Here is a 144,179-nt window from a genome sequence, read left to right as displayed (position 1 = left end):
GGAGAATATTTTGTCAGCAATGGAGGGCACGCGGGGTTCAGAAATTAGAGATCATTTCAAGCACAGTGATTGTATGGATAGTCCTGCGTGGAGGCTCAATAGTCATCAGATAAGGCAGTATGGACAATGCTTTTATGAAACGTTTATGGATAGTCTAGAGAGCGCAGGCGTTTAGACCTGGCAGCGACAGTGGAGGGAGCAGGTCTAAATATATAGAATATGGCAGACAGAGGGCGCAGGCAGTGTCAGGAGCAACTAATTATATGGAGGAGAAGCTCAGCTATAAGGAGATCAGACAAGGGAGTTACAAGGGACATAAGAGCTAAAAAGGAGCTGGCTCTGATACCATGTCAGGCCAGGCAGTAACTCCACAAAGCAAAAACTGATTCGTATGTTATTCCACAAGGTAGGTCTTCATTATATACATGAAGGAGAGACTGTTTAGTTCATCTCCCAATGAATGTTCATATTTCTAACTCATTTATTTACATAAATTCACCCAATCACAAGGATTAGGTGTCAACGGAGTCAATTAGTAGGTTTGGTCATGAGTCATAGACAAAGGAGTTTGAGGAAGATTTATGTGTAGTGTGATTACATGGACCAACAAGTTGACTTCACCTTATTATCGTATGAACCTACTTATTTTTAAAGGAAATGAAGGAAGAACATTAGGTTCAAGGCATGAATTAATAGGCTTGAGCCATTGAATTCTAGTGGATAAAAGAAACATTGGCGATAAGTGGGTTTACAAGACAAGCCAAAAAATAGAAAGGCAATATAGGGAAACATAATGCAAGGTTAGTTGCAAAATGGTTATCTTAATAACCTCACATTGGATATGATGAAGCCTTTATTGTAGCCCCTAGGTTATACACTAATAACACTAATTTAAAAATTATATTCTGGGAAAGATGGCTAGCATTCTAGATGGATGTGAAATCAAACTGTTTGAATATAATTTAGAAGAAAAAGCATATGTAAATTAGCCACCAATATTTGAAGTTAAGGACCAAGAGTAAAAAGTGTACAACCTAAATTATGATAAAGCTAACTCTTATTTTCTCAATAGTGAGTTTAGTGGTTCTAGTAGGAGTTATAATGAGCCCACTGTTTGTATCAAGTTAGATAAAAAAGGAAAAATTCTTGTAGCTTTTGTTTGTTTCGATGATATGATATACACTAAATATATAATCTCTTATGAAGTTCTTTTAAGGAATTAAGGTTAACTTATATATTCACAACGTTTTCATAAGACAACAAACATATTTTATAGAAAGAAGAATAAGAATGAATTATTATCAGAATAATGTCATTCTTTCTAGTAAGAAGGAAAAGCATGTGACACATTGTGATTTATAAAAATGCACAAAATTTTGGAAGAGGGAATGAACATAGTGGACAATAGATGATGCAAACAAATGAACGAATATAATATCAAAGATTCTTTCTAATGTAATGGAAATTTTGGGTTTTGTGATATTGACAATATAAGTTGATAAATAAATTTAATCAAGAGCATACAAGGAGTAACCTATCGTAATAATGTGTTTTATTCCAATCAAATTATTCACATATTTTTTTGTAAAACAAAAATAATTATGCATTATGATGGCTAAACCTATCCAAAATTAGTGTGTTGTTCAGATATTTTCAAGTATTTATTATGTATTTTTTCCAAAAATATCTAATACCATAATTAAGACATCATGGACTAAATATTATGTTGTTAAGAGTCGAATGGATATTCTTCAACAATAAGAAAATAATGGATAACAATGAAATAACCATGTTGGATTTTTTAATGTCATAGACACTTTTAGAAAAAGGGAATATTATATGAACATGAAGAATGAGATGTGACCTATTTTCCCTATCTTTAGTAAATGTATATTGTTTTCTCTTTAAAATTGTGATTAAATCTCACATGTGTGGTGAATCTTAACAACAACTTTTTAATGCCATTATAAATTATGTCCATAACTCATAACTAATTGTTTTTGAACCAAATATTAAAAATGAAATGAAATGTAATTAAAACATGAATTCAATTGAATTGGAGATCCAATATTTAAAATAGTGGATACATCAGCATAGTGATAAGTTTCTGTACGCATGAATATGTGATGGACTATACATTTTGGAATGGTGAACTTTATAAGGAATAGATGAGAACCAACAAAAATATATATGAATTTAATCTTTAAATTCTACACAAAAGTGATAAGTATATAATCCTAAAATATTCTTGGTGATTCACATATATTCTTCTATAATATGAAAGGTACAATGCTAGATAAGAATAAAAAATTTGGGAAAGTCAGAAGCTATTGAGTTGTTAAAAATGTAATCATGCTTTTGAAATTATAAGATATTCTTTTCCTTTTTAAACTACCAAGGGCTTTAAATTTTTATATTATTTAACAATTTTTTTTTTAAAATGGAATTGAAATTTTGAGAAGGATGGAAGGATTTAATTTTAATGGCTTCCAAACAATATATGTCAAACCATGAAAAGGTTGACAGATAATAATAAATACAAGCACAACCATATGAAATAAATGGTCCATAAATGCCTATATGTATCAATCATAATAAGTATCAAAGTATATATTTCATAATATATCTAAAGTTGCCCATGGGGCTTTGGATTGATGGTGAATGGGTGCACTATTAAGGCACTCCTTGCTATAGGTCACTGGTTCAAATCCCGTGTGGGTTTTTACTTACCAAATATATATATATATATATATATATATATATATAAAGTTCTTTAAAAGGAAAAATCATAAAACTAATTAAACTATAAATTAGAATTTGTTATAATACCATAGCCAATATTATGGCTTGTCAATACCACATGCCCAAAAATCTTAAACTAATTTCACATGACACTTGTTCATATGTCATTTTTTTAATTAATCAATTTAATTAAATTAATCAAAAAACATAATTACTTTGCAGATAAATCTCAATATTTGATTTATGTAACATTATTATGAGTATTTTAAAATATTCCTTAAAAGTTAAATCTATACCATCTACCTAATAATTATTCACAAACCATATATATATATATATATAAAGTTGTTTAAAAGGAAAAATCATAAAACTAATTAAACTATAAATTAGAATTTGTTATAATACCGTAGCCAATATAATGGCTTGTCAATACCACATACCCAAAAATCTTAAACTAATTTCACATGACACTTGTTCATATGCCATTTTTTTAATTAATCAATTTAATTAAAATAATAAAGAAACATAATTACTTTGCACATAAATCTCAATATTTGATTTATGTAACATTATTATGAGTATTCTAAAATATTCCTTAAAAATTAAATCTATACCATCTACCTAATAATTATTCACAATTAAATTCAAATTTTAAAAATCCTATTCCGAAATAAACATGTATATCAACATAATAATATAATAATATATAAATATAATAAATAAATAAAATAATAATTAAATTTTAAAAAATATCGCTAACAAAAATATTCTCCATCCATCTATCTAATTTAGAGCAATTCGCTCTTATAACTAACATGTCACACGATATATTCTTTTTATCCAATTTAAAGCAATTCACTTTTATAACTAACCTGTCACATGATATATTCTTTCTTTCTCTGTGGAATCTTTTTACATCCTCATACTAGATTTTGCCTCTTTAACAATCTGCTAGGCTGCTTACATATCACCAAAGTTTAAGTTTCATTATATTTAATCGTATGTGATAATTTTAAAATTAAAATGGAAATTATTAAATTTTTTATTATAATATGTTTCCTTGTTTGATAAATATTTTTTAAAAATTTCATTATCTTATATAAAAAAATTATATCAGAACCTTTTATATTGGTAAGTTAACGGCATGAAGGAATCCCATATCTACCTTAACTGGGTTCTACAAAAATCATCTTTAGAAGCAGGCTGTATAGATCTCAACAAGGATGAGTCGCCCCCAGATAAATACTGTCAGACTTCTTTATGTATTTGGTTAAAGTCAAGAATCTGAATAAATCTAAATCAGGCGACGTCCCATTTCTAGGGTTGAAATTACTCCTACTATTCAAGGCAGAAGACTGCGAAACATAAATTCTTCGATAGACTACCGTCTTGACGCAGAATGCAGAATGATTTCGATGGCGGAGGAGTTGCCCAGAAAGTTATGGAAATTGTGGTCATATTTAGAGAAAATCTGACAAAGATTTTTCTAAATATGAAACTTCAAAAATTTAGGTGTCTTAGACATTTTTGATGATGCTGAATCCATTTCCACCATAAAAAACATGATTCAAACACTGCCTCTGCAAGTTTTTTTGAAATTTTTTTCCCAAATTCCAAACACTTTTAGTGGTCAGGACTCCGATTTTGATTAGCGACAAGATATAACGGTGGAGTATTTTATTGGCTGTAGCTCTGGACGGAAAATCGATGCGAGTGAACTGAGAAAGTGGATTGATTTCGATGTTATTCTCCAACTTGAAATGAGTAACAATACCAGAATGCTGATGACTGTTGCATTGACTGACGTATGTTGCGTCCTTGTCGCCTCATATACGCATTTATGATAGAGATTGATATTAATAGCAGGTCCGCTTTATCGGTGGGTGTAAAAGCAAGTGGGTTTTTATTCAAATAAAAGAAATAACATGTTGAAATAAACATAACATATATCTCAATAATAACAATGAAATATTCCAACATATTTTATGGTTAAAAGATTATTACAATTATTTTTTATTAAATACTATTTTTTTTAAATTTTAAACTTTAAAAATTTTAATTGATAAGTTGGAGAAATGTTTTTAATTGATAAGTTGGAGAAATGTTTTTAAATATTAAAAGAGAGATTATGTTAATTTAGTAAAGAAATGCAATCTATATTCGTGAGGATGAAACTAACAGAAACCAGTGTTCATTTGGAATTTTCATTACCAGGATATTTCAAAAGTAATTTAAAAAAATTATTAATTGACATGTGTGAAGTGTGAATTTTTTTTTTTCCAAGGTTGGTGATTTTCATTTTGAAGTATTGATGTAATATAAACTTTTTTTTGGTAACATTTATGTACTAAGTATGTATTTTTTTTAATTTTTAATTATTGAACATTTTTTAAATTTTTTTTTTTTTCTTTTTTAGATGTTTGGTTTTCAAGATTGCGTTTTTTTTGTAATGTATTTCTCTAATTAAATTTTCATTTTTTTTATAAAGTTAAAAGAAATATTAAAATTAATATTTTGATGTTAGGCTTTTTTCAATATTTATGTATTGTTAATTAATATTTTAATACACATAAATAATTGTCAAAAAAAATATATATTTTAAAAAAAATTACACATTTTGCATACATATATATATAATCACTTTTTAATAAAAATTAAATATTATAAAATTTTTATAATAAAAATTAACGATGAAACTTTTTAAAACAATAATAATAATAATATTTTTCCAATAATAATGATTCACATAATAACTTAAATAAAAATAACAAAATAAAAAATTGTATAAGTTAATAGGAATATCTTAAATAAAAATGACGAAACAAAAACCAACGACGCTTTAGTGTTGGACGTGTGGGGTATGATCCCACTTGCAATTTGTGTTTTTAATTTTTTTATTAAAGAAAAGAATGTTTTTAAAATATTTTTTTATTTTTTTTAAATATATATATTTTAAATATTTTTTTTTAATTATTTTTTGTTTAATTGTATATTTTTATTTTATTTTTTTATTTGTTAAGTTGTGTGAGTTTTAAGATGATTGTGAGTTGAATTTTTAGATTGAGAAATTGGATTTATGGGTATTTAAGTTGTCAAAATCACTGATGGATCAAAAACCATTTTTGGGCACCGCCAACCAAGATTTTACATGGCCGAATTTTTTTCTAAAAGTGTTTAGAACCGGTGACCTTGAGATCATGAGTGCATCAACACTACTCACCATCTCCATCTATTCCATGCCCCATAAGAAATTGTTGTTGATGATGATGTTGTTTTTTTTTTTTTTTTTTTTTGAGTTTTCTAATTATTTTTAGTCTTTTATTATTTTATTTATTTATTAAATATCTTTTTGCTATATCTTTTTATTTATATTAAAATATGTTTATTTATTTATTTATTTTCAATTTACTTTATATTTTGTTTTATAATATTTTTTTTCATTTATTTTTTAATGGTTGGTTTTATTATAATTTTTATTTTGTTTTTTAAATTTTTTTTGTTTTTGTTTTTTTTTTTTTCATTAGCTATTAAGTTTTTTAAAGTGCTTTAATTCATTTACTTAATTTAAGATTTTTTTATGTTTAATTTCTTCTTTTGTTTCATTTCCTTTTTATTCATTATTAATACTTTTAAGCTTTTATTTATGCTTCTTTTTCTTTTAATATTTTATTATTATTATTATTTTCATTTTAATTATTTAAGTTTTGTTTGTTTCTTCATTATTTTTTTCATTGAAGGGGCTGCATTTATGTTCGATTAGCAATGATACCTCATTATGTGTTATTTTGATAGTTGTTTTTTAAGTTTTCAATATAATGGTTCAAGTATGCCCCACCATGTCTCAATTTGATAAATTTCATCCCTACTACATCTCAATTTGATGGTTGATTTTTAACCTAAAATATTACAGAAAAAATATTACACTAGTTAAAATGTCTTTTTTATTTACGTATTCATACTTTTTGATTAAGAAAAAAATATTGGTTGATTTTTAACCTAAAATATTACAGAAAAAATATTACACTAGTTAAAATGTCTTTTTTATTTACGTATTCATACTTTTTGATTAAGGTATGCATACTTAATTTCTTTTAAAACATGGTATCGGTCTTGAAATGTGTTGAAAATTTAATATTTTTCACAAGCAAGATATTTTTCTTTAATTTCATGGTTGACGATGATATTTTATTTTTAATGATATTGTTAACCCAAAATACATGCTGATGACGCAGAATCAACATTTTTCTATTTTAGATGTTTCCTAATGTTTATTGCACATTTTTTTGTTTGTTTTAATGCCATTGTTAAAAATCATAGAACTTTAATAAGACTAAATATGCATCAATATTTTTTATTTTGATCCATGTTTACAATTTTATTTTATTTTTACAAAAATGAGAATTTTTTAGATTAAGATTTTCTTTCTAAAGTTATAGTTCTCATTAAGTTAATAATTTTATTATATATATTATAGAATTTTGAAAAAAAAACTAATTTTTTATTATGGAAAAAAAAATAGATTTATAATTTTAACATTGGTATAATTTAATGCCTAGCTTTAGATTATGCTAGCAAGGAAATCCATAAGTACAAATTTGCACTGAATAAATTTTATGTTGTTTTAAATATAACTAAGAAAAAAATGCTTTAAATATAACTAAGAAAAAATGTGTATATTTAAATTAAAGGATTGGAATGACACATTGGTTTTTTAGATTTTTTTAATGTAATAATATAGATTTTAGGTTTGATTTTTTTCCCGGGATCGATAAGATAAAGTGGAAAAAATTAAAATAAAATATTTTTATAATATCTTTATTTAAATACCTTAAAAGATAGAAAAACTAATATCACTTTTTTTAATATATGAAAAATTATATAAATGAATTAATTTTGTAAATTTTGTAATATAATGAAAAATAACGCTGAAAATCATCAGTTTAACCAATTCTACTAGTATAATATAAAAAAACAAAGTTAGTTTAAAAAAACATCATAGTAACGAAACTTAAACTTATAATTTTATAAATTGAAATAGCTAAATTTATTAACATTTTATTAATTATATAATCTAAATTCTTATTATTCTAAAGAAATAAAATACTATTTTTTTTGTTAAACTTAATATTAAAAGCTAAATTGAGAATGAATACTTTCGTGACATTTTCTTCCTTAATTAATATAACGTAAAATATTTATATTTTTTTTTCTAGTTAAGACTAACCTAAGTACCCACGGGATTTGAACCGGTGACCTATCGCAAGGAGTGCCTTAACAAGGCACCCATTCACCATCAATCGAAAGCCCCGTGGGCCAACGTAAAATATTTATTAAAATAACGTAAAATATTTATTAAAATTTTAATAATTCTAATAAATAAAACTCAAATTAAATAATTATATTTAAGACATTTTTTTGTGAAGAACTCTTTTACTATGACATTGTATCTTTTTATCCACTTTAGATGTTGTGCATTAGATGATTAGACAATTTTTCATTGTTAGATTGTCTTATAGGTGGTGGGTGGAGAATGTTGTGATGGAAGTTGGTTACGGTTATAGGTGTTGCATGTTTCAAAAGTCAAATTTTCAGGCATCAATCTCAATTAGAGCCGACAATTGAATTGGAAAGGGATTATATGTGTGTTGCCTTTCATATGCGAGGTATAACTAGGGATTTGATTTGACATGTCAAATTCACAATTATGTTGGTTTAAATGTCCTAATCGTTCCCTTTGTGAAGAAATACCCTTGACTACCACTAATCGTTCCCTTTGTGAAGAAATCCCCTCCACTACTAGTATGAAATGAGAGTTGCAAAGGAGGTGCACAATAATACAATAGTTATTACATATGAAGAGAAACCATGGCATTCGTTTGATCTTTTTTTGTCATACTATGTAGAGTTATTGGCCTATAATTGGGAATAATTTTCTAAAAGAAGCCCTATTCTGTTATATTAACGTTGAATTGAATTTGGTATGTTGAGGGTTATTTGAGACTCTAGAAGTTTTATTAAAAAAGTTTGGTTCTACAACATGGATTTTGTGGGTATTATTAGTGATAGCCATATTGTCAGGATTTCATTTAAAGTAGATGTGACAAACTCTATTGGGACCCATCAAAGTTTTCCGAAAAGTGTCAGACTATGCCTCTTGAAAATATCTGAAAATAAGGCAAACACATTATCCAGTCTTAGATAAATTGAAGCCAAGCTCTAAGAAGCTGACCTGACGTGCCAGGAAAAGTTACCTAATTTCTATATTTCACTGTACTTTTATCATCTCACGTTTGATGGGAGTTTGTGTGCATTAGAATGATTCTTATTAGGGAATTCCCAGGGTCACATTCTCCCTTTGTACCATTAATTTTGAATCTATGAGTTCATTATAGGTCAAAGTATTTTTTAAGATACTTTTGAAAAAAACTAACCAATTATGCTTTAAAACTTGCAACAATTTCATGAGTGGTTGGCAAAAAAATCTCGACCAAAGCCTCAAAGTCTAACTCAGTCTAAAACCTTGATGACTTTGCATAAAGCCTCAAATCTAACCTTTATGCTCTTGAGAAAAAGAGGTATGGTTATGCCCAAATAGTCTCCATCCTGGGTTTCCTTATCTTCTTATTCTGAATTTCACAATTTTGAAGCAATATTTTATTTGTTTCGACAACCAACCAATTGTCTTTTTAGTGGGGATTTCATGCATGAGTGCATAATAGGGTATAGATTGTAGTTGTAGCATACGAAGGTAGGTTTCAATGAACTTCATAAATTACATCTTTCTAGCTTAAATTAAATACTCTTGTCTTTAGTGATAGTGTTATGTTAAGTGTTTTATAGCAACATGACATAAGAAATATGTAATTGCCTAATCACAACCATTACAGTTTATTTGGTTTATTTTAAGAACGTTTTTCTTGGAATTTAGTTGTGGATAGAGTATCTTGAATAGAGACCTATAAAATTTGTAAAACAATCACTCGCAACTTCAAGAAAAGAAACAAGAAACCATAGATTTTAGTAAAATATACATTATCTTTAGCAAATTACTTGTCAACAATCCACCATAAAGTTGCCTCTATATGAGATGAAATTTAACTTCATTGCCTTAAAATAGTCCTTGATTTTAAGGGTATACTAAACATTTATGCTTTAAAACTTGCAGTAATTTCACGAGTGGGGTTAAAGACTCAAAGTCCAACTTGGTCTGCAAACCCTAAGAACATGGCACAATGATATTATCTTATCTTATTATTATCTTATTTCGAATTTGTGAATTTTTAACCAATATTTTATATGTTATAACAACCAACTAATTGTGATGACCCTTGGTAATTTTGGATGTGAGTTGTTAAGTTACTTTAGTTAAATAATTAGCTCGAATGTTACCATCCAATATGACTACAGACAAGGATAATATTCATAACATATATATTTTGATTTTCTTCATAATACAACATTTTTATCTTTTTTTTTTTACTATGGTTGAGGAGCAGTGCTAGAGTAGACATACCCCAAGAACTTGGAAAATTATGAGTAATTATCTACTTAGATTCATGCTCAAAACAAAACCTCCAAAAGAGAAAGGGCCAAGAGGGCATGGGGAACCTGAGGCAAGAAGGAGGAGGAGGAAGAATGGGGAGAGAATAAAAAGACTCAATAGCTTGTTGTGCAGTGAAGTTTATTTTGGGAGTTATCGCTCAAACTGTGAATCTATTGCTATGTCTGGTAGTGACCAGCTAGCTTAGTAGGAACTGTATAGAGTAATTCAAAAACTATTAGCTAGTTCGGGGGAGAGGTGTAGTGAGATGAATGACCCCATGGTTAGATGGAACATTGCCCACTCTCAAAATTTATAGTCTCATGAAAGAACAGATATGTAGTCATGACAATTTGAATGAATCTATATGCATGAATTGAAATAAATTGACTAGTGATTATCTTCCTCTTTTATTACAACATTATGTAAAATTCTACAGTGGATTATTAAATCACAGGAACACATGAACATTTAAATGACTTGACTCTGTGTGAATAGCTTAGGAAAGTGTTGTAGCCGCTACAACACCACCCAAATTTTTGGGCATATTCAAAATTTTGGCTACCCGACCACTCACCTCGAGCTTCTAGGGTTATTGATAGGACCCCAACCGGTTGCTCTCCAAGCTATCTTTCCTATCCAACCACTGTGGTGCGCCCACTCACGTTTCATCCATCGCATTCACGCATCATGTTTTATCTCAGATATAGGCCTCATAATTACATTAGGGTTTCAAAGGTCAACGACTTCATTGATGCGTTAAGAGTGTCTCGTCATTTTAACTCATCATCGGACATTTACATCGTAATTAGTGGATGTCCTATATTTTAGCAAGCATGCGTTTAAGTTGGCTTCCCATAAGAGTTACAACATTAGGGTTTGGGAGAAACCCTAGATTGTTAGAAGAGTGATCCCCTCCCCATTGTCACCATTTTCACATGCCTCTAGGGGTGTGCTCCCATCGGCATCACATGACATCATCATGGGATTCATAGCAACACAATTTCCTCAGGCCCTTGGAAGATCCTTCACCTCAGCATGTGTGTTAAGGTCTGTGGGAATTATATCTTTCCTTTGCATCTTTATAACTCTAGAATATGTGATTGAAGGTCCAACACTTTTTTGAATTAGTCCTCACTCTCAGATGTGTATTAACAAGATATTTCTAGGTGTTTATCCTATGAGTGGGAAATTACCTTGGGCTTCATATATTGCCATGATCACTTGTAATTAGTAGGCCCATTAAGATTCTTGAATGTTCAATTGATTTCCAAATGAAAGCATAATTCACTCAACCGTACAATCTATGACACCTTAATTTGGGATACTTTGGATGCATGTTCCTTTAATGAGTTATTTCCATTCTTTTCATTAAGTTCCATGCGTCCACATGCAAATATATAAATGTGTATGTTGTTTGGATAAAGTGATTGGTTTGTTTCACCTTCTTTGCAGGGATCAAGGGGAGGTGGCTCAAGCACATGTCCAACAAGGCAACAGTTTTCCACAAAACTAAGGTCAAATGCGGGCTTGAAGGGTTTTGGCAATGAAGGGACATAAGCATGGAAGACTGTTTTGTTAATTCATATACATATATATTAGGCATAATAGTAGTTGTTGTATAGATATATTTCAAAACAAATCTGCCACTGTCGTTTCTCTCAACCTAAGTGCTATCACCAGGAGTTAGGAAAATTCTCATTATGGGGTAAAGGATACACATCATACTCAATGGTGGGGAGGTTTATGATGGAATCAATGATGGGTGGCACAAATGATGGATTTGGAAGTGGTCTAAAACAATACCATTAAAATAAAGTGTTTCAAGCATTGCATTGAAGGGGTTTTACTTGACCACCATATTCGACTCTCCAAAAGGAATATCAAGCTGCAAAAGGAAGATCAAGAATGGGCACACTGTAATCGAAGTTTAACAGAGCGTGAAAGATCGATGCAACAATTATGGTTGAACAATAGCACAACATAGAATGCTTTTAAACTTCCAAGGCCATGGTTGTCTATATTTCGGTAGCCTTATTTTCTGAGTGGGATAGTCGTATTGTTTAGCTAGGGTTGATAACCTCATCTATGCACTAGGGGACACTTATGTATAAAGAAGTAGGTATCTTCTTTCTTGATCAATCATTGTCCTTTCGTTGGTAAACCCATTGGGGTGTGAGCTTGTGGAAATGCATAGTGATAAGCAGGCCTACCTGGTAGGGCCCAATGTCATCAAGTCATAGGCCAGCGTGACACCTACCAATCAAAATTGTTTATGAGGAGGAGGAAATTGGGCATACTTCATTTCTATTTTCGACCAAGAGGAGAGTTTGTAAGATGGTTTTACTAGTGCAAAAACGAAATTGGGCCCATTTCATATATTTACTACTATCAAAAATAACCAAACATCATTGTTTAGAGGCACATATAATGAATTCATGCCCCATAGAGACCATAGTTCATTGTCAATGGGCTGTCACTAAAATGAAGACTTATACAAAGATGGTGGATCATTGTCGTGGTTCAAAGGATTTCCACGCTCGCGAATTGTTGAGCTTTCTTGGTAAAAGAATGACACTAGTTAGTTTCACGATGGACATATGATTACCATAATTAGCACTACGACTATCTCACCCTATCGATTTTTCAACGGGGAAAATCTCATGTCCGGGCCACAAGAATGCATCTTGGAATGCCACTAGCCTAACTTGGTGATTTTGCGACCTCCAAGAAGTCGCTCTCCCACTCATCGTCTCTGATCGCATTTCAAAGCTTCAAGGATGTAGCCATAAGTGCGACTAATTATTATTTGAGACCGTGCGACCCATGGTCGCAGAGTCGCACTTCAGCAAGCAGCCAGAAGTCAAACCTGACCTCCAAAGAAGCACAACTATTTTTTGTGGAAGAACTCTTGCTAGAACACTTCAATGACCTGAGTCGATTTGGAAAGACATGAGTCAGTGAAGAAACAAGCTCTAGTTCAAAAGGACCTGTTACAGTGTACAAAGTTGAACCTTTAGTGAAAGACTTTGCATGTTACTGGAAAGGAATGATGGAGGTTATGCATAAATATGGGATTACACCTTTCAAAAATTTTCTTTGTGCTATGGAGATCCTGAAGTTTTCTCTCACGCAATTTTTGTTATACTACACAAGGATTTTTGGAGTGCGAAGCTACCAACATTCTAACAGGTTAAATTATTTCAGAAAACTAGTAAGCCACAAAGTCACATCCTAAGAGCCTTAGTTGGAAGGGTGAATGACTATACTATGATTGAGCGAGCTTCAGTAGGTCGCACTTCTAGCTAGGTCACGAGATCGCATCCATATTCCTCAAGATAACATCCAAGTAATGAAACTTTGTGAAAATGCAACCATGTGTCCCTCAGTGAGTTGCACTCATGTCTAAGTCGCGAGATCACATCCTTACAACTCAGGAAAGCTTCAAAGCAATGCGACTGCATGAAAATGTGACTATGCGACCTGTCGTAAATCATGAACTACTTCATTGGTGGCTACCTTAGTAGAGTGGTCTCTTGAAAAGGTTCTTTTGATGCATGGTCGCACTACATTGCCAGATCGATCAAATTGGTCAGTTGATCGAGCGATTAATATAAATTCAAAGATTGGTGATACTCATGAAACAAAAGGGGGATGTTGGCCTTCCAATGTTAGAGATGAAACAATTTACCACTAGCCATCCACTTGTGTAGAACCCTATGTCAGAGATAGGTGAAAGTTATTGTGTTTTCTACAAGTGGAGAGTATATGGCAGTGTTTTTCAGCAATGAGATTACGTTTTGAAAAAAGAGGACAACTCCACAAAAGAATTTTGATCATTTGTGGACTTCCATGAGTTCAAAGTTTTGATTTGGGTGATTATTAGAATATCCTTAATACCATTTATTTTCTCAAATCAAATAACTTCAAAGTATCATGTGCAAGCGACAAGGAGACTTGCTGAATTGTTTCATTTGGAAGGGCAGGGAAGCATGTATATTTGATAGGTGTAGCATTAGAGTTATTACATCGAATTACAATCAATCACTCAAATGTGAGGGAAACCCACCAACCAAAATGAAGGAGCAAACATCTATTCAGAATGTCTTATATTTGTCTCACAGGAACATTTCTATTCTAGTGATGGTCGGGCATGACATAACAGAAGTCGGGGTTTTGGTTTCATATCATCAAGGTCATGATGGAAGGTTTTAAAAGGAGGAGTTTTGGCATAGAAAAGTGGGCTACTCCCCTATGGATCTCCTAAAGAAATCTATATTGGTGCATCCCCTTGAATTGAAAATGGCTGTGCGAGGTAGAATAATGAGATTAAATTCAACGCTTGTCTCATGGAGGACAACAACTCATAAATGAGGATACATCCGAGGAAGTCCAAGAGGAGTCGTCAAGGCCACATGCATTGATAATGTTGCATCACAACAATTGACCACAAAGGGGTCTAGATTAATTATTTATTAATATCATTCTTTCAAAATTAGTTGGTTGTAATTCCATTATCATTCTCGATTTGAAGTTATGTCTGATTAATGTTATTTACCTGTAGGTAGGAACGGAGCAAATATTAGTCTACACAAAAGGATTAAGATTTCTCATGGAGCTTGCACAATTAGGTATTCCTTCAGTAGGCTAGGTGGTCCCTTCCAATTTCCAATAACCTTTCATAAACAAGAAGGAGCATCACCAGAAGATTAATGAACGCGAGCAAAGCATAGGGCAAGAAAACAGGGTGTCTCCAAGACCAATCATTCATGTCATTGCAACATATGGGCAGCAAGCATTCTAGGGTTTCCATTAACCCTTCACATCTTTCTCTTTATCACTTTCGTCATGATGTAAATATCATACACCATTATATCAGCCACTATGTTAGGACTGATCTGGGCATTGTAACAATCACTTTGGCCTGAGAAAGAAGTGGGTAATCTCAAGAGTAATGAGGGTAGCCGAAAGGTCATGAGGGTATCCGAAAGGTCATGAGGGAAGGCCAAAGGTCATGGTAGGTGAAAAGTCACCTCACCTCTATAAATGTTCCCTTAGGCATCATTCAAAGGGAATTTAGCACTTGAGTTGAAGCCAAGATAGATAGTTGATTTATGCTTGAGAGCTAGGGCCACTCAGCTCTTGCTAGCTAGGAGAGTGGGTTTGCAGTAGGGCTAGGGTTTTGACATCTGACAGTGGTATGAACAACCCATGTTCCACTATTGGGTATTGACCAATTGCATGATATGTATTTGAAGTTATAGCATATTAATAAGATGTTTTATTTTATCTTTGGCACTGATTCCCATGCTCACTCATGGTGGTTGTATTAACTGTCTCGTACCTCACCATATTTGTGTCTGTGCTTTCATATATGCAAGATGTTATGCTATGATACATAGTGGTTGCATGTATGTTTCACTTTTGAATCTGTGTTTACCTATTCCTTGCCATGTCAGTGACCTATTGTGAACTACTTCACAATTGACCTTCGACATGTTCCTATTTATTATGTCTGATGGGGTTTTAGCTCACTAATTGTTCTCATCGTTTATCTATTCTTAGCATTGTCCTGACTCATTTAAACCTCTTTCTGCAATTTTTCAATCTTGGGATAATTTTGTTTCACTGCCCGAGCACTTCTTTCTTGCCCCACTCTGGCACCTTCTCATTTGATAACAAAGAGTAGAAAACAATCATAGTGGCAGTTGGGCCCAGATACCAGATGGGGCTCTTGTTACACAACATTTTGTCATTGTCCCTATACTCCCATTTCCTTGATCCTAGAGGACCTCTACAGTGAACCCTACATGCTTTCCCTTCATGAAGAAACTCCCATTGTGTCCCTCTTCATGAGAAAAACGATTCCCTTTTGCACCATTTCCCCACAATCTTCTTTTTTTCCTAGTTTACAAGACCAGCGCTAATGACACTTATCCTCCTCGCGCCAATATGCAGGGATTAACATTGTCCCTAGTGCCAACCAAAGTAACTGAGCTTTGTTTCAGTCATGCTGATCCTCTTTTGGAAGGTTTTTAAATAAGGAGCCGAATCTTTCGGCTCTGGAATCTTCGTAACGGAAGTCTGGTAAATGGTTGAGCCGGATGGAGTCAAGGATGTTAGCTTGGGATCCTTTCCCCTATAAGGATAGAACTACTTCAAGAGATAAGACCTTCTCCCATGAGAAGAGGAACCATCTCCCATCAATTCATGCTATATAAACCTTCATTTTTCCCAAGCACAAGCTAGTGTTAATGTTGGTGTGCCAGTGCTAATTAAGTTTGGAGTAAACAGCAAGCTATTCATAGTTGTAGCTCTCCAGTTGTCTGTAAGCGAGAAGTGTGAATTTGGTTTAGTGTGAAACCTAAAGGGAAGAGCCTTAAAAATATCATTTTTGAGGCCATCATGGAATGCTAACGGATGTGTGTGGGACAAGGATAATTTTAGGGGCGAATGTTCGCCCTTTGGCGAAATTAAGGGGTTTTAAATTTTTAGTGGGCGAATATTTTGTATCATAGTACATTTTTACAAATCACCTCAAATAGGCCACCTTATTTTAAGGGAGAGGGTAAAAAAGGTAAATTTAGCCCTTGAAATTAGGGCTTACAACCTTCCATTCGCCCATTTTCAAGAATAGGTTTTATTTAAGTGAATCCTATGGGCCAAATACCATATTTATAAAAGAGGTATGGTAAATTAATAAAAATATAAATAAATGAGAGGTATGGTAAATAAATAAAACATTTTTATATTTACTCCATAAGTCACCTTACATACTTGTAAGGGTGTAAACAAATAAAAATATAAGTAAAGTGGAGGTATGGTAAATAAATAAAACGTATTTTTATACTTACTCAAAAGGTATGGTAAATAAATATAAATATAAATAAACTAGACGTATCGTAAATAAATAAAACCTATTTTTATATTTAGTCCATAACCCTCGTTCTATTTATGAAGGCTCAAGAAAGAGGTTTTATTTAAGTGAATCCTATGGGCCAAATACCATATTTGTAAAAGAGGTATGGTAAATTAATAAAAATATAAATAAACGAGAGGTATGGTAAACAAATAAAACATTTTTTTATATTTACTCCATATGTCACCTTATATTTACGAACACTCAAAAAATGGGTTATATTTAGGTGAAACCTATGGCCAAAATACTATGGGACAAATACCATGGACTAGATTGTTATTAATACCATGCAAAAAACCATTATTAACCCTAATATTAGAATTAATAAAAATAAAAATGGCACATGGTATTGACCCATGGTATTCACCTGGAATGTAGCCTATTTAAATGGGGGAATTAAACCAGAATGTAGCCTATGCTAAGATTCACTAGGACTTTACAAAGTTTTATTATTTAGTGAAAGACTCGCCAAGATCTTACAAGATTTTATAATTGAGTAAGATATTCGCCATGCCTGGTGAGAGATTCGCCAAAAAATTATATATACATATTATATTATTGATAAAATCGTCTTCTATTTTTCCTATATACCATGGAGATTCGCCCATTTATTATATTTATAAATTTAGGGGGGGTTCTTAAAATTTTCCCTGGTGTGGGAACCTAGTTTTGTTGGAGGATAACAACAATGTCAAGACAATGGTTGTAATCTCTTCTTGATTCAATATATATGAAACTATAAATTGATTTCCTACATAATGTGTATTTCACATGTTTATGTCATAATGTTTGTTGACTTTTTAAGTAGGTTGAATTACAATTTGTCTATTATCACGGTTGTTGTTTAATTGTTTCAGGTGTTTGAAGAAGGAAATGAGAAATAGTTGGAGTGAGCAAGAAAGGTCATCACCAAACGGGATAAGCCTACTAAGAGGTAGGCCCTCTTAATTGGTTATGACCTAAGGAAATCCTCCATAGAATGTATCAGTTGTGGCTAGACCCACTATCGAGTTAGAGGAATTGTTTGTGTCCGCATTTAGAATTTTACTTCACCACAAATTGGCGACCACACTGGGGAGCCAATCCTTTCGTTTGCTTGCTTGGAATTTCATGGTTTTGTGTGAAGTTTTCTAGTTTCGCTATTTCCCTTTAGTTCTATTTGTTTTCCTTTGCTTACTAGTCTGGGTTTGAAATCCACAATAGCAATTCTGTTCTCAACTTTTGAAAATTTTTATTTTTTTCTTAGCATCCTCACTTAGCGCACTTAATTCATTGACAGTCACACCGATCAATGCGATATGCTGAGAAACAGTCGCGCTGACCCCCTTTTGGCACTTGTTGTTAATTAGGTAGTCATGCCGATGCCTGTAAGTGAATATTAGGGTTTTCCCCAAATCTTGTGCAGTGTGTTTTTCACTCATGATTTCGACCCTGTAAGCTTTTTAGATCGTCTTCTCCCTGACTAGAAAGTTGTTTTTCATTTGGTTTGTTTTCTTGTTGGTTTTTCATCTTTCCACTTGATTTCTTCAGTAATTGGATGGTTAGTGGCATTAGGGCATCTAGGTTGTCATCCATTTAGCTGATTATGAACTCAGTAAGTCAATTTGTTTGTGCGTTTACTCCGTGCGTTTCGTTTATGGTCCTTCTACTGATTTGACCTCCATTACACAAGTTTGAAAAGTTTCCATTTACATCTCTAAACGTTTCATTTCGGGCATAGATCACATTGCTTGTCTTGTTTTTTGGTAAAGTCGTTGTTTCATTAGTTTGAAATAGATTCTCTTTTCTTGTTTTTCATTTGCTTGAGAGCTAATTGTCTTGAAAACTTTTTCATTGAAGTGTTTTATGAGAAAATTCATTTTTTCATTTCATGAAAAGTATAACACTCTAGTTTGTTGCATCAATATGTTATAGTAGTTAGCATCATCGAAGATTAGGATTGCATTGGCATTTGAAAAGAAAAAGAATTCTCTTTTCTTTTGACAGGACTGTTAGAGTGTACTTGTCAGGACATTAGGAATTGGAATGTATTTTTCATTGGTTTATTTTTTCAAAAAGTGAAGTAGTGAAAAATCATTTTTCTTTTGGTTTTTTGGTTGTTTGCATTTGATTGTGTGTTTTCTACCCTCTATAGTGTAGACAATTTATCGAATTGAAATGGTCTTGTCTCATTCAGCTGCATTTAGGGTTTTTTGAGTCACATCGCTAAGGCCTGAAAACTGAGACATAACTCAAGATAAAATTTAAAATTAACTCAATTAACCTAAGTCACATTTGAAACCTAATGATCATATCTAGAAGGTATAGGCCAGAGACATGTTCCAGTGTCTTTAAATCTAGCAGTTGTCGTTAGCTTTGGCACTAGATAATGCTAGTGTGGATTTTTTTCTCCCCGTACCATTGAGTATATAATGGGAGACCCCTCTAGGCTGAAATCCTTTATCCATAGGAAGCTGAGTCAGCTGCCTTGCAAACGTGATACACCAAACAAAACATTCGGAGGGATTGCCTACCCGTACTTCTCGATTCGCTGGGAGGTATTCTGTAGTTCATGGTTGCCTGGTAATCCTTTTTACCCATATCATCCAAAGTAGTCATTTGATCTTTTTGACTCAATAAACTTAAAATATCATTCAAGCACTTGTCCTTTTGAGCTCGTGTCCAATCGAAATTGATAGAGTCATATTTATTTCTTTCTCGACTCTTAAAACATGAAAGAGCACCGATCTATTTATGTGTCTTAAAAAATTGATTTCCCATGATCTTATAACATCCTATTAGTCTTTTCTAGACCAAATCATGAGTTTTCCCTAAAGAACATTTTAAAGCCTTGAATTTTATCTGTCTCTTTTCCTATTAACTAAGACAAGGTCATCGTGGCTAAACCATCTGGTTCGCCTAGTTTCTCTTCCTCTCCTTCATCTGAAAGATTGTCTGAGGAGCCTTTTCCTTAATTACCAGAGTCACTTGAGGACCAAGGTGCTGAAATCAGAATTTTTCTGAGCATTCAACCTTTGTCATCTCATCCTTTTCCTACTTTAGATACTAGGTCACATGCTGATATTGGCTTGGAATCTCCAGACAATCCCACCCAAACTCCTGAGAGTTCACCGACTACTAATGGTGAGCTTGGATTGGTTATATATCCTCCAAATCCTTTGTTCGACCCTATTGTGATATCACCGTAGCATCCGTACAGTCCATACGATTAGCAGGTGTTCCTTTGGAATTATCCCCTCATACCTCTTCGTTCATTTGCCATCATTTGTTCCCAATTTTGGAACTCGAAGGCGATGCTCTAGTCACCTCTCTAGATGAGTCAGAAGTTTCTACTCCACACACTGTCGACCAGGAAGAACATCAATTTCCTCTCCAAGGTTTCCCCTATATAGTGAGCATTCTGATGAGTGTGTATCAGGAATTGCCACGTAATTATGTATCTTTGGGACAATTGGTTTCAGGTGCACCTAATGCCTCATCACTTTACCATAACCCTGTTTGGGCATCTAGAGCCATGCCTACTATAGGTCCATTCATTGTGAATCTGACCTCCCAACAGGCTGTTACCTCAGTCCTGGTGAAACCCACCATTCTGAACCCTCTTGTATCATCTATCCCAGTGACTCGTCCAGTTCAACTGGTAGTGTCGAAGAATGTTACTGTCATTTCTTCGATCCCTACAATAAGTGGCCAAGTTGTGCCACCACCTGGGGGCAAAATCTGCGTGTTTCTATGGTGTCAGGCACCACCAATGTGAGTAGCTCACATGCTCACATGGTTTTCATGAACCAACCTTATTCTAGCATTATTCAAAACCCTTCTGGTCCTACTAAATAAGGCAATGTCCAGTACCAATAGGTTCAAAATCCTGTTGGTCCATCTAGGTCAAACAATTTCTAGTATCAGCAGCCTTATGAGGCTTAGGTTCAGTACTAAACTCCTTAAGTTCTATATGGTTCTCAAGGAACAATCAATCTGCTTTACGTCCTTTAGTTTGGATAGTACGTTCAACCTGGCTCATCCACTTTTCAGGATGGCTATGGCGAGATTCAGTTCAGAAATTTTCTGGGCATTGTTCAAGTACCATTGCAAGTGCAAGCACAGCCTCTGCAGCAACAAGGGTAACATTTGTTGCAGCAAAGGACATCCACGCAACAACAAGGGCAAAAGATATCGCAGCAAGGTCAAATGCAACAATCGCAGGGGCAAACCTCGCAACCATTGCAACAAACCATGCAGTAGCAAATGTAGTATGCTCCGCAAATCTCCAAGCCTATGTTTTCACAGGGCCAATCTCTACAGCCCTAGGGACAACTTTTGCAGCCGCAAGGTCAACCTTTGCAGCAGTAGAGCCAACCCAGGTAGAAACAACCCTTATATAGATATAAACAAGGTCAACCCTTGCAAGGACAAGGCCCGGGTCAAGTCTTGAAGTAGCAGGCCAAAAATCCTAATGTCCTAGGTCAACAGGTACAAAATCCTTTTTCCCAAGGGCAGTAGGTACATAATCCCTATGTCCAAGGGCAACAAGTGTATAATCCTTATGTCCAAGGACAACAGGTCCAAAATCCTCTTGTTAAGGGGCAACAAGTTCAAAACCCATATGTTCAGTGACAACAGGTAAAATATCCATATGTCCAAGGTCAATAGGCTCAATAGCCTCTTAACCCGTATGTTCCTTATCAGCAACCTATAACTGGACAGTTCCAAGGTGTTCAAGGTCAAAATCCTTCCTATGGCCAAGGTAACCCACAATGGGGGAAGAATCAAATTCCATATGGCCAAAATCCCCCACTATGGGGCCAGCATCCTTACCAGCAGGGATGGGATCCTTCGGTTGGACCCACTTGTCGACCACCAATGCATTTTAATACTCAATTGTTGTTCTTGGCCACAGTAGAGTTGCCAGATGTGTCTCGCATTATGAATGATCCAATTCTTCATTCGTCATACTGACCTTCAGTTCCTTCCAATATCCCGAGTGATTGTCCTAAGATCAATGGGGAAGAAGAAGAAGATCCTCAAGCCCATGTGATGACATATCACCTATGGTGCCCTTTGAATTCTTACATTGACGATTCTATTCATCTTCTTCTTTTCCAACGAACCCTCATAGGTGCTGCAACAAGTGGTACATTGAGCTTCCTCGAAGTACTTACCATGACTTCAACTCTTTAGCCATGGTTTTCCTCACGCATTTCCAGTTGTCGGTTCGCTATGAAACCGACACCTATTTTCTCACATAGCTTAAGAAAGATATTGTGACAAACATCTCCAATCACATCCATGAATGGAGACGTAGATGTCATCTGATCAAATTCGAGATTGCTGATCAGTTGCTCACTGAATGGTTTACTAAGTCATTCGTAGCTCCAATTTCTCGCGATATAGATATGGGTGGATGTGTTACCGAAGAACAAGCCATTCCTCATGCCCAGTACTTAGATATTGTTTATTCTTAGTCTGGCACTTTATATGAGTTATTACCCGATGCTCCACGGCCATCATCCAATCCCACAACATCAAAGTCGCAGGCTCCACCTCATGTTGATGGAGTAATTGGTTCAGTGTCCCAAACCCCTGCTAAATCTTCTTCAAAATAGAAGTCGGTCTCTAACACCACTTCCAATAGTTCCTCCCAGAATCCACCTGGCCCTGGTAAAACCTTAGAGGTCCACGCTATCCAGTCTACCACAGTGGACAAATCCTCGAAAGGTAAGAAGAAATACAAAGGCAAGGGTAAAGTTGATGCCCCAAAACAGGGTCCTCCTAAGACATCTACTGGTAATTCTTCAAAACAGAAGCCTAAGTATCTGTGCCTCACTTGGGAGTAGGATCACTATACCAAGGATTGTCCCCGATGATCTGAAGTTAGTCATTTTCTCAAAGGGACCCCAGCTGTCCTGAAAGAGTCATTTCCATCTCAGCAGACTCAAATGGTAGACCAACCTCAATCATCTGCTTCCTCAAGATCTAAAGTGTTCATGATGAGTATGCCTATTAATGTGGCTACTAGATCAAAATATTACCAAACTCCTGCTCCAACAGCCTAGAAAGTGAAAGAAGCCACCCCTTCTCCTTTTGCCCCGAGTTCTGGCCATCTTCATATCGAGCGCCCTAACCCCGATTCCACTTTTCGTCCACCCTCTCGAGGTGTGCTAAGGAAATCCTCGTACAATCCCAATGCTCAAGCTTCTCAACACTATAATATTGTTGAGGATTTGGCTCAGGAGCTGTTCGCTATGTCGGCTCTCGAGGTGTTATTTGATATCTTTTGATCTAAAGAACCATGTTCCAGGCCTACCTCATCAGATTGCTTTTCTCATTCAGGTAATCATCAATGATAAAACCATTCACAAGATTGTCATTGATGAAGGTGCTTCAACCTGCATCATTTCAATTGCCTGTTAGATGGCCATTGGTTCCCCTACTTTGAACCAATCCCCAAACACTTTGGAAGCTTTCGATGGGTGTGATTCGCGACCCTTTGGTGTCTTACCTAACCTTGCCATTACTTTGGATGGCAAGACCGTACATGTCAAGGTAGAGATTGTTGATGCTAATATCAATTTTCTACTCGGACAGAGCTAGACCCATGCCATGCATGCTATAGCCTCCTCCCTATTCTGCATGATTCGTTTTCCCCATCAAGGGAAGATCATCATTGTCGACCAGTTTTCCTTCTTTTTGTCTTCCCCCATGAATGACAATGTTTCATATGTCAAACACACTGGTGCTTCTTATGAGAGTGTGGGGCTAGGTGCTTTTAAAGATTCTATCTTGATGGGAATTTTTCCACTCCCACCTCCTCATGTTTCCTGTATCAACATGATCTCAGTCAAATCTGATCCTTGGGTCATACCTTCATGAGATCTTATTGATACCTGGAGCGAGGTTATGCCACTTAATCCTACTGAAATCAATTACGTGGAGATTGTTTTGGCCTCAATTTCCATATCCTTTGATTCTCCTATTTTGAGGACTTCTATCGATACGCATTCTCAATCCCCATGATTTGGTGCTTCGAAATCTCCTGATCCCTTAGCCGCGACTTTTCTTGTTGAAGAAAGTATCATGGAAGTAATGTCTCTCGCGGAACCACCTTGGCACAATACTCATCATCATTCCTCGTTCCTTCCTAGCCTGGCGGTCATGTCTATATTTATTAAGAGGCTCTCTTCTCTATTTTCTATTGAAATGTCAGTTTCACCTACCATTGTCAAGCTCTTTCAGCTGCGGGCACCTTTATCCCTTCATGGATTCAAGATTTTTCTCCCTCCTCGAGTTTTTACCGATTGCCCATTATTGCAATGGGGTTCCCATCTGACTTGTAATCCTTCCTTGCCCAGGGGGCCTGGGGGCAATGCCTTATATGAGTTCTACTCTATTATTTGGCCGAGTCGATGCTTACTCTTCATGTTAATTGTAAAACTCTGGTGTTCATCTATGTTGATTCATTCCCCGAGTCCGAGCATGGACTCTCTCAAAAAGTACTATGCTTAGGTCATCTTGCATGGTTACTCATGTACATTAGTGTGTCATTCATTTTTGTGCAGTGTGGTTTGTTGTGTTAGTTTTCAAACAGCTTGCTTGTTTACTATGTTTTTCCCTACTTTCTAGATGTCTGTGGCTCCTCACATTGGTTTCACTAATGGTGCTTTCCGTAGTATCCAAAATCTATCCTCCGTGGCATGGGCTATTTATGACCCTCGTGGTGAGTTTATTGATCTTCAAGGTATTTGTTTAGGTCACACAACTAATAAGATTGTTGAATACAACGCAGTCATCGAACTGTAGTCAAAAGCCATTGCTCTTGACATTTAGGAGTTGGTTGTCAACCTGGATTCACAACTTGTTGTCTTTCAACTCAACGGGAAATATTCTGTCAGAAACCATTAGATATTGAGAATTTACCTCTGTATTCGTCTACTGGAAAGGCATTTTGATTATATTACATATCATCGTATTCCTAGATGCATGAATACATTGATAGATGCATTAGCTAATTATTTGTTGGATAGATATTTACGAAACATGTGAAAAGACAAAACAAATCATTTGTACCATAGTAAGCAAGAAAATACAACATATATATATATGGTGATAATGTTTGATACATCAAAACCCCAAAAAATAATATTTGTGTTTATATAAAATCGGTGACTCACAAGCCTCATATATCTGCGGAACGCAGGCGTCAAAAATTTAAAATGTTGGACCTAGGAACTAATTAGCATGGTGATCATGGTAGCATGAAATGACTCATGCAACACGAGTAAAAAATCGATGGATTTGATTTGATACTCCCATCGTGTGTCTTTGGTACTAGTGAGGAATGTCTCCCACCCAAGCATATTCTGGGATGCCATGAGTCAACCCCTCAAGGTTCCTCGCAATCTCCTCCCCGTTGTCACTCCACTCCTAATAAGGAGCGACATCAAACTAGCAGGCGACGCACCTAGCTATCAGGGACATCCTGCCAGGATGCTTTAGTCCAAAATCTACATTGAAAAAATGAAATGTTATAAACCCATATATATATAAAACAATTAAAAAATCACAAAGTTAAAAATTGATTTTTTACCTTCGTTGTTGAAATCCTCCCCATTTGGTAGTGGCATGTCTGGATCTCTGTGGAAGTCGATGCCACTATATGGCCAATCCTCCACGATGATCATTTGTCCTCGTAGCCATGAAAAGAAGGCGGGCCTATAAGACATATGTTGTTCCCCAGTGATCCTAGGTATGAAATGACTCCAACGGGGCATCCTGGGTCTCGTGGTATTGGAGGATCTACATTAGTCAACTGGTACTCAAACAACAACACTTGTTCCAAGAAAAAGGTCACTAATAGGGATCTGAAGCAAAATTGCTTTAGATTCCCTGCCTTAGCTTTTGTTAGCTATAATTTTATATTGATCTTCATGGCTTACCCCCAATTGAAGATTGTCAATGCTGTATAGTCAATGGCATATAGAAATTTCAACGTTTTAGTCTCATGCACTACTTGGGACCCTGCTACTCTATTGATAGTCGACAATAGCACTCTCAGTGTCAGATCTTGCACGGTGGCAATCTCAGTCTTGTCGCTCTTCGATTTCATGGCTTCAGGGCAATCTCCGGCAAGCACCATGGATATGCTTGCCCTAATTGGTTGTGACCCATATAGGTTGGCTGGTTCCCCTCTCCGAGATAGTCTTGTGATGAAATATATGTTTGAAGTTTCTAACTCCATCCCTGGTCACCAATGATGAATATTTCCCAATTTATGTCCCAGGGACTAATTAGGTATCGAAGCAGCTCAGGTTGCGCCTGCATCCCTGCTGTAAGAAAGAACTTGAGCAGCCCATAGTTCCACAAAGCATTCAAGTAATTTGGATCATTATGTGCTTGGGTGTCCACATATTTGTGCTCACGTTCTTTCCAATCTTCCATTATCGATGATTCTTTCCTTGCAAAAACCATACATTTAAGTCAATAATCATTTTAGGCCAATAAAATTTGGATTCCAATGGTGGTTTTGAAAGGAAAATGATTGTTTTCCTTGTTCACGACATCAATGCGCCTGTTTTAAGAACAATTGTACCGACTATGCAATATGACGTTTTAGTCACCCTCAGCTGGCACGATTTCGTGGCTGAAACTCACGCCAATCAAGGGCGATTTTTTTTTTTACAAAACCTCCCTCAAAAATCCAAAAAATGGATGAAAAAAGGAATAAATGGTATGGAAATGGAGCTTAGGGCTTTGTCTCTTACCTACAATTGGCGGCTCGATGAATGACCACCCGAATCTCCCGCAATATAATGTGGAACAATTAGGGAAAAAGTGGGTGAAAAGTTTTTCACAGCAAGGTAAAATGGTAAATGGTAAAAAATTATTTACTTTTCCTTCCCTTTATTTAGTTTTTCATGAAATATTAGGTTTTGTAAATGTTTTGACCTATTTTTCCTCAAGAATTGGATAATTGACTTTACCTTTTTCTGCAACGACAGGTGATGGATGTTCGACAATGATGCCAAGTCACGTTTCATCTCTTTTCGCAACGTGTAAAACTCATTTGAAAGGATTGCAGAGTATTTTTCCCTTTTGACTCGTAAAAGAGAATAAGATGGTGGGTTTGCCTTCAACCTCTTTTCCGACTTTTTAAAAATGAAAAGATAGTCGAGCCCTTGTCATTTCAAACTCGTTAACGGATGTGAAATGTCATCTGCCCAGTATACAATTACCCCTTTTTCAGGCTGGGATGCACTATTTACGAAAAATGTACTCCTTGACTAAAATGGTCAAGCGGTTCTCTCAAGTATCGTTTTCTACCTTTTCGGGCTTGAGAGACACAAATGTACGAAAAGGAACCATGTGGAGTTTTCTTTTCTGTGTCTTTTTCAAACTGTCTAAACATGAAAAAGATACCGAGTTACACCTTTGTCAAACTTGTTAAAATATTAAACGACATCGGATTCGTCACCATGATGAACATGAGCTTCCCCTTCCTATGGCTCGTTAAACTTACTAGGTTGGATTCATTCGAAGGATGAACTTACAGTGCAAGCACATGCTATCCCCTTCAAGCTTGCGATTAAAAAATAATTGGGGTATCTGGTAGGAATGGTGGGGGGAAATTTGGAAATCTAATCAGTTGTGGCGGCAGCGCACTCTTGAACATGATACTTTCTGCTTCTTGTCGGGATGGGTTATCCTCCTTTTTATAGTTGATCTTCCTGGGTTGGGCCATTCCTTTTTGCCTTCCTTTTGATCTCTACCACATCATCATGACCACCGATCCTATGGATCCAAAAGCTGCCAAACTTCTAGTCGTGTTGCCGATATGTTCAAGAATTGTCATTTTGTAGTCACACTTACCCTTGATTCTCTGTATCATCCAAAATCATTTTGCATCTCTTTGTATCTTGTCGATGATGTGGGATACATTATGGCCCTCCTTTGACATGGTCACTTCCTGTCGGCTTCATCTCATTATCCGAGAAGTTGGCTGAGAGACTCCCTTCTAGTACCATAGAGCTTGCATGCCTTAATGGCAAATTCTTCGCACTCGACAACAAGTTCACATCATTGGCTTTCAATCGAGTGATTTCACGGGTGTTTGACTTTAGTTCCTCTAATCACATTCTATGGATTGTGTTGCTAGTACCTTGAGGACCATTGTCATTATTGGTGGTTTCTCTCGCGCTTGTTAATGGTTCAAATCACTGGCTAGTAATCAAGTGATTTTCTAACATTTTTGACGTCAACACATCTATTCACATGTTAGAATTTGTACATTGATCGGTTTGTGTTGGAGCGCAAGACCCTAGGCTCAGATAACAAAAGTCCAGGTTGTGAAGCGATGTGACATGATTATGTTTATATACATGTCTCTTTCAGATGTATGGTTGTGACCTTACAATGAGTTATCATATGTTATCCTTTTCATTATTAGATGGTTGTGACCATACCTTAGTTTCGATATGATCCTCTTTATCAGATGGTTGAGCCCATGATTGGATCCATTTACATGATAATTCTCTTGATGGCTATGTCCATACCACGATTCATGTATCATTTGATAGGGCTTCTAGTTATGTATATGTATCTGTACTTGCTTTCAGGTTTTATGATGGCTGACTCATGTTCCCCGCATTGATTCATAAAGGATTTCATCCCTCACTCTAGTTCAGATTTCACATTTTAGGGGCATCTATTACACAAAATTTTGTCACTGTCCCTGTACTCCCCGTTCCTTGATCCCGGAGGACCTCTACAGTGAACCCTACATGCTTTCCCTTCATGAATAAAATCCCATTGTCTCCATCTTCATGAGCAGAGCAACTCCCTTTTGCACCATTTCCCCAAAATCTTCTTTCTTTCCTAGTTTACAAGACCAGCACTAATGACCCTTATCCTCTTCATGCTGATATGCAGGTATTAACACTGTCCCTAGCACCGACCGAAGCGACTGAGCTTTTTTTCGGTCACGCCGATCCTCTTTTGGAAAGTTTTTAAATAAGGAGCCGAAGCTTCCAGTTCTAGAAGCTTCGTACCGGAAGTCTGGTAAATGATTGAGCCAGATGGAGTTGAGGATGTCAATTTGGGCTCCTTTCTCCTATAAGGATGGAACTACTTTAAGAGATAATACTTTCTCCCATGAGAAGAGGAACCATCTCCCATCCATTCATGCTAAATAAACCTCCATTTTTCCCAAGCACGAGCTAGTGTTAATGTTGGTGTGCTAGTGCTAACTAAGTTTGGAGTAAACAACAAGCTATTCATAGTTGTAGCTCACTAGTTGTGTGTGAGGGAGAAGTGTGAATATGGTTTAGTGCAAAACACAAAGGGAAGAGCCCTAAATTTATCATTGTTCAACCCATCATGGAATGCTAACGGAAGTGTGTGGGAACTTGGTTTTGTTGGAGGAGAACAACAACGCCAAGAGAATTGTTGTAATCTCTTCTTGATTCAATATATATGCAACTATCGATTGATTTCCTACATAATGTGTCATATCACATGTTTATGGCTTAATGTTTCTTGACTTGTTAAGTAGGTTGAATTACAATTTGTCTATTATCATGGTTTTTTTTGTTGTTGTTTACTTGTTTCAAGTGTTCGAAGCAGGAAATGGGAAATCACTGGTGCGAGCAAGCAAGGTCATCACCAAACCTAATAAGCATACTAAGAGGTAGGCCCTCTTAATTGGTTCTAAACTAAGGAAACCTTCCATAGAATGTATCAGTTGTGGCTAGACCTAATAGCAGGCTAGAGGAATTGTTTGTGTCCACACTTAGAATTTTACTTCATCACAGCTCCTATCCCAAATGGTGTGAGGTTTAATTGAGACTTCACACCTAGGAGACCCCTTGGTCGTTGGCAGTACATTTTGTCCCATAAAAAAATTGGCACTAGAAGGAGGGCCATATGAGAGGATGAGCCCTTGGAGCCTGCCATTTAGTCTCATATCTATTAATGGCTTTGACTAGAATCTTGCTCCCAGGGAGTTTATTCGGTTTGTCTATTTTTTGGTTTATCAATTAAAGTTTTATGGTGAGGATGGAACACCTTTAATGGATAACATTTCTTATTTCCTCAAGTTATATGAATCTTTTGAGATTAAAGATAAAGAGTTTGCTTGTGTGTTTATCTCCCTCACTCTTTAAGGTTGCACCAAGCAATGGTGCCACACGTTGTCAGCAACATCCATTCATTCGTTCGAGAAACTCATTGGTAAGCTCCTACAAACATTTGACAGGTACAATTTTCAAGATGTGTTAAAGAGAATAAATGACCTTAGGATGAAACTTGAGGAATATTGAGAGGATTTTTCTTGCAGATATGTGCATCTTTGTTTCGAATTTCCTGAAAGTGATGTCGACTAGGTGTATTTGAATATAAATTCTTAACGATTAGTTCCCATTTATTTACAACCTTTTCAATTAGAAACAAGGCCTGTTTCGCACGAGTATCATCATAATTTTCATATTACTAAGTGTCTAGATTCTATCCGTAATCTTGCTTTTCCTATCTCTCTGAATCTCGACAAACCTCAAGCCCCTGAGGAAGATGCTATTGATTGTCGAATTTCTCATCCTCCTCTTGACTTGTTACATAATAATATTTTTTTTGAAAATGGTTCAAATGATGAAAAATACTTTTTGGGCATTGTATCTGATGGTCTAAAATCTAAATCACTTGTACATCCTTTTGATCTTGAAGTTGGAAATTTCATAACATCTCTTCCTTCTCATGGAACCCCAATCCATCCCATTAAACAACGTCTCACTATATTTCGAGATCTCATTCGCTTACCCATGATGGCTTTGGTGTTGTCTCAAGTAATGTTGATCATCATATCGAATCCATGAACCACATGAGGCCTGTAAATTTGTATTTCCCTTTGGCGAACATAGATGGGCAAGATGTGAGTTTGGGTCCGATCGGTACTCCTTCTTCTGACCCTGTGAATCCATTCTACCCTGATTTAGTCTATGGGTCTACTACTTTGACGGTTCCTTCAAACCATTCACATTTTTATATTGAACATGTTGATTGCAGTCATGTACATGGGGGTGATGCTTCACAGTCAGCAGATGCAAATTATGAATCTCTTATGCCTGATATTTTCCACTCGCAATCTTTAATAGGTGAAGAAGAGGGTTGTGCATCTCACCCAACTCAAGTTGGTTCTCTCATTAATCCATCTTCACTCCAAATCCAAGAAGAGCCTTATGTGTTAGATACCCATCTTGATCAAATTGGTGGTTTCAACAATTTTGATTTTACTGGAAATATATTCACTCACGCCTCTGGTGATTATCCTACATATATACCTGGTTATCCTATGAAGCCCCCAAAATTTTATGACCCACCTTTCGAACATTGTGGGACTCATCAGGAATTTGAGGCACTTCAACTTCCGCTGATGGTTATGGCAGGTTCTCACGTTCCTCATGAAGCCCCTGAACCAAGTTGAATTAGGGTTTCTGAAATTAGGTTTCTACACATCACACTCCCCTCAACATCATCTCACCGGATGCGAGCTCATCTTGGAAACCATTTGATTCGAGCAATGTCTTTCTGAGAAAATCTTTCCATCACCCTTCAATTGATGCGCATCAACCTCTATACCCTAATTTTTTTCCTGAAGGGAGTGCTTTGGCCATTGTCCCAAATGTTTTTGATTGTCTACCAACCCATACAGTCTGTCAACATACATAATCAAATGATGTCTTACAATCTCCTACATGGGAAGGGGAAAGAATCTGATTTGTCGAGCATTCGATCTATCAATATTAAGACAATGGATCCAATCCACAATATTTTCAATGATAGTTGTCCGGTCACAACCAACAATAACCGTATAAATCCATCTACAAATCTTGCGAAGCTACAAACATTTGATGGTGTGTCATTTGAAGGTTTAGAGGTTGGCCAGGACGATGAGGCACTTCAGCTTCCACTGATGGTTATGTCAGGTCCTCACGTCCTTGACAAACTCTATGAAAAATTTCAAACTAGGGTTTCTGAAATTAGGGTTTTTGTGTTTGAATCCTCAGGGATCTCAGTTACACCTAACAGAGGCCCCTTTTTTTACGGTTATCAAGTTAATCATCCTCTACATCATGATAGGATTGTTGATTGGATTAATATGGAAGATTCCTTTACTAGCCTACAACATCTTTCCTTAATTGCATTGGATTTAGGGTTAAGCACAAATGGATGTATGTTATGGCTAGATGACTATAAATTTCATGCTTCTTGTTTGGTTTACTAGGATTGGGTTGCAACTTTCCTTGAAAGGTATTCTCTAAAAGATTTCCTTGTAGGTGGATGAGATGTTCTTTTTGTTGTGCATGCTTTATAGGTAAGCATGTTAGGTTTTGCACAACTCTTTCCATAATTTCTAATGGTTGTCATATTTGTTTTTTTAGGTTGTGAACTACTGTGGTGGCTACGTTGGAAGTTTGATTTCACATAACCCGAACTCTGCTTTGGTTAAATTAGGATTTCAAGTTATAGACTAGTTAGGTTTTATTTTTGCTTATTTCTTCACTGATTAGAGTTTTCATTATGATTTAAATTTGTCATGCTTCATTTCCTCTAATGTTGGTAGTTAGTTCCCTACTTGTTATTTTTGCACTCATGTCCTTGCATTTGTTTATTGTTGCGTGGCGTTCATGAAATCTCCACATATGCACTGCATTGGTCCTTTAATTCCAATTGGTTGTTATCTTTTGCAAATAGAATTACATTTCTTCATTAGCCCTGTCTATTGCATTTCATCATACACTTTCCTTCTCGCTTGGCACACACTCATCTTTGACCTAGCTTGGAAATTTCCTCCATGTTGCATGAGCCTTCATGAACCTTAAGTTTTCAAACCTATGGTGCTGTGAATAGCTTTCTCATACCTTTTTAGCTCACACCAAAGTGCATTGTTTCGTCCTCTTAGCACCTATTCGAAAACCCTAGGAGAGTTTCCTGGTCACCTGAACCCTAGGACCAAAACCCTAATCCTAATGATGGTGTGAAGTTGTGATGGCTACATCGATGAGTAGCCTCCCTTGGAACAAGTCATCAAAGTTGCATCCTGGAGATCTCTCCTATGAGTCTAATTTATTAGCAAGGAAGATAAGAAAAAATTGCTCATGGGGAACCCTAATCGGTTTGAATGACCTATACCCATAACTTGAACCTAGTGCTTAGCATGGTATTGATTGTTTCAATGACTTGTGTTATTGTTCACTTGCTGACTGGAAATGAGATGTGGAAGCCTGACATGAGGGAAATTCTAAATTAGAATATCCCTTACTTTCTATCAAACAAGAAACAACCTCTCTTTCTCGTAAAATAAATTGGGATACCTCGTTTGCCTTGGTACAATGAATGCCCAAAAATAAGTGAAAATTCACACGTAAAAGAAAATGAAACCAAATAAAGGGTAAAGGATCAAGAAAGGCTTCTTGCGTAGAGAGGTGATGGAATGACTATGCTAGGGAACTGACGAGGCTTGCTAGGAGTGGAGCAACACTTGTGATTTCTTAAAGTGACTCGACCGAGGTACTATCCAGGCCCGCTGGAAGTGGAGAAACACCAGAAACTTACTTTTAAAATTCTAAATACAATAAGCCCTCTACCTTGTTCTTTGCATCATCATCAACTACCGGCATGGGTGAATTGTCAATTGGGTGTTTACTGACTAGAAAGACCTAGTTGAGGCACAAGGGAAGGCATATCTGCAAAGGTCATGGAAATGCAACATGCCCATAGCATCTATTCAATATTCCATTACATCATTATTCACACTCAGAATACTACAGGGGTGTTGATAGAGGTATTGGATTCTACCAGTGGTTCGCCAATTGTTGTAGCTACTACAACACCACCCAAATTTTTGGGCATATTCAAACTTTTGGGTACCCAACCACTCACCCTGAGATTCTAGGGTTTTTGATAGGACCTCAACTGGTTGCTCTCCCAGTGACCTTGCCTATCCAACCCCTTTGGTGTGCCCACTCATGTTTCATGTATCACATTCACGCATCATGTTTTATCTCAGATATAGACCTCAGAATCACATTAGGATTTCGAAGGTCAATGGATTAATTGATGTGTTAGGAGTCTCTTGTGATTTTAAAACTCATCGTCACATGATATACATCATGATCAGTGGATGTCCTATATTTGAACAAGCATGTGTTCAAGGTGGCTTCCTGTAAGAGTGACAATATTAGGGTTTGGGAGAAACCCTAGATTGTTAGAAGAGTGATCCCCTCCCTATTGTCACCATATCTGCATGCCTCTAGGGGTGCGCTCCCATCAGAATCACATGGCATCATCGTGGGATTCATAGCAGCACATTTTCCTCAAGCCCTTGGTAGATCCTTCACCTCAGCATGTGTGTTAGGGTCTGTGGGAATTATATCTTTCCCTTGCATCCTTATAACTCTAGAATATGTGATTGAAGGTCAAACCCTTTTCTGAATCAGTCCTCACTCTTAGATGTTTTTTAACAAGATATTTCTAGGTGTTTATCCTATGAGTTGGAAATCACCTTGGGCCTCATATAATACCATGACCACTTATAATTAGGAAGCCCATTAAGATGCTTGAATGTTGAACTGATTTCCAAATTAAATCATAATTCACTCAACCATACAATCTATGACACCTTAATTTCGCATACTTTGGATGAATGTTCCTTTAATGAGTTATTTCCATTATTTTCATTAAGTTCCATGCTTCCATGTGAATATATATATATGTGTATGTTGTTTGGGTAAAGTGATTGGTTTGTTTCACTTTCTCTGCAGGGATAAACGGAAGGTGGCTTGGGCACATGTCCAAGAAGGAAACTGTTTTCCACAAAACTCATGTCAAATGTCGTCTTGAAGAGTTTTGACAATGAGGGAAAATAAGTAGGGAAGACTGTTTTGTTAATATATATACATATATATTAGGCATAATAGTGGTTGTTGTATAGATATATGTTGAAACAACTCTGCCACTGTCATTTCTCTCAACCTAAGTGCTATTACCAGGAGTTAGGAAAACGCTCATTATGGGGTAAAGGATACACATCATACTCAATGGTGGCGAGGAAGTTTATGATGGAATCAATGATGGGTTGCCCAAATGATGCATTAGGAAGTGGTCTGAAACCATTCCATCAAAATAAAATGTTTCAAGCATTACATTGAAGGGGTTTTACTTGACCACCATATTCAACTCTCCAAAATGAATATCAAGCCGCAAAAGGAAGATCAAGAATGGGCACAATGTAATCGAAGTTCAGCAAAGCATGAAAGATTGATGCAACAATTATGGTTGAACTATAGCACAACATGGAATGCTTTCAGAATTCCAAGACCTTGGTTGTCTATATTTCGGTAGCCTTATTTTCTAACTAGGATGGTTGTATTGTTCGGCTAGGACCAATAACCTCATCTATGCACTGGGGGACACTCATGTATAAAGAAGTAGGTATATTCTTTCTTGATCAGTCACTCTCATTTCGTTGGTAAATCCATTCGGGTATGAGCTTGTGGAATTGCAAACATGATGAGCAGGCCTACCTGGTAGGGTCCAATGTCATTAAGTCCAAGCCAGCGTGACATCTACCAATCAAACTTGTCGCCCAGGAGGAGGGAATTGGATGTACTTCGTTTCTATTTTCGACCAAGAGGAGAGTTTGTAAGCTGGTTGTGTTAGCCCAAAAATGGAACTAGGACCATTTCATATATTTAATACTATCATGAATAACCAAACACTACTTTTTGGAGGCACGTATAATGAGTTCATGCTCCACAGAGACCATAGCTCGTTGTCAATGGACCGTCATGAAAACAAAGTCTTATACAAAGAAAGCGCGTGATTTTTCTGGTTCAAAGGCTTCCCACGCTCTCAAATTGTTGAGCTATCTTGGCAGAAGAACGACACTAGTTAGTTTCATGATGGACATATGATTACCATAGTTAACACTACGAGTATGTCACCCTATCAATTTTTCAACAGGGAAAATCTCATGACTGGGCCACAGGAATGCATCCTGGAATGCAAGTAGCCTAACTCAGTGATTTTGTGACCTACAAGAAGTTGCTCTCCCGCTCATAGTCTTTGATCATATTTCAAAGATTTAGGGATGCAGCCATTAGTGTGACTAACTACTATTTGCGACCATGTGACCCCTGGTCACGAAGTCACACTCTAGAACACAGCCAAAAGTGCGACCAGCCCTCCAAATAAACACAACTATTTTTTGTGGAAGAGCTCTTGCTACAACACTTCAATGACCTGAGCCAATTTGGAAATACATGATTCGGTGAAGAAACAAGCTCTAATTCAAAAGGAACTATTACGGTGAAGGAAGTTGAACCTGTAGTGAAAGACTTTGCAAGCTGCTGGAAAGGAACGATGGAGGTTATGCATAAAGATGGAATTACACTTTTCAACAATTTTCTTTGTGGTATGGAGATCCTGAAGGCTTCTCTCATGCAATTATGCTTATACTACATAAGGATTTTTAGAGTGCGAAGCTACCAACATTCCAACAGGTTGCATTATTTCAGAAAACCTGTAAGCCAGAAAGTCACATCTTAAGAGTCTCAGTTGGAAGGGTGACTAGCTGCACAGTGATTGAGAGACCTTTAGTAGGTCGCACTTCTAGCTAGGTTGTAAGATTGCATCCATATGCCTGAGGAGAACATCTAAGTAATGCGACTTTGCGAAAATGTGACCATGTGACCTCCAGTAAACCGCACTCCCATCTAAGTCACGAGATCGCATCCTTATACCTCAGGAAACAATACAAGTAATGTGATTGTGCAAAAATGAGACTATGCGATTGTCATAAATCATGAACTACTTCATTGGTAGCTACCCTCGTAGAGTGGTCTCTTGAAAAGGTTCTTCTACTGCATGGTCGCACTACATTTCCAGATCGATCAAATTGGTTAGTTGATCAAGTGATTAATATAAATTCAAAGATTGGTGATACTCATGACACAAAAGGGCGATGTTGTCCTTTCGATGTTAGAGATGAAACAATTTACCACTCGCCACCCACTTGTGTAGAATACTATTTCAAAGATAGGAGAAAGTTATTGTGTTTTCTACAAGTGGAGAGTATATCACAGTGTTTTTCAAGCATGAGACTACGTTTTGAGAAAAGAGGACAACTCCACAAAATAATTTTGATAATTTGTGGATTTCCCCGAGTTCAAAGTTTTGATTTGGGTGATTATTAGAATATCCTTAATACCATTTATTTTCTCAAATCAAATAACTTCAAAGTGTCATTTGCTACCAGCAAGGAGACTTGTTTTAGTGTTTCGTTTGGAAGGACATGGAAGCATGAATATTCGATAGGTGTAGCATAAGAGTTATTACATCAGATTACAGTTAATCGCTCGAACATGAAGGAAACCCACCAACCAAAAATAAGGAAGCAACATCTATGCAGAATGTCTTATTTTTGTTCCCACAAGAATTTTTCTATTCTGGTAATGGTAAAGCATGACAAAAGAGAAGTCAGTGTTTTGGTTTCATATCATCAAGCCCATGAAGAAAGGTTTTAAAAAATTGAGTTCTAGCACAGAAAAGTGGGCTTCTCCCCTATGGATCTCCTAAAGAATGCTATATTTTTGTGTCCCCTTGAATTGAAAATGGTTGTGCGAGGTAGAACAATGAGATAGAATTCAACACTTGTATCATGGAGTACAACAACTCGTAAATGAGGATACATCCGAGGAGGTCCAAGAGGACCTTCCAAGGCCACATGCATTGATAATGCTGCGTCACAACAATTGACCACACATGGGTCTAGATTAATTATTTATTAATATTATTCTTTCAAAATTAGTTGGTTGTAATTCCATTATCATTCTTCATTTGAAATTATGTTTGATTAATGTTTTTCATGGAGCTTGCACAACTAGGTCATCCTTTAGTAAGTTAGCTGGTCCCTTCAAAGTTCCAATAACCTTTCATAAACAAGAAGGCACATCACTAGAATATTGATGAACATGAATGAAGCATAGTGGAAAGAAAACAGGCTAGCTCCAACAAGACCAATCACTCGCATCATTGAAACATATGGGCAACAAGCATTCTAGGGTTTCCAATAACCCTTCATATCTTTCACTCTATCACTTTTGCTGTGATGTAAATATCACCCACAATTATATTAGCCACTATGCTACGAGTAATCTAGGCATTCTAACAATCATTTTGGCCTGAGAAAGAAGTGGGTAGTCTCAAGAGTCGTCAGGGTAGCCGAAAGGTCATGAGGGTAAACGAAAGGTCATGAGGGAAGGCCAAAGGTCATGGTAGGTGAATTTTCGCCTCACCTCTATAAATATTCCCTTAGACCTCATTCAAAGGGAATTTAGCACTTGAGTTGAAGCCAAGATAGATAGTTGATTTATGCCTGAGAGCTAGGGCCACTCAACTCTTGTTAGCTAGGAGAGTGGGTTTGCAGTAGGGCTAGGGTTTTGACATTGGGAAATGGTATGAACAACCCATGTTCCACTATTGGGTATTGACCAATTACAGGATATGCATTTGAAGTTGCAGCATATTAATAAGATGTTTTATTTTACCTTTGGCACTGATTCCCATGCTCACTCATGGTGGTTGTATTAGTTGTCTGGTACCTCATCATATTTGTGTGTGTGCTTTAATATATGCAAGATGTTATGTTTTAATACATAGTGGTTGCATGTATGTTTCACTTTCGAATATGTGTTTACCTGTTCCTTGCCATGTCGGTGACCTCTTGGGAACTACTTCGCAATTGACCTTCAACATGTTCCTGTCTATTATGTTCGATGGGGTTTTAGCTCACTAATCACTCTCATCATTTATTTCTTCTTAGCATTTCCATGACTTGTTTAAACCTCTTTCTACAATTTTTCAATCTTGGGCTGATTTTGTTTTTCTACCCGAGAACTTCATTCTTGCCCCACCCTGACACCTTCTCATTTGATAACCAAGAGCATAAAACATTCATGGCGGCAGTTGTGTCCACATATAGGATGGGGCTCCTATCCCAAATGGTACGAGGTCTAATTGGAACTTCACACATGGGATACCCCTTAGTCATTGGTGGTCCATTTAGGCCCATCAACAGAATGTAAATCTGAGTTCTAAGCGAACTAAATTCAGAATCATGTAGTTCTTTTTGAAAGTAAAATCATTACTGTTTAATACAAGTAAAATCATTACTGTGAACTTTATGAACACGGACTATTTGTAAATTCCTATTGAAAGAAGAATGAATTATTGTTTAATAAAAGTAAAATCATTATTTAATTGCATGAAAAGAGACTATTTGTAGTTCTCTTTGAAATTACAGTCATCACTGTAAATACATTAAAAAAAAACTGGCTATTGTATTATCTTGGAATACAAGTATGGCAGGGTAATGGAACCCCCATTTGGCCATTGTGTTGAAAACTCATTCCAGATATAGAAATATTTGAATCAAGATAACGGAGACAATGTACAGTAAAATTCATTCCCAAATGAACCAGATTCTAGAATAAGAGTTTAAGTGTGAGAAAATTGTTGGGTTGTGTTATATTCTTTCCACGTAGTTAACAGGGGGTTTTAAGGGCACTCGTAACCCCACATTATGGGGTCTGGGGCAGCGCCTCAAAAAATTTTGGTTTTGGACCCTATGTTAGGTTAAGCGGACCCACCTATGGTTCTGTGCATGATTTTTGCACATGTTTTTTTGGATGCAATGGCTTTTAGTCCATGGTATTGAATGCAATGGTTTTTGGTCCATGGTATTGGACGCGATGGTTTTCGATCCATGGTATTGGATGCGATGGTTTTCAGTCTATGGTATTGGATGCTTTGGCATGTATAAATATGTATTGTAACATTTAAAGGAACATAATGAAAATCAAGATGGTAGTCCCAGTTTTGGGATCCAGGGGAAATCTTTATGTATATGTGTTTTATGTGTTCTGCTCTCACATTATTTATTTTCCATGTTTTAGAATTCATATGCAGGTAATATTTCTATACGGGGTTAAAACCTACATTTGGTATCAGAGCTGTTTTAGCTTCAAGGGGATGCGTTTATTGCTGAGGGGTTTCGCTCGGGCTTGTGGTAGACCCTGTTCAGTGGGAGATTTGCGAGATTGATTCTGGTGGTGAAAGAAGATGGCAAGTAGTGGAAAGATAGAAATCGAGAAATTTAATGGTCAAAGTTTTGAGTTGTGGAAACTCAAGATGGAGGATCTGTTGGTGGATAAAAATCAGTGGATCACGGTAGATCTAGGTACTAAACCAACGGGAGTGACTGATGAAGAATGGAAGAAGTTGGATTGGAAGGTAAAGAGCACAATATAATTATGTGTCTCAGATTTAGTATTGCTGAATGTATGAGGGGAAGCTACGAAAAAGGCTTTGTGGGACAAGTTAGGTACTTCGTACCAATCTAAGTCTTTGGTGAATAAACTGTTCCTGCGGAAAACGCTGTATAACCTGAGGATGAAAGATGGAGACTCGATGACAGAGCATCTGAATGCATTTAATACTATGGTAAGTTAGTTAGCATCTGTTGATATTAGAATTTCAGATGAAGATAAGTGCATCAGTTTGTTGTGTTCTCTACCAGATTCGTGGGATAGTCTGGTTATTGCAATAGTTAGCAATGCAATTGCCTTGCAGTTTGATGAAATAGTCTCATCCTTGCTAATGGAGGAGGTGAGACTGAAAAATATGGAGAGCCAAAATGGTGATTCCTTGTCTGTACGAGGACGGTCCCAGAACAGAAATAAAAACAAGTCATCAAGTGGGAGATCTAAATCTAGAGGGAGATCTAAATCTCTAGGAAAACCTAAAAAGGTGGTGTGCTGGAAATGTGGAAAGGAAGGCCACTTCAAAAGGGACTGTAAATCTAAAGCTACTGACAAAGGAAAGGGATCTACTGAGGGTCCTTCTGCAGAGGCAAAAACCACATCAGATGAAGGTGGGGATGTGTACTTGGCTTCTTCAAGTACACATGTAGATCATGAGGCATGGTTGATTGACTCAGGTGCATGCTTTCACTTCACTCCCCATAGAGAGTGGTTCTGTGAGTATGAAAAATATGATGGTGGAGATGTCTTCTTGGGGGATGACAGGAAGGCTAGAATCATTGGTCGTGGAAAAGTAAAGTTTAAGCTGCAAGGTGGAAGGGTTAGAACACTTCTGGGTGTTCTGCATATTCTTGCATTAGCCAGAAATCTGATTTCTGTTAGTAAGCTAGATGATGCAGGTGTAAAAGCAGTGTTCGAGAAGGATACCTGTAAGATAGTTTGGGGAGCACTAGTATTGATGCGGGGAGTTCGGATTGGAACTCTGTACAAGCTGCAAGGTAGCACTATTGTTGATGGGTGCAATACTTCCGTGGTTCCTAAAAGTGGAGCATAAAATCTAGTAATCTCTACAGAAAAGACGATGTGTGGCATCAAAGGCTTGGGCATATTGGAGAGAAGGGCCTTCGAATACTTCATGGTAAAGGTATGAGTAATAGCTCTTTGGATTTTGATTTCTATGAAAATTGTGTATACGGGAAGCAGAATCGGGTGAGTTTCCCCTCTAGTGGTAAGAGGGCAAAACATATATTAGAGCTTGTGCACAGTGATGTGTTTGGACCTGTGAAGGTTCCATCACTAGGTAAGTATGTGTACTATGTATCATTTATAGATGACTTCTCAAGTAATACATGGATATATTTCCTTAAGAAGAAATCTGAAGTATTTGATAGGTTTAAAGAATTTAAGGCTCTAGTGGAAGACCAGACAATGAAGAAGATAAAGGTGTTGAGGACAAATAATAGTGGAGAGTTTTGCAGTAAGGAATTTGAAGAATTATGCAAGAAGTGTGGTACAACATGGCAAAAGACTACTCCATATACACCTCAGCAAAATGGAGTTGCAGAAAGAATGAACAAGATGTTGATGGAAAGGGCAAGAAACATGCTCAGTGGTGCCGGGTTAGGACAGGAATTCTGGGCAGAGGCGGTGGATACTGCATGTTACCTAGTCAATAGGTCACCTTCATCAGCGTTGGAGGATAAGACTCCACAAGAGGTAAGGACTGGTAAGAAACCCTCTCTTTCACATTTGAGGGTATTTGGATGTGATGCATATGTACATGTTCCAAAGGAGAAAAGAACGAAGTTGGATAGTAAATCTGAAAAGTGCATCTTTATTGGGTATAAGGATCGTTTAAAGGGTTATAAGCTTTGGAAGCCAGTAACAAGGAAGATTGTGTATAGCCGAGATGTGGTGTTCAGAGAGGTGAAAGATGTTATTAAACATGAAGTCCAACCAAAGGAACATGAGAAGATAGAGTTTGAGCTAAAGGAGGAGGAACCAGACTCTACATCAAAGGAGGAATCAAAAGATGAAGAGCCACAAACTCCATCTTTGAGAAGATCAGTTCAAGAAAGAAAGTAGCTAGAAAGGTATAGTCCATCTGCTTTCTATTCAAATTTTTCTTTGTCTATTATTGATGATGATCTCAGAACTATGAAGGAAGCAGTGGATTCAGAGGATGGAAAACTATGGAAAGAGGCCATGGTTGATGAAATGGCATCTTTGCACAAAAATGACATTTGGGATTTGGTGGAGTTGCTAGCTAGAAGGAAACCCATTGGCAGCAAATGGGTGTTCAAAAATAAGACAAATGCAGAAGGAAAAGTGGAGAAATACAAAGCTCGGTTGGTAGAAAAAGGTTATTCCCAGGTGTTGGGAATTGATTTTGGTGATGTGTTTTCTCATGTTGCTAAGGTGGCTTCTATTAGATTACTTTTGTCTATTGCTGCTGCATTTGATTTTGAGTTAGAACAGATGGATGTGAAGACAACATTTCTTCATAGGGATCTGGAAGAGGAGATCTACATGAAGCAACCTGAAGGCTTTGGGGTGAAGGGTAAGAAAGAACTAGTATGAAAGTTAAAAAAGTCTCTGTATGGTTTAAAACAGTCACCAAGGATGTGGTATCAGAAATTTGGTACATTTATATAGGGACTTGGCTTCACCAGAAGCAAAGAAGATCATTGTGTGTATTTTAAATTAATTGATGACTGTGTGATTTATCTGGTCTTGTATGTGGATGATATTTTGCTGGTTGGAAATGACAAAGAAGTTATCGAGGATTTGAAGACCCAATTGTCCTCCAAATTCGACATGAAAGATCTTGGTGCTACAAACTATATTTTGGGAATGGAAATTAAAAGAGATCAGGCAAAGAGGAAGCTCTGGTTAAACTAGAGGAAGTATGTTGACACAATATTGTAGAGCTTTAATATGCAGGATAGTAAACCAGTGAAGGTTCCTATTCCCGTAGGTGTGAGGTTATCTACTAAACAGTGTCCCAAGACACAAGAAGAGGAAGAGGACATGTCCTGTGTTCCATATGCAAGTGCAGTCGGTAGCCTGATGTATGCAATGGTCTGTACTAGACCAGACATTGCACATGCAGTGGGAGTATTGAGCAGGTTTATATCAAAACCAGGAAAGGAGCATTGGACAGCAGTGAAGCGGGTTTTCAGGCATTTGCGTGGCACTAGTGATTATGGTTTGTGCTATGAAGGAAGACTAGAATTGGATAGAGTATTGGATATTCATGGATTTGTTGATGCAAACCGGGCTGGAGATATTGATCAGAGAAGATCTACAAGTGCGTATGTGTTTAACCTATTTGGAGGTGCAGTCAGTTGGATGAGTCAGAACAATCTGTAGTGGCACTATCAACTTGAGAGGCCAAATACATGACATCCACTCATGCAAGAAAGGAAGTAGGTTGGTTGCAGAGATTGTGTTCAAGTATGGGGTTAGTACAGGAATCTATAAGGATAGACTGTGACAGCCAAAGTGCAATTTTCTTGGCAAAGAACCCTGCATATCATTAAAAGACAAAGCACATTGATGTTCAGTATCACTTTGTGAGGGATATGATAGAAGACAAAAAGGTGTTGCTGGTAAAGGTGGACACTTTGAAGAATATTGCAGATACATTGACAAAATCTAAGCTCTGAGAAGTTCTCTTGGTGTAGAGAGACAATGGGCATTTCAGGGCTGGGAAAATGATTAAGCTCTCTTGTGGCCCACTGTGGAAAGAAAACAACAAGTGGGAGAATGTTGGGTTGTGTTATATTCTTTCCACTTAGTTAACAGGGGGTTTGAGGGGCCCCGAAAAATTTTGGTTTTTGATCCTATGTTAGGTTGGGTGGACCCACCTATGGTTTTGTGCATGATTTTCGCACATGTTTTTTGGACGTGATGGTTTTCAGTGCATGGTATTGGACACGATGGTTTTCGGTCCATGGTATTGGATGCGATGGTTTTCGGTCCATGGTATTGGACACGATGGTTTTCGGTCCATGGTATTGGATGCTTCAACATGTATAAATATGTATTGTAACATTGAAAGGAACATAATGAAAAATCATGCTGGTAGTCCTGGTTTTGCGATCCAAGGGAAATCTCTGTGTATATGTGTTTTATGTGTTCTGCTCTCGCATTATTTATTTTCCATGTTTTAGAATTTGTATGCAGGTAATTTCTGTATGGGGTTAAAACCTACAAAAACAAAACTTTCAGTTCCAGGGTACCAGTATAAACCCTCAAATAATAAATTCTTACAGTAATTCATACATATAGGGTTGATGACAAACCCAGTAAAAAGATCCAACAAAACTTGAGTCTGGCAATAGATTCATGAAAAAAAACTCCATATCCCAAAACAAGTTACAGGGCAAAAAGTGTTGAATGCAAGGGCATCGGACCGAACCTAAATAGTTGAATTTGAATCTTAAAAAAAGGGGTATTTCGAAACCCTTTCCCATAATATTCCAGTTTAAACACAATTTAAGAATTGAGAAGGTCATGGACATAACTAAAAAACACGACATAGTCCAAATAAGGAAAGACTGAATCCAGAACCTGGAACCCTTGCCAAGAAATCCCAACAATGACGAGGGACATTGATACACCCCAGAACCCTCGGCCGGTCCAGTGAAGAAAATCTGCATAAAGCCAGTGAGCAAAAATATTACATCAGTAAAAATGATTCGTGAATAATTCCTATAGAAATGTGTATTGACATGAATAACCTCAATATTATTACCAAGAAGTTGTTGCCTGGTGATGGGTAAAACTCGATAATCCTTTTCAAGTAAATGGAATTTGTTTCAAAAGTGTAAGTCATGAAAAGACCAATAGAAACCATGTTCAAATGCCAAGGGTCCCTGACGAGTAGCACGATCAACTGGAGAATCTATCTGTGTCTCTAATGAGGGAAACCAGAAGTGAGAAAAATGGGAGCAACATCTACCTATGGGGAAGTCGAAGAGCGGAAGAACAAAACACCAACATTTTGCAGAGAAGGCTAGAACCATCACTGCAATCAGAAAATAGAAATGCGGCCAAATGACAAAGACTACACCCAAATACACCCTTCCCTCCACCCAAGGCAACATGCATCTTGAGGCACTAGATCAACTGCCAGGTGGGCTGGGTTTCCCTAGTGCATTAAATTTGGCTTAGAAAAACATGTCACCCTGTATAGAAGAATGAAATAAGAGTGTCGATTAACATAAGATATTTGTGTATGTGGATATCAATTAGATTTAGTAATAAATGGAAATGAAATTAAGGTTAATGAAACTCATTATGAGACTTAATGATAAACTTATGATGGCACTAATGAATGGTTTTATAAAGTTTCTATTGTATATAATTTTACACATTTTACTTTAGTGTTGATTAGTTAGACAAGATAAGGGGATATGTGACAGGCGGTATCAGAGCAAAGGTTCCACACTGAGGACCTGATTGGATGTTACAAAACCTTCCTTGTGTGTGTGTGTTCACAAAGAAAGAGAGGGAGAATAAGATAAATCATCATGAAGAGGAGAAGTGGACTCACCTCGACACCCTCAACGAGACCCAGTATAGAACAGGACACAATAACGGTAGAAGGAACTCATTCTATGTTATAGATTCAGTTGGAACTTGAATCACGTAACAAAGCCGCTACAATTATGGAAAAAATCCTACAGCTTCTAGCAGAAATGGTGACTATCTGAACAAAAAAGGAATGACTTGTATGGGAACAAGAACATATTATCGAAAGCTTGACGGATAAGAAAAATCATCGAAATTCAAAACCAAGTTCTGATAATGGTAATCAGGGTGAGTCTCACCCGAGAAAAGAGGAAATTGTGTCGAAAGGGAGCCAAACTCAGGAGTCTGGAGGTGGTCTAAAAACGCAATATAGCGAGACCGAGGTGACCTCTAACAATGATGAGCGTAAAAAGAAAAATAAGAGATGGAAGGTTGAATTACAAGGAGAATTTAAAAAGATTTAGCCCCCAATCTATGATGGTGATACTGAGCAAGGTGCTGAGTCTTCGTTAATAAACTTAAAGAATTACTTTCACATTTATGATTATGAAAAAAATATAAAGGCCTGGTTAGCTATTTATCAATTATGGGGAAAGGCTACCCTCTAGTGGGAGGAAATAAAGGTTATACATATGAGATATAAATTACCTGGGATGCATTTCATAAACATTTCTAGAACAAATACCAGATATAATGGTTTTATGATGATACAGCTAAAGAGTTTTATGAACTGTGACTAGGACAGTTGACCATGGATCAGTATCTGGCCAAAGTTACCGCTTTGTTGCGAGATGTACAATATTTGCCAGAGGAAAAAGATAAGGTGAAATAATTTGTCAATAGTTTTCCAATGCACATGAAGGAATGATTGGAATTTGAGTACCTGAAAACTATGGATGATGTTGTGCAGAAGGCTAGTATCTGTTACTAGAAGATGCAGAAAAGGGACATTATCAAAAGGTGAACAATGAAGAAGGGGAAGAGGGTCACACTGAATAGTAGAAGTAATCAAACAAGTAACCTCTGAAATATTGCCAAAGGATAGTAGAAAAACCCACGAAAAGAGATCAACACAAAACCCGATTCAGAAATGAAAATAGGCGAGTGAATCCATCCACCAAAGCTAAAGGCAAGCTAGGAGAAAGGCTGCCACTATGGTGTCTGGGTTGTGGAGAACCTCATTATATTAAAAATTTTCCACATCGTGGGAGGCTAGAGCTAATAGTGAACCTGCTGGAGGCATCAACAATGGGTGATATAGCAATGGAAATACCTAAGATTAATGTCGCATTGGAAGATCGGTAAGAAGATTATCAACCAAGCATGATTGAAAAGGAATGTAAAATTCTTAAACATTCAGTTTTAATTTTGATAGATCCTATTGCCAGTCTAACTGACATAAGTCCTAGAGTAGTAGATCTATGCCAGTTAAAAACTAAGAAATTTAAAAATACTTGGTTAGTTGAACTCGCCACAGGAGCCAAGAGGTTGGTGGGAGGTAAGGTGGAGGATTGTTTCATTGAAATAGAAAATCAAATCATTAAGGTGAATTTAAATATTTTACCTTTAGGCTCATATGAAATTTTAATAGAGGAACAGACTGCCTGCAAGCTCATTAGTCTTTTGTGAATTGTAAGGAAAAGACTGTCAACTTTTTGGATGATGAAGGTGTTAGAAGAGAACAGTAGGGTGTTAAGAGGCCAGTACAGTTAAGACCCATCATTGCTTCCTAGCTAGGGAAGTGTTTTAGAAAAGGTTGTCGTATCTATGCAGTACAAGTGGGTTATGCAAAAACTGATAAGATAACCCCTAATTTGAAGAATATGTCGATAATTCAAGAGTTTGTAGACATGTTTCCTAAGGAAACACTGGGGATGCCACCTAAAAGAGATATTGATTTCGCCATAGTATTAATGCCCGGAGCAGATCTAGTTTCAAAGACTCCTTATAGGATGAATGTGTTTGAACTTACATAATTGAAAATATAGCTCCAATAACTGTTGGATAAGAATTACATATGCCCTAGTGTGTCACCCTGGGGAGCACCAGTGTTGTTTGTAAGAAGAAAAAATGGAAATTTGAGATTCTGCAATGATTATCGTCATTAACCATTAAAAATAAATATCTATTACCTAGAATTGATGACCTATTTGATCAAGTCAAAGGCGCTAAGATATTTTCGAAGATTTATCTAAGATCAGGGTATCATCAAATCCAAATAAATGAAGAAGATATAGGCAAGACACCTTTTAGTACTTGTTATCGGTACTATGAATTTGTGGTCTTACCTTTTGGACTGACCAATGCCCTGGAAACATTCATGAGTATGATGAATGGAATATTCCATCCATACCTAGATAAATTTGTATTAGTATTTATTGATGATATATTGGTTTACTCGAAAAATCTAGAAGAACATCACCAGCATCTCTAGATTGTATTACATGTCATAAGGGAACAATAATTGTATGAAAAATTCAGTAAATGTGATTTTTTCAAAGAAGATATACAGTACCTAGGATAGATTATCACTGAAGAGGGCATAGCAATGGACCTAGAGAAAATTAAGTCCATCATGTAATGGCCCACCCCCAAAAATGCCACAAACATACGATCCTTTCTAGGGTTGGATGGATACTATTGTTGGTTTATGAAAGGATTTTTGAAGGTAGCCTACCCCTTGACCTCATTTAAAAGGAAGGGAAAGGATTTTAATTGGACTGAGGAGTGCCAAAAAATTTTTGACCCATTAAGACACCTCTTAACTAATGCACCAATCCTCTGAATAATTGATCCTAGCAAGGAATTTTTGGTGTGTATCGATGCTTGCAAAACAAGAATCAGGGGCGTTATCATGCAAGAAGGCCATGTGGTGGTGTATGAGTCATGAAAGTTAAAATACCATGAAGAACATTATTTAGAGTATGATATGGAACTCACCACAATAGTTCACGCACTAAAAAAGTGGTGACACTATTTATTAGGAATTTTTTTATGCTCATGACAGATCATAATAGTCTTACAAACTTTTTCCATTAACTTAACTTAAATTGTCAATAGGCATGATGGACCGAATTCCTAGGCGAATTTGATTTCGAAATTAAACATTTGAAAGGTGAGGAGAACCGGGGTGCTGATGCCTTGAGTCGAAGACTAAATTTCATCTATGAGATTTCTTTTAACAAAATCAAATTTTATTTTTCAAAACAAATCAAAGATGTTGCCTTGAAAGATCGAGAATACCAATTTTTATGGCAGAAAGTGAAACATAACATAATCTCTTAAAGAAATCTAGGATATTATGTGAACAATGAAGACATGTTGTTGTATATAAATCACATTTATATACCAAATCAACAAACTATAAAAATATTTATTTTAGATTAATATCATGGAAAACCATATGCTGCACATATAGGTTATCAATGATTAATTACAACATTAAGAAAATAATATATTTTCCCAGGTATGAAAACAAAAACAAACTGATATCTAGCACAATTCTTAGAATGTCAGTACGTGAAATCTTAGCATTAGCATCCAGTTGGTCTACTTCACCCTTTACCCATTCCTGAGTGGAAATGGGAAGTTGTGACTTTGGATTTTATTACTGGATTGCCAAACCCAAAGAGACAGAATGACTCCATAATGGTATTAGTAAATAAATTGAGCAAAGTTTCTCATTTTATTTTGGTCTAGTCAATGTATAAAGCTGTGCAAATAGCTGACATTTTCATGAAAGAATTTTTTAGGTTGCATGGACTTCCTAAAATGGTTATCTCGGACCAGGATGTAAAATTCACCTATGCATTTTGGAAGGAATTGTCCACCAACCTAGGCACTCAGGTACAGTTCAGTACTTCTTAGCATCTTCAAACAAATGGATAGACTAAGCATGTAAATCAAGTATATGAGCATATTCTTAGAACATATGTAATGCAACAACCCACAAAATTGGAGGAATACATACACTTGGTAGAGTTTGCGTACAATAGTGCTTACCATGCATCATTAAAAATGAGTCTGATTGAAGTATTGTATGGAAGAAAGTGTCGAATACCAGTTAACTAGAACAAGACGGATGATAAGTTTATGTTGGGACTAGATATGCTTAAAGATATGGACAATATAGTGAAAAGAGTATGATCTAATCTGAAGACTGATCAAGACCGACAAAGTAATAGTGTGGACCGGAAAAGGTCCTATCGAGAGTTTCAGTTGGGAGACCATGTATACTTAAGAGTGAAACCTAGAATAAGCACTTTAAGATGGAGTGGTTGTTCTAAACTAGCCCCACATTTTTGTGGTCCTTTTGATATAATTGTGTGAGTTGGTCTAGTAGCTTACCAACTAGCTCTACTAGGGCATATTCATGTTCATAACAACTTTACTTAAAAAATATATACATGATCCCAATCACATAATTCAATGGAAAGATGTGTAGGTAGAGTAAGAGAAAGATTGTAAGGTTTCTCTTTTCTCGAAATTTTATAGTCTTGTAAGTATTGGCCTTATATCTTTTTAATGTGTTGGATGCAGGTCGAACCAGACGGGGGAGTTTATGGTGAAACCCATGCATATTCTCGATTAGACAGAAACAATGTTGCAAAGACGAGTTATGCCCCAGGTTAAAGTGCAATCGCAACACTTCATCCCAGAAGAGGCCACTTGGGAGGATGAACAATTCATGCAAGAATCTTACCCAGACTTGTTTCGAGGAAGGTGAACACCAAGGGTGGTGTTCCAATTGAGGGGGAGCAGATGTGATGACCCTTGGTAATTTTGGATGTGACTTATTAAGTTACTTTAGTTAAATAATTGGCTCGAAAGTTACCAGCCAGTATGGCTAAATACAAGGATAATATTCATAACATATATGTTTTAATTTTGTTCATAATATAACATTGTTATATTTTTTTTAAACTATGGTTGAGGAGCAATGCTAGAGTAGGCATACCCTAGGCAGTTGGACAATTATGAATAGTCATCTACTCAGATTCCTACTGGAAACAAAACCTCCAAAAAAGAAAGGTCCAAGAGGGTATGGGGAACCTGAGGCAAGAAGGAGGAGGAGGAAGAATGTATAAAGAATAAAAAGACTTAATAGTTGGTTGGCTAGTGAAGTCTATTCTAAAAGCTATGGATCGAACTGTCAATGTATTGCTAAGTCTGGTAGTGACCAGGTAACTTAGCAGGAACTGTAAAGATTGATTATAAACTTGCTTGGGGATAGCTGGTTCGTGGGAAAGGTGTAGTGATACGACTGACCTCGTGGTTGGGTGGAGCATTGCTCGCTCTATAAATTTACAATCTCACTAAAGAATAGATAAGTATTCATGAAAATCTAAATGACTCTGCATGCATGAATTGAAATAAAGTGACTAGTGGTTATGTTCCTATTTTATTACAACACTATGTAAAGTTCTATTGTTGCTTATTAAATCATTAGAACACATGCACATATCAATGACCTGACTCTGTGTGAATGGCTTAGGAAAGTAAATCTGAGTTCCGAGTGAACTAAATTCCGAATTGTATAGTTCTTTTTTAAAGTAAAATCATTATTGTGAACTTTATGAAAAAGGACTATTTCTAAATTCCTCTTGAAAGATGAATTAATTACTGTTTAATACAAGTTAAATAATTATTTAAGTGCATGAAAATATACTATTTGTATTTCTTTTCAAAAGTAGAACCATCACTATAAATACATAAAGAAAAACTAACTATAGTATTATCCTAGAATACAAGTATGGTAGGGTAATGAAACACCCATTTGGCCATTGTGTTGAAAACCCGTTCTAGATCCGGGAATATCCCTTAGAGTTTCTAGTAAACAAAATAACGAAAAATCATAACTATTTTCCCTATTGGGCCAGAGTTAGAAGTTGAGCTTACTCTGCGCCCTATAAAAATATTTGAATTAAGATAACAGAGACAATGTACAGTAAAATTCATTCGTAAATGAAATGGATTCTAGAATAAGAGTTTAACTATGGGAAAATAAATCTTTTAGTTCCAGGGTATCGGAATAAACCCTCAAGTAATAAATTCTTACAATGATTTAGACAAATAGGGTCAATGGCAAACCTAGTCAAAAGATCCAACAAAACTCGAGTCTGGCAATAAATTCATGAAAAACGAAATATACAGAGGCCAAAATAAGTTACATGGAAAAAAAGCATTGAAGGCAAGGGCATCGAGCCGAACATTAACAGTGGAGTTTGAAACTTAAATAAAGGGATATTTTTAAACCCTTTCCCATAATATTCCAGTTTAAACATAGTTTAAGAACCGAGAAGGTCATGGCCATAACAAACACACAGGACATAGTCCAAACCAGGAAAGAGTAAATCTAGAACTTGAAAACCTTGTCGAGAAATCCCGAGGACGATTAAGGACATTTATACATCACATAACCCTCGGCTAGTCCAATAGCGCGAATCTCCATAAAGCCATGGAGAAAATAAATTACATCAGTAAAAGTGATTTGTAAATAATTCTTGTAGAAATGTGTATTGACATGAATAACCTCAATAATCTTACATGGAGGTTGTTGCATGGCGATGGGTAAAACTCGATAATTCTTTTCAAATAAATGGAATTTGTTCCAAAAGGGTAAGCCATGAAAATGCCAATAGAAACCATGTTCAATCACCAAAGGTCCCTGATAAGCAGCAACATCAGTTAAAGAATCTATCCATGTCTCTATCAAAGGCAAACAAAAGTGAGAAAAATGGCAGTAACATGTACCTGTGGAGAAGATGAAGGGAAAAAGAACAAAACACAAACATTTTGCAAAGAAGGCCATAACCGACACCGATGTTAGAAAATAGAAATGCGCCCAAATGACAGATACACACCCGAATACGTCCTTCCCACCACCCAAGGCAATATGCATCTCGAGGCGTTGGATCAACTTCCAAGTGGGTTGGGTTTCCACAGTGCAATAAATTTGGCTTAGAAAAACATGTCGCATTGTACCAAAGCCTTAAATAAGAATGTCGATTAACATGAAACATAGCTACCGATCAAACGAGAACTATTACCTCAAAACGGGTACTCGAGCCCAAAAATCGCAAAAAAAAAATGGAAAAACGACTCAAAAATAAAAAGTGTTGATTATGCATGCCCATTTTTTTAGAGTAAATTTTCAATATTTTTTTAAAATAACAGTAAAAAACAATAAAAGTCATTTTGTTTGGTGCAAAAAACACCTTGAAATCGAAAAGTGTTGATGCCGGAATAACGTCTTTTTTTAAGGGTACATTTTGAACATTTTTTAAGAAGAAAAAAAACCACTTTTTCAGTTAAAATTAAAAATTAAAAATATTATTTAAAAAAAAGTTAAATAATTACCAAAAAATAAATAAATAAATTCAAAACAATTAAAAAAAATTAAATTTAAATTTAAATTTAAAAAATCATAAAAAAAATCAAATACAAAAAAAATAAAAAAAAATAAAAAAAAAAATACCATAAAAAAAAAATAAAAAACAAACAAACAAACAAAAGAAATTAACTTGTAAAAAAAAAAATAATAATAAAAAATTAACGATAAAAACAAAAAATAAATAAATAAAATTATCAAAAAATAAATAAAAGAAGGAATGTTTTCAAAATATATATATAATTTAATGAAAAACAAATTAAAGCAAATTTCTTTTAAAAACTTCATTACGAAAAAAAATTAAAATAATACCAAGAAAGAATTAAAAAAAAATTAGGAAAGAAAAAAAATTAAAATTAAAAAAATTCACTTAATATAAAAAATTAAAAAATATTTAAATTAAATAATTTAAATAAAAACTTAAAAAATTAAATAAAATAAAAATTTAAGATTTTTTTACTAAATTAAAATTATAAAAATAAAGAAATAACATAAAATAAAATAACAAAAATTATAAAAATTAAAGAAGAGAAATTGTAAAAATAATAAAAAAAAAATTCAAAACAATTAAGAAAAAATAATTAAACTAAAAAAATTCAAAACATTAAAAAATAAATAAATAAAATCCCATTTTAAAAATATATAAATTTAAAAATTGGAGAAAATTAAAAAGAATTAAAAAATTAGAAAAAAACCATTAAACATAAATTATTAAAAAAAAACAATTAAAAAAATTATTTAAAAAAAACAATTAAAAAAATATTCAAAATATTAAAAAAAAAAACATTTAAAAAAGATATTAAAAAAAGAATTGAAAAGCTAAGAAAAAAAATGAAAAAAATAGTTAAAAAATAAAAAATATTAGGAAAACAATTAAATAAATAAAAGAAATATAAAAAATAGAAAGTAAAAAAAAATAACCCCCCTCCCACCTCGCTCCACCCCTCCCTATCCCCTCAGTGCCCCTCGCCGCACCCCAGCGCCTCTGCCCTCCACCTCATCGCCTCCCCACCCCACCATTTCCCCTCGAACCCCAGCCCTACCCTCTGCCACCCCCCATCCCTTCGCTCACTTGTCCCCCACCCTCCATACACTTTCTACACATCCTCACCCCCCTCCACTCCCTCACCCTCCTCCCCATCCAACACTCCCTGCCCACCCAAACCTATAGCCAACAGCCTCTTGGCTATTGGCTGGGGGTCCGACAAGCGAGTAGGGCCGGCTGGGGAGGGGAGGAGGGTGAGGGCGGAGAGGGGTAGGAAGGGGGAGGGGAGAGAGGAGAGGGGGCTGTGGTGGTAGCGGAGAAGGGGAGCGAGGGGGGATGGGGGTTTATTCTTTTTAATTATTTTTTTAATATATATATATATATATATATATATATATATATATATATATATATATAATTGTTTTTTAGATTTTTTTAATTGTTTTATAAATAATCATTTTCTAATATTTTTTTATTTCATTTCACTTTGTTTATTTTTTTCTATTTATTTATTTATTTTTTTAAATCTTTTTCATTTTTTTTTAAATTGGTTTTGATTTTTTTTTTTTTTTTCATTTTTGTTTTTTAATTTTTATAATTTAAGGTTTGCTTTTTTTGGTTATATTCTTTAATGTTAATTCTTATTTTTTATAATTTTAATTCAAAAAAAAAACAATTCTTAAACTTCCTTAAATTATTTAATTTAAATATTTTAATTTTAATTTATTTTTGATTTTTGATTTTTTTCTTAATCTTTTTATTTTAATTTAATTTTTTTTGTAATTATCTTAAGTTTTTTTCTAATGAGTTTCTTTTTTTTCTTTCTTTCTTCTTCTTTTTTTTTTTTTTTAAACTTAAAAGAATCAGAATTATATTATAAAAATGAAAAATTATATATATATATATATATATATATATATATATATATTTATAATTATGTTATATATATGATGATGATGATGATGATGGTTGTTAACGTCCACTGAGACCAAATAATGATCTATCGGACCTAAAAAGACAAATTATTTATTTTGATTTAAGATTTTATTCCGATGCTCAAAAAGCTTGGAGAGAAGCCTCCCGAGTTCACTATAATTTTGGCATTGTAAAAGGCTAGAAAGGTCAGTATTGTAGCAAAGGTTGTGAAATTGAGATCTAATGTGGTTGTATGCAGGGCACTCTAAGAGGAAGTGGTTTTCATCCTCGATGCTCTTATTCTCACAAATATGGCAGATCCTTTCCATCCATGGCATTTTAGGAACTACCCAGCGGCCAGTCTCACTATGGAGCTCATGAGAATTTGTTCTAATCTTTGCTATATTAATTTTCTTTTTTGAGCTAGTTAGAATAGAGAGATACTTTTGATCTTCAAGGGTGGGGTTGATGACCTTCTTATAATAACTTAATTTTCTTTTAGACGCTAAATCTTTCTCACACCACAATTTTTCTTTGAACTTAGAAGTAACAATATCTTTAATGTTATTTATGTTTTGCAAAGCATCATTCTCATTGATCTCCCAATAGTTTAACAAGGCCCTTGTGTCTTTATGCCATCCTCGGTTAAGCCTTAGGTGATTTTGGCTGGAATTTAAAGCTAGCTTAGGAAGTCTATGATTGTCTATGTTATTGAGCTTGTGCTTGTACATCAGAAACCTGAGCATAGCTAGGCTCTCAATAGAAGAAAGATCCGCTTCTATAAGGAGAATAGGATAGGGTGTATTACTTTTAATTTTCAGGTTATAAGTTATAAAATGCTTCTGGATTTGCTCAATCTTCCTCCATGATTCTCTGGAGATGCTGCAGCCCCAAGAACCATTTTTTAAAGTTAAAATTCAAAATTAAAAATATTACTTAAAAAAATGTTAAATAATTACCAAAAAAATGAAAAATTCAAAACAATTAAAATTAAAATTAAAAAAAAAAAACGACAAAAAAGTCAAATACAAAAAAATATATAAAAACATAAAAATACTATAAAAATGTAAGAAAAAAAAAAAAAAAAAAAACTAGCAAAAAGAAAAAAAAATGAATAAAAACCTAACGATAAAAAACAAAAAATAAATAAAAAATATCAAAAAATAAATTAAAAAATGGAATATTTTCAAAAAATATATATAATTTAATAAAAAACAAATTAAACCAATTTTTTTTAAACTTCATTACAAAAAAATTAAAATAATTACCAAGAAAAAACTAAAAAAAAAAAGAGAAAGAAGGCAAAATAAAAATAAAAATTCAATTAATATAAAAAATTAAAATATATTTAAATTAAATAATCTAAATAAAAAATAAAAAATAAAATAAAATAAAAATTTAAGTTTTTTTTGGTTAAATTAAAATTATAAAAATAAATAAATAACATAAAATAAAATAACAAAAATAAAAAAATATATATAAAAATTAATTAGAAAAATTATAAAAATTAAAAAAACAAAATAAAATATATAAAAATTAATTAGAAAAATTATAAAAATTAAAAAAAAAAATAAAAGATAAAAAATAGGAAGAAATTAAACTAAAAAAAATTCAAAACATTTAAAAGAAATAAAAGTAAATAAAATCCAATTTTAAAAATATTTAAAGTTAGAAAAATTGGGAAAAATTAAATAGAATTAAAAGAAATAAATAAAAATAAATAAGAAAACGATTAAAATAATATTATTAAAAAAAAATTAAAAAATTATTAAAAATAAACAATTAAAAAAATTATTTAAACAAAACAATTAAAAAAATATTCAAAATATTAAAAAAAAACAATTAAAAAAGATATTAAAAAAAACAATGGAAAAACACGAAAAAAAATGAAAAAACAATTAAAAAATAAAAGATAAAAATGTTAGAAAAATAATAAACTAAATAAAAGAAATATAAAAGATAGCAAGTAAAAAAGATAACCCCCCTCCCACCTCGCTCCGCCCCTCCCCATCCCCTCGGTCCCCCTCGCCACATTCCAGCCCCTCTCCCCTCCCCCTCATCGCCTCCCCACCCCATTGTTTCCCCTCGGCCCCTAGCCCTCCCCTCTGCCACTCTGCATCCCTTCCCTCACCCACACCCCACCCTCCACACCCTGACCCCCCTCCCCTCGCTCACCCCCCTCCCCACCCAACACTCCTTGCCCACCCAGACCCACAGCCAGCGGCCTCTTGGTTGCTGGCTGGGGGTCCGACAGGCGAGGGGGGCTAGGTGGGGAGGGCAGGAGGGTGAGGGCAGGGCGGGGTAGGAAGGCGGAGGGGCGAGGGGAGAGGGGAGCGAGCGTTGTGGTGGTAGGGGAGAGGGGGAGTGAGGGGGTGCGGTGAGGCGTAGCGTGGGGGGAGGGGGAGTTATTCTTTTTAATTGTTTTCTTTAATATATATATGTTTTTGTTTTATATATTTTTTAATTTTTTTAATTGTTTTTTAAATATTTTTTAATTGCTTTTTTAATAATTTTTTTCTAATTGTTTTTTATTTCATTTTACTTTATTTTGATTTTTTTTTAATTTTCTTTTAATTTATTTATTTTTTTAAATCTTTTGAATTTTTTTTTAATTGATTTCAATTTTTTTTTGCAATTTTGTTTTTTAATTTTTATTAATTTTTACTGATTTATTATTTAGTATTTTTCGTTAATTTTTTTATTTTAATTTTAATTTTTTTTAATTATTTTAAGTTTTTTTTCTAATGAGCTTTTTTAATTTTTTATTTGTTTTTTAACTTAAAAAAATGTTTATTTCTTATTTTTTTGGGTTTAATTTGTTTTTCTTTAAATATATATATATATATATATTTGAGAAAAAATACTTTTTATTTATTTAATTTTTTATAGTGTTTATTATTTAGTTATTTATTTATTTTTGTTAATTCTTTATTCATTTTTTTTTGTTTTCACGAGTTAATTTTGGTTTTTTTTATTTTTTATTTTTTATTTTTTTGTATTTGATTGTTTTTTGTCATATTTTTTTATTTTTATATTTATGTTTTATTATTAACATGAAAAAATCAACATTTCAAAAAAAATTACCCACGCTTAATTCATTAGAAAATCTAAAGTGTAAAAACTAAGCCCTCTAAACAAAAAGAGTTGATGCTCCTCAACACTTTTCAAAACCAAGATTTAAATCACTAACAAAAAAAAAATGTTCACACTTCATACATAAAAAAATTTAAAGTGTCAAAAATAAGCTCTCTAAAAAAATGTGTTGACACTGCATCAACACTTTTCAACATCAACATGAAAATCACTAGCATTTAAACAAATTGTTCATACTTGATACATAAAAAAAATAAGTGGAAAAAATATGCTCCTAAAAAAAAGGTATATTCTAAATCACCATTTTTCAAAATAGACTGATTTTTTGCTACCTCAAAAATACGGGTACTAGGTCATTTTCTCGTTTGATTGGTAACTATGTTATGAGATATTTGTGTACTTGGATATGAGTTAGATTTAGTAATAAATGGAAATGAAATTAAGGTTAACCAAACTCATAATAAAACTTCATGATAAACTTTCTGATGACACTAACGATCGGTTTTATAAAGTTTCTATTGTATATAAGTTTACATATTTTACTTTGGTCTTATTTAGTAAAAGAGGGTAAGGGTATAGTAACACCAATTGTCTTTCTAGTAGAGATTTCATGCACGAGTACTTAGCAAGGTAAAGATTGTATTTGTAGGATATTAAGGCAATTTTCAATGAATTTCATAAGTTCAAGTTTTAAGGTATAAACTAAATACTAGTGTCTTTAGTGATACCATTATTTAAAGTTTTTTTTAGGAGCATAACATAAGAAATATGTAATTGCCTAATCGGATCCATTATAGTTTCTTTGGCTTATTTTAAGAATAATTTTCTTCAAATTTAATTATGGATAGAATATCGTGAATAGAAAACTATAAAATTTGTAAAACAGTCACCTGCAACTTCAAGAAAAGCAATAAGAATCCATTAGATATACATTCTCCTAACCAAATTACTTGTCAGTAATCCACCATGAAGCTTCCTGTATATCAGATGAAACTTATCTTCATTGCCACAATATAGTCCTTGATTTTAGGGGTATCCATATTTCACAATATAGACAAGAAAATTTCTAAAAGGGAAAGATACTTTTACAACCAAATATGTAGAAATTTAAGAGAAATTCTCACATTTGTTTTCTGCATACTAAAATAGTTCCTATATGCTCCGCAGGTGTTGTTGAAAGTTAATAGAAAGCACATTCAAGCCCTGGGGATATGGTAGCCATTTTGCATGATGTTTATCGAGACTTTCCTGCTTGGCCGGGCATAATCATTAGGAGGATCAGGAGCACAGTTGTTGATGCAATTGTTGGACCACAGATAGTTCAATAAAAGTTTGTGCTTGTTGAAACTCCTGTTGCACAAAATGGCTCTGTTTCTATTGAAAATATGGGTGGAATTGATTCATGTGAAAATCAAGCCAATACATTCCAAGACATATGATTTTCAATCTTCCAGTACAAATTTAAATGACCATTAGCTGATACAGTTATATGGTAGTCACATTTATTCACGGGTCCTATTGCAATAAATTTTGCAGTGCATTAGCATTTATGGGAGTGACATTAGAAAATGCTAGTTGTTCAAGAAAATTTATATACCTATCAAAACTAATGCTGGGAAGGTGACAATTATAAAAAGAAACTTCTCTCATTGTACAAGGAGAAAAAGAATGATTAAAGTTGGATGTCCATCTTTCGCATAACCTCCTTTACTAAAACATTTAATTTACAGTAGGTCTTGGTTTGTAGAGAATATTTTTCAATTATGTACTCGAAAATCATAGCGTTACAACATAAATCCATGCTTGTGTCTTAGGAGGTCTGCATTGACCAGCTTGGGAGGGTCCACACAAACAACCTTGGGGGTCTTCCCTTAGAATTTGTCATATAAATGCTACAATGAGGACATTTATGTTCACGTGCAACTGTTGCATAAACGTGTCTAGGTACTTCAACTTTACCTTCGGCTTGAAATTACATAGCATGTTAATGTTGCATGTGAAGTCCACACTTTTAACGCCATCTACCCCAAGGAAATCTTGATCCTTTGCTAGAAGCCATTTTTCATTAAACGTCGTTCAACAATATATCCAATGAGGATTTTAAGACATTGTTCAGGAATAGGTCACACGTCAATGTGACTAAGAAATTTGAATGCATGAATATGTGCTAAAATATAGCTGAAAATTGCATCTTCATTGCATAGGAAGAAACCATCAGTTGTGCATAAGATAGGTTTCTTGGTACACACAAATCTTTTAATTAATATTCTGGAATGAGTTCCACATATTGATTCCATTCTCCAAAATCTCTTATGAAGGAACCTGCGAAAATGAGTTTTACATAATGGTTTTTTCATATCATGAGGATTAGTTCATGGTAAACAATGATGGCTAAGATAATTATGATCTTGGACTTTAACAGGCAAGATCCAATCATAGTTAGGGATCCTAATTTTATTATCGTAGTTTAAATTCCAATCATAGTTAGGGATCCTAATTTTATTATCATAGTTTAAATTGTGGATCTCAAACTGGACATGAAAAAATAAATAGTAATATCCCTGAACATCAAGTTAGTGATGAAATAGCTTATGAAATGATTATGTAAAATAAAATATCACCAAAAAGGAACATCAAACAAAAGACAAACATGCCACCATTAATATCTGTTAAATCTTCAAACTTGGATATTGATAAAATCTACCCACCTTGCATGCAGAAACCACTGCTTCAAAGAGGAATAGCTAAATACCTTTCGTACAATTAAAGCAGTAAATTATAGACATGGAATTACATGAATCCAGATTCAAAATGAATAATAGAATGCTTAATCCGTTAGAATAAACAATGAATGATCTGCCCCGACTATGCGAATATAGGATGTTGTGGTAGGAACACTCGAAAAACTTGCAAAGAATAAAAAACAACCATCTCCAGACTATGCTCCTGCATTATTTTCTGCAATCAAGTTTATAGACCAGTTGAAACTAATGCATGCAAGGTGACAATTCTAGCGACGGCATTGTCATAATTGACAATAGGACAAAATTATACTGGTGATGGTGGAGACTGCATCTTTTGCCTAGCCTCTATTGCCATTGCATCACGTCCAATAGTTCTTGGGTTCCTGAAAAGCAACCCAAAAAAAAGCACATAATCTCATCTTTACTAGTCATTTCCATTAGTTGATCCATTATTATGTCATTTACCTTGAATAAAGGTAACGCTTTCATCACATCCTGCACCTGTAACATAACGAAATCATCATTATTAGACTATTAGTATGAGCATGAAATGGAATATTGACTTGCGAGCACACTTCCTTGAATTGATATGATGGAGTTCTCGGATCAATCACGTCTAAGGAAAAAATGCATTTCAACATAAATAATCTAACTTCAAGTCAATTACTAATACTTCAGCAGATTTAGGCATGGACTTGTTCACTCCTTATCGCTTGAAAATTGTAAATTGTTTCCATCAGTTAAGATTGGAAATGAATAACAATCCGTATAAAAATACTTAATAGAACTAAAAGGGAACAAAAACTATCTTCATGAGAAAAAACTGACAGAGCCTGGTTCCTATTGTTGAGGGTCGTTCAGCTACATATCCAAATATGTGCCATAACAAATTTTCTCGTGGCTACTACCCAGTTCTTCCTAAGTCTTATAACAATTTCGGTTTAAAAGAATGGTAAATGTTAAAAATGGTATATTATCACTATCAAGCATTTAACGACGAAAGAGGTCTAGGCCCTCAAAAATTGGGCTAATCAGCTTGAGTATTAGCGTTTACAATGTTCTTAAGTGGAAAAACTTTGCACAAGTTGAGATCACAACGTTCATTCCAAGTTCGAAATTCCGAAGTCCATTTAATCAATACAGCAAGCCTACTTTATCATCCGAATGTACATTTCATGCTTGGACTGTACTCAACAATATGATTATAACTAGCACAGGTAGGATTGATATATGCCGATAGGCCAAATGATTATTATTAACTATAAAAATATTACCAACCATATTATTTACATATATTATTATATGAATATTATATTAATATTATAATAATAATATAAACTCATAATAATATTATTAATATTAATTAATTAGATTATCATTATATTATTCAAGAAATAAAATAATATAATTATTATTATATTATTATAATAATATATAAATATAATTATTTCCTGCCACCACTTCTGCTTGACTTCTTGTTTGGCTAGCTACTATGTTTTGTTAGGAGGGGATATCTTCCCCCTCCCCGAGCAGGTGTACTCACGCCTCTGTCAGAAGTCCAGAGTGAGGTAGGTGCAGGTGAAGGGATCGCCACATATGTCTGTTGTACAGGAGTCATGGTTTTCATACTAAAACCCTAGCCGAGATCACATGTCCAAGGATATCCAAAACAATTCGAAATATATTTATTTTAAATAATAAAATAGTTTTAAATTTTATAAAATATTATAATTTTTTTGGGGCAATATTTATATTTTAATATATTTATAAATAAAACTGAATATGTCTATCATAAAACATATTTATTAATAAGATAATAATATAATAATAATAATAATAGCTATTATAATAATAATAATTAATATTATATTATTTTATTATTATTATAATAATATATTAGGATTATTATTATATTATTATAACAATAATATAAAATAATAATAATAATAATCACAATTATATTGAATTATTATTATTATTATAATAATAGCTCATAATAATAATCATGATCCAATAATAATTAGAATTGTGATAAGTGAATTATTATGTGTAATTTTTTAAAGACCAACCATTTATAATAATTAATAAATATATAAATAATAACAATGAATTCTTATATATTTATATATTTATGATTATTATATTAATATTATTATAATAATATAAACTCATAATAATATTAGTAATATTAAATATTAATAATTCATAATTAGTAATATTAATTATTATTATTATTATTATTATGAGGTTTTATTAATTCAACAATGTTTATTTTAGTATTTTTAATATTTATTTTAGGGTTGATATTATAAACCCAAATGAATAATAAACCCAAGGGATTAATACTAAAACCCAAGGGATTATGACCCCAAGGGAATAATATTAAACCCAAGGGACTAATATTATAAATTTAAGGGAATAATAAACCCAAGGGGTTCATATTATAAATCTAAAGGAATAATAAAACTAAGGGATGAATACTAAAACCCCAAGGGATTATGAACCCAAGGAAATAATATTAAACCCATTGGACTAATATGATAAACCCAACATTGTTAAACCCAAATATAAACACTACAAACACTAAAATAAACATGGTTTATTTTGATGGTGAGATAATCTTTGTCACAATCCCTTGTTGATAATATAAACCTAAAGGAATAATAAACCCAAGGGATTGATATTATAAACCCAAATGAATAATAAACACAAGGGATTAATACTAAAACCTCAAGGGATTGTGAACCCAAGGGAATAATATTAAACCCAAGGGACTAATATTATGAACCTAAGGGAATAATAAACCCAAGGGATTGATATTGTAAACCTAAAGGAATAATAAAACTAAGGGATGAATACTAAAACCCTAAGGGATTATGAACCCAAAGAAATCATATTAAACCCATTGGACAAATATTATAAACCCAACATTGTTAAACCCAAATATAAACACTACAAACACTAAAATAAACATGGTTTATTTTGATGGTGAGACAATCGTTGTCACAATCCCTTGTTGATAATATAAATCTAAGGGAATAATAAACTCAAGGGATTGATATTATAAACCCAAATTAATAATAAACCCAAGGGATTAATACTAAAACCCTAAGGGATTGTGAACCCAATGGAATAATATTAAACCCAGGGGACTAATATTATAAATGTAAGGGAATAATAAACCCAAGGGATTGATATTATAAACTTAAAAGAAAAATAAAACTAAGGGACCAATACTAAAACCCCAAGGGATTATGAACCCAAGGAAATAACATTAAACCCATTGGACTAATATTATAAACCCAACATTATTAAACCCAAATATAAACACTACAAACACTAAAATAAACATGGTTTATTTTGATGGTGAGACAATTGTTGTCACAATCCCTTGTTGATAATATGAACCTGAGGAAACAATAAATCCAAGGGATTTATATTATAAACCCAAATGAATAATAAACCCGAAGGATTAATACTGAAACCCTAAGGGATTGTGAACCCAAGGGAATACTATTAAACCCAAGGTACTAGTATTATAAACCTAAGGAAATAATAAACCCAAGGGATTGATATTATAAACCTAAAGGAATAATAAAACTAAGGGATCAATACTAAAACTCGAAGGGATTATGAACCCAAGGAAATAATATTAAACCCATTGGACTAATATTATAAACCCAACATTGCTAAACCCAAATATAAACACTACAAACACTAAAATAAACATGGTTTATTTTGATGGTGAGACAACCGTTGACACAACTCCTTGTTGATAATATAAACCTAAGGGAATAATAAACCCAAGCGATTGATATTACAAACCCAAATGAATAACAAACCCAAGGGATTAATACTAAAACCCCAAAGGAATATGAACCCAAGGGAATAATATCAAACCCAAGGGACTAATACTATAAACCTAAGGGAATAATAAACCCAAGGAATTGATATTATAAACCTAAAGGAATAATAAAACTAAGGGATCAATACTAAAACCCGAAGGGATTATGAACCCAAGGAAATAATATTAAACCCATTGGACTAATATTATAAACCCAACATTGTTAAACCCAAATATAAACACTACAAACACTAAAATAAACATGGTTTAATTTGATGGTGAGACAACCGTTGTCACAATCCCTTGTTGATAATGTAAACCTAAGGGAATAATAAACCCAAGGGATTGATATTATAAACCCAAATGAATAATAAATCCAATGGATTAATATTAAAACCCCAAGGGATTGTGAACCCAAGGGACTAATATTATAAACCTAAGGGAATAATAAAACCAAGGGATTGGTATTATAAACCTAAAGGAATAATAAAACTAAGGGATCAATACTAAAACCCGAAGGAATTATGAATCCAAGGAAATAATATTAAACCCATTGGACTAATATTATAAACCCGACATTGTTAAACCCAAATATAAACACTACAAACATAAAATAAACATGGTTTATTTTGATGGTGAGACAATCGTTGTCACAATCCCTTGTTGATAATATAAGCCTAAGGGAATAATTAACCCAAGGGATTGATATTATAAACCCAAATTAATAATAAACCCAAGAGATTAATACTACAACCCCAAGGGATTGTGAACCCAAGGGAATAATATTAAACCCAAGGAACTAATATTATAAACCTAAGGAAATAAGAGCCTATTGGAGGAGGCCCAAAATTTTGCATAGACGGGATGCTGTCAGAGGAATAGGCAGGAAGCTACCAAGAGGATTCTTATATTGGACACTATGTAGTCTTTGGAATTCTTGAGCTAGTTGGCTAGTGCAATTCCATATTAGACTTGGTATTGCCTTTATCAAATAACTGTTTCGATGTGAAAATGACTCGATCTGGCTATGGAAACAAGTTCCCATGGGTTGGGAGGAGCATTATTTAGACACTATGATTTTTGTAGGAGGACAAATTAATTAATTAGTTATGTGATGTGTAAAAAAAAATGAATTTTATATATAATTGTAAAAGAAATATCATGCACCATTTAACACAAAAGGATTTTAGTGCTCAGTAAGGAGTTATTGGAATTTTAGTTCCTTTATTGCATTACCAATCTTGTGAACATCTTAGTAGGGACTAAGATAATTTTCACCTGATGTAGTGATTGACTGTTTTGATGATTAGAGAGCTAGGTGCTCTTTTGGTACTTTTAGAAGTACTCTGTGGATGTCTTTAGTGTAAGTTAATATAGTGTGCATGTGGTGTAGTGATTTATCATTTTGATTATTAGTCCTCTTTAAGTACTTGTAAAAGTACTGTGATTTAAATATCATCTAACATTGCACAATTGATTGATAGTTAAAAGTATTTCCTTTGACTCAGAATATTGTGACTAATGTCATTGAATTTGTTAGTCATACATTACAAGTTACTTACCATAGAGGGTTGATGGGTTGTCCAATCACTATTAAAATGCTTACGTGAAAGTGCTCATGATTTTCAAGAGTAGTTGGTAAGTAATGGTAAGTTGATATAGAAATTTGTTTTTGTATATTATGAATTTGAATAAGGGCCAAGTGATGGAAATTAGAACTTGCATATTTTTGCAGTTATAAATGCTTATGACTATTGTTTTTTTTTATGTTATAACATTACAATTTTTGTTTATTGTCATTTCTTGGAATGAAATCTTTGATTCTAAAGAGGAAGGATCACTTTTTGTGCAGTTTAGATGGTTATATCATGAGTAAAATCCAAAGTTCCAACGAGAGATGAACACCGAGGACGGTGTTCTTGTTAAGGGGGGCGTATGTAATATCCCTATCGTAAATACTTAATGTAAAATCAAACAATTATGAAACAGTAATTTTAAAAGTTATGAATCAGTTACAAAAATAATTCTTGATTTTCATGAAATTGAATGAGGAGAAAGAGAAACGAATAGATAGCAAAGGTCTCTGCCAAATGAAAGGAAGAAGGGTTTGGTCCATCACTCAGTTTTATGCCATTTAGTTAGTTGGGAATTAATCTGGTGGTTGTCCATCACTGTCTCCACGTGGTCGCACTACCTGGCTCTGAAACGCCCGATCCTGGCTCTGAAACGCCCGATAATGGCCTTCTGGTTGTGAAAGAATGTACTAGCATTAAAGAGGTTTCTTGATTTCGAAATTGATCTAGTGTTTTGGCTTTGAGCTTAGCTTAGGTTACCGTGGATCGATCGTTGTTCTTACTCTTGAATTTGCCATGGACTTGTGCATGGGAATGGCAGGGTTGGAGGATCATGGGAGGGGATTGAGCAATAGCCATGACTATAATGGTTATAATCATGATGCTCCCCTTTACGCTGCATCTGTGGGTGTGAAGCCTGCAAGTCTATACGAGCTTCCCATGGATGCGATTAGTCTTCTTCGAGAAGAACTTGGAGTGGAAAATAACAATTCATGCTTACCTTGGCATGAGATTATTAATAATTTTGTTGCTCTCGTGATCTACAACCAGCTTTGACAGTGGCACTTAATGTTGCAGCAATGCCCTGGGTTTGAATCACTGTCGTGCTCTGCCAAAGTGCAGTCTAAAGGAGGAATGTCTGCTCCATTTTCAACCTTTGAAGAGCGGATTTGACATCAGGTTCATGCGGTGTGGAGGGCAGTGGGTGGCAATGTGCCATTACTAACCAGATCCTTGATTATGATTCTTTGCCGGACCTCAGCATTCGCAATGCGACCAGTTCCCAAAGAGCATTTTTGGTCTTGATAGCAAAGACAATAGGCAACGATCCAGCTTGACGGCAGTACAACTGAAAAAGATATGTTAATCTGTTGCATAGAAAGATATGGCCAATATTTTTCATGTTCTTTAAAGTAAATTACTTATTTTTGTGCACAAAGTATTGCAAGGTATTGCAACATTCTTATGGATTAAAATAATGCAGAGATATAAGTCTTTTTGAAAATATTTGTTGTTTAGTTTATGCACAGTAAAAGCTAAGTAGTTTTGTGATTTTCTTGAGAGTGTTAAAATCTAAGTAGCTTTATTATTTCTTTGGGATAAATTACACAAGATTCTCGCTAAGTACCCAATATATCCTCTTGAGAAGAGATGTATGAGACATCTAAAGTTCTTAAGGAGATTGTTCTTATATATTTTCTTGGCAAAGAAAATATATTAGTACATGTAGATAAAAATTATATATTCCTCTTGTAAAAGAAAATATATTACTGCATGTAGATAAATATTGATTGTATATATATATATATATATATATTTTCTTGGTAGAGAAAATATATTACTACATGTAGCTAAAGATTGTTATTACTATATATAGGAAAAGATGGTTATTATATATATTTGCAACATTAAAAGATACGTAACATTTATTGTCTTTATATAACATGCATATGTATTTATGTAAGAAAAGATAGGATGAATTCCCTTTTCTGAAAAATGGATTTCGTAGTCATTTTCCTGGAAGTGAATATAGATTAAAGAGTGTAATTTGTGAAAGATTCTCATGAGTAGAGTGTTCTCTTGAAAAACAATACTTAGTTATGAGAAAATATAATAACCTATGCATAGATGAAATGCACAGAAATAAGTCATAGGAACCTTCTTTGGAAAGAATATATCTTTTATGCATGAAAGATAAGTTAATGGTGTTAATTCCTTTCAAGAGTTTGCAAAAGTTAAATGTTTTGGTGAGTAAAAAGGTAAAGGATTTGTTTGTTGCATATTGGGTAGTGTATTACATGTATGAAGATAAAACTATTGTGTTATATATTTTAAAGAGAAACATGGATTTGAGAACTATTTGGTTGTATCTTTTAAAGAGAAATATGCATTAGTGTGAACCAGTGATGTGGAAAGTAAAACAAGTATTTACTTGAATAAATGCACTAGTTATTATTATGACATGCTTGATAATTATTTGTGCACAATGTTGTTAGAATAAGCATATTGTGATATTCTATTTACAATTCATGCACATGAGTAGATGTTTGAAAATCACCTTTAGAGACTGATTATTGATTGATTAATATTGTAGCTATTCTTGTTGCCAAAGCTTGTTGACAACAACAATGACAAGAAACTATGGCGGTTTGTGCCAAAGAAAAATGATGTTTAACATTGTGGTAGGTAAAGAACTAATGGTCCATTCTCATGAGTACGAGTTGTGGATCGTACATTGATAGAACAATCATGCCACAAGGATGTACAAAGTGGTGATATGTAGGTAAAGGGTGTCATGGAAAATGTAATAGCTTTTAGTTAGTTATGTGATATTTTAATGATATTTCATTGCAATATTTTATAGCAATGGATAAGGGATGAAATCCCTTATAATCCATTGAGTGGGGTGAAAACCATCACGAGCATTTAATAATAAAATTAAACATTTGCTAGTTTTCACCCTACGGGGTTTCCAGGGTATATCGGTGTTCAATGATGTGATTTCTTATTTTGTCAGATTGATGGTGTTGAATCCTTGATGATATTGATTCCTTATTTGATATGAAAATCATAACGTCAAGTATGTGACTAATTAATATGGTTAAGGGAATCATGAAATGGATGCAAGGTTCATCAGATAATTTATTTTAATATACTACAACAATGGTTGTCAATGGTTATGCAACTTATTGTCCTCTATTGCAATTTACTTTATGTACTAATGCACATTATATCTAATGGTTAATGATGAATGTGGAGGAGTGATTTTGGATAATTACATGTGGGTAATTTGTGTAAAAAATTCTAACTCCCTGCTTTTACATGTGAGGTTACCGGGGTATGTTACAAGTGGTATCAGAGTTAAAGGTTGCAACACTGGCACATTTGGGAGTTGGTAAGCAGAAAAGAAATTGAGGTATGCCACCAGTGGGCATTAACTCAGGTATGAGTCTAACAATCTACATATTGATTTATGTAGTACACTACTTTTGACATGATATGTGTGAATCATGTTTATAACTACAATGAGTAGTAAGTAATAAATTTTGTTGCAAACTATGTTCATGACATTGGATTCTTGATGAGGATAAAAGACAATAAAACTTTTATCACACTTATGAATAATATTGAACACTCATTAAGGAAAGTGACAATCAACTACCAACTTTTGCTTTGCAAATATTGCAATAATAATGATGCATTTAATGAACATGATTGAAGATACAATGAACTAATTTTAATGAGTCAATGCATGAATGTAAAATACGGGGAATGTCCTTGAATATGACGATATAGTGTCTTAAAAAGACATTGTAAGAACCCCTTTAGATATTGAAAATAAAAAATGAGTCAAGTAATGAGACTTGACTGTAATAACCAATTTTTGATTAAGTTTGGTCATGGATGAATTAAGATGGTTGGTAGTTGTGATTGGTTAGTGTTATATGACTAACCAATAGAACTTGTATGCATTAATTGAATTTGATTTAAGATTATTACAATTCGTAAACAAATGATTATGGTAGTTACTTCATGTATCGGTCTATTGATGACAATACACTATGGGAAATTGGAAATGTTTAGATTGTTAACTCAACTATTATTGACATTTATACATTAAAGAATATTTCCATATATTTTTATACATGACAATATTGTATGCATGAAACTAAAATGATTTGGAAAATGAATATTTGTTAAAAGATGCATATTTATGACTAACATTGCTGATGGGAGTAAGTACTGGTAGCTCAATGGCAACAAGAAAACCCGTCAAGGTAAAATGTTGCAATGTGAATTGCAATCATAAATGAGAAATTATAATGTTATATGATATGCATGATTGTGTTATTTGGAAAATCAGAATGCATACAACATGTATGTTAGTTGTGTTTCCTTTTAATCAAAATATTATGGACCAATGTTGAGCATGGCGTACATGAATGTTTCTTTTGTTAATCGTAATGTGCATATGTTTCAGTATGCAACTTACTGTGGGTAAAAGGGATAAAAGAGAAATTTAACATGTCAAATAGTCGTGGATAGATATGAAAGACTAGAATGCCTTGGCTTGATGGCAGTTACCTGCCCGGTGGGTTGATGGTACTTGCCTACCTGGATTTCCTCTCCTTAGAGATAAATGATCTCAGTAAGGGAAAAGAGTTTGCCAAGATGGTGAAGAGGGTAAAATTCTTGAGGCAACTTTATTGATTTGGAGCCTATTGGAGGAGGCCCAAAATTCCTCATAGATGGGACGTTGTTAGAGGAATAGGCAGGACACTGCTAAGAGGATTCTTATATTGGACCCTATGTAGTCATTGGAATTCTTGAGCTAGTTGGCCAGTGGAATTCCATAATAGACTTGGTATTGTCTTTGTCAAATAACTGTCTAGATGTGAAATTGACTCAACCTGGTTGTGGAAACTAGTTCCCATGGGTTGGGAGGAGCATTATTTTGCCACCTCATATTTATTTTTTTTCTCATTTTATCAATAACTATGTTAGTTGTTATTTTTTTTTTTTATATATATAAAACTAACTAAATTATAAATAGACCTTGTTATAATTTCATAGCCATTATTATAGCTTGTCAATATCTCATGACCAAAAACTCAACTAATTTCACATGACACATATTCATATAATTTTCTTAATTAATTTATTTAATTAAAAGAGATAAAAAAAATATAAAAAATTTTAAAATAAATCTCAATGTTTGATTTTTATAACAGTATTATAAAAATTCTAAAATATTTTTTAAAAATTAAATTATACCATCTACCTAATAATTATTCACAATTAAATTTAAATTAAAAAAATCCAAATCCAAAATAAACATATTATCTATCGATATAATTAATACATAAACATAATAAATAAATAAAATAATATTTAAATTTAAAAAAATAACACAAACCAAAAAAACTCTCTATCCATCGCTCCTACAACTAACATGTTACAGCATATATTTTTTATTGAATCTTTTTACATCCTCATACTATAATTTTTGTCAATAACAAGCTGCTAGGATGGTTACCTATTATTCTGGAACTATCTTCGCTACTGTTTAATTATGATTATAGTTGGATATAATACATACTATTGTGTAACTATCTTCATTAGGGTTTAAGTTTGATTATATTTAATGGTATGTGATAAACGTAAGATTAAAATTGAAAGTTTAAAATCATTTATTAAATTTTTATTTGTAATATTATTTTTGTTTGAAATATATTTTTTAAATTTTTCATTATGTAAAAAAATTATATTAGAACATTTTATATAGTTGTGTGAACGGCAGGAAGGAATCACATATCTACCTTCATGTGGTTCTACAAAAATGATCTTTAAAAGCAGGCTGTATAAAGAACCTTTTAAGAGGAATGAATGAGCAGGAAGCGATTGATGTCAACGAGGATGCGACGCCACCAGATGAATAGAGTCAGGCCTCATGGTCACGGCTCATGACTGCGAAGCATAAATTATTCGATTGATGGCAACGAGGATGAGACACCCCTAGATAAATACAGTCAGACCTCTTATGTGTTTCGTTAAAGTCAAGAATCTGAATAAATCGAAATCAAACGAGGTCCCATTTCTAGGGTTGAAATTATTCCTACTATTCAGGGCAGATGACTGAGAAACATAAATTATTCGATAGACGTGATTTCGATTCGCCAGATATGACAACGTATAACCAGCCCTGGAATTTGACGTTCCACAGAACATTTTTTCGAATTTTAAAGGGGTATTTGAGGGCACATTTTTTTTTTTGAAACTTATAAAATGACGGTAAAATTTTTTCTCAAACCTTAAATTTGACGTTCACGTATCTAGGTATCTATGTTGCCGGTCATAAATAAATTTAAGGTGGAATGAGGGAGTATAGGCTCAGTCAACCTCAACGGTTCAGCCGTAGATTATTCCACACCGTTGAATACTGGCACAAGAAATTACGGCTTTGGTGTAAATGTTAAATGATTTATTTTGTAAAATTAAATGAGTTAGGTAATTCAATTTTAAGGGCTGAACGCACAGATTTCTTATTTTCGAGGGCTATACATATTTTTCTAGCAGAGGAAGAACCGCCAAAGCAAAGGACTATTTTGCCCCATTTTTTTGATTTGCAGGCTCAATTTCCTCTTCTGATTTTCGAAAATAGTAGAAGTGAGTCTGTCTGTTGTTTTTGTTGTTTTTATGGCTAGTTTTACCTTTGAATCTTTGTGAATTCTGGGTATCAATTTAATTTGCAACCGTTTAAATGTGTGGATCAAGATTTAATTTAAAGGTCAGCAAAGTGTGGATTTAAATTAATTTTATAATTTGGCAAATTCTCGATTTAAATTTAATTTAAAGTTTCATAGGCTGGATTTTGTTTCATTCTTACTTTGGCATTTAAGTATGAACACTTACATTTAAATTTAGATTTTCATTGTATTTTTGAATCTTTTTGGCAATGTATTTGAATTGAATCATTCGCTGTATTTTAGTTTTCAAATGATACAGTACACAAACTTTCTACTTTTAAATGTGTTTACATGGGTCACTTTCATGTTTTAAGAGATGTACAATGGCCGTGTTCAGCTTCATGTGGGAGTTATTTATGGGATGAACTTGATTTCACCAGTTGAATGATATGCATTGTCTCTGGTTTGAAGCTTGTCTTTTTACATAAATTGATTTCCAATGTAGTCTATGATTTTGATTCCTATTGTTTTCTAGCCAAAATTGTGGCTTCCTTATAGGAAAATCCTTAATACTATCCCTTTGGCCCATCCCATTATTCTACCATTTCAACATAGTGAAGAAGAAATAGAAATTAATTGTGCACTTGCCACTGAGATCTAGTCAATGATATTGACTCACCATCCTATATGTGGTATAAGGAGATTTTGACTCACTATATTATTTGTGGTATAAGGAGATTTAGAGTTGAAAGTTAATTAATTATTATACTTTTCTGAGTTTTTTATTGCTCTGAATTTGTACAACAATTTTGATTCATATTTTCTAATTTTATTACAAAATTTTAAAATATTTATAGTTTAAAAATTTTAAACATATAAATTAATTTGTCTTTTTTCTAACTTAAATATTTAAATTATGCTAAGTTCATAGTCAAATTTATAATTTTATTTTTTAAATATAATTTCATTAAATTTGATAAGGAAACCGTAAAAACTTAAAACATTGTTTTTCATTTCGCATGGATCGTTGTATTGATGACAAGAAAAAATTTCTAATTATTGAGAGTGGTATGTATAGAGTAGTTTTTTCGTTCTTTTTAAATATATGCATATAGTTTTTTATTTTTTTTGAATTATACTGTTCCATGTTGTATTTAAGTTGAAAATTTTGTATGATTTTTTTTAGTTAAGCATGATTATATAATTTTTATTATAATATTTCTTATTAAAATAACATTTTTCTTTATTTAAATTTTAAAGAGTGTTTTTGGGTTAAACTACTATATATTACTTTATGAAATTAGAGATATATCATATACTAACTAATGCTTAATATTTTTCTTTATTTCAAATTTAAAGAGTTTTTTTGGGTTAAAATACTATATATTACTTTATGAAATTAAAGATATATCATATGCTAACTAATGCTTAAAGGGAGGAAGCAAATCTCCGCCTCTAAAGTAGTATGACTTTGTTATAAACTGACAACACTGGACTCCTTATTTCAGCATGAGTGAGTTTTATAAACTCTCTTGTCTAGCCTTCTTCACTCTTGCAACAATACAACTCACATTTCAGAGTTGGTTTCATCTATCAGCTTTCAGTCTTGTTGAAAAGGAGGGATTGTACTCTAGACACAACATACATTCCAACTTCCCAAGTCCAAAAAATGGTTTAGTCCATAAACTTAACATTCTCTTCTTTCTTAACTCCTCACATATTGAAGTTCATTTCTATATTACCCCTAATTCTAGGCCGAGTCCACAATCAAAGAGGTATTACAGTCATGGCCTTCAATATTGACACGACTCAAATAGGACACAACTAGCTCTATTGAATGAACTTCATCTGGAACCTTAAATGTTCAACCTTGGCAAGTAGTGGCTCATGTAACAATATGCTTTTGACTTTTGGAAACAAATTAATTTGCTCAATCTTTCCCGTATATTTTCAATCTACTTTCATATCTGCACAAAGTATGACAATTTTCGTCTTTCATATCGGAGAGAGTTTTCTCTGAAGTCCGCCTACCTTTGAAGCATGAAAATGTATTCCTCAGGAGGTCTTAAACTGCAAAAGTTTGCCACAATCGATGCACATGTTCTTAGAAAAAAATTGACTTAGCATTTCTTCGCCCTATTGTTCATATCTTTAATAACAGGCTCCTCAATTAGTTGTAAAAAATATCATAATTCTATCCTTGTCGTTAAAATATATAGCCTGCACTACCTAGAATCATTCTTATCAAAAGTTAGCAATGTTAGTTCAAACCTTTCACAATGAAGATGATACTTTTGTCCACTTCATTGTTGTAAGAAACTATTTATTCGTCCTATGTTGTAGATGGAACTTAGCAAATTTGAAAGAGATCACATGCACAAAGTTTAATACGAAAACCATTAAAAGTATTAGTTTATGTCTTGATGGTTGCATTAACAATATACATAATTATTTTTATTTTAAGCACAAATTATTATATATTTTAGCTAAAAGATCAAAGGCATCATGATTGGTCTTAGCCAACAAATCATTTGTGATGGGCAATGGTTCTTCGACAACTAGTTACTTCTATTTAATATTTTTCTCTTCAAGCAGGTTTTCCGCGTCTAATATGCTTAGAGGGATGCATAACACCATCTGATCCAATGATTGTTGAGGATCATCATCATCCTAACTATGTGACCTTCTTTAGTGCCTTTCACATATTAAAATTTAAAAATATAATCAAAACTATTAACCCAAAAAGCTGAAAATCCTTATAAAATCTTAAAAGTGTGGTTGTATGCTATTTCGAAACACATATGCTAACTGAGGAAAAAACAAGATAATTTTAGAGAGATTAGTAAAAGTTGAGATGCAAGAATAATTGAAAGAAAATTTCCATGTAAAAGGAAATAAACAGTCACAATTTTACATACAACCTATAATAAAAAACATGAAAAATATAAAAACATCATTAAATTTTAATTTTCGTTTCACAGACTAAAGGATTTGAAATTCCAAGCCTGCATATAACGGTGGAGAATGTCTAATCCTATCAATCCATTATCCGCGCAGTCATAAACCCTACATCCATCCCGTGAAGGGTCAATACTATAATGTAGAGATTCGCGATGTCGTCATAAACCCTCAGGCTGTGCAGTATATGTCTAATCCTATCAATCCATTATCACGCGCAGTGATAAACCCTACATCCATCCGGTGAACATAATGTAGAGATTCGGGATGTCGTGCAGTATTTCATTGGCTGCAGGTCTGAGAAAGTGGATTGATTTCGATGTTATTCCCCAACTTGAAAGGAATAACAATACCAAAGGCTGATGACTGTTGCCTTGACTGACGTATGTTGCCCTCATATACGCGTGTAGATAGAGATTGGTAATAATATCACGGCCACTTTATCGGTGGTTGTAAAAGCAGGCGGGTTTTATTTATGTACTAATGTACTAATTTATTTTTAAGGTTAAATAATTTTACATTTTTTAATTAATTTTAATATTAAATAATATAAAAGATGCTAATTGATAAATTGGAGAAACATTTTCAAATGTTAAAAGACAAATTATTTTAATTGCGTAAAGAAATGTAATATATCTTTGTGAGGTTGAAACTAAGATAAATCTGTTTGGAATTTTTAATATTGAAATATTTCAAAATTAATATTATTTAAATATTAATTTAATAGATAATATTAATTGATAAGTGTAATTGGTTGGTAATTTTCAAGATGATTTTAAAATGGGTTGATGTATCATTAAAAAAAAATATAACATTTTATATTTTTTTTATGTGTTACTTATGCATTAATTTTCTTTTTAGTTTTGGTTGTTTAACTATTTTTCAACTTGTTACTTTATTAAAATTAATATTGTGAAGTACACATTTATATATTGTTAATTAATGTTTTAATACATGTAATAAAAAATTGTTACTTAAAAAGAAAAAATTCTAAACATTTTGACAAAAAAAATTACACATTTTGGATATAGATATAATTATAGAAAATAGAAGGTTAGTGGAGACAGCTAGTTGGTAAAGTCATCTTGTAATTATAGTCAGGTATTGTGCTCAAACTTGAGCGAGACGATGACTAGTGGCCAAAAAGCTTAACTTGGGCCAAGCCTACTCACATTTAGTCAAGTCCCACAAATGAAACTTGTCGAGTCCCACAAGTGAAACTGGTTGAGAAAGGGTTTTGTTATCAATGCAGCCTATGTTCAAACCTCAGTACACTGCTAAATAAAAATAATGGTTAATTATTTTAAATAAAAATACCAAAATATAAAACTTAGTGAGCTAGATCGATTCCCACCCTTGCCCCAACGGCCCTTTAGTGTTGGCTGGTTGGAGCATTGATCACTGCGGAGTTCATTTTTGCCTCGACAAACTACGACCCGATCATGCCCAGCTTTGGACCATAGTAGCAGTTTACATGGTTGGATTTTTTCGCCAAAGATCATACCAGCTTTGGGCCATAGTAGCACTTTACATGGTTGGATTTTTTGCTAAAGGTGTTTAGAATCTGTGACCTTCAGATCACGGAATACCTAACTGAGACCCAGGGATATTTAGGGATCATACTAGCTTTGGGTCATAGTTGCACTTTACATGGTTGGATTTTTCTCCAAAGGTGTTTAAGATATGTGACCTTCAGATCACGAAATGCCTTAACAATACACCCCATCTCCATCTCTTCTACACCTATTGATATTTTTTTTTTTAATTTCATTTTATTATTTTTTCTTTTATTTATTTATTATATATATTTATTTATTTCTCTTTTTATTTATCTCCAATTTACATTAATTTTTGTTGGAGATAATGTTTTGTTTTTGATTATTTATTTATTTATTTCTAATTGTTTATTGATTTATTTTTTTAAATTTGTTTTAGTTTTATATTTTTCATTTTTATTCATTATTTTTTGTTTTTTAATTAGTTAATTTATTTTAATATTATTTTTCTTTTTTATTAAATATTTCAGTTTTGTTACCTTCTTTCTTTAACTAATTAATTAATTAATTAATTTTTATTTTTATTTTATTTATTTATTTATTTTTATGTTTGATTTTAATTTGGTTGGAGAGGATGTGACTATGTTCAACTAGCAATGAAACCCTGCTATGTGTCATTTTGGTAGTTGGTTTTTATGTTTTCAATATAATGGATCAAGTCTCTCCCACGATGTGTCATTTTGATTGTTGATTTTTAAGTTTTCAATGCAATGGAAAGTTTTTCCCATTGTGTGTGTCATTTTGATAGTTGATTTTTAAGTTTTCAATGCAGTGGATAAGTCTCTCTCACTGTGTCTCAATTTGATATGCCATTTTTTATTTATCATTGCAACTGGTCATGTCCACTCCTACTACTTATCAATTTGATGGTTCCACTCTATGTAAATTTGATAGTCCATTTTTCATTTTTTATTGCAATGGGTCATGTCCAACCCTACTACATATAAATTTTATGGTTGATCTTTAATCTTAATTTTAAATGTGTCAAATTCTCTTAGGCTAAGATTTTAAAAGAACTACATTTAGCATTTCAAAAATATTACCCTAGCTAAAATGACTTTTTTATTTAGGTATTCATATTTTTTATTAAGGTATTAATTTTTAAGGTTATTTTTTATGACATGATATTTGGTCTTCGATTGAGTTGAAAAATTAATATTTTTTGGAGTCAAGATATTTATAGGTTGAAAAAAATTAATATCTTTTGAAGTCAAGATATTTATCTTTAATGCATGGTTGAAAATTGATGAAATATTCTTACTTTTTGGAGTCATAATATTTTATCTTTAATTCTATTATATGAAGCTATTGGAATTTTAAGGTTATTCAAAGTCATGATATTTTATTTTTAATGACATTGTTAAAACGAATGAAATTTTAACCAAAAAAAAATTCATGCATTACAAACATTTTTCTATTTTAAATATTTTCTCATGTTTATTTCACAAAAAAATTGTTTTAATGCTATGGTTGAAAAAATATAATTTTGAAGGGTAGATATTTTTCATTTTAGTGTTTTTTCCATGTTTTTTCTTTGCAAATTTTAAGAAATTTTTTATTAGAATATTCTTTTCAAGATTATAATTTTCATTAAGTTAATAATTTTATTTATATATATATATATATATATATTATAAATTTTTGGAAAAAAGTTATAAATAAAAACTTTGTTATCAAAGATAATTAAACAAAATATTAGATTTATCATTCTAACATTGGTTTAATTTTGATGGTTGGGTTTAGATCATTTTCACAAGGAATAAATGCAGATTTGTACTAAATATTTTTTTTTTTTAAAGAGAAATGCAGATATTTAAATTAAAGGATGGGAATGGAACAACATTATTATTTTAATTTAATAATATAGATTTTCTATCTGAAATGTTTGGGAGACCTATAAGATAACATAAAGTGAAAAAAATTATAATAAAATATTTTTATTTAACTATTTCAAAAGATGGAAAAATTATATTTTATTTTTTTAATATTAAATATAGAAAATATTAGTTATCACTAAAATTATATAAATTAATTAATTTTGTAAATTTTATAATGTAGGGAAAAATAACATTGAAAATCATCATTTTAACTAATTATACTTTCCCCTCCATGTGATAGAACTCACATGCATCTCAATTGACTCGTTGCAAGGTCAGAGACTTACTTCCAACAAAGATATCACACTTACCTCTATGTGTTGTCACAGTTAAGGGATTCCCTTACCACCCACTGCTAGGACTCCTACTCGAAATGGTCTAATGTCTAGTTGGGACTTCTTATCGTGGAGATCCCTGACATGTTGTTGGCTCCAGCATGCTCAACATTTCTGGTACTAGGAGGGCTAGATGACAGGTTGTGTCCTCAAAGTCTATTTTGCATATCTAGACATCCTTCATGACTTACATTATAGTTAATCCTCTGACACGTCTGTCACATGGACGTGTTTTTGAAGTCTCGGAGGATATCATTAATGACTTGTCATTTAACACATATGGTGTTGAAGGCAGAGTAGCTTTCGTTAGTCACAAAGTTGTTTTCATGGGTTTCCATGAAAGGAATGAAGTCCTCCCACACTCCGTTGCTTACTAATTGTTTTCTTACATGCTCTGAGGGCACACACTACAATGGTGTGTCACATTTCCTGCATCCTCCATCAACTCTTATGATAACATGACGGGAGATTTGGCCCATTCTTTCTATTATTATGATCGTAAAGCACTTAATAAAAAATTCTGCAATTACAAAAAGCACCTAATGAATCCCTTTTGTAATTTTGGAATCGCTTTTGTAATATCGCTTTTCAAATCCCAAAAGATGAAATTGATTGGAAATTTCTCAATGAGATATTTCAGTGTCTTCTTCACATATCTTAAAATCCATGTGTTAGAATTATTTGAACCCCGCCCAACATACCTCGGTGTTAATGATTCCAAACCCAAGACGGACAAGGTTTTTGTCACATGTAACCCTCTGTCCTCTCCTCATCAAACAAATATAGCTCCATAGTGCAAGGTTGGAGAAGTTGTGAACCCGTATGTTGAACTGCCACATCCTCCCACCCCACCTGCTCTATATATCTCCGCAGATTTTGCTTGCAAGCCTGTTGGTTACCATGTGAACTTGTTCTCTTAATATTCGTCCTTTCATTTTATTGATCCTTTGGATTGTACTGTGTTGTGTTCTCCTGTTATGGACTCCACATTCATTGTTCATGAGGATCATGTTGTCGATGGAGTTGATGCTAAGAAGCCAACCTACGTTGTCACTTATGATGAGTATGTGTGGGAATCTGAAGAAGAACCTACGGTGAAGGATGACCTCCTTCAGTTTGCACCTCATCCAATTTTTCTTGACATATTTTGTGATTCTGCAATTTCTAATTTGTCATGTGAAATTTAATTCCCAGATGTTTTTACTTCTTACCATTCATAGAATGCACCAGATTTCAACTTGTCATTTCATTGAGGAGAGTACACATCCTTCCTTCTAAATCTACCTAATCTGTCATATTTTCTTTCAGAAAACTCAGAGGGTGAACATTTGTGTTTCTCATCAACCCCTCTATATGATATGTCAGATCTTGAGGTTGTTGATGAACATATTGAATTTTCTGATCATGGTTTTCATGATCTCTTTACTCCTCCATTCGATCAAAATTTTGATTCACTTTTTGTTGATCTTTCTAAGCCACCGGTCTTTGACGATCAACCTGATGATCAAGTGGAAACCCCTCAAATTTTCGAGGCACTTCAGCCCGAGCTGATGGTTATGTCAAGTCCTTGCTATCTTGATGCTAGTTATACTTCAGATAAAAAATCTATTGAAACACCAGAGGCTCCTCATCACTCTCTTGTTTGCCTTGAAGATCAGTCTCATCCATAGCTTTCACATCCTCCACTTGAATGACACCATCCTATAGCTCATGCGTTGGAGGAATCATACATAACGAGAACTCTTGCTAAGAGAAAGTTGTCTTCCTTTTTCATGTTTTTTCATTTGTCATGCTCAAAAGAGTGTGCATGTTCATCATTTGCATACAGTGTGTTGTAAAACCATGGTACATCCGCATAATGTTTGTCTTGCACATTTAGCCTTTTATTTTCTATGGATTCTTTCAAACTTCGATGATGTTGGTGTTCATTGTTTTATCTTTCTTGCATGCTGGTTTACTTGAATATCTTCTTGGTTGACTATGAGTTCATGAACGTGAGCCAACCAGTGCACCAGTGGCTGTATTGGAAATATCACTTTACGTGAGTAGGCCCATGCACTATTTAGAATAGGAGTAGGAGTAGTGTTTGCTTCTTGTTTTCTTTTCTTTCTTGTTGGATTTGCTTACATGCTTTTATTTCGTTTAATTTTGTCCTTTCCTTTTTTTTTTGTTTCCTTTCTATGCACCCGTAGGTTTAGCTTCACATGAAACCGTGTTTGGCTCTCTAGACAAGCAGGGTGAAGTACAAGAGGACTTGTAGAAATATCAACAATTGGTTATCTATTGTGCACTCTCTTTATGAAGATATTGTTTTCTTTAGTTGATGATACCCTGATGGAAAATACGTTATGTTTAGAGTAGGTCTTGGTGAAAAAACAACGCTTGCACTTTTAACTAGCACGGCCTACTCTAATAAGTTTTTCTATATTCGGTTAACCCTTGTCAGCTCAGTCAAGTAGAGTAAGGTGAGGGGGAAAACCTTAACAAATATGTCAAAGGTATATATAACATACTTATCTAAAGGGAAAACCTCTCATGCTCTTAATAATTTGGGATCCCTCTTTCGCCTCATGAAATAAATAAGTGCCTATGCATAGTTCTTAGAAAATGAAAAAAAATGAGAAATGAAAAAATAAATAAAGGTGAAAGAAGAGAGAGGCTTCCTACATAGAGAGGTGAAGCAATTAACTCTTCCGGGATACTGTCAAGGCTTGCTGGTACCAGAGCGATGCTTTTGTTCGTGAGGTGACTCTGCTAGTGTACTGTCCAGGCCTACCAGAAGTGGAGCAACACCAATGATGAAACTAAAACTTTGATAGTTATATCACTTGTGCATCGATATACCCCTCATCCTCAATCACTTGACTTGACTTGGTATGTGTGCTGACCATTCAAGAGAATGGCATTGACTATATCTTTAACACAAGCTAGTCAGGAAACCATGATGATTAAAGAATCGAGCAATACCTTTGGGGGAGTTAGACTCACTTTATGTGAAACAATGTCCATACAAAGAGCTGGAGTTCTACCAGTGTGTCGCCAATGTTGTAGAAACTACAACTTCCATCCAAAAAAATTCCTTCGCTATGTTTTGAAGCCTCCCTCCTCAAAATCTTAGCAACTTTTATACCACTACTCAAGTACTTGTGTTTTCCTTTATGTTTATCTTTCACATTGCCACTTGTGTTCGCTTACTTTCTTTGTTGACTAAACACAATATGACCCCCGTGACTTGGTTTTTATTTGGTTCTTGTGCTGTCTTGACAAACTATAGTCCTAGAGGGCAGCCTGCCTTGCTCTCGGGAACTGTGTAGAGTATCCCAACAACCTTCCTTTCTCTCAATAATTTCATAGGGAAGCCCAATAAGTTTCCTTGCTCTCAACAATTGCGTAGAGTAGCCTAAGAGTCCACCTTGCTCTCCAAAATTGCGTAGAACATCCCGATAGTGAGCTTACACTCTAAAACTAAATAAATCCAACTGATAGTGTGTCTTTAGCTGGGAAACTATGTAGATCATGAGAGGAAACCATAGCCACTTAGCCCAAGAATTACCTAGGAGCATTCTCCCACCTTTTATCTGATGCATATGTCGGTAGGTTTCCCAATTCCCTCCAGAACTGTGCAATATTTCCAGGAAATGCATGGAAGTTCTTTCGAAAAGAAAGGATCTAACAGGAAAATCATCCCTAGGAAGTAGGGATCTTTCATCAATTTTCCCGAGGTGACACATTGCTATCTTTAGAACTTTCTGCTAAGTGTCATTGTTGTCCATAATCTCAAACATATGGGTCATGAACTCCATTTGCTCAAATCTGTGTAATGGACACCTCTGGAACTCACTTATGCATTTGATCGTCCATCTCTAACTTCCCTAAGAGATCAAGGATCCTTCAGAGCATTGCTGTCACTTTTCAGGGTGATTTTTTCTTTTATCACCTTTTGCTTCTTTTTTCTCACCTTTTCCTGTTTAGCTTGTCAGAATGTTGTTTCACTCATTTTGTTGAATGACTGTTGGCATTTTACCTTGTTTATCTTTTAGAAGTGTTGTTTCAAGTTTTGCATTGCCTTTCTTATGTGTTGCATGTATGACCCAATTTTTTCTTAAGCGTTTTCGTTACGACAACTCCCTTCACATGCTTCGTGTTGCTTTAGTTTAAGCAATTGCTCTAGTTTTATCACATGAATACATGTACACTTAACCATATCTACACTAATCCTTGCATCATCTTTTAGATATTCTTGTTTTCACACTCTCCATGGACATATCTGAGCTCCCCCTACTCGGATCTCACATTAACTTGCATGCACCATGCAATCTGGTAGCTCAAGGCCTCTTCCTTCGATTATGGAATTCTGCAGTGCTTGTCCTAGGCTTTCTCCAGCTACGCATTGCATATTTCCATGAGTTAGTCTCCTAGCTTGGTCACTGAGCACAATCCCTATTAGGCCCTGTCCCAAACTGAACTACACATTGTGTTGTTCTAATCATCAAGCTTCCACACTAATTGTTGGGACTTTGCAATGCGTAGTTCCAAAATTCAGTTAGTCACTCCTGTCATTTAAAACTACACAATTTCTCTCATCATATGCCCTAATTGTTGATTTATCATGCTGTGAAGTTGGATATGTAAGAGCTAATTTTTTTTCCCATGAGTGTCTTTTCTATCCCACAAGTACCACACTCGCGAAGTGCTTCTCTCCAATAGTCATTGTACCATACCACCAAAGAGAGCTTCTTCAAGAGTGACCATTGAAAGAAGTATTAGGGTAGAAATTGAGAAAGCACCAATTTACTTGCCAATATATGCATATGTTCAACACTAACATGGCAGCATGACCAACACTAGCGGTGGGATGGAAAAAATCCAGTACAAGATCAGGGAAAGAGGAAGTTGTTGACCTAATAGAGGGAAAAAGGTTGCAAAGAGAAAGTGTGTTATCATGCAGGAAGCTTTGACAGTAGAAACAAAAGAAAGCAGAGGACAAAGACAATAGAGAAAAGGAAGAAAGAAGAGCAGAGATTTCCGGTAGAAGAACTGACATTGTAGCAAGCAAAACAAGAGTCGAAGGAAGAATAGGAGATGAAAAGAAGAAATAGGATGAATAAGAAAAGAAAGACACAATGATAGAGAAAAGAGCACTAATATAGGAATAGCCAGCAGTTGAGAAAGAGAGTGAATAGATGCAGGTTCCCTGACCAAAACTAAGAACGAGAACCAAGTCCAATTAGAGGTCAACAGGTACATGGAGCACTTGGTGTTCAATGCCACCAGTGATGACTTGCAGCTAAGTGTGGACAACATACAGAAGTACATCAGTGGTCCAATTGCACTCAGGATAGTGGAGCGCATACTTCACGATGAGATGGACACAAGTTCCAAGACAACATGCCCAAATTCCATGGAAGCGCAAGTCTGCTTTTAGCAAGACAACATCAAGTTGTTTGGGGACATCACAACATAAAACCAAGCGTGGAATTAGTACATAGCCAAGAAGCATCAAGTGGTTTGTTCTAAGTTGGTCTTTCCCCATACCTTTGAGTCATAGTGTGTTGTCTTGTTAGGATGTTTCTAGCCTATTTTCTCTCGCATGGGTACATGTGGAAAATGCATATTATTTTAAACATCTTGTAAGTGAAATTGCAAGTGTCACTAGTGGAATGTGAACAGTCACTAAGTAATGTGAAGAGTCATGACTATAGTCCAAGAGTCACAAAGGGGAATGTCAAGGGTCACCCCACCCTTTGTTATGAATAGAACCTCATAACTCATAGAACGAACTTTTGGGAGGCAAGCTTTTGGCTAGGCATTTCTTAGAGAAGGTTTGGAGAGTATTCTGATGAGCCTTGGCTTTTCCATAGTGAAGGGAGAGTACATCTCTTTGAAGGAGCAGGCGGTGTTGATTGTAATGTTCTACTATTTGGGCTAGTGATTGTCAATGGTGTATGTATGAGGTTACCCAGCACATACCCACAGTATGCATAATGTTGCATAAATACAATACTCCCATGTATTTATATGACCCACCAAGTCAAAACTTTAACATAAAGATGGTTAAGGCCCCCTTTTATAGTTCCTTTGTATCGGAACTGAATCACCTTGCCAATACCTCCTATCGGGAGCCAAATCACCCCTTAAACTATAAATAAGACTTTATTAAAGCCTTCTTCCAATTTCTTCCTATCAAAACCCTTAAAACCCTATATCGGGACTTAAAGCCTCTTCAGTCTTCTATAAAACCATAACCACATATATATTAAACTTTCCCCCTTGAACCATTGGTTAATATCTATAAACCGCACAAAGCCACATATTGGTGCTAAAATCCCTTAAAATCCATTTACAAACAAAAAACCCCCATTCCAAACCTTTTCCACCTTTCGTACATTCTATTCATAGATCTCGAGGTTTAACCTCATCGCAATTGGCTATCAGGATGTAATACATATACTTTAGTCTTAAAAGACTCGACCCACACTTTCAACAAAAACATGAAATACATATGAAATCTTCTAGCAAATGCATACACCACATCTCAAATGTTATTCAACCGCGTATATAATATATCAAGTCTGCACTTAAGTTGCTCTACTCCTTCGATAGGCGGAACTCTGATTAGCGATCACACCGATTAGTGATCACTTTATCGGTATTGACGTATCACATATACGTTGACCGACTGCTTCCATTTGAAACCGCTGACAATGCGATTAGCGATAAGATCAGGATCGTCGATCTAAATCTTGATGCAATGGTCCATGCTTAATCACATGATCGGGATCGCTCCATTCCAAAGGATTTTTCCAATGTCTTCAAAGGAATTCTGACGATGCTACTTAATCTTGGTCGTTGATCTAAATGATCCAATGGCCACTGAGCGTCAACGCTTCACTTCTCACTCTTCCTTTTACTTGGGTTTTTACACTATTTTCAGTGTGGGCTATGACTTGCAGTTTTCTTTTAAAAGCTCTGGTCCTTTGTTCTTTTCAATGTGTGCTTCCTCCTGAGCTGTCTCCCTTGAACCCTTTAATGAATTCAAAGGTTCCTCACGCTTCTCTTTCTCTCCTTCTCTTTTGTGGATTCCATAGAACTCGCTCTGCTTACATATTTACACATAATGGTTGTTCACACTTAAATTATCATTCTACATGCAAATAACATAGTTATACGAACTAGAATCAAATCATTGAACATATATATATACAAAAAGATTAAAAATCAGGTTGTTCTATCTCTCAGCCTGATTCTTCACATTAGTGGCCTCTATTTCAACTCTGCCCGTAGGCAAACCAAAATCTCAGCTATCTTCCTAACCTTCCTCTCACCTGTCTAACCTATCCAACCTCTGAATTATACAAGGAGATCACAATTTATACAAAAAACGGATTCATGAACCAATTCTGGTTCAGAACTAGAAATCTCTTGCCCTCTCCTAAAAAGTCTCTTCAACTCCACTCTTTTCTAAACAAACGCTAAATCAAGCTTTGAATTTCCTCATTTTCTATTCAAACCAAATAAATCTAATTGTTTGGAATAATCTCCACATAGGGAGGATCAATCAACCAATATACCCTTCCTCTCAAAATAAAACATTGTCACATTTTTAAATAAATAAATTTAACTAAGCTCTTGCCTTCCAACCCTTTGTTAGTCACAACATATGATCATCCCATCACATTGCTAACTAGGTCTAAATGCTCCTGCATCAAACTCCCAAGTTTGAAATATTTCATGGACTCCTGTCCATGAGTCTTTCTACTTCCTCTATTGTAAACTTCATTAGATTTCATTTCCCAACTAGCTACATGATCCCTTTCATCTACAGGTGTATTTACTGCCTCCTTTGTTTCTCTAGGGTGCCAAACTTTATGTTGTGGATGTCTTTTTGCTCTAAATTCATAAGCATCTCCTTGCATAATGTTTTGGTGCTGATACTCTACATAAAAACCTCCTCAAACAACATAAATCTTTGCTTCTCTATCCGCTACTGTCTTGTCATCATATCAATAGAATTGATCTCCATCTTCATGTATTTCTCCTGTGTTGTACCTGATTGTTCCTTTTGATTTCTGACTCGATCACCAACATCTCCTTTTTTCTATAAACCAATTTCTTGATGTTGTTCTGTAAATCCTTCCATCTTCCCTTGATTCGCTGACTTTGACAATTCCTTGTACTCATTATCTCTGTAGTTTTCATCATCCATCTATCAAATAGCTTAAGTAGATTCCTTCCAATCTCAAAAGAAGTTTGGGCATTATTTAATACAAGAACATATAGCCTTCCAACTATATATTATTCTCTGGCTGCAAATATCTTAATTATTGAACTTTGTTCAATTTCCTCCATTTTCCTATCAAACTTAGTTGAACTATTCACCCAATTTTCCAATTGCATCCTCAAGATAAACTCTTGACATTTAAGCCTTCTTTGTATTAAGAACAAAATCTGTCTGTGGACTGTACTTCCACATCCCCTGAAATCTTATTCCTCTTCTGCAACAACTTGTTTAAGAGCTATGCCAAGTCTCCTTCCTCTATTCCAAGCTTCTAAGTCAACTCATTGCTTACTCTCATCTTGTTGTTTCCATAAGGAGAATTGACTTTCTACAGCTCCAGAATTTACACCTTTCCTTAGATTTATTTGTGCAAACATATCTCCAAGAGTATTATGTCATTCATCCTGAAAACCACATTCAACGATTAATAATTCAAAGTCAAAAAATATATTACATTTTCCATTTCTGTCCTCATTAACTTTGCTCCATAAGTTTTTTGACTTGTCATCCTATTAATGTATATATGACATGTCAAACTTGTCACATTGTCTTGTCTTGAAAAAATCTTCTTTGTCTTCACCTTGTTCTGAATGTCGTCTAAGTTATGAATTATGTTCTCTCCTCTTCTCCTTGGCCTTCCTTCCTTTCAAACTCCTTTTCATTCTTCCTCTTCCTTCCTTACAAACCTGTAATCCACTGAGTTGTCTTTTCCATTCCTCCTTTGTTTAAATCAAAATCTGACAATCTCTGAGTTTAAGACCTAAAGTTTTATTTGTTTCCATACAAGAAACAAAATCACCATATACCATAGGTTTCCCATTCCACTATTGATTCCCTTTCATAACAGTGAAAATTATGATCAACACCATGAATATCCCCTTCCACTATTCCCCTGGGTTGCTCACTGCATATGCATTATTCATAAAATCATCGTTACCTTCATCCTTTAAGATTGCCTGTCTATTTTTCAGTTTGTTGTTTACACTCACCTTTACTCTTTTGGAAATTTTTACAAATAACATTGTCTTCAATCTCCAGCTATGCATCAGTGTCTACCAACCTCTCTTTGTGTTCCTGTTTATCCTCTTTTCCTTTATTCTTCATAACCTTGAATGGATTAATTGTACCTCCTTGGGTTAAGTTTTCTTTATAAACCTTGGTTCTATCATCTTCCATAATGCACTATTTAGTAAGAGGCCTTTCCATTAATGATCTATTATGTCTTTTCAAGATTATTTCTTGTCCATTAACTATCAATACAGGTTCAAAATTTTTGAATAAAAATTGGTGAGATAATTCCATTACCTCAAATGTTTGTATTACATCTACAGTCTTGTTTTCTCTTTCCATAAGGTTGTCTTCATACCTCTTTTCTACTTCTCATTTTACAATCTACAACTTCCTTTTGTCTTCAGACTCTCTACCATCTTTCTTCCAATTCTTACTGGATTCATCATCTTCATCTTCTTTAGTAGTCTTCAACATTTGTCCATCTCCAGTGTCCTTGAACACATGTTTAGCCAAGAATTGTTCTACTAAATCCATTTTTTCTAACAGTTTCATTTCTTCAACAACTTGCATAAACATATCTTCTAATGGTCATTCATCACTTGCATATATGCACAAATCATTAGTTTTAAAAATAATAGGCTCCTTTTTCTTTGATGTTTCAACCATCGCATCTCTCTGCTAATTCAAGTTTGTCCAACAGTTCAAGAAATCATCAATGATTCCTGCTCAATAAGGTAAACCTCTTGCTTGTGTCTACAATAGCTATCTTCCATCTCTAACTCAGCTGCTCTGAATTCTCCTCTTAATTTGATATACTTTCTCCTCTTTACCTGTTTCTGCAAAAGCTTCCACTTTATCTTCTTTCTTTTCATAGTCCAACCATATCTTTGGTTTCCTCCACATTTTTCTAGTACCACTATCATGTTATCCATAATTATCTTCAGTTCTATAATTTCTCTGTCAAATACCTCTTGACTCATCTTCTCTCCTTTGCCTTTTTCCTTGGCATCCTCCTTTCCCCTGCTGTGGCTTCTCTCTGAACCCCTACTATGACTATCATTAGTCATTTCCTCATTATCTCTATGAGCTTCTCACTCACTATGAGCTGTGCTAAGCCTCTGTGACAACAAGTCCATCCTCTTATCACTTACCTCAACAATCCCTTCTCTGGACTTTGTCTTTTGGCAAGCACTGGTTCTCTGTCTCTGGAACCTCTTGAGCATTCTCTTCTACTCTCTTTAGGCTTGAATCCTCAACTCACTTTCTATTGAGAACATTTTAACTGTTCTCCTTGTCCAACTTTCAGCTGGAATATTTAGGTTCACTACCACTAACACAACTCCTCTCTTTCTTTACAAAATTTTCTACTATGTGTTGCTGCTATCACTCTCTTCCCTTATAAAAACAATTCAAATGAACCACCCAAAATACAACTCATACCTGCTCGTCTATCTCTTTCATCTTTCACTGGCTAGACAATACACATGCTGCTTTACCTTTTGCTGTCTGCACTTCAATCCTTCTTTCAACCAAATTTTTGTTCTTGCTGAGTACATCTATATTCATTTTCTTTCCTTATAATAGTTTGATGCAATTTCTTTACCTACATTCACCTACACATACTATTAAAGCTTTAAAACTTACCAGATCCTTTTTGATCCTAGCTTCCTCAAATCCTTTTTCCATAGTCTCTCTTGAATGAACCAGCTGAAGTCTTCATTGCCTATAACATTTCAGAACTCTTCTATGCATGAATCCTTGTACTCTATTCTCCCTCTATGTCAAATATATTACAATGCCAATGATATATATACTGGGAATAAAATTCAATCCCTCAATCAATCTCCACAGAGCATTGATCTTGCTCTGATACCAAAATTGATGCAAGGTTACCCTGCACATAGCCACAGTATGCATAATGTTGTATACATACAATTCTGCTAGGTATTTATATGACCCACCATGTCAAACATTTAACATAAAGATGGTTAAGGCCCCCTTTTATAGTTCCTTTGTATTAGAACTCAATCACCCCGCCAATACTTGTTATCGAGAGCTGAATCACCCCTTAAACTATAAATAAGACTTTATTAAAGTCTTCTTCTAATTTCTTCCTATTGAAACCCTTAAAACCCTATATCGGGACTTAAAGCCTCTTCAGTCTTCTATAAAACCATAATCGCATATATATTAACCTTTCCCCATTAAAACATTGGTTAATATATATAAACTACACAAAGCCACATATTGGCGCTAAAATCCCTTAAAATCCATTTACAAAGGGAAAACCTGCATTCCATACCTTTTCCGCCTTTCATACATTCTCTGCACAGATTTGGAGGTTTAACCTTATCGCAATCGGCTATCGAGACGCAATACATATACTTTAGTCTTAAAAGATTCAGCCCACACTTTCCGAAAAAACATGAAATACATATGAATCCGCCCACAAACAGATAGGCCGGATCTCAAATGTTATGCAACCGCATATATAATATATCGGGTCTACACTTAAGTCGCTCTACTCCTCTGATAGGCTGAACTCCGATTGGTGATCACATCGACTGTCGATCGCTTTATCGCTATCAGTGTATCACATATACATTGACCGACTGCTTCCATTTGCAACTGCCAATAATGCGATTAGCAATAAGATCTAGACCATCGATCTGGATCTTGATCAATGGTCTACACGTAATCGCATGATCATGGTCGCTCCATTCCAAAGGTTTGTTCTGATGTCTTCAAAGGAATTTTGTCAACGTGACTTAATCTTGGTCGTTGATCTAAATGATCCAACGGCCACTGAGCGTCAACGCTTCACTTCTCGCTTTTCCTTTTACTTGGGTTTTTACACTAGTTTTAGCATTGGATATGACTTACAGTTTTCTTTTAAAAGTTATGGTCCCTTGTTCTTTTCAATTCACGCTTCCTCCTGAGCTATCTCCCTTCAACCCTTTAATGAATTCAAAGGTTCCTAACGCTTCTCTTTCTCTCCTTCTCTTATGTGGATTGCACAGAACTTGCCTTGCATACATATTTACATAGAATGGTTGTTCAAACTTAAATTATCATTCTACATGCGAATAACATAGTTATACAAACTGGAATCAAATCGTTGAACATACATATATACAGAAAGACTACAAATCAGGTTGTTCTATCTCTCAGCGTAATTTTTCACATTAGTGGCCTCTATTTCGACTCTGCCGATAGGCAAACCAAAATCTCAGCTATCTGCCTAACCTTGCTCTCACCTGTCTAACCTATCCAACCTCTGAGTTATATAAGAAGATCACAGTTTATAAAAAAATGGATTCATGAACCAATTCTAGTTCAGAACCAGAAATCTCTCACCATCTCCTAAAAAGTCTCTTCAACTCCACTCTTTTCTAAACAAACTCTAAATCAAGCTTTCAGATTCCTCATTTTCTATTCAAACCAAATAAATGTAACTTTCTACCTTGATCTCCACACAGGGAAGATCAATCAGCCACTATATGCTTTTTCTCAAAATAAAACATTCTCGCACATTTAAATAAATAAAATTAACTAAACCCTTTCCTTCCAACCCTTTGTTAGTCACAACATGTGATCCTCCCATCACATTGCTGACTAGGTCTAAATGCTCCTGCATCAGAAAATTTCACTTAATATAATATATAATAGAGCAACCACTTTTTCATGCATCTATTGTTATTGTAGTTTGACTATTATGGTTTCTTTAGCAATGTATGTAATTTAACTTATGCATTTGTGTATGAACTATTTTGTATGCAATTGTATGAATCTTGTTGCAAACATGTTGTTGGTTTAACTTGTCACATTGGATTGTGGACTATTATGATTTCCATCTTATGATGTTATTCAAATCGTGTGTTCCTTTCAGGTTTCATACTATTACAAGCTTCTAAGGGACACACATCCTTTTCCTCTCCATGTGATAGAACCCACATGCATCTCAGTTGACTTGCTGCAAGGTCACACAATTTCTTTCGAAAAATATGTCACATTTACCTCTGTGCACTATCATAACCAATGTATTTCTTTACCACCCACTGCTGCGGTTCCTACTCCAAATGGGCTGAGGTCTAGTTGCGACTTGTTACCAGGGAGATCCGCTGATGTGTTCTCGAGTCCAACAACGTCAACATATTAACATAACATGAGAAATATGTAATTTCATAATTGCATCCATTATAGTTTCTTTCAATTATTTTAGGAACAATTTTCTTGCATTCTAGTTGTGGATAGAAGATCCTAAATACAAATCTATGAAATTTGTAAAACGGTCACCTACAACTTCAAGAAAAGCAATAAGAAACCATACATATACATTATCTTAACCAAATTACTTATCAAGAATCCACCATGAAGTTGCATGTATATCAGGTGAAATTTATCTTCATTGCCACAATATAGTCTTTGATTTCAGGGGTATCCATCTTTTGCAATAAAGCGAGGAAAATTTCTAAAATGGAAAGCTACTTTTACAACCAAATATGTAAAAATATAGGGGAAATTCTCACATTTATTTTGTGCATACTTAAATAGTTTCTGGATGCTTTGCAGGTGCTGTTGAAACTTAAAAGAAAGCACATTCAAGCTTGGCCATATTGTAGTCATTGTGCATGATGTTTACTAATGTTTCCCTACTTGGCCAGGCAGAGTAATTAGCAGGATTAGGAACAAAGTTGTTGATGCAATTTTTGGACCACAAACAATGCAATATGTGTGTGCATCTGTTGAAACTCCTCCAACACAAAATGGCTCCCTTTCTATTGAAAATATGGGTGGAATGGATTCATATGAAAATCAAGCCAAAGCATTCCAAGACATATGCTTTTTAATCTTCCAGTAAAAATTTGAATGGTCATTAGCTGATAATATTATATTGTAGTCAGATTTATTAATTGGAACTATTGCAATAAATTTTTGAGTGCATTAACATTTATGGGAGTGACATTAAAGAATGATAGTTCTTTAAGAATATTTATATACCTACCAAAACTCATGCTTGGAATATGACAATTATAAACAAAAAAATATCTCATTCTACAAGGAGGAAAAGGTGGAAAGATCTACATCAATTGGGGCGAGTAGCTAGAACCCCAAGCACTCCTAGGAAGGACTATGGCCAATAGACATATGGAGGGATTTTTAATAAATATTGGAAACATATGGAAGGATTTAATCCCATACATGTTGGTTACTAGACTTGTTCATGTGGAGGATATGCACAATCATCCTCTTTAAAACATATACATATCCATTCGTTTTGGGATTAAATATGGTTAATTTAGTCATATTGATATCGATTAGAGATCATATGTTGGACCATAAAATATTGAGGAACTAATTATCACTAACAGAAATAATGATGTGAGGTAGGAAAAAATAACCAAAATGCAATCAAATGAGTGTTTAGTAATGAATTTAACTATGATACTCTTCTTGCATGGTGCCTAAATGGGCATATTAGAAAAAAAATTAACAACTACACGCACACAATTATAACTAGGCTTGCAACATGGAAAAACTAATGTTGAAGCATTAACCCTAGGTATACCATTTTGTTTGAAGCCCAAATGGGTTGTGTAAATTCTAAAGAGAATTTTACTTTGCCTCACTTTCAATATGTATAAATTCGGAATTTGGAGGATTTTTATGTTGAGCCACGTTTCTTGATTCTAGAGAAAATATGGATCATTGGCCTATTTGGATATTTGGATGACTTTGTGTTTATCCAGTTGGGAATTTATAACTAATGACAAGTGTAAAACTGAGTTTTGAGTTAGTTTTAGGTTGTTGATACATATGTCCCATATGATTTTTATATTAAGATATTTTCCCATTCTATGAGAATCATAAAAAAATATTGTGCAATTAGAGTTAGAGCAAGATTTCGTGTATTACAGAATGAGGGAATATGAAAGAGCTCGAGCAAGTTAAGAGAGACATATATCTATAGTAATAGTTTAGAAGAGTTCATATTGAAGCCATTGTAAATTCTATGTAGACTATTTTTTGTTCTAAATAGAAGTCATGTGTTTTTCCACATTGTCTCTATGTAGATTCCCTTCTCGATGAAGATTGAATGTCAAAAGAGTGAGTCCAAGTGAAGCTTGGAAGAAGCTCAGAGAGATATAGCAACAAAATATCTTGTATACGCAAAAATCAAAGTGAAGCGAAAGTGTTTACATTTAGAGAAGATGGTTATTGAGTTAGAAAATAGGAGAGAGTCCAAGAGAAGTAAAATCTCATTTTTAAAGAAAGTAATGTATAAAGTTCCTTGGATGAAAGGAAAATACCATAAAAGAAGAAAGAACCAAGCTGTGGCAAGGTGAGGACTGAACGCAACAAACTAGGAGAGAAAGAGTAGAATTATTTTGAGACATAAAATTTTATTTTATTTGACATTCTTTGATCCCCTTTATAGTTGGAAAATCATGCTTGTTGTCCCCGACCGTCTACTATCGGCCTGACCATTAGTTGGTCATTTATTTTAGTCAGACTGAGTACCATTCGGGACCTTCTTTTAACCAACCAGTAAGGAATAGGGTTCGGAGAGTCCAACTCAATGACCTCGATTAATGTTAAGAACCAACAAGGTAGTAAGCTTGTATAGACTGTCATTCTCATAATAACCCCGACGAACATTGAGTCAAACCAAAACCCAACCATGGTGGACTTTTCCTCAGTCTCAACATGAGAATGTCATATTTGTTGTAGGTGTTGGTTACACCCTTGAAAAAAGGCCATTCGTTTAAAAGAGCGAGAGCACACCATTATTCCAAATATCAATTGAGACAATGAGAGTGGATTTGGTAGCTATAAAATGATGGTTCCCTCATTAGATTGGGAAACCCAAATGAATTTGGCTCTTAGTGAGCCACTTCCTTTAGTAAATAAGTCGCCCTACCTTTCAATCCTGTCATGTTCCATTGGTGGGAATCCTTTGTCTTGTTTTCCATAATCTAAAACACTATATCATTTTCAATACAATCAAGATTCAGTTCTGTAGGTGAAATTTTCTAGCCCACCTCTTAGGTGTCCAATAGAGGTGGAAAATATAATTAAAGAATCACCACATTAAATTTTGGGTGCAAGGCAAGGATAAGAGAAATATTTAATCAACAACATCTTCACCCACAATATTTGTGATTTTTTATGGCCCATATTGGAGTGGTTTGATATTTTTATTGGGTATTTTAAGAAACTCTTTCTAGAGATGCGACCACACCTTATCACCAACATGAAACTTTTGTAGAACCCGATGTTCATGATATCATTTCATGTACTCATCATTGGCCATATATAATTCATCATGAATATGTTGTCATAGGTGCTCCCATTCAATAAATTTGGTTTCTCTATCTACCTTAACCTACAGATGGGATGAGTTTTCTCGTGAAGATGCATTGGGAAGAGTTACATCAATTGGGGCCAATATCTATAACCTCAAGAAAAATGGGAAAGGATTGTGGCCAATAGAGATTTGGAGGGATTTTTCATAGCTATGTGAAACATATGGAAGGATTTCATCCCATGTACATTTATTACTGGATTTTTACATGTGGAAGATATGAGCATTCATCCACTTGAAACCTTATACGCATCCATTTATTTTGGGATCAAAGATGGTTAGTTTGGTCAACTTGATGTCCATTAGATATCACAGGATGGACCATAAAATATTAAGGAGCCTACTATCCCTAACTAAAATAATGGTCTAAGGTAGAAAAAAAAAATGAAAACACACTCAAAGAATATTTTATTAATGGCTTTGACTATGGTACTCTTCTTTCATGGTGCCAAAGATGCCATATTAGGAAACCAATTAACAACAATAGCCACACAGTTATCACCATGCATGGAGGAGGGAAAGACTAACATGTAATCCATGGAGACTAACACTTAGGACTTGTTTGGGGCAGGTAGAGGAGTGTACAACACTTACTTCTTGATGGATAGTTTAGAAATGGAATATGTAATGCATGAATTGATGTATTAGCTAACATGATACATCAAAGATTTGGCTAATATAAGAATTTGTTAAGTGCTGCTAATGTCTTCTCCACGCCGATGTGCCTAATCACTCAACCATAATGTTCCTTCCAAATTTCATTTCCACGTTCACTTGAAAGGACACAACATTTTCCCATGTACCACAAGATTTCATATTAGAGGTGGAAGTATAAAACTTGTTTTCCTATGGTCATCATCTATTTTGCAGCAATGAAGTGAGAGTCATTGTTTAAATATTTATATGGTCACATTTTAAACATTTTGTATCTAATATTGATCAACAATGTGTATTTTGGTAATTGATGTTTGGATTCAAGGCTCATCATTAGGACAATATGTCAAGAGAGTTGTGGAAGTTAGATTTGTTGTTGTACACTTGTGGCTATCTAGATGTCTATAAGTTAGAGTTAAGAATTTTGGGTAGTACTACAACTAAAAGGGTGACTAAGGCAGTTTACATCATGATTGGTGTGACTCTTCTTGTACTTAATGTTCAACTAGAATTTTTATAGGCGTGTAAACCATTTATGATGGCTATCATTATATTTATATCTATGTGATTTTTATTTAGATATGATTAATGTGGATGATTATTTCCTTCCCCATAATATAATTCTTAAGATTTTAACATGTATGCATGATGTAACACATCTCCTTGCCATAGGTGGGTCATATCTAAACAATATTACAATGTTTCACTATGATACACCACTATATGTCATTGTTATGTGAGGACTACATTGACAACGTAGTTATAGCCATTTGGAAAAATCTCAAATGGCTATTAAATATTTTGAGAGACAGTGTTTTAGATCCTTAAATGCATTATGTTATGGGTCTGACTAGGAAAAATTTGATTTATTTCCACCCTTGGTCACTTGACTTAAGAGCCAAGTCATACAAGAGAACACTAACATAATCCTTTGATAGAATTTAGCAAGGACCTATATTTTGCAAAACGTTTTCAATGTTTTTGGGGCTATCTAATGACTAATGAATTGGATAGTGGTAGATTTCACATGCATTCTATGATCAACTGTGGGGAATCCAAAATACTTAATTCTATACATTCCAAATGAGAGTTCGATAGGAGTTCTCTTTTCGTAAGTTTCTAAGGGTCTTTTGAATATGTTAGAAATGTTGTTCCAAGGTTTTTTTAAAGATGAGGAAGTGATAGGAATATAAAAATGTAAAATATTTTGTGAACGAAACTTGTGAATTATCATTTATTGTTCTTACGAAAAATGTTAAAGAAATATTCAGCCACAGGGCATGGCCAAGCACCCAAAAAACCATTATTTAGTTATGAAGGTTGCCCTCCATACATTAGTTTATTAATTTGAACCTAGTGGCATCATGACATCAAATAAATCCTAACAAATAATTTGACACCCTTAAGTTGATTAATAAGGTAATTAATCTAAGGGATGAGGTATTTTTTCTTGATAGTGATTCTTTTATGGATCTATAATAAATACAAAGTCTCCATGTGCCATCCTTTTCTATACCAACATAATTTGGCTCCTATAAGGTAAGGAGGTTTGTTTAGCATGGCCACTTTCGATGAGATCGTGAATTTGAAAATCTACTTCATTACTTTGCAAAATAAGGCATCTATATATTTTGGCACTGGGTTAAAGGATGACTAGATATAAATTCAATTGAGTGTTTATCCTAGTAGTGTATAGTCATATATGGTGGCCATGGTGACCTTATCATTTTTCTTTTAACCGAACCATGAAGAGGATAAAATTTTCATTCTAAGACATTAATATTTAACATTATGTTGTTTAGATCAATAAAATTATAGTAGCTAAAACAATCTTTGGAACTGTGTAAAACTAACCTCCGATAGTATGAATGATTCTACAAGGGTGAGACACACAAACCCTAGTTGGTTTTCAGGTTGTGATATAATTGGGCCACTAGGCATAAGAAGGGTTTCATTCCCATTCAAGTGAATTTTGTTCCATAATAAAATAGAGTAGCTTACTATGGATATAAAGAGACCATAAAAATGATGTTTTTATTTTGTAGTGTCCCATGTGCTATAGGTCTAAGTACTTCCATAGATAGTGACTACACCTTTGTGTTTGCACTATTTTCATTTTAGACAAAAGAGAGAAGAGTTACCCCACCTTCCATTTGGGTTTTCTTTGTAAGGTGTTTCATAGAGAATATCTTAGAATTCATTGGAGTTTATTAGTGATTTTGTTTTACCTAAACTCTATTTCTTTTATTTAATATATTGTATCCTTAAACAACAAAAAACTAGTAATAACAAATCTAGAATCTAGAGGAATTAGCCATTCACAATATATATTCCATATTATTTTCATAAACCTATAACAGAACTTTCTAATGGAATATGCAAAGTAATTTATGGATCATTGTTGCAAACAACCATGATTAAGTAATTAAAAGATACACATAGAATAAAGTCCACCTTCACTCTTTTTTCCTGGTTATTAAAGAAACATGGCAGTGTTTTGGCACTTGCACCATCAAGAGGGTCTCAAGACCACTTCATTGGCCCCTTATTCAATGTTTCTACTAAATTAGTACCTAGATTAGTCACTACTAAGAGACCATCCACACCCATTTCTAAAAGGTTGTTGACCTACCCGATGAGATCATGGTCTTGCCCACCTAGGAGATGATGACTATATCCCGCAAGTAAATGATGGTCCTAACTAGTAAATAACATCAAAAAATTTGGAGTGAAAAATATCTTTCATTTCTATTAAGCCAATGGTTCTTTTTTTCCTCGTAGCAATTTTCATATAGATTAGAATTATTCCTTCCACGAGGGGATTAATTGGTTTTTATCTTGGTGCTTCACATTACATTCGTTTTGTGGCATCTATAAACTATCTTAATAATAGGTTAAGTTATAAAAATAATGAATATGATTCTTCTTAATAAAAAAAATTTCAAAACTTATAATTAGATTAATTATAGATTTGAATGATCTTTTTTACAAAGTTCTGCAAATATTTTTACTCAACAAGTCATGTTTCAATTATCTATAAATAAAACATTTCAATATGTGAAGTAGGCAACAATATAAAATATATGACTTGTACGAATGATAGTCATCAATCCACAATAAAGATAAAAACACTTATATTGTTAAAATTAAGATAATCATAAAAACTAATTAAATTATAATTTTATTTTAAATTGTTATATATATATTGGAATCTGATTCTTTATTATGGAGATTCATAATTTGTAAATAGAAAATTCATATTAATTAATTAATTTAATTAAAAAAATAAAAATAATTTATTTCTTTGAAAATAAATCTCAATAGAATAGAAAATATAGATATATAGTCTTTTTATTATTATATTATTTAATTAATAAAAAATATACACTTGACTGATATTATAATTATTGCTATTGATTCTATATACGTGTGACATCCTTATATCGAGATTTATATATAATATTCGAATTCGTTTTCATTGATATTAGAGTTCAACGATATCGATATAATATTCTCTATGTCTCATAAGATTAGAAAGCTGGATAGAGATTTGACATATATATAACTAACATCCAAATATGTACATTTATGTACAATTATGTATAACAAGGGAGAAACTTCGTAGTGGTAGTCCCTACTGGGGTGGTAGAAGCATGCAAATTCCATGCTGGTTGTAAATTGCTTTGAAGTTGATATGCTGACTCCTGTCCCGGAAAAAATTAAATTGAGACCTTTAGTTGTTATTTTAACGCATACAAGTGCAAAGCCTAAAACCGTTCTCTTCCAGTATCTCAACATATCCTCATGGATCGAGAAGTGTTGTGGATAAGAACATCTAAATGCAAAGACATTTGAAGGTACAAACGTTAAACACGACCATAATCTGAGACAATAGAAAAGAAAATCAACTTCAAGATCGCCCAGGAAAACTGATAACTTGTAGCAAATTACAATGAGTAACCCATGTGATCGAATCAAGTACTAACCATAACAAAAGTATGGCAATTTATAGTTTATGTTGAAAGAAGGGATAAATAAATTGCATATTTAAAGTTTTAAATATGATTTTATTGAATTTGAGTGGAGGATTGCTTATATCCCTTGATTATTTCATGGTTTTAGTAGAGAAATAAGCTGCAGAAGCATATGAAGAGGATTTGAACGGGTATATTTACTGGAAAAATTGCAAAAGTTTATTTGATTTACGTTTATAATAATTTGCGCAGCTGTTAAAAAGTATATAGAAGGTGCAATTTAAGTATATACCATAGATTCGTCAAAGTGCTTCACCACCACTATTGATTGATGGAGAATACAACTATTAATGATTATAGGGCATAGTAAGAAGATGAGCAGACCTAACGCAACCACTTGTCCCATCCTCCACTCAACCTAGCATGAATCCAATGCTCATCTTAATTGATAGAAGACCAAGTGGCACATATTGTTATCATGTTGGATTTAGAGACGTCTAATTACAATAATAAAGTTGGACATACGTGCATTATGATTATGATATCAAATACTGTCAGCAAGATTACATTTATGTAATGATTAAAATATGCCAAATAATGTGATTAATTAAATCATGGCATTATACGTATTTAAATAAGGATTTGGATGCAAATACATATAGAATAATGTTAAACAATTATAATTGTTAATGGACCGATTATAGTTGATTAAAATAATAGCAGTAATAAATTTGAGCTGAATAAGGAAATCAGAATCTATTCTGATTGATTTCAGTTTTTCCTGGAAAGTTCCCTATTTCCAAAATCTGATGAAATCTGAAATTTCAGACAGACTTGTTTCAGCTAAATTTCGGCTGCCCTAGGATTGGGGTTTTGCACTGCTATAAAGGGGTTGAGTCTCCAAGGCTTGCAATCATCTCAGAAAAATTGTCTGCTCCATTGAAGACTAGATACTCTGTCATTTAGGATAGCCAGAGAAAAGGATTGCAAGTTCTTGGAAGGATTCAAGAGCCAATAACTCAAGTCAAGACCAGGAGCCTTTGAAGATGGAAAGTAAGTTCCGCTGTGCATTAATTTTAATTTCTTACAAAGGAGTAGATCTTGGTTAGGGTTTAAAGTAATTAGGAAAACCCACAAAGTAAAACCAACAATTGGTATCAGAGCACCCTTATGTAAGAATCCGTGCTTGATTTTTTGAAGATTAGCTGATTTTGTTTCGTATGTGAAGTTGTGAACTCTTATTTGCAGTGGGTACATATGATTCGCTTGTGATTTTTAAATTTCGTTTTGAGTTTGAGCTGCCAAAGATCAGGGCCAACTGTAAATTCCCACCCTAGCTTGGGGGATCTGCATTGGCTCCTCACCATCACTGGCCACTTATTAGTGGGTAATATTTATGTGTCCGGTTGAAAACTTGAAAGTCATTACCTGCACACAAGATATAAAATCCAACTGAAACAGTAATTATCAGTCACCAGGAGAGCTTGATTTATTGTGTTTTCAGTCATTTTTACAATTAGCCAGCGACCCCTCTGGCAAATTGTTCTCCGGTGTGAGAGCTGTGGCCTCAATCATCAACGGATTTTGGCTACCCAAAGTTGATTCGTGCTCTGTGTCAAATTTATACACGTCCCAAAGTGCCCCTGTTTTCGTTGCATCAATGGCCATTGACCAATGCCCTATCTATCTATATAGTTTGATTTTTTGCTGATTGTCTATGGCCTATTTACGTCGCTGTCTGCAGCGGTGGAACTGCACATAAGGCTATTGACAGTGAACACCTATGGCAGATTCAGGCCCCAATTGCTTCTTACTTTCTTTTTTTTTATGCATACAGTATACACCATTTTGACAAGCTTAAGAATGATGCCAAGAAGAAAGCACCTGTATCTTGAATCACCTAAAGCGTGTTGGTTGACAATGTTATATAATAAATCTAGCTGAGTCGTGGCATGTTTATACAGTACATAGGCCCCACAGTTCATGATGGAGTGGAATTTCGTTAGGTACATTGCTTGAAAAGATACCCATGGTATTGCCCCAGAGCATTGTGGCGTTGATTTATCTTTGGGATCTGGCTTTCTGGAGAGGGCCATTTTCAAAGTGCTTGTCATATGCAGAACCCTGGTCATGACAGTCTTCATTTGCATTAACACTGTTGTTTTAACATTTATGGATCTCAGTTAACAATTTTTCCTCTCTTTAATTCTTCTCTTCTGCTATGTACAATATTGGCAACCATAAAATTATTTAGTATTCTCTAAATAAATTATTTAGTATTCTCTAAATAAATTATTTAGTATTCTCTAAATAAATTATTGAAGCATTTCTAAAGGTAATCATTGTAGAAACTGCTAAAGTTTTACTAAAACCTAATAATTATTTTGATGAATATAGTTGACATATTAAATTTAAAAGTGTTATAAGATACTGTATTCTATATAGGACGAGTAGATTCTATAGGTACGTCCTAGATTAGGTTTTAGACATAATTTTGGAATCTAACTAAAAACGTTTTGTTTTTTAGTATACATGTGTTGTTTTCGCATGAGTCAAGCATTGATGTTCGCAAACGAACCGCTCTCTGTAAGACGATTGCAAGGATGACTCATGACAAGTTGAAATAACGTGCTGGCAATAGACGTGGGTGTTAGCTTTCCCAAAGGAGGGTTGGCGCCTGCTAAGTTGTTTGGTGCATAAGGGTTGCCTGAAGGTAATGATTGCACCCAAAGGTGTTTCATTACTGAATGGTGTTTTGGCTAAAGTTTTAATGGAGCAAATAGTTTTACACATGCCTTTAGATAGATTTTAGAATTATGATTAAGGATCAAATAGTGACGCATCGTATCTAAATTATTTCCTTGTTCTTGAATTTTTCAGATCCAAACATAATGTCAAGTCTAAGTCAGATTAAGCCCCTCATGGGGAACAATTTCAAACAGTGGGAGGAAAAGCTGAAATTAGTCTTAGGGATCATGCAATTGGACACAGCACTGAGATTTGATCGCCCCAAGCCTAATAAAGAGAGTGAGGTAACTCCTCAAGAGAAGGCTGATATTGCTAGATGGGAGCATTCAGATCGCATGTGCATAATGGTGATGAAGCAAACGATCCATGAGACTTTTCGAGGCATCATACCTGATACAGAGACAGGCGCTATTGAATACCTTAAGGCCCTTGAAGAAAAATTCACAAAGAGTAAAAAGACTGATGTTAGTACACTCTTTGTGAAGTTGGCAACAATAAAATACAAGGGAAAAGAAGGGGTTAGAGAGCATGTTATTGAGATGACAAGACTGCAACGTGCCTTGAAAGGGCATAATTATGACATCTCTGATGAGGTTCTCATTGAGTTCATTTTTCTGTCTCTCCCGTCTAACTTTAGTCAATTCAAGATGACTTATAATTGTCAAAAAGAGACGTGGACACTACCTGAGTTTGAGGCTCGGTTGGTGCAGGAGGAAGAGAGACAGAAAATGACTAAGGGAGAAAGTGCTCATGTAGTAACATCTAATCCTAAGGGTAAAGGCAAGAAGCGCAAGTTTACTGCCAAGGAAAAGGGACCTACCAAGGTAGCTGCAAACAATGCCGCGCAGAAAAGCAAGAAGGAAGATACTTCTGCGAAAGTAGAAGAAAAGAACTGTTTTTTCTGCAAAGCGCCAGGACATACAAAGAAATTCTGCACCAACTATCATGCATGGTTGGCAAAGAAAGGTATGTCTCCTGTTTTAGTTTGTTCTGAAGTTAATTTAAGTTCTGTATCTAGATATACTTGGTGGATAGATTCAGGTGCAACGACTAACATCAGTATGTCGATGCAGGGTTGCCTAAGCCATCGCAAGCCAAGTGAGGCAGAGCGCTACGTTTACGTAGGAAATGGCAACAAAGTAGAAGTGGAAAGCATAGGAAAATTTAGATTATTATGTAAGACAGGATTTTATTTAAGTTTTGATGCTTTAGTGGTTCCATCTTTCATAAGGAACCTAATTTCTGTATCTTATTTGGACAAAAATGGTTATGTATGTTCATTTGGTAATGGAAATTTCAGTTTCTGTCAAGATTCTAAGCTTCTTGCTTCTGGTATCCTGTCTTCTTATGATAATCTTTATTTTCTAGATATAGACACTTCACATTCAGAGGCACTGCATATAGATAATAGAAAACGTAAATTAACTTGCGAGAAATCTGCAACATTATGGCACAAGCGATTAGGACATATCTCTATGAAAAGAATAGAACGTCTTGTGTCTAATGATATTCTCCAACCTTTAGATTTTACAAACTTAAGTGATTGTGTAAACTGTATAAAGGGAAAACAAACTAATAAACGTAAGTATGATGCAAAAAGGTGTAATGATGTCTTAGAATTGATTCATATGGATATCTGTGGTCCTTTTCCAAAGGCTACAAGAAATGGTGACCGTTACTTTATCACATTCATAGATGATTATTCAAGATATGGTCATATTTACTTAATAAAAGAAAAGGCGGAAGCATTAGACGTGTTCATAAAGTTCAAAACGGAAGTTGAGTTACAACTTAACGAACGTATAAAGTCCATTCGTTCTGATCGTGGTGGTGAATACTACGGTCGTTATGATGGATCAGGAGAACAGCGTCAAGGTCCCTTTGCAAAATACTTAGAGGAATGCGGAATTGTGCCTCAGTATACGTTGCCAGGTTCGCCTGCAATGAATGGTGTTGCTGAGCGACGAAATCGCACCCTTAAAGACATGGTGAGAAGTATGATTGCTCGTACAACTCTACCTGAGAATTTGTGGGGAGAAGCCTTAAAGACTGCAGCATACATACTTAATAGAGTGCCTACTAAAGCAGCTAACAAGACCCCTTACGAGTTATGGGTTGGGCGCAAGCCTAGCTTGAATCATTTGAGAGTTTGGGGATGTCCACGTGAAGCTAGGCCTTATAAGCCAAGCAAAAAGAAACTGGACGAAAGAACCGTCAGTGGTTACTTTATAGGCTATTCTGAACGATCTAGGGGGTTCAAATTCTATAATCCAACAGAACATACAGTTTTCGAGTCAGGAAGTGCAAAATTTTTTGAGGATAATGAGTTTGTGGGGTGAGATATGACAAAAGATAGTATTTTTGAAGAAGAAGAGACGAATGCGAATGAGTCTATGGACCAAAGTCCTAGTTTTGTTCAAATTCCGATTGCGTTTAGAAATACATCTTTTGACAATGTGCAAACTTCATCATCCCAAACAACTCAGTTAGAAACTCAACATGGAATAGAGAACACAAATGGACCTGAACCCAACCCAAACCCTCACATTGACATGACAAATGTTGATGGCCTAGGGCCTGTGGGAGATTCAGAAGTTGGTAATGATGTTCTTCCTCTTGTTGAAGATCCAGTTGTAAATGAACCTCAAGAAAATCTAGAGCCTGTGCCAATTAGGAGATCTACTAGAGAGAAAAGATCTACACAATCAAAGGATTATGCATATCTTCAAGAACATGAGTTTGACATTGGCATGTTTGAAAATGATCCTGTTAATATCAAACAAGCTGTGGAAAGCTCTAACTCTCAAATGTGGATTAATGCCATGAATGAAGAGATGAAATCTATGTATGACAATGACGTTTGGGATATCGTTCCGTTGCCTAAAGACAAGAAACCCGTTGGTTGCAAATGGATATTTAAGACTAAGCGGGATTCTAAAGGCAATGTTGAAAAATACAAGGCACGTCTTGTTGCGAAAGGTTTCACACAGAAAGAAGGCATTGATTATAAAGAGACTTTCTCTCCAGTTTCATCGAAAGACTCTTTAAGGATTATATTGGCGCTTGTAGCACATTATGATTTAGAACTTCATCAGATGGATGTAAAGACGGCGTTTCTCAATGGTGACATTGATGAAACGATCTATATGAAGCAGCCAGAAAACTTTGTATCAGGTGATGCAGGGTCTATGGTTTGCAGACTTAAGAAATCTATCTATGGGCTAAAACAAGCATCTCAACAATGGTATTATAAGTTTCACCAAGTTATTAGCTCATTTGGTTTTGAGTCTAACATAGTAGATGAATGTATATACCTTAAGTTCTGTGGGAGTAAATTTATTTTCTTGGTTTTATATGTAGATGACATATTGCTTGCCAGTAACGATAAGGACATGTTGCATCAAACTAAGAATTTTTTATTTAAGAACTTTGAAATGAAAGATCTTGGTGATGCATCATTTGTTCTAGGGATTGAAATACTTAGAGATAGATCTCAAGGTATTCTGAGGTTATCCCAGAGGAACTATATCGATAAGATTCTAACAAGATTTGGCATGCAAAACAGCAAACCAGGAGATACCCCTATATCAAAAGGAGATAAGTTTAGTCTAAAACAATGTCCCCAAACTGACTTAGATAAAAACCTCATGAAAGATATTCCCTATGCCTCAGCCGTGGGTAGCATCATGTATGCACAAGTATGCACGCGTCCGGATATTGCGTTCATTACCGGAATGCTAGGGAGATATTTGAGTAACCCAGGTATGGAACACTGGAAGGCAGCCAAGCGAGTGTTGAGATACCTAAAGAGAACAAGGGACTATATGGTCACGTATCGGAGATCGGAACAGCTCGAGGTCATTGGATACACCGATTCTGATTTTGGAGGATGTGTCGACAGCATGAAGTCAACATCAGGATACATCTTTATGATGGCAGGTGGTGCCGTGTCATGGAAGAGCGCTAAACAGTAATTGGTAGCCTCCTCCACTATGGCAGCTGAATTTGTTGCATGTTTTGAAGCATCTAATCATGGCGTATCGCTGAAGAACTTCGTCACAAGTCTGAAAATTGTGGATTCTATTCAGAAACCACTCAAATTATTATGTGACAACAATTCAGCAGTGTTATACGCAACGAACAACCGAAGTTCGTCAAAGTCGAAGTACATTGACATTAAGTTTTTGGTTGTAAAAGAGAGAGTGCAGAATAATGAATTATGTATAAAACACATAGGTACAGACTCCATGATTGCGGATCCTCTTACTAAAGGATTACCACCCAAGAAGTTTCACCAACATGTTGCTTGTATGGGTGTAATATCTGTTTAGGATAATTAGAAAATGTGGGAGTCTGAATATGTTTTAAGCTATGTTTTTTTGATTTTCTATGTAATGAAATTGTAAACAATTTTGATGATATATACAAGTTGCATTCAGTTTCAGTTTCATTATTTCTTTCTTTAAAGTTTAAATTTTTGGGCCTCATACAGTAAAGTAAAGGTGACTCAATTAGAAATAGGCACGTCTAATCACACTTGCGTGTAATTTCTAAACTATATGTCCAAATCAGATTCATGTCATTTAGTTATGTTGGCAGTGTGATTTATGTCAGTTTAGTTGCGAATAAATGTGACAAATGCCGCTTAAGTCCTTTGTTAGCATAATTGATGGACGGAATTGTTTAAGAAATACGATAAGTAAAGACGGAAAAGTTGCATGCAATAAAGTTAAGGATATATAATCAAAGGGTTGCACTTGTCCATGTGGGAGATTGTTGGATTTAGAGATGTCTAATTACAATAATAAAGTTGGACATACATGCATTATGATTATGATATCAAATACTGTCAGCAAGATTACATTTATGTAATGATTAAAATATGCCAAATAATGTGATTAATTAAATCATGGCATTATACGTATTTAAATAAGGATTTGGATGCAAATACATATAGAATAATGTTAAACAATTATAATTGTTAATGGACCGATTATAGTTGATTAAAATAATAGCAGTAATAAATTTGAGCTGAATAAGGAAATCAAAATCTATTCTGATTGATTTCAGTTTTTCCTGGAAAGTTCCCTATTTCCAAAATCTAATGAAATCTGAAATTTCAGACAGACTTGTTTCAGCTAAATTTCGGCTGCCCTAGGATTGGGGTTTTGCACTGCTATAAAGGGGCTGAGTCTCCAAGGCTTGCAATCATCTCAGAAAAATTGTCTGCTCCATTGAAGACTAGATACTCTGTCATTTAGGATAGCCAGAGAAAAGGATTGCAAGTTCTTGGAAGGATTCAAGAGCCAATAACTCAAGTCAAGACCAGGAGCCTTTGAAGATGGAAAGTAAGTTCTGCTGTGCATTAATTTTAATTTCTTACAAAGGAGTAGATCTTGGTTAGGGTTTAAAGTAATTAGGAAAACCCACAAAGTAAAACCAACATATCACACTTGAATTTTATGGTTAATCGTCCATTATAAGCCACATAAGCAGAAAAATGAGTAGGTTTGACGCACTCACTTTTGTCATGCTAGGCAAGCATAGTCTTGTGCAATCTAAAATAATTTGAAACCATAAAATGTAGTTTATTCCATAGCTAAGATAGTGTAATGATAATGAGATTTAGTTACGGCCATGGTGGTCTCGGTTTAATGCAAACAATAACCCCGAATGTAGCCATTGTATGGTTACGACCATTGCACTATGTGATTTAACATAGACAACAAACCCAAATCCGGTCACCTTTAGTTGCAACAGACGACGAATTCAAACATAAATCAGTAAATTTATGGTGTGTTTTAGTTGTCGAGTTAACCCATGAACAATCTCAATTGAATCCAGCGGCAAAGGTCATAGGAGTAGAGACAGTAGGTCAATTGAATCGAGCGTGACATGTGTAGATACAATTTTTGTATTGCATCTAATTGAATCGAGCCTAAAAGTGTAGATTCAATTTTTTTTTCACTAAATATTGTTAAGGAAAATTCTGCTAACATTGAGCTTCAGAGAGGCATTTAAAGTCTGCTAAGCATGAGCCTCAGAGAGCCATTTTTTTGTGGAAGCATCCCAGTAAGCAGTGATGGGAAAACTATAGAGAAAGAAGCCTAAAGGGTAGTTCACAAAGGCATAGAAGGAATTCTGTCATCCTTAGCATCATCAGCGGTAGAGTTCCAGGACTCAGGGAAAAGTCGGCAGCTTCCTTCACTCAGCCAGATTCACTAGATTGATACCCAGTGGCCTAACTACTCTGCATGCAGGTAAGAGTAAACTAGTAGCAGGAGTTGAATTTAAAATCAGATGTAATTAGATGTTACTATTAATGCTATCTCATGGTGAATTGTCTACGCACCTTCACAAGGAGGGTGAAATCAACAACTTAGGCAAAGTGGCATAAAACACTTGTGTAACAGTGCAGCGACCCCTTCACCAATAGGCTGAAATCTTCAACTCAAGAAAAATAGCAGAAAACAACTATGTAGTAGCGCAGTGGAAGACATAGTAAGTTTGCGTCCATGAACGTAATTGTAAACTTTGCATATTTTTGCTTTGTCTGGCTAGTAGGTAATTCTAAACTTTGGATAAGACATCCAAGTTGTTTTATATAAATTTAAAAAATTATAAAGTTGGAATATTTAGCTAAACAATTTTATATACGTTAAAAAATAACAAACTTGGAATATCTAAATTTTTTGTTTTGCTAGCATTTCTAAAAAACTACAAAATACTACAGTCTATTTTACTTCCACGTTGTTGTTGGCACTACTTGCACAATGTCTGAAACTATCTAGCTGTGTATTTTATTGCTAGATTGTTTTTGGCGCCTGGCCTGCATTATTGATCCCACTAAAACTCTAGAATTGTTCCTCGTAATGCAATGATATGTTTCCTGATAATGCAATGATATATTTCATTCCTGTAAATATGGAAGTCTATCAGGCTTCCCATTTAGACGTGGATTTGCAAACAAAAGGTCTGTTGCATGCAGACTAAAGATATGCTTTTACATATATTTTCCCATTTAGACGTTGCTGGATCATTTTTTTTTGTAGTTGTTGGATCCGTTTGCTACTGCAAACAAACTGAAGGTATTCTTTTACATATATTCAGTTAGCTATGAATCCACTTCTACAATTTTGAAGTATTTGTATATGTATGAACTACAGGAAGAAAAACATTTGAATTGGATGGCATGTCGATAAGGCACTCTCACAGATTGGTGATGGAGAAGCCTTGATAAAAAAATAGGTTGCAACTAGTTGTTGTCACGTACTGTACCTATGCACTGTACTTGCAACACTTGCAACGATGAGGGCATTAGGCGGCCGTGCATAAGTGTGAAAAAATTGAGAAGATTTTGGAAATCGTTTATGTTTTTGTTTTATTTTTACTGTAACTATTTTACCATAGATTGAATAAATGCTGAAATTAGGGATTTGAAAATACCTTTCAGTGTGTTGATTTTTGTTTGTTTCTGCTTTTTCTCTGAACACCCTTGAGCTTGCTTTGAACACTTTTGAGGGATTTCTAGGATCCGCTGCTTCTTTTACAAGTGCATCTATAGAAATCCACTACTTCTTCTATAGATGAGTCCATAGCTATGATGGAGAAACCTTGATAAAAAAATAGGTAAATAAGTTGCAACTAGCTGTTGCCGTGTACTGTACCCGTACAGGCACATACCAACATAACCGCTATAGATGCCAATGGACCTATCTTCTACATGATCCATGGTTTACAGGCGAGGGCCAGGTCCATGACCAGTTGTTGAACCAAAGTCTTTGCGGTGGCAACCAGAGATGGCAGGTTGTTTGCAAGTGGATAGTTTTGCGGTGGGAACCAAGCTTTGCTTAAAATTCACAAAGAGCCAAATAGCAAGTAAATCCAAACTTTGGTTAAAACTTTTGTTAGTCCCTATATATTCGATAACCCGATAATAACCCGTCAATAAGACCTCCAATATAAAAGTTTGGATAAAGGCTAAAAAACATCAAAGCTCGAAAATAAAAGTTTGGATAAAAGCCAAAAACATCAGTTAAATGCTCTGGTCAACTCAAATTAATAGCTAGTCAATGCCGATGTGAACGCTACAATCCCTAATATGCCGAAGGCAGGGACTAACAACTGGCATTGTGGGCAAATCATCCTTGGCTAAGTAACACTCTGTACTTGTGACTCTATCTCTTCATGTAAACACTCCCTTCTCTTGGACTACAAACAAGCAATCAAAGGCTAAGGAGCAGTCGAGCAAGCTGAGCACTGAGGGAATAAATCTTTTTATGAGCATGTGTTATTTATGAAGAATATGTATATATGGAGGGATACCAGAACAAGCATATTTTATCTATTTATTTAATTTTACTAAAGAAACATCTATCTTTCGCTAGCCGATAGCCACCCACCATATGCAAAACATCGAGATTCCACCATTATGGTTGTAACTATAAAATGCTTTTCAGCAACGAGAGATTCACTAGAACTGAAAGACTAAAATATGTCAAATTTTTTAGTGGACATCGTTGAATGGATGGATACCCTCTTGGAATAAAGAAAAACACCAAAGTAGTCAATAAAAATGGAAATAAAATTACACAATGCAATATTACCACTCAAAAAGTTACAGTCTCTATAAAAGTGAATGCAAAAACAAATAGTTAGATATGGACAAGGTCAAAGATAATCTCTCCAACACATACAAAGGAAAAATCTGAAAGAATGTTCCTTTCATGTGAAATCCTTCAAAGATATATCGTTTCTAGACAATGGATGCAACAAATCATATGATAAATAATAAATAAAGTTTTTTCTAACATGGATAGCACTATTAAATATGAAATTAATTTAGGATATGACAACCAAGTCAATGACTTAAGTAAATATTTTGTTTTAGAAATAATCAGATAATATGGGAAGAAAGACACTATTAATGTCTTCTATGTACCTAATCATAGACCTAACCCAAAAGGTATGGTAGAATTGAGCTTAAATGGTTATTATGTGAGATTGAAGGGAACCACATACATAACCTTACATTAGCCACTTGGTAGAAAGAATATTGCAAAGCTTCAAATGGCCAAGAATAAAATGTTTCCATTGAATCTAAAAAGTATAAATTTGTCAAAATAACATGCACAAATTTCCCCAAGGACTATATGGACATGTTTTTGGAAACTTAGTTATCATCACCTACATTTTAGGAACCTCACTCCTTAAAAAAGAATTTAAATGGTTAAGGGACTTCCTATAATGAACAGACAAACATATCCTTGTGGAAGTTTCATCCTTAGAAAGCATCAAAAAGGAAACTTTCCAATGACTTAATACAAACGAAAAGATCATCTAGAAGTGGTCCATATAAACTTATATGGGACCATGAAAACCTAGTCATTGATGGAAATTTATATTTCAGAGCATTCATCAATTAGTTTAGCAAGAATATTTTGGTATATTTCCTCACTATAAAAATTGAAACATTCACATTGAAACATTCACAAAGTTTACAAAATTTAAATATATAGTACAAAAATAGTATTGAAGATGTTCCATATTGCTGAGATGATATTAAGGAGGAGAGTATAAATCAAAGGGTTTTGTAATATGTTTTAGAGACAATAGGGAATTAAAATGTATACTACTACAATATAAACACTACAATAGAATGGAGTGGATGAAAGGATAAATTTGACCGTAATGAATATCGCGAGGAGCATGATCAGAGATAAAAATATTTCCAATGATTTTTCCACTAAAGTTGGTGCTTGTTCTATCTACATATTGAATATATGTTTAACAAAAACTGTGAAGGTAAAGTTCCTTAAGTAGGATGGAGTAGCATGAAGTCAAAGGTCTCTCTTTATAATTTTTTATTATAATTCCTATGCACGTGTCCCACAAGAGATAAGAAGAAAATTTGACAAAAGGAGTGAAAAGTGAATCCATATTGGGCATCATGAATAATCCAAATCTTGCAAACTATATAGGCTAGTCAGTAAGGAATTTTTATTGAGTAGAGATGAAAACTTCCTGGAGGAAAAATCTAGGAGCGAGCAAGAAAACGAAATAACAAAAAATGAAAATACGTTTCTCTAAGTAGATGAACAAGTGTAAAGTTTAAGATACCAAGTACATCCAACAAAACTACCAAGGTTTCTAGTGCAAACAGAAGTAGAAAAATATAAAATAGTTATTCTTCCAATAGTGAGTTAGTAGGTTTGGTCATTAGTCAGAGACAAAAGAGTTTGAGGAAGATTTGTGTGTAGTGTGATTACACGGAACAATAAGTTGACTTCACCTTATTATCATATGAACCTACTTATTTTTAAAGGAAACGAAGAAAGAGAATTAGTTTCAAGGCATGAATTAAGAGACTTGAACCATTGACCTCTAGTGAATAAATGAAACATTGATGATATATGGGTTTACAAGACAAGAGAAAATTAGAAAGGAAATATAGGGGAAAATAATGCAAGACTAGCTCCAAAATAGTTATCTCAATAAATCGACATTGTATGTCATGAAGTGTTTATTGTAACCCCTACTTTAGACACTAATACCACTATATTAGAAATTGTAGCCTAGATAAAATGAATAACATTTTATATGGATGTGAAATCAAACTATTTGAATATAATTTAGAAGAAAAATTTATGTAAATTAGCCACCAATATTTGAAGTTAAGGAGCGAGAGTAAAAATTACACAACTTGAAGTATTATAAAACTAATTCTTATTTGCTCAAAAGTGGGTTTAGTGGTTTTAGTAAGAGCTATACAGATCCCATTGTTTGTATCAAGTTAGATAAAAAAGGTAAAATTCTTATAGGTTTTATTTGTTTTGATAATATGATATACACAAAATATATAATGTCTCATGAAGTACTTTTATGGAAATGATGTTAACTTATCTATTCACAACATTTTCATACAACAACAAAATTATTTTATAGAAATGGGAGAAGAATGAATTATTGTCAAAATAATGTTTTTGTTTCTAGAAAGAAGAAGAATCATGTGAGAGAATGGGATGTATAAAAATGCACAAAATTTTGGAAAAGGGAACGAACATAATGGGCAATGTATGATGCAAACAAATGAATCTATAGAAGATCAAAGTTTCTTTTTAATGTAATCCTGATTTTGGGTTTTGGGATATTGACAATATAAGTTGATAAATCAATTTAATCACGAGAATACAAGTAATAATATATCTTAATAACGTGTTTTATTTCAAACAAATGAGTCACATATCTTTTTGTAAAACAAATAAAATTTATGCATTATGATGGCGAAACCTATCCAAAATTAATGTGATGTTCATATATTTACAGGTATTGATTATGTCATTTTCACCTAAATATATAATACCATAATTAAGATGTCATGGACTAAATATTATGTTGTTAAGAGGCGAACAAATATTTTCAAACGATAAGAAAATATTGGATAACAATGCTAGAGGTGACTTATTTTTCCTAAATTTAGTAAACGTATATTGTTTTTCTTTAAAATTGCAATTGAATCTCACATTTGCAGTGAGTGATACCAATAAGTTTTTAATGCCATTATAATTTATACCCGTAAATCATGAATAAGTATTTTTCTTTTTACACAAATGTAAGAGTGGGAGCTAAGACTAAAAAGGAAATGAAATGTCATCAAAATATGAATTCAATTGATTTGGAGATCCAATATTTAAAATATTGGATATAACAACATAGCGATAGAGTATACATTTTGGAATGATTAATGTTATAAAGAACATATGAGAGCCAACAAAAATATATATGAATTTAATCTTTAAATGCCACTGGAAGATAATAAATCTAGAATCCTAATTCTAGAATATGAAAGGTACAATGCTAGTTGAGAACAAAAATTTTGAGAAAGATCAAAGTCATTGAGTTGTTAAATATGTAATCATGCTTTTGAAATTTAAAAAAAAATCGTTTTCTTTCTTAAACTAATGAGGGCTTTCAAATTTTTATATTATTTCTTACAAAATATTTTTAAAACTACTTTTTTAAAATGTAATTGAACCTTTGAGAATGATGGAAAGATTCAATTTTGATAGCTACTAAAGGATATATGTCAAATAAAGAAAAAGTTGATAGATAATGATAAATACAAGCACAACCATATGAATTAAATGACCCATAAATGCCCATATGTATCAATCATAATAAGCATCAAAGTATATATTTCATAATATATCTAAAATTATTAAAAAGGAAAACTGATAAAATTAACTAAATTAAAATTAGACTTTGTTATACTATGGCTTGTCAATACTACATGCCCAAAAAACCTCAACTAATTACACATAACACTTGTTCATATGTCATTTTTTTAATTAATCAATTTAATTAAAAAAACAAAAAAAACACAAATACTTTCGAGACAAATTTCAACATTTAATTTTTATAACATTATTATTATGAGTATTTAAAAATGTTCCTTAAAAATTAAATCTTTACCATCCACTTAATAATTATTCACATTTAAATTTAAATTTTAAAAATATTATAGTCAAATAAACATATCTATTCACCTAATTAATACATATAATAAATAAAATAATATTTAAATTTTAAAAAATAACATCAACTAAAAAACTCTTTATCCATCCATTTTGATTCAATATAGGGCATTTCGCTCTTATAACTCGCATGTCACATGATATATTCTTTGTTGATCTCTTTACATCCTCATCCTAGATTTTGTGTCTGTAACATGCTGTTAGGCTCGTTACATATTATTCTGGAATTATATTCACTAGGTTTAAGTTTTATTATATTTAGATATAATACATATTATTGTGGAACTATTTCAGTAGGTTTAAGTTCGATTATATTTAAAGGTATGTGATGAATTTATGATTAAAATTGAAAGTTTATAATTATTATTCAAAAAAAATGTTTGTTTGATAAGTATTTTTTTTTATTAGAACATTTTATATTGCTGAGTGAACGGCATGAAGGAATGACATATATACGTTCGTTGGGTTCTGCAAAATTGATCTATAACAGCAGGCTGTTTAAAGAACCTTTTAAGAGCCATGAATGCGCAACACGCGATTGATGTCAACGAGGGTTAGACGCCCACAGATAAATACAGTCAGGCCTCTTATGCGTTTGGTTAAAGTCAAGAATCTGAATAAATCGAAATCAAACGATGACCCATTTCTAGGGTTGAAATTATTCCTACTATTCACGGCATATCCTATCAATCCCGCGCAGTCATAAACCCTACATCCATCCAATAATATAATGTAGACATTCGGGATGTCGTCATAAATCCACCGGCTGTGCGGTATTTTATTGGCAGTAGCTCTGGACGGAAAAACGAGCAAGTGAGTGAACTGAGAAAGTGGATTGATTTCGATGTTATTCCCTCAACTTGAAATGAATAACAATACCAAATGCATTGACTGGCGTATGTTGCCTCCTTGTCAGAGATTGATATTAATATCGGGGTCCACCTTAGCAGTGGGTGTAAAAGCTGGCGGGTTTTTATTCAAACAAGGGTGGCTGCAGAGGCAGCAAGTCCCTGCCAGGACAATTGCGAGAGACCAATTCTCGATAGTGGAGAGCACGAATAATTCTCGATATAGGAGAGTACGAATACTACTTTGTTGTTACATTTAATTTTAATACTTTGTAATGTGAGTTGACCCGGAAGAATCAAAGTAAGCACTCACAAGGAATGAATATTTGCTCGAAGCTATTGATTGAGACGATTGAAATCTCGAATGCATGGCACTACAATGGCATGAGAAAGCACCCATTGAAGTTTATCCCAATGCCTCCCCTCCTTTTTAATAGAGTTTGAGGCTAATCAAAATTTTATTAGTAATGGAATCAAGTAAATGATGATGGAGAAGAATGGATCTATCTCCATCTTTTTGTTTATACTTTTAAGGATTCTCTGTTGTCTATTCGTTTTCTTGCGCATTTAAGTCTTGTCAGTGTGTCTTTTTTCTTGGGTGTTTGTCTCTATATTTGTTTGTCTCATTTGTGTGTGTCTGTCAGTGATAGAAGACGATGGATTTGGATCATCTCCACCTGCAAACAACTCCAGAAACAATTCCAGAAATACAGTGACGAAAGCAGCTCAGGTGCTCAACAGTTTTTTTCCTCGTTGAAAATAGAATTAACAATTGATTTAGAGTGCTGAGATGAGATAAGCACAATAGAATTAACAATTGATTTAGAGTGCTGAGATGACATAAGCCTATGAATGCAGAGCATTAACCCTCAAAATGGATGTTTCTTCTCTAGGTATACGTCTTTACAAATTTCAATTACCATGTTCATGTCTATAAGCCAAAGATACACATGTCATCCGCTATGTTAAGACTCCTATGCTATTTTAAAGACTTTTGAACAAAATTTTCCCATTTTGTACATGTTATCCGCTATGTTAAGACTCCTATGCTATTTTAAAGACTTTTGAACAAAATTTTCCCATTTTGCCTTTCCTTTTAATCTTATTGATAAACCAGCCAACCAAATTCTCATTGATAAACTGGCTAACCGAATTTGTTTAAAAAAAAAAAGCCTAGCAAATTGAAAATATAAAATTCGATTAGAAATGTAAATACTTTTTTCGTCCGTATAAAAGATCTTACAAAAAAAAGAAATAATATAGTAGCTCAGAAAAGACAGTTTTCCATTCTCATTAATGTTTTTCTCAATGCTATGTTAAAATATAGTAGCTCAAAAAAAGACAGTTTTCCATCCCCATTAATGTTTTTAACAATGTAAACTTTGAAACGGGAACTATAAACTCAAAACAGGAACTCTGGCCAAAAAACCCCGAAAAAACATAAAAAACAGTGGTAAAAACGAAAAGTGTTGATGCTGGAATAACACCTTTTTTTTCCAACCTAAATTTTCAACATGTTTTAAAAATGATGGTGAAAACCAATTTTTGGTGCAAAAATTGTCCAAAAAATGCCCTCAAAATGAAGTGTTGATGTTCGAATAACATTTTTTTTTTTTCTCAATGGTAAATTTTTTGCAAAAAACACCCTCAAAACGAAAAGTGTTGATCCTGGGATAACAATTTTTTTTTCAAGGGTGAAATTTCAACATTTCAAAATAATAGCATAAAATATTTTATCATGACCCTGAAAAACATTAAAATTTCAAAAAATAAAAATAAAAATTAAAACAATGAAAAAACACAAAACAAAAAAATAAAAAATAAAAATAACAAAACATAAATAAAAATATATACTAAAAACAAAACATAAAATAAAAAACACAAAACAAAAAATATCAAACATCAAAAATAAAATCAATCATAAAAATGTAAAATGTAAAAAAAAAAAACGACAAAACAAAATTAATCTATAAAAAATAAGAATTAAAAAACTAGAAAAAATTACAAATTATAAACAAATAAATAGTAAAAGAAACATATCTAAAAAAATTGGGGAAAAAACAAATATGTAAACCATAAAAAAATTTGGGAAAAAAAGAAAAAACACATTTAAAAAACTATAAAATTAAATAGGTAACAATAGAAAAATTAAAAAAAAACATTAACAAAAAAAATAAAAAAATTTAAAATTAAAAACAAACTAGATTTAAAAAAAAAAAAAAATGGAAAATTAATCAAAAATAAAAAAATAAAAATTAGTGAAATTAAGATTAAAATGATGATTACTTAAAAAATAAATGTAAAAATACATATATATGAGACAAAATATAAATAAAAAATATTAAAAAAATAAATGTTTAATCATAAAAGAATTTGGAAAAAAAAAATAAAAAAATAAAAAAATTATATATATAAATTTAAGTAAGTAAAAATATAAAGATTAAAAAAATCATTAACAAAAACTAACCGAAAAAAAAAAGAAAAAAAAAACTAGATTAAACAAAAATAGAAAATTAACAAAAAGATAAAATTAAAAACTAGTAAAATTAATGTTAAAAACATGTAGAAAAAAATAAAAAGACAAAAATAAGCTCAAATTATTAAAAAAAAAGAACTAAAAAAATATCGAAGTTTTAAAAATATAGGTATTTTTCAATAAAAAAATTAAAGAACATTTTCAACTTACAAAAAAAGTCTTTTTGATTTAAGAATAAATAAATAAATAAAAAATTTTATTAAATTTTCATTATTTATTTAAAAACAAACAAAAAAAAATTAAAGATAATTTTTGTTTTAAATGTAATTTTTTTTTAATTTGAAAGTAAAAATTCATTAAACCGTAGCAATAAAAATTATTAAATTTTAATTTATAAAAAAAAATTAATAAAAACAAAATTACTAAAAAAAATTATTAAAATATTTTAATCAAAATTAAATTTTATTTTTTTTTATAACTTTTGTTTCAAAACAATGTGTTATTTATTTTAAAATATAAATCGTAAAAAAAAATTAATTTTTTTAAAACAAATTTTTATTTTTTAATTTAAAATTTCAAAAATTAATAAGTTTTTTTTAAATTAATATATTAAAAATATTAATTATAATTGTTATATAAAAAAATTAAAAAACATTATTAAAGTTTTTTTATTTTTTATTTATTAATTTTTTTTTTTAAAACATATTAAATTTTTTTATTAAATATTAATGTTTTAATTAAAAAATAAAAAAAAATAAAAAAACTGCGCGCCCCTTAGGCCCCCGGCCGCGCCACCAGCGGGTGGTGGGAGGGGCTCGTCCATTCCCGGGAATGGACGAGCCCCTCCCACCGCCGGCTGGTGGCGCGGCCGGGGGCCCAAGGGGCTGCGACGAGCCGCTCCCGCTGGCCGCTGGTGGCGCGGCCGGGGGCCAAGGGGCGCGCAGTTTTTTTATTTTTTTTATTTTTTAATTAAAAGATTAAAGTTTAATAAAAAAATTTAATATGTTTTAAAAAAAAATTTAATAAATAAAAAATCAAAAAACTTTAATAATGTTTTTCAATTTTTTTATATAACAATTATAACTAATTTTTTTAATATATTAATTTAAAAAAAATTATTAATTTTTTAAATTTTAAATTAAAAAATTAAAATTTGTTTTAAAAAAATTAAATTTTTTTTTATGATTTATATTTTACAATAAATAACATATTGTTTAAAAAAATATTATAATTTTTTTTTTTTTAATTAAAAAAAGATGGTTTAAAAAAAAATGTAAATTTAATTTTTATTTTTTTTTTAAACATAAAATGTAGGTTTAATTTTTTTATTTTTTTTGAAAATATAAAATGTAGTTTTAATAATTTGAATTTTTAAATTAAAAAATAATAATAATAAAAAATGTTAATTTTTTTTTTTTTTTAAATAAAGGACAAGATTGTTTAAAAAAAAAAAAAAAATATTTAGTTTTAAATAAAATAGGTATATTTAGTAAAAGATAATTGTATTTTTGTTTCTTTTAATAAAAAATAACCATTTTTTTGGGTTTATTTTTTTTATAATTTAATTTTATTTTTGTTTTTTTAATATTAATTTTACTAGTTTTTTTATTTTTTTCGTTCATTTTCTATTTTTTTTAAAAACTAGTTTGTTTTTATTTTTATTTTTATTTTTTTTCCTAGTTTTTTCTAATGTTTTTTTTAATTTCTATATATATATATATATATATATATATATATATATTAATTTTGTTTATTTTTTCCAAATTCTTTATGGTTTGTGAGATTTTTTTTTCTTTTTACATTTTTTTGTTTTTTTTATAAATATTAATCTCACTACTTTTTTAAATTTTTTTCATTATTTTTCTATTTTTTTCTTTAAACTAGTTTGTTTCTATTTTTGTTTTTCCTAGTTTTTGTTTATATATATATATATATATATATATATATATATATATATATATATATATATTTATAATTGTTTTTTTTTTCCAAATTTTTTTATGGTTTATGATATAAATTTTTTTTAACATTTTTTATTTTTTGTTTTTGTCTTTTTTATATATATTTTTATATTTGTTTTTTAGAGACAATTATTTCATGTGGATTGAAAATTTAATTAATGATATATAAATATGTAGAATATCGAAAATATAAAATATTGACCTTCTTCTTTAAATATGCAAATCAATAAAAGCCCCACTACAAAAATAAAAATAAAAAAAATAAAAACTAGAAAATATGAAGAAGAAGATCACTTCCAAAATTATTAAATTTACGAAATAATTATTTACATTTCATACATTAGAAAATTTAAAGTAAAAAAAATAGGTCTTTTAAAAAAAGGGTTACGAAATAATTATTTACATTTCACACACTAGAAAATTTAAAGTCAAAAAATAGGTCTTTTAAAAAAAGGGTGTGATGCAGAATACTCAATTTTTAAAATCAGCATGAAAATCACTACCATTCTAAAACTTGATTTCATCCTTGAACATGAAAAAATTAAAGTTCCAAAAACCATGTTCTTAAAAAAACATGTGTTTCTGCATCACCACTTTTGGAAATCAGGTCATTTTTTGCTATCTCTACGAAACGGGTAACAATATCAGTTCCCGTTTCAAAGTTTACATTGTTTTTTCTCAATGCTATGGTTCGAGTTGAGCTTGTGATGAATATCAATTCATAGGTACTTGTAGGAAGACACTTCCTCCAAGTTACTGTTATCATACATAAAATTAGCATAAGTGTCCTTCTTGGATTTGATAATCATAACTTTTGTTTTGTCAGTGTTAATAATCATACCCATGGTAGAGCAAAAATCCTGAAGTATAAGTTGCTTATCAAGATCAGATGGGCACCTTGCGAGATATTGTGAGTGTAGAGAAGAAGGATGTTGACTATCCCAGCTAAGGTCATGCTAGCATATCCTGCTTCCTCTGAACAACCTTCTAGCTTGTCGATGTAAATGCCAAATAGGTTAGGGGAGAGGGGGAAAACATGTTTAACTCCAATATTACACTTAATATCTTCCAACCACCCCTCATTTCTCTTTAACTTGGCAATTACATTGTCGTATAACCTTATAGTGGCAGCTCTCAACTCAAAAGGAACCTTTAGCTCTTCTAATCTGTTCCAAAGGTTGTTTCTAGGAACCGTATCGAAAGCCTTTCTAAAGTCCACAAAGCAACACAAGAGATTGAATTTATCATTGTGGCATTCCTCCACAATGATCCTAAGCCTAATGACGAAACTAAAAATCAAACATAAAAATAAAATAAAAATAAAAAAACAATTAACTTATAAACCATAAAAATTTAAGAAAAAAAAGAAAATATTTCATAAAAAACATAATTTAATGAAATAATTTAAAATTTTCATTAAAAAAAATAAAACATTAAAAATAAGTGAATAATATTGATGAGATAAAAAAAAAAAAAATTTAGAAACAAACAAAAAAAACATTAAAAGCCCACATTGAAAACGATTAATTTTTTGTTAAAAGAAATAATTAAAAAACACATTAAAAAAATGGAAATGAAAATTTTTAAAAGAAATAGTTATATTTAAAAAAAAAAAAAATGAAAATGAAAAAATAAAAAAACACAAAATATAAATATAAATTAAAAATCATTAAAAAACTAAAAAGAAAAAAAAAAAAAAAAAAATATATATATATATATATATATATATATATATATGATAAACTCTAAAAAAACCATTACAAAAAATAAATATGTAAAAAAAACATTTAAAAAATATTAATAAAAAAAATCTAAACCTTAGGGCCTTTGTGGGTGGCGAGCTAAAAACGACAAGTTAAATAAAATGTTTTTTTTTTTTAATTGAAAATAACAAATTTTAATAAATTTGTATGATATGAATTTTATATTAAAAAGGATGAGATTTAAAGTTTTTTTTTTCCAAAAAAATATTCAAATAAAATTTAAAGTATAAATAAAAAAAAATAATGTTAAAAAAAATAGAACATACAATTTTAAAAACTAATAAATAAAAAAACAAATAAATAAAAAATCAGGAACATTAAAAGTTTAAAAAAAATACACTCAACTTAAATTTTCTTTGAGGAAATCTAAAAATATAACAAAAACAAAAACTTAAAGAAAAACTTTAAAACAATTTTTTTTCAAATAAACTGGAAAATGTAATATCCCTATCATAAATACTCAATGTAAAATCGAACAGTTATGTAATAGTAATTTTAAAAGTTACGAATCAGTTACAATAGTAATTCTTGATTTTTGTGAAACTGAATGAGGAGAAAGAGAAACGAATAGATAGCGGAGGTCTCTACCAAATGAAAGGAACAAGGTTTTGGTCCATCGCTCAGTTTTCTACCATTTAGTTAGTTGGGAATTAATCTAGCGGTGGTCCATCACTGTCTCAACATGGTCGCAAGTACTCGGCTCTCAATTGCTCGGTAATGGCCTTCTGGTTGTGAAAGAATGTACCGACATTAAAGAGGTTTCTTGATTTTAGAATTGATCTGGGGTTTTGGCTTTGAGCTTAGCTGAGGTTACTGTGGATCGATCGTTGTTCTTACTCTTCAATTTTCCATTGACTTGTGCATGGGAATAGGAGGGTTGGAGGATCAAGGGAGGGGACTGAGCAATAGCCAAGATTATAATGGTTATAATCATGCTGCTCCCCTTTACACTACATCTGCGGGTGTGAAGCCTGCAAGTCTATACAAGCTTCCCATGGCTGTGATTAGTCTACCTCGAGAAGAAATTGGAGCGGAAAATAACAATTCATGCTTACCTTGGCATGAGATTGTTGATAATTCTGTTGCTCTTGTGCTCTGTGACTGGCTTTGGCAGCAGCACTTAATGTTGCAGCAATGCCCCAAGTTCGAATCACCACCGTGCTCTTTCAAAGTGCAGTCTAAAGGAGGAATGTTTCCTCCATTGTCAACCTTTGAAGAGTAGATTTGACATCGAGTTAATGCGGTGCAGAGGGCACGGGTGGCAATGTGCCATTACTAACCAGATCCTTGATTATGATTCTTTGTTGGACCTCAGCATTCGCAATGGTGACTAGTTCCCGAAGAGCGTTTTTGGTCTTGATACCAAAGACAACACGAAATGATCTAGCTTGATGGTGGTACAACTGAAAAGATAAGTTAATCTCTTGCATAGAAAGGTATGGCCAATAATATTCATGTTCCTTAAAGTAAATTCCTTATTTTTGTGCACAAATTATTGCAAGGTATTGCAACGTTATTATGCATTAAAATAATGGAGAGATATAAGTCCCGTCCTCCACTCAATGTAGCATGCAGCCAACGCTCGTCTTAATTGATAGAAGAACAAGTGGTACATATTGTTATCACACTTAGTTTTTATGGTTAATCGTCCACTATAAGCCACATAAGCAAAAAAAGGAGCAGGTTTGACACACTCACTTTTGTCATGCTAGGCGAGACTAGTCTCGTGCAATATACAATAATTTGAGACCATAAAATGTAGTTTATTCCATAACTAAGATAGTGTAATGACAATGAGATTTAGTTACAACCACAGTGGTCTTGGTTTAATCCAAACAATAAGACCAAATGTAGCCACTGTATGGTTACGACCATTGCACTATGCGATTTAACATAGACAACAAACCCAAATCTGATCACAATTAGTTGCAACAAATGATGAATTCAAACATAAATTAGCAAAATTTATGGTGTCTTTTAGTTGTCGAGTTAACCCATGAACAAGCTTAATTGAATCCAGGGGAAAAGGTCACAGGAGTAGAGATAGTAGGTCAATTGAATCGAGCCTAACAAGTGTAGATACAATTTTTGTAATGCATCTAATTGAATTGAGCTTGAAAGTCTAGACACAATTTTTTTTTGCACTAAATATTGTTGAGGAAAAGTTTGCTAATGTTGAGCTTCAGAGAGGCATTTAAAGTCTGCTAAGCATGAGCCTTAGAGAGCAATTTTTTTGTGGAAGCATCCCAGTAAGCAATGATGGGAAAAATAAAGAGACAGAAGACTAAAAGGCCATTCACAAAGGCATAGAAGGAATTTTATCATCGTTAGCATCATCAATGGTAGAGTTCCAGGACTCAGGGAAAAGTCGACAGCTTCCTTCGCTCAGCTAGATTCACCAGATTGATACCCAGTGGCCTGACTTCTCTGCATGTAGGTAAGAGTAAACCAGTAGCAGGAGTTGAATTTAAAATCAGATGTAATTAGATGTTACTATTAATGCTATCTCATGGTGAATTCTCTACGCACCTTCACAAGGAGGGTGAAATCAACAACTTAGGCAAAGTGGCAGAAAACACCTGTGTAACAGTGCAGCAACCCCTTCACCAAGAGGCTGAAATCTTCAATTCAGGAAAAATAGTAGAAAGCAACTATGTAGTAGTGCAGTGGAAGACATAGTAAGTTTGCGTCCATGAAGGTAATTGTAAGCTTTGCATATTTTGGCTTTGTCCGGCTAGCAGGTAATTCTAAACTTTGGATAAGACATCCAAGCTGTTTTATATAAATTTAAAAAATTATAAAGTTGGAATATTTAGATAAAAAAAATTTATATACGTTAAAAAATAACAAACTTGGAATATCTAAATTTTTTTTTTTGCTAGAATTTCTAAAAAAAACTAAAAAATACTACATTCCATTTTACTTCCACGTTATTGTTGGCACCGCTTCCACAATGTCCGAAACTAGCTAGCTGTCTGTTTTATCGCTATATTGTTTCTGGCACCTGGCCTGCATTATTGATCCGACCAAAACTCTAGAACTGTTCCTTGTAATGCAATGATATATTTCCTAATAATGCAATGATATATTTCATTCCTATAAACATGGAAGTCTATCAGGCTTCCCATTTAGACATGGATTTCCAAACAAAAGGTCTATTGCATGCAAACTGAAGATATGCTTTTACATATATTTTCCCATTTATACTTTGCTGGATCATTTTGTTTGTAGTTGTTGGATCTGTTTTCTATTGCAAACAAATTGAAGGAATTCTTTTACATATATTCAGTTAGTTATCAATCCACTTCTACAATTTTGAAGTATTCGTATATGTATGAACTGCAGGAAGTAAAACATTTGAATTGGATGGCATGTGGATAAGGCACTTTCACACGGTGGTGATGGAGAAACATTGATAAAAAAATAGGTTGCAACTAGCTGTTGCCGCATACTATACATGTGCACTGTACTTGCAACACTTGCAATGATGAGGGCATTAGGCGGTCGTGCATAAGGTTGAAAAAATTGAGAAGATTTTGGAAATCATTTCTGTTTTTGTTCTATTTTTACTGTAACTATTTTTCCATAGATTGAATAAATGTTGAAATTTGGAATTTGAAAATACCTTTCAGTGTGTTGATTTTTGTTTGTTTCTACTTTTTCGCTGAACATCCTTGAGCTTGCTTTGAACACTTTTGAGGGATTTATAGGATCCACTGCTTCTTTTACAGGTGCATCTGTAGAAATCCACTTCTTCTTCAACAGATGAGTCCATAGCTATGATGGAGAAACCTTGATAAAAAAATAGGTAAATAGGTTGCAACTAGCTATTGTCACGTACTGTACATGTACAGGCACATACCAACATAACCGCTACAAATGCCAACAGACCTATCTTCTGCACGAGTCAGGGTTGACAAGCGAGGGCCAGGGCCATGGCCAGTTGTTGAACCAAAGTCTTTGCGGTGGCAACCAAAGATGGCAGGTGGCTAGCTTTGCGGTGGGAACCAAACATTGCTTAAGATTTGTAAAGAGCCAAATAGAAAGTAAATCCAGACTTTGGTTAAAACTTTTGTTTGTCCCTATATATTCATTATCCCAGCAATAAGACCTCTAATATAAATGTTTGGATAAAAGCTAAAAAAACATCAAAGCTCGAAAATAAAAGTTTGGATAAAAGCCAAAAACATCAGTTAAATGCTCTAGTCAACTTGAATTAATAGGCAGTCAATGCCTATGCAAACGTTATAGTCCTTGCTATGTTAGAGGCAGGGACTAATAACTAGCATTATGGGAAAATCATCCTTGGCTGAGTAGCGCTCTGTACTTGTGCCTCTACCTCTTCATGCAAACACTTCCTTCTCTTTGACTACAAACAAGCAATCAAAGGCTAAGGAGCAGTCGAGCAAGCTCAGCACTGAGGGAATAAATCTCTTTATGAGCATGCATTATTTATGAAGTATATGTATATATGGAGGGATACCAGAACGAGCATATTTTATCTATAAATTTATTTTTACTAAAGAAACATCTATCTATCGCTGGCCAATAGCCATCCGCCATGTGCGGAACATCGAGATTCCACCATTATGGTTGTAACTATAAATTGCTTTTCAGTAATGAGAGATTCAGCAGAACTGAAAGACCAAAAGATGTCGAATTATTTAGTGGACATCGTCAAATGGATGAAGACCCTATTGGAGTAAATAAAAACACCAAAGTAGTCAAGAAAAATGGAAATAAAATTACACAATGCAATATTAGAACTCAAAAAGTTACAGTCTCTATAAAATTGAATGCAGAAAGAAATTGTTAGATATGGAAAACGTCAAAGATAATCTCTCCAACACATACAAAGGAAAAATCTGAAAGAATGTTCCTTTCATGTGAAATCCTTCAAAGGTATATTGTTTATAGACAATGGATGCAACAAATCATACGATAAATAATAAATAAAGTTTTTTTCTAACATTGATATCACTATTAAATATGAAACTAATTTAGGATATGACAACCAAGTCAATGGCTTAAGTAAATATGTTGTTTTAGAAATAATCAGATAATATGGGAAGAAAGACACTATTAATGTCTTCTATGTACCTAATCATAGACCTAACCCAGGAGGTATGGTAGAATTGAGCTTAAATGGTTATTATGTGAGATTGGAGGGAACCACATACATAACCTTACATTAGCCACCTGGTAGAAGAAATATTGCAAAGGTTCAAATGACCAAGAATAAAATGTTTCCATTGAATCTAAAAATTCTAAATTTGTGAAAATAACATACACAAAATTCCTCAAGAACTATATAGACTTGTTTTTGGAAACTTAGTTATCATCACCTACATTTTAGGAACCTCACTCCTTAAAAAATAATTTAAATGGTTAAGGGACTTCCTATAATGAACAAACAAACATATCTTTGTGGAAGTTTCATCCTTAGAAAGCATCAAAAAGGAAACTTTCCAATGACTTAATACAAACGAAAAGATCATCTAGAAGTGGTCCATATAAACTTATATGGAACCATGAAAACCTAGTCATTGATGGAAATTTATATTTCATAACATTCATCAATTAGTTTAGCAAGAATATTTTGGTATATTTCCTCACTATAAAAATTGAAACATTCACGAAGTTTACAAAATTTAAATATATAGTACAAAAATAGTGTTGAAGATGTTCCATATTACTGAGATGATATTAAGGAGGAGAGTATAACTCAAAGGGTTTTGCAATATGTTTTATAGACAATAGGGAATTAGAATGTATATTACTACAATATAAACACTACAATAGAATGGAGTGGATGAAAGGATAAATTTGACCTTAATGAATATCACGAGGAGCATGATGAGAGATAAAAATATTTCCAACAATTTTTCCACTAAAGTTGGTGCTTGTTCTATCTACATATTGAATATATGTTTAACAAAAAGTGTGAAAGGTAAAGTTCCTTAATTAGGATGGAGTAGCATGAAGTCAAAGGTCTCTCTTTATAATTTTTATTTTAATTCCTATGCTTGTGTCCCGCAAGAGATAAGAATAAAATTTGACAAAAGGAGTGAAAAGTGAATCCATATTGGGCATCGTGAATAATCCAAATCATTCAAACTATATAGGCTAGTCAGCAAGGAATTTTTAGTGAGTAGAGATGAAAACTTCCTGGAGGAAAAATCTAGGAGCGAGCAAGAAAACGAAATAACAAATTCCCAAAATTCATTTCTCTAAATAGATGGACAAGTGTAAAGTTTAAGATACCAGGTACGTCTGACAAAAATACCAAGGTTTCTAGTGCAAACACAAGGAGAAAAATATAAAATAGTTATTGTTCCAATAGTGAGTTAGTAGGTTTGGTCATTAGTCAAAGACAAAAGAGTTTGAGGAATATTTGTGTGTAGTGTGATTACATGGAACAATAAGCTGACTTCACCTTATTATCATATGAACCTACTTATTTTTGAAGGAAACGAAGGAAGAGCATTAGTTTCAAGGCATGAATTAAGAGACTTGAACCATTGACCTCTAGTGGATAGATGAAACATTGATGATATATGGGTTTACAAGACAAGAGAAAATTAGAAGGGAAATATAGGGAAACATAATGCAAGGCTAGCTCCAAAATAGTTATCTCAATAACTTGACATTGTATGTCATGAAGTCTTTATTGTAACCTCTACTTTAGACACTAATACAACTATATTAGAAATTGCAGCCTAGATAAAATGACTAACATTTGATATGGATGCGAAATCAAACTATTTGAATATAATTTAGTAGAAAAATGTATGTAAATTAGCCACCAATATTTGAAGTTAAGGAGCAAGAGTAAAAATTATACAACTTGAAGTATTATAAAACTAAATCTTATTTTCTCAACAGTTGGTTTAGTGGTTTTAGTAAGAGCTTTACTGATCCCATTGTTTGTATCAGGTTAGACAAAAAAAGGTAAAATTCTTATAGATTTTATTTATTTTGATAATATGATATACACTAAATATATAATGTCTCATGAAGTACTTTTATGGAAATGATGTTAACTTATCTATTCACAACATTTTCATACAACAAAAAAATATTTTATGGAAATAAGAGAAGAATGAATTATTGTCAAAATAATGTTTTTCTTTATAGATAGAAGAAGAAGCATTTGAGAGATTGTGATGTATAAAAATGCACAAAATTTTGGAAAAGGGAATGAACATAGTGGGCAATGTATGATGCAAACAAATGAATCTATAGAAGATCAAAGTTTCTTTTTAATGTAATCTTGATTTTGGGTTTTGGGATATTGATAATATAAGTTGATAAATCAATTTAATAAAGAGAATACAAGTAATAATATATCTTAATAATGAGTTTTATTCCAAACAAATGAGTCACATATTTTTTTCTAAAACAAAGAAAATTTATGCATTATGATGGCGAAACCTATCCAAAATTAATGTGATGTTGATATATTTACAAGTATTGATTATGTCATTTTCCCCTAAATATATAATACCATAATTAAGATGTCATGGACTAAATATTATGTTGTTAAGAGGCGAACAAATATTTTCAAACGATAAGAAAATATTGGATAACAATGTTAGAGGTGACTTATTTTTCCTAAATTTAGTAAATGTATATTGTTTTTCCTTTAAAATTGCAATTGAATCTCACATTTGCAGTGAGTGCTACCAATAAGTTTATAATGCAATTATAATTTATACCCGTAAATCATGAATAAGTATTTTTCTTTTTACACAAATTTATGAGTGGAAGCTAAGATTAAAAAGGAAATGAAATGTAATTAAAATATGAATACAATTGATTTGGAGATCCAATATTTAAAATACTGGATACATCAACATAGCGATAGAGTATACAATTTGGAATGATTAATGTTATAAAGAACATATGAGAGCCAACAAAAATATATATGAATTTAATCTTTAAATGCCACTAGAAGATAATAAATCTAGAATCCTAAAATCTTTCTCTAATATGAAAGGTACAATGCTAGTTGAGAATAAAAAATTTGGGAAAGATAAAAGTCATTGAGTTGTTAAATATGTAATCATGCTTTTGAAATTTAAAAGAAATCATTTTCTTTCTTAAACTAATGAGGGCTTTCAAATTTTTATATTATTTCTTAGAAAATATTTTTAAAATTACTTTTTTAAAATGTAATTGAACCTTTGAGAATGATGGAAGGATTCGATTTGATAGCTACTAAACAATATATGTCAAATAAAGAAAAGGTTGATAGATAATGATAAATACAAGCACAACCATATGAATTAAATGGCCCATAAATGCCCACATGTATCAATCATAATAAGCATCAAAGTATATATTTCATAATATATCTAAAACCATTAAAAAGGAAAACTGATAAAATTAACTAAATTAAAATTAGACTTTGTTATACTATGGCTTGTCAATACTACATGCCCAAAAAACCTCAACTAATTTCACATCACACTTGTTCATATGTCATTTTTTTAATTAATCATTTTAATTGAAAAAAAAAAACACAAATACTTTGGTGATAAATTTCAACATTTGATTTTTATAACATTATTGCTATGAGTATTCAAAAATATTTCTTAAAAATTAAATCTATACCATCCACTTAATAATTATTCACAATTAAATTTAAATTTTAAAAATCTTATACTAAAATAAACCTATCTATCCACCTAATTAATACACATAATAAATAAAATAGTATTTAAATTTTAAAAAATAACATCAGCTAAAAAACTCTTTATCCATCCATCTTGATTCAATATAGGGCAATTCACTCTTATAACTCACATGTCACGTGATATATTCTTTGTTGATCTCTTTACATCCTCATCCTAGATTTTGCGTCTATAACAAGCTGTTAGGCTGGTTACATATTATTCTGGAATTATATTCACTCGGTTTAAGTTTTATTATATTTAGATATAATACATATTATTGTGGAACTATTTCAGTAGGTTTAAGTTCGATTATATTTAATGGTATGTGATGAATTTAAGATTAAAATTGAAAGTTTATAATTATTATTAAAAAAAAAATCTTTGTTTGATAAGTATTTTTCTTTTATTAGAACATTTTAGATTGCTGAGTGAACGGCATGAAGGAATGGCATATATACGTTCATTGGGTTCTGCAAAATTGATCTATAACAGCAGGCTTTTTAAAGAACCCTTTAAGAGCCATGAATGCGCAACACGCGGTTGATGTCAACGAGGGTTAGACGCCCACAGATAAATACAGTCAGGCCTCTTATGCGTTTGGTTAAAGTCAAGAATCTGACTAAATCGAAATCAAACGATGACCCATTTCTAGGGTTGAAATTATTCCTACTATTCACGGCTGATGACTGCGAAGTATAAATTATTCGATAGACTACCGTCTTGACGCATAATGCAGCGATAGACGTGATTTCGATTCTTCGCATATGACAACATGTAATGGTGGAGAATGTCTAATCCTATCAATCCCGCGCAGTCATAAACCCTACATCCATCCCATGAAAGCTCAATAATATAATGTAGACATTCGGGATGTCGTCATAAATCCTCCGGCTGTGCGGTATTTTATTCGCAGGAGCTCTGGACGGAAAAACGAGCAAGTGAGTGAACTGAGAAAGTGGATTGATTTCGATGTTATTCCCTCAACTTGAAATGAATAACAATATGAAATGCGTTGACTGGCGTATGTTGCCTCCTTGTCGCATTTAGATAGAGATTGATATTAATATCGGGGTCCACCTTAGCAGTGGGTGTAAAAGCTGGCGGGTTTTTATTCAAACAAGGGTGGCTGCAGAGGCAGCAAGTCCCTGCCAGGACAATTGCGAGAGACCAATTCTCGATAGTGGAGAGCACGAATAATTCTCGATATAGGAGAGTACGAATACTACTTTGTTGTTACATTTAATTTTAATACTTTGCAATGTGAGTTGACCCGGAAGAATCAAAGTAAGCAGTCATAAGGAATGAATATTTGCTCGAAGCTGTTGATTGAGACGATTGAAATCTCGAATGCAATGGCACTACAATGGCATGAAAAAGCACCCATTGAAGTTTATCCCAATGCCTTCCCGAGGCTAATCAAACTTTTATTAGTAATGCAATCAAGTAAAGGATGATGGAGAATAATGGATTTATCTCCATCTTTTTGTTTATACTTTTAAGGATTCTCTGTGATCTATTCGTTTTCTTGCGCATTTAAGTCTTGTCAGTGTGTTTTCTTTCTTGGGTGTTTGTCTCTCTATTTGTGTGTGTCTGTCAGTGATAGAAGAGGATGGATCTGGATCATCTCCACCTGCAAACAACTCCAGAAACAATTCTAGAAATACAGTGAGGAAAGTAGCTCAGGTGCTTAACAGTTTTTTTTTTCTAGTTGAAGATAGAATTAACGATTGATTTAGAGTGCTCAGATGAGATAAGTCGGTGAATGCAAAGCATTAACCCTCAAAATGGATGTTTCTTCTCTAGTTATATGTTTTTACAAGTTTCAATTACCATGTTCATGTCTATAAGCCAAAGATATACTTGTCATCCGCTATGTTAAGACTCCTATGCTATTTTAAAGACTTTTGAACAAAATTTTCCCATTTTGTACATGTTATCCGCTATCTTAAGACTCCTATGCTATTTAAAGACTTCTAAACAAAATTTTCCCATTTTGCCTCAACCAAATTCTCATTGATAAATCGGCTAACTGAATTTGTTTAAAAAAAAAAACCTAGCAAATTGAAAATATAAAATGCCTTTAGAAATGTAAATACTTTTTGTGTCCGTATAAAAGATCTCACAAAAAAAATAGTATAGTAGCACAAAAAAAGACAGTTTTCCATCCCCCGTTAATCCTTTTCTCAATGCTATGGTTCTAGTGGAGCTTGTGATGAATATCAATTCATAGGTACTTCTAGGAAGACACTTCCTCCAAGTTACTATTGTCATACATAAAATTAGCATAAGTGTTCTTCTTGGATTTGATAATCATAACTTCTGTTTTGTAGAGAAAAAATCCTTAAGAAGTATAAGTTTCTTATCAAGATCAGATGGGCACCTTGCGAGAAGAACAATATCTTCAGCGTAGAAAAGAAGGATGATTACTATCCCAACTAAGATCCTGCTTCCTCTAAACAACCTTCTAGCTTGTCAATGTAAATGCCAAATAGGGTAGGGGAGGGGGAAACCATGTTTAACTCCGATATTACACTTAATATCTTTCGACCACCCCTCATTTCTCTTTAACTTGGCAATTACATTCTCGTATAACCTTATAGCGGAAGTTATCAACTCAAAAGGAACCTTTAGCTCTTCTAATCTGTTCCAAAGGTTGTTTCTAGGAACCGTATCAAAAGTCTTTCTAAAGTCCACAAAGAAACAACAGAGATTGAATTTATCATTGCGGCATTCCTCCACAATGATCCTAAGCCTACTGACAAAACTAAAAATCAAACATAAAAATAAAGTAAAAATAAAAACATAATTAACTTATAAACGATAAACCCCGAATGCGGGTGGATAAACAGGAATCAATGCTGATGGGATAGTGGTGGCGCGAGGTGGGATGAAACCTGCCTACCTAGTACAGAATTGATACTCGGTTAGTGGACGGAGGCTCTCGGTATTTGGATAGTGTAGCGTTCATCTGTTTCATGTCAAGCAGCTCTGCATCTCCCATCCTGTCCCACGCTCTGGTTAAGGCCTTCGCATGCTCCGACTCATCTCAAACTTCGGCTCCATTCATTGCTATAGTTATGGCGGATGCTTCTTGAGGTGTGCAGAAGGCTGATACTTTAAGGCTCAGCTATGAGCTTGCTGTGGACACGCCTCCGTCGACACACCCACATTACATTCCCATTTATGGTCTTAGCTATGGTTCCTATAATGCTGGCTCTGTTGCCTCTTGTAGTTTGAAAGGGGAGGCTGCTGATGCGGGAGCATATGACTCAGAGGGGAAAAATCTTCCAAATTATTCAAAAAATCCAAAAAAATCTACAGGCAAGGGAGTGGGGTCCTTTAGCTTGCAATTTCTATGCTTTCTTAGTTAAAAATAGAATAAATTCTAGAAATAAATCATGCTATTTGTAACAAATATTTTCAAGCTTTAAATCATTCTGTAAAGCATGCTTTTCTTTGTATCAGATAAGGACCGAGAGGGCCTATCCTTAGTTATAAATAAAAAGGCAGCAAAGCTCCCAGAGAGGAGAGGAGAGGAGTGAGTGCCTTAGCATTATTTTAAAGAAGGAAAACCACTCTCTCGGCGTCTCTTATTAATGACTCTGTAATATGCATTCATAGATTAGTGGATAGTGCCGACGGTGTTGAATGGTTCCTATTTCCACATGTTGCAAATGATGTCTATTAATCATTGAAACTGTTTTCCCTTTCGTTTTATGTTTATACAGGCTTTGATTGTGTATATGTCTCTGCTTATCCTAAGAACTCTTGCGAATTCCCATCGGATTGAAACTTTATAACTGTAAGTCCTTACCATCGTGGTCCTGAGAATATATCGGCGTAGGGAGATCCTTGGAACTGTTAGTCGTGTGCCGGTTTCCAAAGTCTTTCGGATCGAAGGGAGCCATAGCGCAACAGGGGCCGGGTTCCGAATTTGGGGGCCGAAATAATATAAACTGCGATAGATACATATCGCCGAGTCCGTCAATTCGGAGGCGGGGAAGTTGTTAATTGAATAGACCGGCAGAAAGCGGAACTGGCGACATATTAAAGGCGGTGTATAAGTGCATCGGATCCGTTGATTCGAAGGGAAGAAAATCATTGTTTGAGCAATTGCGACTTATATATATATATATATATATATATATATATATATATATATATATATATATATATATCGACCCGAAACTAGCATAGAGGCGGAGATATATAACCATCACTGGTGCGATATATATATACGAGCCTTTGTCCATGGTAAGGTCACACTTATAATCATCGCCGATGTGATCTCGCATCAGGCCAAGAAACATAACGTGGTATATATATATATATATATATATATATATATATATATATATATATATATATATGGTGTTGCATAAGTCCGTCAATTGAATATTTCTTTTAGGAATTCCCCGAAGAGCACTGTTTGTTAATAAAGCATGATATCGTGTTTTTTCTTAAGAAATGAAATATCAGTTTAATGACTGATGCGCCCAGAGCAAAAGAAAGGGAAGTTGATCAAGACATTGAAGAGCTTGTTGGCAGATTAGAGAGATTGTCTCTAACGGCTGCACCCTCGCCATCATTAGTGGTATCAGAGCCATCAACTGACATTGAATTGAATCTCAGGAGCAGAAGAAGGATGGCTTTCAGAGATGGAAGAGGATGAGGACGTGGTGGAAGAGGACGACCTGCTGCAAATGCTAAACTAATGGAAACAGTAGAAGAGCTGCGAGCTAGAGTGGATGCATTAACTTCAGATAGAAATATAGATGATGGAGATGTCAGTGAGCCCGAAATTGAAGCTGCTGAAGAGGAGGAAGTTGTACAGGTTACTCCTGAGATGAGGTTCTTTCAGTCAGTGTTAAAATCCACAGCCAGGCCATGGAACCAATTAGTACTGGTATATCAAGGAGGACTGAATCCAAAAGAATTGATCGATTGGATTAACAGCATGGAGAAATTCTTCGATTACGAGGAAACATAAGATGAGAAGAAAGTAAAGTTTGTTGTCACCAAGTTAAAAGGCCACGCAGCACTCTGGTGGGATGGTGTGCAGGCGGAAAGGAAGAGACTTGGTAAGAAGCCAATCAAGAACTGGAGCCGAATGGTAGCAAAGTTAAGAGGTAAGTTCTTGCCAAGTAATTATCAACAAACATTGTTTAGACAAATGCAAAATCTTAGACAGAGAGCTTTAACAGTAAAATAATATACAAAAGAGTTTTATAAAGTAAGCATAAGAGCAGGAGAAGCTCAAGACATAGATGAGAAGGTGGCTAGATATATGAATGGCCTCAGGATGGACATTCAGGATGAGATAAGTCTGTTGTCTCCTAAAACAGTAGAGGAAGCTTATCAGATAGCGCTGAAAGCAGAGGAAAAACTCATAAGGAAGCAGTCTGCCAAAGGGAGAGGGACTTTCAGAGGGAAAGGAAGTCAAGGTGGTAGAGGAAGATCTACAACACCTAGAGATGGAGCTAGCAGTAACTCAACCCAGCATGCACCCAGAGAAGGTGATGCAAGAGGCAGAGGGAATTTTTCCAGAGGAAGAGGAGGTAGAGGAAGAGGCAGAGAAATAAGATGTTACAGATGTAATAAGCTGGGACACAGAGCTTTTGAGTGCCCAGAGAATGCAGACATAAAGCAAAGGAATGCAATTGTTGCTCCAGTTGAAGAAGAAGCACCAGCGACAGCGGTAGCAGAAGAAGAAAATACACCAGAAAGGGGAGAATCTCTGGTGGTTAATAAAGTCTTACTTAAGCCAGTGAAGGAGGTGGTTGAACCGCCACAAAGGAAAACTTTATTCAGGACAGTGTGCAAAGTCCAAGGGAAATGTTGCCAGATGATCATTGATAGTGGCAGCACTGATAATTTGGTCTCTACAGAAGTAGTGGAGAAATTGAAGCTGAAGACAATGAAGCATCCAACACCTTATAAGGTGTCATGGTTACAAAAGGGACATCAACTGTTGGTAAGTGAACAGTGTGAAGTGGAATTTCAAGTGGGCAAGTACAAAGATAAAATTGTTTGTGATGTGATGCCTATGGACGTGTGTCACATATTGCTTGGAAGGCCTTGGCAATATGACAGAGTAGCCATACATGACGGGAAGAGAAACAACTACAAGTTTGGAAAAGATGGTGTTAATCATACATTGTTGCCTCTGCAAGAAGAAGATGTACCGGGACAGAAGACTGATCCAAAAACTCTGTTACTTGGAGGGAAGGAATACTTAAAGCAGATTGAAGAAAATGAGGTAAATTTTTTTGTGATTTGCAAGCCCAAGGTAATATTGACTTCTACTAAAATTTCTGAACTACCCATTGAAATTCAAGAAATGCTAGAGAATTATTATGATATTATTGTTGATGATTTTCCTAATGAATTACCGCCAATTCGAAAAATCAGTCATCATATAGACTTGATTCCTGGAGCAAGCCTACCTAACAAAGCAGCATATAGAATGACTCCTGCAGAAAATGAAGAAGTTAAGAAACAGGTGCAAGAATTTCTTGACAAGGGGTTGATCAAAGAAAGCCTGAATCCTTGTGCAGTGCCAACAGTACTGAGCCCGAAGAAAGATGGAGGTTGGAGAATGTGTACAGATTCAAGAGCCATCAATAAGATTACAATCAGGTACAGATTTCCATTACCCAAGATTGAAGATTTAATGGATTGCTTGTCTGGTGCAAAATATTTTTCAAAGTTAGATCTTAAAAGTGGCTATCATCAGATAAGGATAAGAGAAGGGGATGAATGGAAAACTGCTTTTAAGATGAATGAAGGATTATATGAGTGGAGAGTGATGCCTTTTGAGTTGTCCAACGCACCAAGTACATTCATGAGGCTTATGAATGAAGTTCTTAAAGAATTCATCGGTAAATTTGTAATAGTATATCTGGATGACATATTAGTCTATAGCATATCCAAGGAGGAACACTTGAGGTATTTAAATTATGTTTTACAGAAGCTGCAACAAGAAAAATTATTGTTGAATCTGAAGAAGTGTTTATTTATGAAAGAGGAGCTGGTGTACTTGGGATTTGTTATGTCAGCTGAAGGATTGAAAATGGATCCAGAAAACATCAAAGCAATTGTGGAGTGGCCTTCGCCCAAGAGTATTTTTGAGGTAAGGAGTTTTCATGGTCTTGCTAGTTTTTACAGAAAATTCATTAAGAATTTTAGTAAGATTAATGCACCTATTATTGAGACCATAAAGAAAGATAAATAGCCATTTAAGTGGACTGCTGAAGCAGAGAGAAATTTTTAGCTGTTAAAGAAGAAAATAACTGAAAAGCCTGTTTTGGTTCTTCCTGATTTTAACAAAACTTTTCAATTTAAGTGTGTTGCCAGCGCAGAAGCAATTGGAGGACTTTTAAGCCAAGAAGATAGACCAATAGCTTATTTCAGTGACAAGCTAAATGATGCAAAAAGGAAGTACTCTTCTTATGATAAGGAATTTTACGCAGTTGTGCAGGCACTAAAGAAGTGGAGGCATTATTTAATGTCGAAAGAATTTATTCTTTATTTAGATAACCATGCATTGCAGTTTATAATGTAGCAGCCAAAACTCAGCCAGAGACATGCTAAATGGGTAGAATATCTTCAAGGCTTTCATTTTGTGTTAAAGCATATAACTGGACAGTCAAACAAAGTCGCAGATGCCTTAAGTAGGAGAAGTGTATTACTACAAGAAAGTCAAATCCAAGTGTTGGGTTTTGATTTTCTTAAGGAATTATATGAGATTGATTCAGATTTTAAGGAGGAATTTGAGGCTTGTATGAATCCTGTTTTGGCGGACAGGAGAAAGTGGCTGGATTATTTTATACAAGATGGACTGTTATTTAAGAAAAAGCAGCTGTGCATACCAAACTATTCAATGAGAGAAAATTTAATCAAAGAGAAGCATAGTGGAGGACTTGCAGGACATTTTGGTAGAGAGAAGACCTTTGAACAACTCAACAGATTTTACTTCTGGCCGAAAATGAAATCTGAAGTAGAGAAGTATGTAAGAAATTGTAAAGTCTGCCAGTATGCAAAAGGAAGGAGCCAGAACACAGGGTTGTATATTCCATTGCCAATTCCAGATAGGCCTTGGGATATGATAAGTATGGATTTTGTGCTAGGATTTCCAAAGACTCAAAGGGGCTATGATTCAATTTTTGTTGTAGTGGATAGATTTTCAAAAATGGCACACTTTATTCCATGTTATAAAACTAGTGATGCTTCTCATATTGCTAACTTGTTTTTTAAAGAAATTGTAAGATTACATAGATTGCCCAAAAGCATTGTTTCAGACAGAGATTCAAAGTTCGTTGGACATTTCTGGAGAACACTATGGAAGAATCTGGGAACTAAATTAAGTTTCAGTTCTGCCTATCACCCACAAACTGATGGACAGACTAAAGTTGTGAACAGAAGTTTAGGCAATCTTTTGAGGAGCTTTACTGCAGAACATCCAAAGCAATGGGATCAAGTGTTACCACAAGTTGAATATGCATATAATGACTCACCAAACAGGAGCACAGGATAGAGCCCATTCCATATTGTTTATGGAACGCACTCAAGGGAATATCTGAATTAAGGAATTTGGGAAAAGAAGAAATGAGAAGTGCAGAAGGTGAAGACTTTGCTTCAAGAATGCAGGCAATACATGAACAGGTGAAACATCCGCTGCAAGACAGAAACATTCAATATAAAACCAGAGCAGACATGAGGAGAAGAGAAATGAACTTTGAAGTTGGAGACTTGGTTTTAGCGCACCTCAGAAAGGAGAGATTTCCAAAGGGAAAGTATAATAAGTTAAAATCCAAGAAAATTGGACCATCAAGGATATTGAGGAAATTCTCTACAAATGCTTATGAAATTGAATTACCACCTGGTGTGGGAATATCACCAATTTTTAATGTTGCATATTTGTACAAGTATGAGAATGAAGCTGCAGATGATACAGCACAGGATCAAGAGACTCCAGAGATTGAGTAGGTAAAACAGTTACCCACAGCCAAGGATTTACACCCAGAAAGAATTCTGGATAAGGAAGTGTATAAAAAGACAAGGGGACGAGAATATCTCCAGTATCTGGTGAAATGGAAGGGACAGCCGATCGCTGAAGCTACTTGGGTTACAAAAGACATTCTACAGAAAATGGGCAAAACTGTAGATGAGCTCATGGACAGGAGCCCATGAAGAATTTTGTCCTCAAGAGTCTGATGCGGGAGCATATGACTCAGAGGGGAAAAATATTCCAAATTATTCAAAAAATCCAAAAAAATCTACAGGCAATGGAGTGGGGTCCTTTAGCCTGCAATTTCTATGCTTTCTTAGTTAAAAATAGAATAAATTCTAGCAATAAATCATGCTATTTGTAACAAAGATTTTCAAGATTTAAATCATTCTGTAAAGCATGCTTTTCTTTGTATCAGATAAGGACCGAGAGGGCCTATCCTTAGTTATAAATAAAAAGGCAGCAAAGCTCTCAGAGAGGAGAGGAGAGGAGCGAGCGCCTTAGCAATATTTTAAAGAAGGAAAACCACTCTCTCAGCATCTCTTATTAATGACTCTGTAATATGCATTCATAGATTAGTGGATAGTGCCGACGATGTTGAATGGTTCCTATTTCCGCACGCTGCAAATGATGTCTATTAATCATTGAAACCGTTTTCCCTTTCGTTTTGTGTTTATACAGGCTTTGATTGCGTATATGTCTCTGCTTATCCTAAGAACTCTTGCGAATTCCCATCGGATTGAAACTTTATAACTGTAAGTCCTTACCATTGTGGTCCTAAGAATATATCGGCGTAGGGAGATCCTTGGAACTATTAGTCGTGTGCCGGTTTCATAAGTCTTTCGGTTCGAAGGGAGCCATAGCACAACAGGGGCCGGATTCCGAATTTGGGAGCCGAAATAATATAAACTGCGATAGATACATATCGCCGAGTCCGTCAATTCGGAGGCGGGGAAGTTGTTAATTGAATCGACCGGCGAAAAGCGGAACTGGCGACATATTAAAGGCGGTGTATAAGTGCATCGGATCCGTTGATTCGAAGGGAAGAAAATCATTGTTTGAGCAATTGCGACTTATATATATATATATATATATATATATATATATATATATATATATATATATATATAGATATATATATATATATCGACCCGAAACTAGCATAGAGGTGGAGATATATAACCATCACCGGTGCGATATATATATACGAGCCTTTGTCCATGGTAAGGTCACACTTATAATCATCGCCGATGCGATCACGCCTCGGGCCAAGGAACATAATGTGGCATATATATATATATATATATGGTGTTGCGTAAGTCCATCAATTGAATATTTCTTTTAGGAATTCCCCGAAGAGCACTGTTTGTTAATAAAGCATGATATCGTGATTTTCTTAAGAAATGAAATATCAGTTTAATGACTGATGCGCCCAGAGCAGAAGAAAGGGAAGTTGATCAAGACATTGAAGAGCTTGTTGGCAGATTAGAGAGATTGTCTCTAACGCCTGCACCCTCGCCATCACCTGCTCTGAAGCTCCGCTCTGGTCTTTCTACGGAGCTGCCTCCATTAATCGCTTGGTTTTTCTCTTGGGCCTTTGGCATTCGCATTATCGCTCTTCTGCTTGGCCCTGGTCCTGTTATTGCTGCTGCCCTGCCTCGCTTCTCTCCCGCTGCTTCTATCTTCCCGATGCCGCGTTTTCGCCATAGAATGAGGTCCCGTAGGGGCCATCCTCGGCGCGTGCCTTCCAGCCCTTCCTCAGATTCGCCTTCCCTTTCCAATGATTTCTCAGTCGGCCACTACCCTCACACCTAAAGTGGGAGAGGGCATCTTCTTGCTCCCAGCCACCATCCTGTGCCTTCTCCCTCGTCTGGCTCCACACTCTTCACCTTCAACAGCTCTCTGATCCCCCCAAGGATTACCACCCATATTTCGGTGGTCTTCCATGAGGAAGCCCAGGAGGGGGATTCTAGCTCTCATTAGGAGGGCCCTGGCTTTGTCACTGTTCCGACTTTGAATTTCTAGATGGGGATTGGCAGCGCGTCTTTACAGGTTCCAGATGCTCAAGCTCGCAGCGCTCAGGCGGTGGAGATGGCGTCGGCTGATCCTGGTCCTTCCAATTCTGAAGCTGCTCTTGCAGGGGATTTGCCTGATACAGGTTGGTGTCGTATTGTTGAAGAGCCTCCAGATGATTAGTCTGCTCACTGATGCCTTGCTATTGTGCCATGCGGCCCATACTATTGGGCAAGTTTTTGTTCAGATTGCTATGTGGAATTTTAGCTCATTTTTGAATTTTTGTAAACTCTGCAATATCAAGAAGATTATAACTTGTTCCCCTGCGTGGGTTCCAATAACTGGTTCAAGACTGAGCTCCCTGATATGGGGCAGTCTCCTTCTATGCTTATCTTGACAACTCTGCCTCTCTTTTGGGCAGTGTTCTTGACTTCGGTCTTGTTGTAATTTTACTCCCTTTATGTTAATAGATTGATCTTATTTAGAAAAAAAAAACTTATAAACAATAAAAATTTAAGCGAAAAAAGAAAATATTTCAAAAAAAACATAATTTAATAAAATAATTTAAAATTTTGATTAAAAAAAAATGAAACATTAAAAATAAATAAATAATATTGATGAGATAAAAAAAAACAAAACAAAACATAAAAAAACCCACATTGAAAACAATTAATTTTTGTTAAAAGAAATAATTAAGAAAAAAACGTTAAAAAAATGAAAATGAAAAAATAAAATAAAAATAACAAAACACAAAATAAAAACATAAATTAAAAATTATTAAAAAAGTAAAAAGAAAAATATATA

Source organism: Pinus tabuliformis, chromosome J, assembly GCF_031772625.1.
Source record: "Pinus tabuliformis cultivar Carrire ecotype Pingquan chromosome J, CPIR1, whole genome shotgun sequence".
Taxonomy (NCBI): domain Eukaryota; kingdom Viridiplantae; phylum Streptophyta; class Pinopsida; order Pinales; family Pinaceae; genus Pinus; species Pinus tabuliformis.
This window is presented reverse-complemented; position numbering follows the sequence as displayed.